This window comes from Diospyros lotus, chromosome 5 (assembly GCF_014633365.1).
Source record: "Diospyros lotus cultivar Yz01 chromosome 5, ASM1463336v1, whole genome shotgun sequence".
Lineage (NCBI taxonomy): Eukaryota > Viridiplantae > Streptophyta > Magnoliopsida > Ericales > Ebenaceae > Diospyros > Diospyros lotus.
The window spans coordinates 20,296,322-20,440,500 of record NC_068342.1 but is presented as its reverse complement, the minus strand read 5'-3'; the positions used below and the strand labels follow the sequence as shown (position 1 = coordinate 20,440,500).

At 36.8% G+C, this 144,179-nt stretch overlaps 3 protein-coding genes across 7 annotated transcripts; 2 read left to right on the top strand and 1 right to left on the bottom strand.

Annotated features, from left to right (window-relative positions):
- Positions 1-8,908: 8,908 nt before the first annotated feature.
- LOC127802146 (probable alkaline/neutral invertase F) lies at positions 8,909-13,095 on the bottom strand. The gene is made up of 4 exons (XM_052337843.1): positions 12,526-13,095; positions 10,606-11,043; positions 9,431-9,989; positions 8,909-9,202 (listed from the first exon to the last, which is right to left on the bottom strand). Exons 1-4 carry the CDS (start codon positions 13,093-13,095, stop codon positions 8,910-8,912), a joined length of 1,860 nt encoding a protein of 619 aa, XP_052193803.1. The 3' UTR covers position 8,909.
- Positions 13,096-57,813: 44,718 nt separating this feature from the next.
- Positions 57,814-110,332, top strand: LOC127801585 (uncharacterized). Of its 3 annotated transcripts, none has more exons than XM_052336832.1 (16): positions 57,814-58,303; positions 68,521-71,214; positions 71,629-72,088; positions 74,214-74,442; positions 79,315-79,479; positions 79,856-80,128; positions 80,236-80,481; positions 83,158-83,550; positions 84,014-85,468; positions 85,595-85,651; positions 105,770-106,195; positions 106,946-107,169; positions 108,076-108,209; positions 108,736-108,993; positions 109,152-109,330; positions 109,435-110,332. In XM_052336832.1, the coding sequence occupies exons 1-16, from the start codon at positions 57,874-57,876 to the stop codon at positions 109,528-109,530; spliced, it is 7,719 nt and encodes a 2,572-aa protein (XP_052192792.1). In that variant the 5' UTR covers positions 57,814-57,873; the 3' UTR covers positions 109,531-110,332. The 3 variants fall into 3 exon arrangements, with proteins under 3 accessions (XP_052192792.1, XP_052192791.1, XP_052192793.1); XM_052336831.1 differs by having other exon boundaries at positions 85,592-85,651; XM_052336833.1 differs by having other exon boundaries at positions 58,170-58,303; positions 68,541-71,214; positions 85,592-85,651.
- Positions 110,333-112,495: 2,163 nt separating this feature from the next.
- LOC127802740 (uncharacterized) lies at positions 112,496-116,728 on the top strand. Of its 3 annotated transcripts, none has more exons than XM_052338744.1 (3): positions 112,496-112,666; positions 114,166-115,115; positions 116,025-116,728. In XM_052338744.1, exons 2-3 carry the CDS (start codon positions 114,190-114,192, stop codon positions 116,488-116,490), a joined length of 1,392 nt encoding a protein of 463 aa, XP_052194704.1. In that variant the 5' UTR covers positions 112,496-112,666; positions 114,166-114,189; the 3' UTR covers positions 116,491-116,728. The 3 variants fall into 3 exon arrangements, with proteins under 3 accessions (XP_052194704.1, XP_052194705.1, XP_052194706.1); XM_052338745.1 differs by having other exon boundaries at positions 112,500-112,666; positions 114,163-115,115; XM_052338746.1 differs by lacking the exon at positions 112,496-112,666 and adding an exon at positions 113,034-113,287.
- Positions 116,729-144,179: the final 27,451 nt, after the last annotated feature.

Sequence of the window (144,179 nt, the reverse complement as noted above, 5' to 3'; positions counted from 1 at the left end):
AGGCTGGCCGGAATTCCTTAGAGGCCCGCCAGACCCAAAGATCGAGGACTGCCAATGAAGAGTCTCACGGTAAAAAGTCAGGTCGCTTGAAGACAGCGAGCTCGCCCGCGAGCTCGCTCGAAACAACATCCCAGCATCACAACATCGCGACTTCAGCTTCGCCGAAAGACACGCCAAAGATTAGAACAGCCAGAAGACCACGAGATAATCGGAAGCGATATACACCTGCCTATCAGAAGTAATTTAAATCCCTGAAGACAAGGAACCTATCCCTGATATTCCGAACGATAAGAAAAGCGCCATCAACGGAATAGACTCCTTCCATACTTAGAACTTATTCGAATTGTAAACAACACGACTCTATTTATAGAGGACGATACGCCACTGTAAAAGGAGGATGACTAAATTACATACTGTGACTCTGCCAGAATAACCAGAGAACAGTCGTGGACTAGGCACGATTCGGGCCGAACCATGTAAAAACCTTATGTGCTTCTTGTTTGTTCTTTTGCTTCTGTTCCTTACTCTTCGGCACCCGTTATCGCATTGTGGGCTCTCGGACTCCGGTTGACGGATCTCGTACGTTAACAGTATCCAAGGGTTAGATTTTGGGCTTGGAAATGAAGAAGATAATTTAGCACAGAAATCAAATAGTACTTGAGATTTGATGTTCTTGCGAGGCTAGTACTATATACTGAATTCGAAGAGCTCGACTGACCATGCGATCATCCTTCCTGAGAGTTTCGACTTTTGAAGCACTTCCCGGATTAGTTGATCGGTTTGGACAGTGATCTGGTGACTTTGGAAATATGGCCTAAGTTTTCAAGCTATGGTTACCAATACTAGCACTAGCTTTTCAATCTTTTGGTAACACAGCTCAGGTCCCTACAAGGTTCTGCTGACAAAGTACACCAACCATTGTGACTTGTCTTCCTCTTTGACCAGCATTGAGCTAAGGGCACTATTAGTAACGGAGAGGTAGAGTAAGAGTTCTTCCCTGAGTTCTAGCCTTGAAGGGATGGGGGCGCCACCAAGAGGCCCTTAAGTTCTTGGAAAGCAGTTTCATACTGTTTCGTCCACTAGAATTCTGTTAGCTTCTTTAGGCACTGGAAGAATGGTGTGCCCCGATCTGTTGATCTTGAGAGAAAGCGAGATAGAGTTGTTATTCGACTTGTTAGTTACTAGACCTCTTTCACGTTGGCAGGGTTGCGTATCTCGAGGATGGTGTTGCATTTATAGGGGTTGGCCTCGATTCCCCAACTAGTCAACATGAAGCCAAGGAATTTTTTAGCTTGTACTCTAAACGTGAATTTTTCAGAATTAAGCCTCATGTTATGCTGTTAGAGCTAGCTAAAAATCTCGGACAAGTCCGAGCAGTGGTTCTGCCTTTTTTATGTCTTAGCCACTATGACATAGACTTCAATGTTTCGGCCAATTTATTTGGCAAACACCTTGTTCATCAGTCATTGATATGTTGCGCCCACGTTCTTTAGTCTGAATGGCATGACTTGGTAACAAAAGTTGGCATTCTCTATGATGAACTTCATTTTTTCCTCATCGTCAGGGTGTAGCCAGATCTGGTTATCCCTGGAATAAGAGTCCATGAACCTTAAGTATCTGTAGCCCGAGGTCATGTTTACGAGTCGGTTGATATTAGGCAGCGAATATAAATCCTTCAGACATTTTGTTCAGGTCGGTGAAGTCAATGCACATTCTTCACTTGCCCAAGGGTTTCTTTACCATGACCACATTGGCCAGCTATGTGGTGTAGGGCATTTCTCTGGTGAATTCAGCTTTAAAGAGTTTTGTTGTTTCCTCCACCACCGCACGTAACCTTTCCTCTCCCAGTTTCCTCTTCCTTTAGGTGACTGGTTTTGCATCTGGATATCGAACGTCAACTTGTGTCAGATGAAGAATGGGTCAATTCCGGGCATGTCAATAGGTGTCCAAGCGAAGAGGTCAGCGTTCTATTGGAGTAAGATAACCAGCCTTTCTCTCAGCTCTTCTGACAAGGTAAAGCCGATGTGGGTTACCTGCTCTGGGCGAGGGACCATGCTCAAGGGATGGAGCTCCTCCGTGGGCTGGGGGCTGCTATCTGAGAGCTCGCCTCGTGGGTCCAACTAGGTTGAGTGAACACTATGGTGCGGAACCTGGACAGTAGTGCCTGCAGCTTGACTACCACTGCCGGAAGCTTGGTTTCCCTCATCATTATTCCCAGGTTTGGGGCTTCGAGCCTTGAGATTATCGTGGTAACACCGTCAGTCTTCTTTTTAGTCGACGTGAACAACTCCAACCTCAGTGGCTGATACTGGGAACTTCATAGCTAGGTGGGGAGTTGATACAACTGCACCCAAGGCATTGATAGATGGGCAGCCGGGCAGTGCGTTGTATAGTGTATGGTAATCAACAACCAGGTATTGAATACTGATTGTCTTAACGAGAAGGGTTGTTCCAAATGAGGCTAGTAGATCGACGTACCCCTTGATACTGGGAACTTCATAGATAGGTGTGGAGTTGATACAACTGCACCCAAGGCATTGAGAGATGGGCGGCCGAGCAGTGCGTTGTATAGTGTCTGGCAATCAACAACCAAGTATTGAATACTGATCGTCTTGACGAGAGGGGTCATTCAAAATGAGGTCAGCAGATCGACCTACCCCTTGACACCTACTTGTTCCCAAAAAAACCGATTAGATTCTCATGGAATGGCTTCAACTCTTCTTCCATGATTCCCATTCTTCTTAGAGTCGATAGATATAGCAAGTCGGCCGAGCTTCCTTGGTCGACAAGAACTTTCTTTACCAGGAAATTGGCGGCGACGACCAAGACTTCCATAGGGTTGTCAAGGTTCTGATCGATCCCCTTAAAGTCCCTATCAATGAAGGAGATCACGGGGGGTCAGGTCATCCCTTTTGGCTTTCTCTTAACATTGTTTACTGACATTACGTCTTCGAGGTGTCGCTTTCTTGCCTAGCTCGAATCTCCTCCCCACGCGAACCCTCTAGAAATGGTGTCAATTACCCCGGCTATCTGATTGTTCTGGGGATGTCCAACATTTCACCCTTCCTTTGCCCGCAATCGCCTTTAAGGGTTATGGCTACTTCACCTATCTGGATAGCCCTATAGGGACCGTCTTCGGTAGGTTTTGTAAGTGTATTGACAGAGGTGGCCCTCTTTGACAAAGCGTTTGATCTAATCCTTTAAGAAAGCACATTCTTCGATTGTGTGCCCGAACATGCGGTGATAATCACATTACTTGCTAGTGTCAGCGTTGCCACAAGGAGGTTGTTGATCCAAGGTGTCTAGGAATGGGATTATCCTCGAGTTATAAACCTCCTGAAGAATCTGATCTTGCTTGATAGTGAGGGGAGTGTTGGTATCATAGCACAATCGAGGTGGTACTGGGAACCGAGTTGGCTCCCTTTATCCCCTGCCTTGGTCTTTGTTTTGCTGTCTTCGGCTGGAGCCTCACTCGGGATTGCGCTGTTGTTCAATAGGTGGTCTTAGCTGGTGGGTTGGTTGTGGCCGAGCTTGCGGCTGGGTGTTTCCATGCTTAGCAGCCGACACTTCCTCCATGTTTATGTAGCCTGTCGCCCTTACCCTAAGGTTGTCCAGGTCAGCGGGGGGCTTTTAGGCCAGCGAATCAGGAAAATAGGCCTACTTTCAACCCGGTCATGATAGTATGCAAGGAAACTACCGGGTTGAGGTCCCTAATCTAGATGACCTCTTGATTAAATCTATTCAAGAATGTCTACTTCAAGTTAATGAGGCTGGCCAACATCATGTGGTGAGCTCAGCTTATAGAAAAATGGGCAAGGAAGCGAGTGGCTAACTTAAAGAAGTCGTGGATGGAGTTTGGCTCCAAGGAAGAGAACCACAACATGGCCGACTTCTTCAACGTGTTGGAAATGATCGGGACATGATTGGATCCGTACCTCCATTTAGTAGCATCACGACGTTGAACATAGTGAGGTGCTCATGAGGATCGATAGTAACGTTATATAGCTCCAAGGTACTAGGAAGGTAAAAGCCATCCAGTAGAGGCACGATCATAATGAACTCGAAAAAGGGATGGCTTGAAGAGTACAAGGACATGGAAGGTAGGGGAGTAGGGTTATGGGTAGCTTGATGGTGTTGGTGGCGACTACACTCTGTGTCGCACTCAACCCGTTCACTGCGTTGGTCATGCTGCTGATTTCAGGTTATTTCAACCACTTGGTTTTGAGGTAGATGGACAGTTTGGAGGAGGACCTCCATGACAACTGGGTTTTTTGTGATGTGGTTGGTGGTGTCTAGCTGTTGGTTAGGGGCGCTTTTGGTTCGCACCATGGGAATGTGGTGGGATCTGCTTGAAAGGCTCTAGTGAGATTATGGGGTAGGTAAGTTTTACTGAGCCCCATGGTGGGAGCCAGATGTTCCTTCTGGCCCAAAAGAGAAAGCGATCGGACATGAGCTCGTGACGGTAATGAATGGATTCCAGGGGGTGACTGGCACCTACAAACACTCTGATGCTCAAGTGAGAAAGAGAGTAAAATGACAAAGTAGCAGTGGGTTAATGAAAAACATACCTTGGCTCTATAAGAGCTGGCATATATACAAGGAGAAGAGATCTTCCTCCATGTCTGTGTCGTGTGTTTGCAGGGTGATGAGACTGGATATCCGACGCCGATAGGGCTCCCAAACAGTGGTATGGTGCCGACAAGACTCTCATTAATATGGATGAGATCCACCATTAATAAGGATGTGATCTATCATTAATGAGAATGGGATCTTGAGCACGCATGGAAGTATCCAACATGCGACTGCAATGATGTTGTTGCAGGCTAGCGCAGGATGTGAATCTGCATCTTTTTTTTTTTTTGGTGTGTTTTGTCTATCTTTTTCTTGTTTATAAAAAAAAACTATTTATTTCATTTTACCCATTTTCCTTCACAAGATTAAATATTTATGTGTAAAGTTTATTTATAGATATTTTTTATTTAAATTTATGTTTTCAAATTTATGCACATATATATATATATATTAGAGGAGTAACTCACCTGTAAAAAATAAAAAATTATAAATAAAACTTTTTGGACGATTATAGTTTACTTTTTAATTTGTTTAGACAAAATTTTGAATAAAATTAGTTGAGTTTAAATAAAATTTTAAACTTTAAATATATTAGATGAGTTTAAAATAAGTTGCATAAAGTTTAAATCTTGCTAATATAATTATTTTTGTTTAATTTTTGTACAACATTTCTTTTCTCCAGTTAAAAAGAAGGGCATTTATGAAATTATTGGTAAGTTATTTTGGAGGCCAATTGCCTTGTCAACAATTTACTAATGAATTTCAACCGTTTATTTTGGAGCCCATTTGTGTTTCCAAAATACAAGGACATGATCATAAATTTCACCTAATTTTAGAGAGAAAAAATAGTAATTTACTCTTATTTATTTATGATTTGAGATTTAAAATCTCAAATTCAATTTTTAATATAAATTTTTAGAAACGGTTTTGATTTAAACTCAAAATGTTCAATTATATATTAATCGACCCTTATTGTATGATTTGGTGAATTGTCAGTTTTAGTAATTGTTTAACTCCCGTCACCCGATACCTCTCTTGACTTCATGTCTTAACATTTTCCCCTGTCCTTATCACTGTTATTGAAGACATGGACATGTTTGTTATATATTCTTATTTTTTTCCCACAATAATGCTCTTTAGCCATGATATTTACTATTTTCCCATAGGGTACACAATTAGATTGTGTCAATCACAGTCCCATGTTTGGACCATCAACTATAGCCATGAAGAATTTGAAGAAAATCCCAAAAAATAGAAATATTCAAGGCCTTGAGTTCAAGGCGGTAAACGAACTAGCAAAGTTGGATATTGGCAAGCCCATGAGGTCTTGTATTCAACCCAAATGGGACCTCTTTAGCAAACAAAACCAAGTAAAATCTAATCTCATCAACTTACTAAAATCTAGCTTACTAGTGTTTGTGTTTATAAGCTCATCAACTTATAAGCTCTTTCGACAATTCTTTTAAAAATCTAATCTCTTTCTATTTACAAGACTCATTTTGACCAAGTAAAAGACTAAAATATCATTAAATAAATATTAAATTTTCATACTTTGTCCCCATCTTCCTCATGTCAATAGCACTATCACCATTTATCATTCATCAATTGTCGATCGTCACTTTTTTCAAGTTGTTTCGTCAATTTTTGTCCACTATTAGATTATTTACAAAAAAAAAGTTAAAAAGATGAGGGAGTCATTGTAGACCCATCTCTCTCTCTCTCTCTCTCCCTCTTTCTCAAATTTAGGAATCTATCATCATGATGATAAGATACAATAATTTGAAACCTATCACCGAAATTAAAACATGAAAGGTCTCATATTTGCATCATGTATGCAAATATTTTTAACCCTCGCTAAGAGAGTCATATCTTGTATCAATATATTCAAACGTGCTAGATAAGCCAAACTCTAGCAAAGGGAAGGAAAAGGCGATAGATGTTTCATTTATATTGTTTACTTCAATTTTTTGGATTATTTGAAGGAAATTATGTATTATTGAGACACTAAAGTTTTTATGGATTATTATACTATTTAATTTATGGGATTTTATGGTATATTGTATAAGTTCCAAATCATTTATATGTCTCCATGAATTTTGATCTATACCATATATATTTTGGAAGTTTATGTTATTACTTGTGCTATTTGTACACTTCAATTCAACTTTGATCTAAACTATGTTTTGTATTAAATTCTAATTACCACTCTAAGTATAATTCTTACATCATATATAATTTCTATTTTGCTTCAAGAAAATGTAAGAGATTTTAATATTCTGTATGACACTCAGCATTAGTTATCAAAAAATCATTGGCAGTTATTCGCTGCAAAGTGATGACATGAACTATCAAAACTACATTTTCAAATAGCATTTAGGATTTTGCTTTGTGTTCCACACTTTCTTACGTTTGAGAATTCCTCCTCCTCACACAGTTTTGTTTGGAGAAAGCCTATTAAAAACACTTGGGTGTTAGGCCCAAACCAAACCCAAAAGTGGTGGTAGCCTTGGGAGTCACCTTCGTGCCAGAGCTTGATGTCAAAAGTTTCAAAAGCATAAACATGCCCCCTTAAATGCTGCATATATATATATGATCTACGTATAACTTTTAAGATTACCGGATGGATGATACTTAATTTGGAAAATATATATATATATTTTTTATCAATCGATAGCCAAAGAAAGTAATAAGAAAAAGAAAACGGAAAATATCTTCATTATCTTTATTGTTATGTGTATACATTTATGTGTAGGCTCATCGTACAAATTGGGTGTATATTAATTTGAGGAGATGGAAGAACATATATATATATATATGTATGAGAGAGAGAGAGAGAGAGAAAAGTGAGGAGGTGGTCAGGTTAATTATCGATCGGGGTTGGGGAGGTGGGAGGAGGTGAACATGAGGGGGCGGCGCTTGTCGTCTTCGTCGGTATCGTCGTCGTCGTGGGCGGTGCTGAGGTTGATGCAAGCGCAGCGCTCCAGTGACGCGAAGAAGGCGGAGGCCACGCTCGATCCAACCCAGTTCGCCATCCGGTCCAGCTTCTCGCACGACATCGACGCGCAGCTACTCTCCACCACCGTTGTCCGGTTTGCAGCCATCTTCCCGTTCTCGATCTGTTATTCCTCTTCTTTTTTTTTTTTTTTCTGGTTTAATTGGTTGGTTTTCCTTTTGACTTGTGATGATTTAATTTGGAGGAGGAAACTGGATAGCTAGAAGTGGCAAGTGATTGGGGAGAGAGAGAGAGAGAGAGAGAGAGAGAGGGTGAATTGATGATGGGTTCGGTTGAGAAAGGGTCAATTGAATGCCCGGCACCCTGCCTTTGGATCTTCGTTTAATTTCCATCACTCATCCACCGTTTACATCTCAAGGCTTCGCGGGTAGTTTGCATCTTTTTTAGCGTGGGTACGTACGTTTCATTTGTTTTTATTTTTATGTTTTTTCCCCATATATTTTTTTATAAAAATGTAAAGAGCAAATTACTTGCAGACCCTTCTACTTTGGGTTATTTACATAAATACTCATTATAATTTAAAAATATCTTTAAAAGTGTCTATAGTTTATTATTATTATTTTTTTAATTCAAACATATAATTTATAAATATTTAAGGAATGTGAAAGTAAATCACAAGACTCTAGAGAAGTTTTTAAATCATAAAAAATTTCTAGACGAGAAATTGCAAAAAAACATGAATAAAATTTACTCAAATATAAATGAAAAGTAATGACTTTTCTAAAATCAATTCTCAAAATTTCTTAAAAATTATACAAATATTTTCCTCTTACCATTCAAGGCACCAACCAATGCAATTATAAGTCTATGCTTATAACTTTTGGCCTTGACTAATTTTGAATTTTCATTTATGGCCAAACCAAGAGTACCCTGCAACTGCATGTATAAATTAGATCTTCCCTACGAGAGCACTAAATTATTAAAATGTCTGTAGCATATCCAAGTGAATAGGATCATATTCAAGTAATTTGGATCCATATATAATAGACTCCATCAATCCGCAAGAAAGGTTAAAGTATTAGAATATCAGAAGAGAACGCCATAATTTTTCCTATGACACGTACAGGTACGTCCCCAGAAATTACAAAAATGGTTTTCTGACAACTGGTAGCCAAAAGCAAGGATATGAATGTCAATAGAAAACCTTATCCACAGTTCAACTATTTCCAAAGGCTGTGGCAGCAAAAAGGTCTCTATATCGCTCTCTCTGCAGTGTTGAATTAAACTCTCTCACACTTTCAGTTACTTTGTACCTCCTAGTCTTAACTTGAGCTGGCTGCTCCAAGGGAAGAGATGCATGCGCTTATTATTGTTGTAACAAAATCTAAAAAGAAGCTGACCTGGTGAGCCTGGGCTTGGTTATCTTTTTATCTTCTTCGAGAGAGATCATGAGGAGATTGGACGGATTCTCGATCATGATTTTGGCAACCAGATATCCAGCAATGCTCCATGTCTGGTACTTCCTTGCTTGCTTTCCCACGTACCGACCCGTCTTGCCATCATAGTACTCGGGCCACCCATCTTTGGAAATCCGCTGCTCCACCAGCTCTATTGCTTTCTTTGCCATTTGAGGCCTGCCCGTCTTTATACATGCTGCTGTCAGCAGCCATATGAGAACTGCTTACACACAATACAACCAAACACATGAACATTCATTATCAACAGATCAATATACTATATGCATTTTTATGATTCCCTTCATAATTCAATTTAGTATCTTGATTCTCTCCTCTGCATTACAAGGTTAGTTAAATTTAATCGTCTGTGTATTAATGGCAGAAATAAGGTTCATCGGCTTAAATCGGTACCATATCTAGCAGTATGCATGAAGTTTAGGTCTCTCACCTGGCCAAGACCCGCCATTGTGGTAACTCCAGCGAGTGTTCTTTGGATCACAACCAGTGACAATCCTCCACTGGTGTCCTTCAAGTGCAGGATAAGTGATCTTGAGGGGCATTTCCCCAATTAAGTCCTCCCAGCGCTCCTCAATTAGATCCATAATGGCTGTGGCTTGGGCAGGTGTGGCCAGAGAGCTCAAGATAGCAATGCAGTTCCCAACTAAGAACCATCGGAAGTCCATTCGAGCTGGGCTGACATTGCCGATCAAATACCCTCCTCTCAAGGGCATGAACTCAAACAACCAATCTGGTATAGAATCAGGGATGACATTGAATTTATTGACAGCCGTGTGAGAGTACTCCTCAGTGCGGTAACGGTATATGTTATTCAGTTGAGTGAAATCCAGCCAGTAGTAATTTTGTATGTGGAAGCTCAGAGCTTTTATCCGCTTGTCAATCCGCTCAATTAATTCCTTGCCGCCACCCTCCGGTTTTAGCATTTGTTGTGCACACCTCAGCGCAAAAAAGAAGAGGGCCTGGATCTCAATTGGGTAACCATATATCCCCTGTTCCAAATGTAAGACTAATTTAGTGGAATTTGTACAATTCTGTCGAACCTAAATATGCCATATGTAATTGGTGTTAAAACCCAGCTAAGATTAACTAACTTCGTGTCTTATTCAATATTTAAAACTGATTCAGAACACAGCAAGGCGAAAGTCTGCAGTCAGATGTGAAAAATATAACCTAATAGATTAACTGATCTTGCATTGCCTCAAGTAAATTCCAGTCTGGACCATGAGGTCCATCCTGAGTTTGATCATTGACTGTGGTTGACGACGGACAAACTTGATTTGCTCCAAAAGGTAAATGACCATGGGAAATAGAACTAAACCATAAATTAGAAAATAACAACAGAGAACTCTTGGCTTCCCGGCCAGAATCCAAACCTAAAAACTCAGACAAGAAAATAAAACGATCAAAATATAGATGAGATTAGGCCCACCAAACTTCTTCCAAGTGGAAAAGCAGACTAAACTTCAGATTATGCCCAGGAAATTTCATTTATGCCATGCATTGAGGTTAGAGACATTTTTGCTCAGAATATAAATATACATCATTTAAATGCAATACTGACTCCAAAAGGTACAGATGTAAGAAAACATAGCAAGAGATACGTACCATCCTCCTATCAATCATGCTACAACCATCTGCACATAGAAGGGTTGGGAAAGTGTCAAAGCCATCAGAAAGGCAGAGGTTGAGTATCAATTTCATCCCTCTTTGCACTTCAGGTAGTTCCGATAGCGTATGATCCCTCGTGCATTTTGTGTATGACCTTAGTAGTATAATCCACCAGAAACCTGAATCAACCGGTGCAACTCTTCCAATTGCACTGCCTCCAAAGTCAGCAATCAATGTATCCTTTCCACGATGGGAGTCATATAGAACCTTGAAACTGGCAGGCATCACGCCTTCTCCAAGAGTGAAATTATCAATCCTCTTCTCCCAGCCTTGAAGATGGAGAGTCTTCAGAAGAAAGTTCTTTACAATCTCTGGTTCAGGAGGAGATTTCATCAAGCAGGCTAATCCACAAGGGAAGAAGTCTCTTACGAAAACCTGCCAATAAGAAAATTGGAATTCCTTGAGAAATTGAAGAAATTAACGACAGAATAACATATGAGCTTCCCCAGCAGGCATAATTACAGATAGAAGGAGAATGGTTTCGTAATCAGTTTGACAAAATCCTTCTACAAAGAAGAGTACAGCGTAATAGCTAATTGTGGTGATGATGAAAAATTGAAAATGCAGATAATCTTTTAAAAATCAAACAACTTCAATGTAAAGGGATACCGGGAAACTCCCTCCAGAGGTTACTGAACTAAAACCGTCAACCTAGAAACTCTTAAGCATTATTCAAGGTACAGTTTATTTATAACTCAACTGTAACATAGAGGTCTTTCGGTCTTTCAGAAAAGAAAATGATCGTACTCTTTGCCGTTTCCAAAAATTATCCTCCCACTGAACAAAAGATGTAAGAGAAAGCTGAATGTTCTTCACTACGCAAGTTTATTAGACCCCCGGATAATATGCCCTCGTATGCCATCTAAATGGGTTATTTTTATTTGGGCATTCTTCTAGTAAAAACGCAATTAATGGACTCATTTGCTATCTGTTAGCACTACCAAGTGAAACTAACACACTTCAAAACTACTTTTATCAAAAACCCAAAACCGTCCAAGTGTCTGTCGCAGGCCTCCAGATAGGTCCTTCAAATTTATACCAGTAATAACTGCCAACAGTAAACCCCTGCCCAGGGAGAGGAAGTGCATATTCCCGGTATGAAAAAAACGACTCAGAACACAGGGTGAAAGAGAAGAACCACATTAACAATGTCATAATTCAATTGCCTCTTCAGAGGCTCAACAACCAACCTTATTATTCTCATAACAGAAGCCACTGAGTTTGTGTTGGCATTTTCGAAACGAAAATACCAAATTTTATGAGCAAAATTATAGAAGGGAGCTCTTTATCAGATTTATAAAATTTTTGAGAATATCAATCAAATTGATATCCGCCTTTGATCTATGCTAAATGGAATATAGATATTCGTATTATTTTATATAATTAATTAAAAAGAAAAAATGTTATATGACTCCCTTCAACCATCAGAATTAGAGAAGCAATCACCTCAATTCTTTACCTCCATCCTACACCAAATTTAACTCGTGAAATGTATGAATACACATGTATGGAAACAAGCATAAACACTTGGATAAATACAGATTTATACCCTCCAAATTAAAAGGGAAAAAAAGAAACAGAATCAGTGCCGTAAAGGTAAATATTTATATGGGTTAAGAAACTAAAATGTGAAAGCGTAAACATGCTAGATGCTTGTATATGACATAGAATGAAATGACCGCTTCACAATTAACGGACTAACAAATACAAATTCAGAGATCAATGAGTTCAACCCAAGGACGTTACTACAATATGCAAACAATAACAACAATCTGGATTCAATCTAGATCAAGAACAAGAATCAAGATTAACTTATTCCTCTCTCTCTCTCTCTCTCCAGCTGAAGCATGCATTTACCTGATTGTAATTCAATGCCTCGGCACTAGGATCGATAGCGGCCAAACTGCCGACCGGCCTTCCTTTGAAGAAGACATACGACTTCTTCAACCTCTCCCATGCTTCGTCCATCATCGTGGAACAGTTATCCAAACTCGAAAAATGTCCATTCGACCTGTTTCCAGGAGACACTATCGGATCAAAGTTCTGATCGAGATGTGCCACGCTCGGCGACGGCTTCAGCATCGACGGCTTGCCAGTGCCACTCTGCGCAACGTCAAAATTACTGTTCTCACCAGTACTCTGTCCAACACTTGAGGCGGTGCCTGCCTTGGCAGAAACCAGAGGCTTCTCTAATTCGGACGATGTCTCCCCTTCCTTGTTCGAAGAATTGGAACATTTTCCCGACGCTGAATCGATTGGCGAAGCGGATTTAACCTTGTTCTCGGCAGCTGAAGTGTCGGTTGAGATCACCGGCGGTGCATCAGCTTTTAAAGCCGGGAGCTCTTCCTGCAGTTCTCGTTGCCTTTCCGGAGATCTTCGCTGCCCGATTTCGTCCGCGGACACGACGGTAAGGCTTTCGGAAGCCATAGCAGAGAAAGAGAGAGTAATCAGAGTACGAAATTGTAGAGAATATATAGAGAGAAAACTCGCACAGAGAGAGAGAGAGAGAGAGAGAAGGAAGGCAGAAAAGCTTGTTTGTTTTGGCGGTTAATTGAAACTAGAGAATTAGGCAGGGTTATGGTTTTATTCACAAGAACTGCCACTGGTGGAGTGAAGCGTAGACGTAGTAGTAAAGCTTAGCTCAAAAGGGCGCCGCGCCGGATTGCATTAATTAAAGATGATGAAGGGATATTTTCGGTAACACAATATATCATGCATCTTATTCCAGTTTTTGAGGCGCTACGTTGGTGGTGGGCTGGACGCTACTGTGCAGATTGACAGTAGTTGGCGAGTGGAACGTAATCCCAAAGTTTAAGAATCAACCAATTCTGTGTTAACACGTTTCCATTGTACGAAGGAAGACGTTTAGTTGACCGATTTGGTTTTATTATTATTATATTATTATTTTTGTCTGCATCCATCCCAGTTCGTTTTTTTAGTTTTGTTTAAGAAAAATAATTAATAAATAAAATGGTAACATTAACTATTGTTTTAATGATTATATTTATTTTTTAATAAATACATTTTATTTTTAATTTTAAAATATGTTTATTATTTAATAATAAATATATCATATTCTCTAACATTTTATTAATTAATAAAATTGTTCTAAAACTAAAAGCAATAGATATGTTTAACAATAATATGCACTTATTGAAGTTTAGTCATTATTCTTAATATTATCTTAAATAAAAATATTATTATGTTTTCATAAAGATAAAAAGTGAAAAAAAAAAGTATGATATAGTTCGTCTGCATAAAGACTCCTCCTAATTTAGAAATGACTCTATTAGCACGTGTGGTCTATATTTTTGGCTCATAGACTTCTTCTATCAGTAATAATGTTAATTAAAATATAATTAAATTAAATTAACATAGATTTTAAAAAAATAAAAAAGAAAAAGAAATTAAGAAACTCATCGTTGATGAGCAAGAACCCATCAAAAGATGATTTTAGTTGCCAATGGTTCGCCATGGCTTCGCTAACTAGTCCAATCGACAAAGCCCTTTGTCAACTAGAATAAAGAGAAAAAGAGAGAAGAAATAGGCAACCCACAAATTTAGATTGGTTCTAGATTTTGACAACCCATAACAAAATCAACTATGAACTCCATCATATAAGTGCATCATTGGTATGGAAAGATGGCGAATCTATAGAAAAGAGGTAGATAGGGTATAGATATTAAGATCGAGGCATCAACCATGGTAATAAGTAGGAGATGTAATAGTGGTTAGGGTTTTGCCAAAGAGGATAGATGATAGTGGCAATCAAAGGGAGAGAGAAGAGAGATTGGAGATGGAGAATAAAAGAACAAAAGGCGGCATGGATCGGAGATGCAGAAAATGGTAGAGGCAGGATGGGTGGGATGAGGAATCAACGATTAGTTTAGCTAGGAAAGAAATAAAGGTGGGTGAGACTAAGATAGATAGACGATGAAAGAGAGAATATGAAGAAATCATAAAGAACAAAAGTGATAGGCAATGGTCAATTGTAGAGGAAGTGCCCAACTTGAGGCAATGAAAGCAACTCGCGATGGTGTTTGTAGTAGTGTGAAATGTTGTTTTGATCTTATGTTTTGGATTTTGATGACGAAAAATATTATTTTCATGTTTCTTCTTCTTGTTATGCCCTAAATCATTTTATAAGATGTTTTGGATTCAAAATAAAGATCAATTTCAACTCATCTTAAAATGCAAATTATTTCATTCTCAAAAAGATTTTAATAGAGATTGGAAAAACAAAGTCTTATATTTAAGAGAATCTCCTAAAAATTTGATGTGAAATCACTTTTAAAGTGTTGGAGATATGACGCAAAATTCTAAGAGTAAATGAAAAATTGTTGATCGATTCTAAAGGATCTATTGACCGTTTTCGTCCTTGATGTCGATTGGCCTTCATAGGCTATTGACTGGTCAAATGATAGCTCTCAGTCAAGTGTGGTCAACAACTATTGCATAAAAATTGATAGACCATTTTTATGCCTGTCAACCATTTTTGCTTCTCATGTGGACTGTTTTTCAAATTTATGAACTAACCTATCGATCAATTGTTAGAATTTGTCGACAGTTTTTCTCACGAACTTCTTTAACGGCTAGTTTCGGAAGCTCGTTAAATGCTCCTAACTACCACCAACGACCAAAATTTTCAAATGGCTTATCATGCTTTATAAATTGAAGGTTGGTGGATCATTTATGACTCTTAGAGAATTTATTGGAAAGCTTCAAGTGGACAAATCATTCATAAGTGCTCAATTGTTTTAAAATTTCTCTCTCTTAAGTCTTTGTTCTTCATTTGTATTTATTGCTTCAAGCTTGTATTATTTTTGAGAGATCTTGTAACTGAGAAGATTTATCTCTCAAATTCCCTCTTATTATAATATTCTTGTATTTGCCTTGCAAGATTACTAGAGGGCTTACTTAGATAGTATGGGGTTATATTTCTTAGTTTTGGGAATTAAATGGCCTACTTGTGATCAAGTAGAAGGATTTAGTAAATATTTTAAAATTCTTAGTAAGCAGCTAATGGATGGATTAGGCTGGGTTTAACTAAACCACTATAAATCACTTGTGTCTCTCTTGTATTTTATTTTGGTTGTGCTTTTTTACTTTCATATTTCTCTTTCAAAATCTCTACAAAATTTTTAATTTTTAAAATAACTAATTCACCCCTCCTCTTGGATTGTGGTGCCATTACTAGTTAATTCTATCAATTATTATTAGAGCCCAGTTCCAGCTTTTTCAAAGGTTTAACAACCTAGGGTAAAATTCCACACAATGGCACATATTTTTTGTTTATCTCAATTTGAGAGTCAAAGCACTTCTTGTCCTCCTTTCTTTGATGGTTCTAACTATAATTATTAAAAGAAACGCATGTCTTATTTTCTTATGCAGGACATAAATATTTTGCAGTCCATCAAGAAGGAAGTTAAACTTCTGAATATGGAGAAAAAATAGGAGTGGATGGAAGATGACAAACGGATTGTGGAAGTAAATGCAAGAGCCATGAACACATTGTTTTGTGCTCTATGCCCCGAGGAGTTCAACTGGGTGTCCATGTGCAAGATCGCTAAATAAATGAGACAAACTAGAAGTAACTCATGAAGGTACAAAACAAGTAAAAGAAACTAAAATAAATTTACTTATTCATGATTATGAATTGTTTAGTATGAAGGAAAATGAATCTATGAAGGAAATGTTCACTAGATTTAATGACATTGTCACTGGTTTAGAGTCTCTAGGAAAAACATATACAAATGGTGAAAAGTAAGAAAAGTTTTAAGAAGTCTCTCTAGGGTTTGGGATCCAAAAGTCATAGCTATAACTTAAACCAAAGATTTAGATAATATATCGTTTGATAATCTACTAATCTCATTAATGACTCATGAAGTCATGATGAAAAGAAACGAAGGGGATGATTCAAAGAAAATGAGAGGTGTAGCCTTCAAAGTTGTGGTACCCCAAGTAGTGGAAAGGAAGAGAAAGGAAGAATACAAAGGTGCTTTGGAAAGACCTTCTAGAAGGCTTTTTCGGAAGGACTCTACAGAAGGCTCTTCTTGAGTATTCACAAGCCAGCCACTTCTCTTCAGAAGGATTCTTTGGAAAGGACAATTCAGCCCTTCTGAAGCAAAGTACAACAAGGCCACGTGTCCCTTCAAATTAGCGACATGTGTCCCCCCGCGTCCATCCTCGATGCTCGAGCCCTATAAAAGCCTAGCTATAGTTCTCAAAAAATGATCCAAACATCGGTACACCACTTCCACTTTCCTTCAGAAATTTAGCCTACTTTCTTTTTCGCATGATTATTTTCCTTCCGTTATTTACTTAAGCATCGGAGGGTCTTCGCAGGAGGAAAATCCTACGAGCCTTCTAACCTTTGTTTATCATTCAGAGTTCCTTGGGAAGCACCGAGCCTGTTCCTTCGTAAAGACTGCTGGCAGGAGAAGATCGAGTCCCTCGAAGGCAGATCCTTCGGAAGAGCAGACCAAGTTTCTTTGGGAGTTATCATTCGTTTCTCGGGAAAGATTGTACCCCGCACACCCATATTCTGTTCAGGAGAACCAACACCCTTTGGAAGAATCCTTCGGAAGCAACCTCGAAAGCATCTTGTCGGAAGCACCCCCCATTGCAAGCCATTCTGAAGAGATACTCTCACATGCAAAAGCGCCATTCGGGAAGCCCTTTCTAAAGACCCCTTCGGAAGCATTTCTTTGGAAGCCTATTGTAATTCATTGACCAGGCTTTGATCGTATCTTGAGACCGTCAACATCCACAGGCATCCTACTCCTAAAAATTCTAATTGTTGTATTTTGGAAACAACAATTTGGCGACGTCTATGGGAAATGCAACTAAAAGCCAAATCTTAGCTTAAGATGCCAAGAGAGATGAGATCAACCGGTTTGGCAAACCTGCCTAACCCTACCCGAATGAGTGCTCATACTAGGATGGGAAACCCCAACCAGGTGCACCCTAAGGTACCTGGACTTTTGGAAGATCACCTAGATAATGAGGTGCACTCGGGAAACATTCCAATGCTCGAAGGCAATTAGACTATCTGACTGGGGTGTATGGAACACTCAGAACAAGGAGAGGTACACGCCGTCGGATTGGGAAGGTAAGCTATAAGGCAAGGGAGGCATGTCTCGCCCCCAATACCAGCAAATCAGGAACAACACTCCTTGGGACAGTTCTCAATTCCTAGAATAAACCCTGTGAAAACTTTAGTACCTCCAAGACCCTCTAGGCTAGCTCCACTCACGTCCCATTATCAGATTATGAACAGTTACAGAGGAATTTTAAGGAGCTAAAGCACTAGAATAATGAGCTCAGGATGAATAATGAAGAGAGCATGAGAAGACTACAGGGGATTACTGCTCTTTTGTATGAATTGATGCCGGACATCCACATTCCCCACATATGACCAACAGGTGCGGGGGGAGAACACTGGAGATCTCAAGACAACCCTCCGAGGGCCTCACGACAAGGGATAAGGATCGGGACTCCCAAGCTTAATGACCAAGTTCTAGAAACGGCAAACCTGGGAAAGGGGGATTATGATAGGAGGCTAAGGAAAGCCCCTATGTATGAAGAGACAGCAAAAAACACCCACTTAAGAGCTCTTTTGCGTCCCATCTCCTTGTAAAAATGAAGTAGAGAAAGAAACGATCAAGGCGTTTTACATCAAACCCCTCACAGAGGAAGTGCTGGAGCAGAAGTAAGTTATGATGACACCAAGGGAAGCGCCCACGAAGGGGTTTCCTCTATCTGAAGAACTCCAAAGGCAACCAGTGCAACCAGGGTTTAAGTTGCCACAGCTCTCGATGTACTTAGGGAAGGAGGACCCCGAGAAGCACCTACAACACTTCATGGCAATGGTTGTGTTACACGGATGGAATAAGGTCACCCGGTACAAGGATTTCCCACTCTCCCTGGAGGGACAAACTCAACAGTGGTTCACTGAATTACCAGCAGGACATATCCGGTCATTTGAGCAGTCAAAGAAAGAATTCCTAGAGGCGTTCTCAACCTATGTCCCGAAGAAGAAGAGTACTATGTACTTAATGAGCCTACAACAGATGCCTAATGAATCCATGAAGTAATATATCGAGCGATTTAGAGCCGCAAAGCAGGAAGTAAGGGACCTCCTGGTAGGGTTGGCGGCATCATCCTTGGTTAACAGAACTACATAACCCGGTTCAGAAGATCTTTAGCCTTTTTCGAGCCGGACTCAATGACGAATTGTTTACTCGAGCAAAACAGTTTATTGTCCAAATGCCGAGCATGGGAAGGTAAAAGAAAAGGAAGGTCAAATGACGTTGGGTTGGACAGAGCAATGAAGATACAGAAGAGAGAAGAGCCCCAAATATGCAATTCTGGAGCTTCACCCCCTTATTGAACCAATAGTCGCTATCCTTTCCTCTATCGCACACATAGGGCTCATTAGCTTTCCTCCTAGGTTACACGAAAACGGAAACAGGAGATGTTTCCAATAGGAAACGGAAACGCGGAAACTACATTTTTCTAAAAAGGTAGGAAACGGAAACGCGAGGTAAACTATAAATTTAAAAAATATAAGGATTTTTTTATAAATATAATTTTTAATATAGAAAAAAATAAAAAAAAATCAAATATAAACAATAAACATATGTATTGTAAAATAGATAAAAATAATAAACATAAGTACTAAAATAGTAAGGATTTGAAAAATTAAAAACACAACGCTTCATAAATCAACCAAGATTAGAAAACAAAAATCCTAAGCACGCAATTTTATAATGTTCAAGACATAAAAAATAAGAGGACCATATCATATACACACATAAACAATTTTACTAGTACCCATTACATAACCTTCAAAATCTTCCATTTTTTGTTTATTGCCCTAAAAACCTTTCATGATAGGAAGATAGATCTTATAGTACAACAAAGCATCAATTTACCCAAACAAAACCCATCAACAAATTGTTTTATACTAACAAATAATCAAAAAATAACTGCAAAAAGGGCGCAGTACTGTCACTTTTGTGGCCATCAACTAAAACCCTTTATACCATGCTGGTAAGATACATAAATCAACAAGAAAGCCTATTAACAAAATCAAGTACGTTACTTACAGTCTATTAACAAAAGGGCTCTGGAAATACAACCTATTAACAAAGGGGCCAGGGAACACCAGAGCAGATAGCGGCGAGGGCGATCAAAACCAAAGGGAGCATCGAAGCGAGGGCCTCTGGAAGTAGATGACGATGAAGCAATTAGACTGGAAGCAGATGGCGGCGGCGAGGGAGATCGAATTGGAAAAAGAAGAAAAATAAGAAGAAGAAAAAGAAGAAAGGGAAGGAGCCAGATCTGATCCAAGTAGCTATGTTGTAATCGTGCATTGGAAATGTGTTTCTGGCTGGAAACGCATTTCCAGCCAAGCTTTTAAAATTATGAAATTGCCTAAATTTTTTTGAAAATTACACAAACAGCCCGAAAAATGTTTCGGGCCGTTTTTAATGTTTTCGAAATCGAAAACGGTTCAAAAACACCGAAACGGCGTCTCCGTGCTATTTCCGTGCTTCACAGCTTTCCTCAACATTCCAACCAGCCTATAGGCAAGAACATGGAAGCTTTCTACAAATTTCACGAGTCTTCGGGACACACTATAGAGCAATGCCGAGAGTTATGTAACCAAAGCGAGCAGCTGATCAAGGATCGGAAGCTTGATTGATTTATACTATGTAACACCCCACCTCGCCAGGCATGTCACTATAAGGGAATTCTCGGGAATCTTTTTTCTTTTCCAAGTTCATCACGCGCGATGCATTAAGAACAATCTTCACATGCTTTAACATGCCCAACACATACAACACATGCCCACACAGGCCGACACCCATAGTGAATCCCTAAACAATCTTAACATACTCACAAGATCCCGAAAACCCTAGTCTTACCGGTTTAACCAACAAGATCAATAGTCTTAACTAAACGAGTCATAATATTACCTAGCGGAAAGCAATAACATAACAATACCGTGGACTACCACGATCATTCATACATATGTCAAAATAAGTATTACAACTTCAAAACAAAACAACAGTTATCACGCTAAACACCGTCAACCCTCAACTGACCACATCCTCGTCTTCGCAGCAATCCCTGGCTGGAATGTTGAATGTTCTAGGGGCATAACCTGGATTAGATGATGAAACATATAAGTGATGGCATGATACAATTTACTGAATGCATGAATGATTACGAGCATGGCATATACAGACAACGACAACACACAACACGTCTAACTTGAGAAATTTCCCTGACATCCACAATCTCTAGGGGAAACTCCATTTCCCATCGTACGAATACACTCCACATCATACAACTCGGATTGCCCTTGTCGTGACATACTTAATCCCTAGGTGCCTATCCACGTCACCCGATCACTGGAATTAATCTTGCCCTATTCTCAAGAAGACCACATCCCATCCCCACGGACATAACAACGACATGAATTCAACACCACAATTATATGAAAATTACACCCTATGCACCGACTCTTTTATAAGTAAAAACCAGTTGATGCAATATACCGCATGTTTAATATGCATACGATGCCACAAATACTTAAGTAAAATGCATATATACACGAAACATCCCAAGTTTTGAAGGCTGTAACCGCTCGTTGGAACTAGACTAAACATGTGCAACCTAAGCCTAGGAGGGTAGAACCGTTCACTTAAACCCACTACACACAACACCAAACCACTTACGAGATAAAGGGTAAGATTAGAATCAAACTACTCACCATATTTGAAAAGTCAACTTGCACCTCGTAATGCGTGTTAAGCCTTGATAGTCATGCAATCCTTTCTTCTAACAGTCAGAGTGTCTCTTGTTTACCGCCGTGTCTATAGAAATCAATATTTCTATTTTTCCCATAATTTTCTCAATTTTTTCTATTTTTCTTTATTTTCCATAACCTTTCTTTCCTTCAAAAATTCATAATAAATACCTAACACCTAATTTCTCCAAATATTTTTGCACAAATATTCCTAAAATATTTTTTCAAAAATATCAAAATTAATTTCATATAAAACCTGTACCTCACATGCCCTCATGAGCTGGGCGAGTGGCTGAAGGTGGAGTTCATGCGTGCACACGCGTGGGTTGTCTTTTCCAATCGTCTTCTCCGACGACCGTCGGCTGCGAAGATCTTTGTTAACCGATCTAACTACATGGCCTTGAAGCTCTTCTTGAGGCGATCCCAGAGGTGCCCTCAACCATCAGAAAACACCACCGAAAAGGCCTCGAACGGCTGGTTGTAGTTTTTACTCGATTAGAATATGACCTTATTGAAATGCTCAAAGTTTACTCGATTGATGACTAATTTTTACTCATTTAAGAATAATATATACTCAATTCATATCTTTTTTTAATCGATTAAATATTAGGACATACTCGATTGTCACTCAATTTTCAGTCGATTATTTAGATTCAAATCTCAATAATTCCTAATTCAATTCTGATTTCTATGAACTAATTTTTCTCTAAAGGTTTAGTAAGAATATCAACCAATTGATTTTTTGTTAGCACATAATCCAAAACTATATCTCATTTTTTAACATGATTTCTAATAAAATGATGCTTAATTTCTATATGCTTAGTTCTAGAGTGATGCATAAGATTTTTGGACAGATTTATAGCACTGGAATTATCACATTTGATAGGTATATGATTTTCCTTAATTTTATATCCTCTAATTCTTATTTGATCCAGAAGATTTGTGCATAGCTACTACCAGTTGAAATATATTCAGTTTCAATAGTAGAGGTAACTACACTATTTTACTGTTCAGATGACCAAAAGATGAACATACTTCCAAACAATTGACATATGTTACTTGTGCTTTTTCTATCCATTTTGCATCCAGCAAAAGTCTGCATCATCATAGGCATGAAGTTCTAAAGGAGAATTCCTAAGATACCATAAACCTAGTGAAGGAGATCCTTTAAGATATCTAAGAATCTTTTTTACTGTTGTTAAATGAGACTCCTTGGGATCAGTTTGATACCGAGCACATATTGCTACACTAAACAATATATCTGGCCTAGAGGTAGAGAGATATAAAAGAGATCCTATTATGCCTCTATACATCTTTTGGTCAACTGATTTCCCGCTTTCATCCTTGTCCATCTTGATGGAAGTACTCATTGGAGTATCTATGGACTTGGCCTCATTCATATTATATTTCTTTAAGAGATCTTTGATATATTTAGATTGGAAAAAAAAGATTTCATCTTTTAATTGTTTTATTTGTAATCCAAGAAAGTAATTCAATTCTCCTACCATGCTCATCTCAAATTCAAGCTATCTGTGTAGATACAAAAGAGGTAATGTAGACACAACCTTATACATCAAGAAGAATAATAAAGATATTCTTATAGTACAATTATATGTGGATGATATGATATTTGGCTTAACAAATGAAAACCTATGTAAAGAATTTTTTATCATAATGCAAACTAAATTTGAAATGAGCATGGTAGGAGAATTGAACTATTTTATACAATTACAAATAAAATAACTAAAAGATGGAATATTTATTTTTCAATCTAAATATATCAAGGACATTCTAAATAAATACAATATGAATAAGACAAAGTCCATTGATACTCCAATGAGTACTTCTATTAAGATGGATAAGGATGAAAGTGGGAAATCAGTTGATCAAAAAATGTATAGAAGCATGATAGTGTTTCTTTTATATCTCATTGCTTCAAGGCCAAATATATTGTTTAGTGTAGCAATATGTGCTAGGTATCAAAGTGATCCCGAGTCTCATTTAACAGTAGTAAAAAGGATTCTTAGATGTCTTAAAAGATCTTCTTCACTAGGTTTATGGTATCTTAGGAATTCTCCTTTAGAACTTCAAGCCTATGGTGATGCATCTAAAAAGAAAAACAGTGTGGCTACCTCTACTACTAAAACTGAATATTATTTTACCTGGTAGTTGTTGTGCACAAATATTATGGATCAAATAGGAATTAGAGGATATGAAATTAAAGAAAATCATATTCCTATCAAATGTGATAATTCTGGTGTTATAAATCTGTCCAAAAATCTTGTGCATCACTCTAGAACTAAGCATATAGAAATTAAGCATCATTTTATTAGAAATCATGTTCAAAAATGAGATATAGTTTGGGATTATGTGCCAACAAAAAATCAATTGGCTGATATTCTTACTAAACCTTTAGAGAAAAACCAATTCATAGAAATCGGGACTGAGTTAGGAGTTATTGAAATTTGAATCAAAATAATTGAGTAAAAACCTTGTGTTAATCGAGTAAGCTCAGTTCTTAATTGAGTAAAAAATAGTTATTAATCGAGTAGATTTTGAATATCTCAATTAGGTTATGATCTAGTCAAGTAAAAAAATTGTTATTAATTGACTATTGTAAATCCTTAATTGAGAAAAATAAGAGTTTAATCGAGTGATTTTCAAAATATAGAGTATATAGTTTCAGGGGTCAACTTTAATCGATTAGAAACATACCTTACTCGAGTATAAGTCAAGCAGTTCAAAAATTGAATCCTTACTCGAGTAAAAACAAATATTAATCGACTAATCATCAAACCTTACTCGATTAAAATCTGAATATAGTCAAGTAAAAATATTTACTCAATTTAAAATTAGGGTTTTCAATCGACCATTTCACATGAGTATAAATACCTAGCTACTCGATTACAACTCATCCTATATAGAACTTCATCAAACCCTAGCTTTTGGCCGTTGATTCCATGTAATCTATGTGTTCCTTCTCTTTCAATTTCTATTAATTCGTGCATGAAATCGAGTCATTCTCATTCATTTTCTAACTCAAATCATTTTATTATTAAAAATCTCACATTCAATGCTCTTAAAATTGAGTCTGAAACTGTTCAAATTACCGACATAGGACATTGTATACTGATGTTCTATCTAGGGGATTCCTTCTAGGTAAAAACATAAACTAGACCGAGTTTTAATTTGTCAAATTTAGGGAAAACCTAAAAAAATGGATAACCAACATAGGTTAGTTCAAGTTATCTATCCTTGACCTATTAGTTTACCCTGAAGCCTTACCTGAATTTTATTCCAATTTGCCTAAGTCACCTATAGCTAAAAAAAAAAGAAGAGTTTGGAATAGATAACATAAAGTTTAGGTTCAATGGGATTGAGTACATGTGCATAGCTGAAAAGCTGGTGGAACATCTTGAACTCTCCCCATGTGAAAAAGATATAGATAACTTTGATATAAACTATGATGAGATTTGGACTACACTCACTAGAAAAATGAGACCTTCGTAGCATCCAATCATCCAGGGTCCCATGAGTTTTTATACCTAGAACATAGAGTTTTACACCACTTCATAGTCACTTCACTAAACATGCAAGTAGGATCTTTTCACTTTGTCACCTACACTAACCTCCTCTTCATGTGTTATTCCATCCACAACATCCATTTTAGCCTTCCTTGTTTTCTATTTATTGGAATGTATGAATCAATCATCTCAAAATGTAACACCCCCTCCCCAAGCTACCCCATTCCAGGACAACCTAGAAGAGTGGGTGTCAGGGAGCATAGAAGAATCAACACCTACTCGCAAGCATGCATACATCTGACTTCCATCAAACTCAATCCCAAAACAAATGACTTCAAGGGTTACAGGTACAACTTTTCTTTAAGTTACATTACACACAAAATAAAGTCTATACATCTACCAACACATCTTTCCCAAGACCATTTAAACCAAGAGGGGACCCACACGCTCACATGTCTACCCATCATTCTTGCTCAACTCCCCACCTGCCACTTCTTTACCTTTACCTGGAATGGAAGAAAGTACAACATGAGCTATAAAGCTCAGCAAGTATAAGAAATAAGGAGGAAGAGCATGACAAATAATAATAGGATACAGGTGTAGTGAATAAGCGTATAGACATGAATGTTAGATTATAACTCATGAATCACACCCATAATGATAATGTCATGCATAACACACATCAAAGCCGATCAGCACATAATTGGCCAGTGGCCCACATAACAATATAAAATGCATCATAATGCATATCGGCCTGTAGCTGACACCTGTTCCCAGGGAAACTGTAATAGCATGTGGATCATAAGTCATATCTTATATACTTGACTATAGTTGTAGATATATATATAAATATATAATCTCACCCATGGTTGTCACCATTGGGCGCGCCTCTCAATCGTCACCACATGAGCGTAACCCCAGTTAAGCTAATGCCTACTAGTTTTGGGGGATATATCCCGGCGATACATAACTGCAGCGCGCATAATCATCTCTGTCCATGCCTCTTTCATTACACATGCAACACATAAAGTGGCCACACACAAATTGCGCGTGTGATAGAAATAAGAGTTGATGCTCATGCTTACTCATGAGATGCAATGCTAGAGATCAAGCCAAGACATGCTCATGATGCACAACTACCACTCGTTTAAGACATGCCATGATAATGTGTATATGAGCAATTTAAAACTATTTTTTAGTTTATAAGCATGTTCGACACAGTTAACCAATACACTGAAGTATGGATTTCTTAATTAAGCTTCAAGATCACAACGAGTTATGTTAACCAGGGCATGGAGAAGAAACAAGCCTCCCATGCAAGATTTCACTTAAAACTCTATTCCTTAGGAATAATGGGGAGGAACAAACCCCACCTGGCTGGTAAAAACATCCCAAGAGACATAACCAACAAACCTCAACCAAACCCTCACCTTGTATTCAAATCCAAGAACAAAGAAATATTCTAGGAAGAGAAAAGCATATAAGAGAACTTGCCTTTTATTTCACCTATCAACCACTAGGAACTCCTTGGTTGACAGAATCTAGCTTGCTGTGAGAAAAAGAATGAGGGTTTGAAGAAGAACAAATAGCTTATGAGAGAGAGCTTGAGTTTATCTCCTTTTCTTTTGGGGATATTTTTCTTATAATTTCTCTCTTTTATATTTTCTCTATACCTTATATTTATCCATCCAATTATCTCCCAAATTCTCTATAGATATTTTTTATATTCTAATTCTAGAATTTTCTACGCGTTTCCAAAGCTAATGAGATTTCGAGCGATTTATATATATATTTTAAATCACTGAGGGAGACATTCAAATATAGCTTAAGGTATTCGGATGATATAAACATATATAGGCTACTGCGTGAAAGTCATTTGGATGATCTGGGCGCATTCGAATAGGTTTTAAGGCTTTTGATAGAAGAATTAAGGAAATGCAAGAGGCATTCGAATGCTAAAATAAGGCATTTGAATGAATTTGGAATAGTTGGGAGAAAAGCTGAAGGAAAATGAAGCATATTCGAATGTTGCAGTGCCCTCATTCAGATGAATTTTGCAATTTTTGCATGGCTTATTCGAATGTGAAGGTAGCTCATTCGAATTTGAAGGCTCAGCCTACTAAAAATGGATTTTGAATAGCTTTGACACCCTTTCGAATTTTGGGAATAACTCTCTCATACGAACTCCGATTGAGGTTATTCAAGATGCTATGGAATGAAAAGAGAAAGATCTACAACTTTTATGTTTTACATTTTGAGAGATTCGGGCTAGAACATGATCGAAATTAAGTTACAATGAAGAAGTCTCACCCAGAAAAATAGGCCATTCGAATGGAGCACCCTCCATTCGAATGACTCACATCCCATTCGAATGGGGTTGCTCTCATTCGAAAGGTGCTTCCTCCATTCGAATATCTAGCCTCCCAAAGCCCCACACATTCGGATGCCTCCTCATAAACCCTCATAACTCTTTACCACTCATCCTAAATCTTCCAAAACACTTACATACGCACTAACACTGCACTAAAACCCAATTTAACAAATAATTCTACCCACAAGACATAAAAATAATATGGAGTTATTCATTAATATTAGCCCCCATTTCTGGGTCATTACACAAAATCATCTGGTAAACTTCCATTTGGGATGTTTGTCACATTTGTTATAAATAAAACCCATGGTCCTTTCTCTCAAAGATCCATTCCTCACTTATCTTTTGATACTTACTCTAGCCAAACCCTCAAAAGAATGAGGATGAAATATAAGAATGGAGTCTAAAAAATGACTTCTAAAGAAGAGCAACCAGAACACCCAGGATAGGGAATCCTCCATCTGACCCTCTTTCTCAAGGTGTTGGGACCTCTTAGTCCTCCCAAACTCTAGCACCCTCATCTACCAACCCTCCTACTCAACTAACTCCATAGCCAACCACTCAAGCTCCTACCTCATCATCTCAACAGGCTACCTAACCTGTGAGGGTTCACATCAATAACTTCGTAACAAGATCCATTACAAGGCTACTAAATATGTAAAAAGCACTCATTATAAGAATTGTCAAGCTTGAGGAAAGACAAAAAAAAGATGGAAGATAACATCTTTGAAATCAAGGCATCTATGCAATCATTGGGTAGAATTAAGACACTAGCTCAAAAACTATCAAGAACAACATTAGAAGAAGAAAGAGGCAAAGAAGATCATCCTCCAGCTATAGACTAGGATTTCTATGAAATATATTTTTTTTTTAGTCAATGTAATCCAACATTTTCAATGTACTTTTTTTATATTCAATGAAGTTTCAAGTTTAATGAAATTTTCTTCTTTTCAAAATTGTTTTATGTTCATTCTTAACATCCCTTACATAAGTATATTCAAATCTATAAGGTAGTGATGTGTGATTTATGCACAATTAATTCATGCAAGTATACTCTAATCAAATGTGCATATAGTGATAAAATGAATATTGATCCCACAAGAACTAGATCACAATACCAAAATAATTTTAATTTAGCTTAAGTTGAACTAATTAATAGTCGAATGAATAAAAAGAAAAATAAATAAAAAATTAAATTATTTATGAGAAAAATTAATTAATGAATGCACTAGGGTTTAGATTTATTTAATCTAGGTTATGGAATTATCTATTCAACCCAATTCAAAACTAAAAATACTCTTAAAATATTCTATAATTATTTAGACGTGATGGTAGATTTTTCTTAATTAATTAATAAGTTTTCTTAAGTTATATTAATCATTTATTAATTCAATTTCACCATCAAATTTTTGAACATATGTCAAAAGAATAAATAAACATTAAGTTCATTAAAAACCTCTACTCTCAAAAGGGAATTTGACTCACTAAGTTTCCTCAATTCCTACATGTGAGCTAATTATCTCTCGATATCATAATCAAGCATGTGATTTATATTTCCTATGGTTCTAATTTATAATACTCATTTAGTTAGTTATGCTTAAATCATTAAAAGGTGACCAATTTTTTAAAGTATTAAACACAACATTATAAATTCCTCATGTAAATAATAATCAAGTTTTGAATCAAACTAAACGAATAATCACATAATCCTAAAATTAAAATCAATCCAAACCCTAACTAAAATAATTTAGTTAGATATAATTAAAATAAAAATAAATATTAAAATTAAATAGGAGAAAAGGGACTTCTTGCCCAGATCTAGAACGGATTTAGGTTGAACAAATCTGCGCGGCCTGCCCATGTCTGTCTTCAGTCATGGCTTTCTTCAATTCTTTCTGTCACCTCCAATTACCTTATGTGCGCCTCTAATTGCCTCATGTGTGCCTTTTCTCTTCCTATTATTATATATATAAATATGTATGAAGCATGTGGCCCATATGCCTTCCAATCTCGTGCACCGCTTTCCAAAGCTCACAATCTTCCTTCCTCACTTATAACATAATATATATATATACCATGCGCCCTAGCCTCCAATTCTTCTCGTTGACGCCACTTAGTATAATATATAATATAATATTTTATATACTATTAATTATATTATATTATTAATTTTGAAATTAATTTTATAATATATTTTTTTCTTTTTACTCTCAAATCTTAAAAATAATATCATTTGATGGGTTCCTACAAAAAAAAAAGATTAAAATAATATAAAATTCATATAATCACACATTTTAACTAGGAAAAATTTTACAAGATTAAAATAAAAATAGTGTGTTAAGCTTAGTAAATGAGTGTAAAAATAATTGAGTAAACTATATATATCAATTGAGTAAATCAAATTCTTAATCGAGTACTAATTTGTGTTACTCAAGTAATAAAATAATATCTCATATTAGGTTAGAATGTTAGTTCTCTTAATCGAGTAAAATACCTCATGTAATCAAATAATTATGTGACCTAATTATTATGTTCGAGTAAAAATCTTTTATACTCAAGTAATTCTCTTATTAAAAAAAGTCTTAAGACTAATTCAAAGTAGATATGTTCTCTTATTAAAAAAAGTCTTAAGACTAATTCAAAGTAGATATGTTATTTTAATCGAGTATATCCTATTTGTAATCGAGTAAGCATAACCTATAAAATAGATAATCGATTACAAATCTTAGTATATGCAAGTAAATATCAAATATACTTGACTAAATAGGCATTTGTATTCAAGTAGATAATACAAGTTTATGGCAATGCCAAATTAATCGAGTATTTAGTTTTTGTAATCGAGTAATGATTCATTTGTACTCAAGTAAATATATATATTTTTTGTAATTTAGTAAATATCCTCTAGAAATTTATCAAGTCTCCAGGTCATTTTTGTAATCGAGTACTTGACATGTTAATCAACTACTGCATCAAGAGTACTCTAGTAAATCTTTCTTTTAATTGAGTAAATATCTATCAGTAATATGCTAAGTCTCTGGACCATTAATTTATTAGAATACTAAAATTGTTAATCGAGTAAAAAACTTAGTATACTCGAGTAAATATAGCTCTCCAATAGGTATGCATTAAAAATTTTTGTGTCAAAATTTAATCAAGTGAAAGGCAGTTTATAATCGAGTAAAGATTAAACTTTGCCGATTAAACACCACTTTTTACTCAAGTAATACTTGACATAATTTGAAAAATATAGCTAAAATAGAGCATTAAATGCGATTTGTCTTTAATTTTCAGAACATTAAATGCTTCTCAAAAAAATTGGACATGGATTTTGATGTTTCTAACTGAATTTTGATATGTTATAGAGATAAAAAGTGGCAATTAAGATACAAAAAAGAACATTCTGTCACCTTGATGGACAACTCAACAAAAGCATTAAGTGACGGAACACTATATAAAAGAGCTGAAGCCTAAAGAACAAAAAAGAAGGTTGTGAACCAAAATCTCAAGGAAAAAGAGAGATTGAGCTTATTCTTTCACATTATTTCATCTCTATGTAAACAGAAGAGAAGAGTTTGTAAATCCTATTCATTTTATACCTTCTCATATATCCCTTATTCACATTTCTATTGTGATATTGTAAAGGTTAAGCCTAACCCCGGTAAAAGGCATTGGTTGTGGCTAATCCTATTTAAAAAGCCATTGGTTGTAAAGGTTTTTAGCTTAACCTATTTTAAAATCTACCTAAGTAAGTTGGTTGGACAAAATCCTTGGTGAGGTGCCAATATAGTTAAGTAGGCATAGCTGAATCACTATATATCTTGTGTGATGCATTGTTTCAGTTTGTTTTTACTTTTAAGTTTCAAGTTATTTATTTTTCAAAAAAGGATGAAAAAGCTTAATTCACCCCCTCTTAAGCTAACAAAGTTTTACAAAAGTAAATAAGCAAGTAGTTATGGTGATTAAATACAAGTCATGAAATACAAGCATATGAACATCAACTGGTTTGGGTAACAACGTGTGAATCAATCTAGCGATTAATCTAATCTTGATAATATCTAAGTATGGGCAATTAGGTTATCTTAGCACACATAAGGTCCCCTCCAATGTTGTCCTAGTGGCTCCACAGCATAGTCATATGGGTTTGTAGGCAATCTAAATGGTCGATCAACATATAGTCTCCCCCATACCCACAATTGCAGCAATTGCAATAGATTCCCAATCTCATGAATACTTCACTAGCATGCACCAAACAATGCTCTGTAAAGGCATGCTAGGGCAACCCTTCCCTAACAAAGAGATCCACACAAGTCAAAGAAAGATTAAAATTGTAGGTACAATAGCTAGAGAAGTGACCCTAACCTATCTGGAAACACCTGCCCCCCCCCCCAAGCAAGTACAATATGTAAGTCTGCACATATTTCTGAACCATTGCATCGGGTGTATCACCTAGTTGGTCCACAAAATGTGATTGCAGCCATGTCATCTTCAATTCAACCCCAAAAGTGTCATTGGCTATGGGTTATACCCCTAATAATTGCTCATATAAGAGCAACTAGTGTAACAACTCACTCCCACTTATGGGCGCAACCGATGAATAATCGACCGGATTACTCACACGACAAACCAACAACTAAAGGGTTGGGCTATGTTTCATCATGAAACGCCCTAGGTGAGGACTAGGCTTCGGCCTTCTCTTCGCTCCACTCGAGGGATCAATTCCAAAGCAAGCCAAATGTGACCCAGGCACAAAGCTAGCATATCAAAAATCTGCTGAGTACTAGGGATTTATGGGAACATGTTGTTGTACTTTTTGTACATCAATTTTAATGATGAAAAACATCTATTGGTTTAATCCCGAAGTCATGAGTCAAGTGTGTGGTTTTCAACATATATCAATTTCAATATCAAGTATTACTTTGTGAAAATGAAAACCCTATTTTTGACTAAGTCTGAAAGGTTAACACCTTATAAGGAGACATATATGAAAATGTTTTCTTTCTAGAAAATTATCTTCCAGTAATTTGATATCTAACATTCATTAGTGCTAAAGCAATTTTTAATGAATTTTTCATTAAATAGAAAGTATATATTTTGGAGATGGTATTATTGTTAAATCTTGAGTTTGTACTAAAACCTAAAATCTACTTTCTTATTGTTTTGGATTCTGATTTTTTAGATATTTTTATTGAATCCAAATAGGGGGTACTTCGTTATTTACATTTATGTATTAAAGTAAATGTCCACATTTTCTTTTATTTATATTTTACGAGGTAAAATATAAATAAAAGAAAATGTGGACATTTACTTAAACTAAAGAAATGTAAATAAGTTGTGATATATACATACTGTGGATTATGCTTTCATGCAAATGTTTCTGAATATCTGTCATGTTCCTATGCATGTTTCGAAACCCCTTTGAAAAGGTTTTCAATGTTTTCAAGTGTATATGCAATTTTGAAGCATTTATGTATTAGCATTTGTTTCAAGTTTTGAACTATGTTTCGAAACCTATATATCGTGTTTCGAAACCTCATTTCCAGAGAGGTATGTTTCGAAACCTATGATAGTATGTTTCGAAACCCATGTCTCTGTCAGTAGAGACCCGAGATGCTTTTTGCTTTACATTTTTAATATTTATCTAAAAGCTTCTCAAAACATTTTTTAATGCATTCTCCATGATTTGCAAAATTCAAATTCAAATTTGAAGTGGAGATCATTATTATATGTTAGTGGGGAATAGATTATGTCTCCCACTCATTGCTGTCTCTTGGTGCATATCCAGTTGTAAAGACTGTATGTTTCGAAACATGATGAGTATGTTTCGAAACCTTAGTGTATTTCTGTGATGTTTTGAAACCTATTAAGTGTGTTTCGAAACCTACTTTTCTGTCTTGTCTCTAACGGCTATAAAATGGTCAGATTTCTATCTTTTGGTATAGATAACAGGTATTTGAAGACAAGAAGAGATTGATAGAGAGACAACAAGCAAGAACAAGTGAGCACACACTAGAGACACACACACAAGCACAAATGATCTAAATCCATTCTTTTGACAAAGCTTTCTCAAGAAGATCCATTCATACGATCCTAGATGTGCATTGTGATGTGAAAAAATGAGAAATAAGTGCAAACAACGAGTCTCATCTCTTTAGCTCTCCTTACCTCAAGTTAAGAGGTTTGTACAACCACATTGGTAAGATATTCATTGCTATACATTCCATTGGGTTGTAAAGATAAACTTTATTTATCTTGATTATTGTAAGGTTTGAGTTTAGCCTAAAACTCATTGTGGTGTAAAGGTTTGAGTTAAGCCTAAAACTCATTGTGTCAAAGGTTCAAGTTTAGCCTTAAAACTCACTTGTTGCTAAGTTTGAGTTGAGCCCGTAAAAACTCACTTTGTAAGATTTTGGGGTGAACCATGGTAAAACCCTTTTTGTGGTGATCACTGGTAAAAGTGATTGGGATTGCAAAATCCTTCAAGTGGGTAAGCTTGAAGGTAGTGGAGTAGGCGGGTGCCGAACCACTATATATCTTGTGTGCAAAATGTTCTTTAGCTTTCATGTATCATTATTGCCTATTGCACATGCTTTCATATGCTTTGTTATCAAAGTCTAAAACAAGGTTTTCATAAGAATAAGTTTATACATATACATAGAAAACATATCTTTGATATACAAACATCTTTGGTATACTCTTAAATATATAAATCACCTTCTCTAAAGATCATTATTTTGAAATACAAGGTAAAGGATTTCGAATCAAGAAAAACAGTGAAGTAGATTTCGAAACATACATTTCATATTTCGAAACTTGTAAAACCGTGAGCTATATTTCGAAACATATATAGTAGGTTTTGAAACCTACTTAACAGAAAGGTTTATTTCGAAACATATAGCCTATATTTCAAAACCTAGCATTCTACCAACAATCAAAGTTTTAAATTATCGAAATTTACATAATCCCAATTCACCCCCCTCTTGGGATATATTTGCCATCATTAGGAACCAACAAAACATACCTTTTCGGTCCTTACCTGATCTGAACTCGGCTCCACTAACTAAAGCCATAAACAACAAGCAATCTCACAAACACATATCACTCTATGATAATTACAACAACTAGATACATCTAGCGCTCAACAATATATTCGTTCACACACAAGGGTATATATATACATACCACCACATGAATACATACAAGAGATAATAAAATACACAAACTCGAGCGACACCGCTAGTTGCCACAACAGTCTCCGAGCACCATCCCTGCTTGCATCTGGACTTGCATCATCTACAACATGAGGTAAAACCTCATGAGTCATAAAGACTCAGTAAGGGTGCAATGCATAAGTAAATGAAGCATGAGAGAGCATGTAATGCAAAAATGCAATAAAACATGGGTGAGGCTTCCATACCCTCATAACCTCAATAGGTTAAGGCACCGACCAACTCTTTCCACCACACTAGACCTCCATATGGCCATAGGTACACTAGAACTGATATCATGCAAACGTTAACCACTACATGCAACTCATAAAGAAACACTTACAAAGGCAAGCAAGACCACCACCCTCGAGGTCATCCCTTACCTAGCTCGAAGCCTCTCCTACCTCGGCACGACCTCTAGCCTGAAACTCAAGCTCCTCTAGGATCACTGCCTTCCTGATGGAACCTAGATGCAAATACACCAAAAACCCAACTCTATTAACATCAAATATTAAACCAATGCCCTCAACTTTGTCATACGCCACAAAACCACCCATCAACAAATTTTCAAACAACCCCAAGCAAGGATTTTACACACTCGACACTCATTCAACATTATCTCGCATAATGGATTAATTCAAAAGAAAATAACTCATTTACCTGAATCTAACCGGAGGAGAAAATCGGTCAAACGCCCACGCCAACGTTACCTCATTGGCTGCAAATCTTACACCCAAATCTCTTATTTCAAGCCTCTAACATGCTTCTCAAGTCCCGAAATAATTTTCAGACTTTTCCCAAATTTTCTAGCATTTTTTTCTATTTTTCTCCATTTTCCATATTTTCTTTATTTTATTTTCTATTTTATCTTTTATTTATTTATTTATTTATTTTTTTTCTCTTTTACTTCCTCTCCCTCCTTCCTTCCCGCGCATCTTCTTCATCTGCTCTTCACTGCGCATGGCCACTGGCCGTGCACACTGCCGCCAGTCCGCTCGTCTCCGCCGACCGCTTCTCGCTGCCACTCGATCGCCGACCACCGTCGCCTCAGGCGCGAGCCACCGCACGGCCGCCCACACCGCGAGCCCCCACGGTTACCTACCCTGTGCGCTACAACTCCACCTTGCCCGCCATGGCCGCTGCCACAAGCAACTCCAGCGCCTCCAGCCGTTGACGTGACTGCCTTAGCTCGCTGGGACCCCGTCGGTCGCCTCCGTGTGCTCCACCTAGCATCGACGCTGGTCCGCTGCTGCTCTCTCTGCCTCGCGTCGGCCATGGCCGCCATCACCGCGGCTTCTTCTTCCAACCACCGACTAACCTCGTGCCCTCTCCTTCTCGATCTCTTTCTCTTTCTCTTTCTCGCACTCTTGCTCTTTCTCCCTCTCATGCTCTCTATATTCAAAATTCAGAGGTAACACGTGAGGAAGCTTCCTCTCCCATTTACTCTCACACACAGCCATATATACATATATATATATCTATGTGAATTAAATTACACATTAACCATATTTAATCTTATTAATTTCACTTGAGGAATTTATCATTTACACTGGAGACCTCCGAAGTCTTAATTAATTATCATCAAGCCACTCCCAACTCAATTTCTTCAAAAATTAATATCCGGCTTTTACTTGGAAATACCGATTTCATCCCTACGCCTGCACGGGACCTTTATTCCATCCGAAAACCTTTTAGGGTTGCCGTACTCTTAAAACCGAACCAGCCTTAGGGTCCTCTCAGCTTCCCCGGGGTCCCCTACAACCTTTCAATACTGGTACCCATCTCAATTGGACTATTTCCAGCGTCATTAGCGCCATCTCGAGACGTTCACCAATCTCATGCCCTATTTCCTACACATCCAAGTCCCAAGACATTCTCTATTGTCGATTCGACAATTTTATTAATTAATTTCTCAAAACCAACCCTTGGGCTTCCCAGATCACCCGAGGTCCTTTCAAAATAATCAAAAATTATTTATTTTTCAATACCATATAATACGGGTATTACAGCTAGTCTCACAACCCTATCCCAATCACCAATATCCCATCAATACGCAAACCAAGTAGTGCCAGATCAAATAAAGTAATTGTAACGCCCCGTTTTTGAGCACGTTATAATTTAGGACAATTCTAGGATAATAAATTTTTTTTTCAATACTACTAAAACTAAACCATATCATTGCTTTTATCCATCCCAAAATTTTCATACATTTATCTCGAAAGAGAATCAACACAAATATTAAATGTAGAAGCTAGATACAAACCTAACATTTTAACATTAATCACAAATCAATTCTTACATTCTCATTAACCAAAAATAAGGTTATACATCATCATTCCTCAAAACGTTCAGAATTCAAAGTAACAGAACTTAAATACATGGGTTACATAACATACATTCAACTCATCATGCACTTTGCTAAGTGTCATTTCATGCCTCATTCATCTTCGTTTATGTTATAATCTCCATCTGGAATGTTTGAATATTCTAGGGGAAAAACCCAAGTTAGATGATGAATCATCTAAGTAAGGGAACAAAACATTTAATGCTCATGTATGTATGCAATACACATAACATCATAACTCTCATGTTTGAGTCGACTACACCTTAAGATTACCTGTCATTTTTACAGTCTCCCTACCAGACCAGGGTGTATGGGTGCACCCTTAACAAAGCAACGGCGCCAGTACCTAATCCCAAACCCATGTAACGTATGACCGTGAATCTCATCATGCTCATATGCATATTTCATAAATCAAAACATGTAAATGCAATCTATATGACATACTCAAATCAAAGCATAACAACATGATAAAACTGTTAAAAATCATGATCTGATCATACGCAGTAGAAACAAAAACCTGATTTTTAAGGTATCACATTTTTCAAATCTTACGGTTTAAATCGAAGACAAAAATAAAAAGTTACCTTGAAACGAAATCTGATTTCGTAGCCGATAACCCACCTGATATCTCCCATGAGTGAGATGTCGAGTCGGTCCACCCAAAATCATTAAGACTCCAAAAGACTTGAGAGAAAAGGGAGACGAAAATTTTCTCCAAAATTTTTGTTTTAATTCAACTGTTTGATCTTGTGGATTCTAGGTTTAATGGCCTATTTATAAGCAGAAACCCTAAAACCCTAAGTGTTGTTGGACCGAGCTTTGGGTGATAGCAAAAAACCTAATCTGACTTGATAATTAAATAAATAATTATATTAATTATTTAATTATCCTTATTTATCTAATAAATAATTACACTTATAATTTAGTAATTCAATACTTACTAAATTTTCCCTTTTCCTTTTAAAACGATTTCTATTCGGGTAGGACTTTCTGGGTTCACAATTAACTTGGTAACAAAAATTAATCAATTATTAATTCTCGTAAATTATGAGTAACATCTAGCAATATGTCATGATTACCCAATTTAATGTGAAGCGGGTAATGTGAACCTTATACTACGATGCTCTGCAATGCAGTCCCTTTATCATACTTTATTCCGACAAGATATGAGATCATGGTCAGCAGATCAAATCTCTCAATCTCGTCATATAACCAAATCCAATAATCATGCTTGACTAATATGACACAACCTCTACGAAATCTAAATTTCGTCGTCATATTACCTTGGCCAAAGATTTATCATCAAGTGACCACTAAATCACATAGGATATCCTCCTCATATATCTCGAGGTGATAGATTTCATGTCTGATACACACATACTCCGTGTGTCAGTAAACAAGGCACATAGATACGTACGGTTATCCCTAATTAGAACAACCATATAATATCGTTGATATCCTAATCCACTAACACACAGATATCTATGTCATCTCAGGTCTAAGGACTAATGCAAATTCGCAGTTAATATTGAATCATTGACCCATGAGATAAAACCCATGTGATTCAATATTAACAGTCTCGTTCAATGAACTCGTTCCTATAACGAGCACCCACTCGTCTTCCCTCTGTGTCTTGTACAGAGTGGTACGAGACCCACCAATCTTGTCTTTCGGTATCTTATACCGAACAAAGAGGAAGACGATGTGCCGGCCTTTACGAATTACTAATTATCCAGGTTAGGAACTCTATAGCCAAGAACATATTTATAGTATAACGTATTGTGGATTATCCGTCTCGATTATCCTTAACAATTAAGAATGGTATCCACTCCTTATTATACTAAAGGATATTTGTATGTTCAATTCAAACCATATTGAAATTTAAATTAAACATAAAACTTTCCGTTAAATAGAGTTTAAAGAATTACAAGATCAAACCCTATTGTGTCACTAGAACTGGTCTTAAGGGCTTATATCCAACAAAAACCATTTACATAAAATCAAATTTTGGGTCGAACCACTTACAAATCAAGCATTTTCATAAAACTAAATCCAATTAGGAAGTACCAATTACTTTTAACTTGAAGTTCGGGATACCTCGAAAAACGTGCATCGCCCTGATTTGAGTGCCCGACCTCAATTTTAGTGTCAAACCTTAAAAGTTTCACAAATCACTAATCCTTAAGCACAACAATCCTATAAAACATATTTATCACGAAAAAATCAATACTCTAATTTCTCCACATTTTCCTTCATTTTTCTTTTATTTTTCCTTTTAAAAATCCAAATAAATACTTCTTAAACTATTTTCTTAAATTTGTTTCCACAACAATTCATAATAACCTATGAGCTTTAAAAGAAAATTATTGAACTTACCGACCCGAATGCTGCATTTTCATGCTAAACGAGGCTGTTTAGTGTCAAAATCGAGACATCGGGAAGGCAAATCTCAAAACTTTTTGCACAAACCTCCATAAAATATTTTTCTAGAATTTTTGAGATTTTTTTCCAATTTTTTGGACCTCTCACGCGCCTGCACGCGCTCGGGTGACTAGTGGCGCGTGAAGACCACCGCATGCCGACCACGCGCCAGTTGTCTTCTTCAGCAACGGCTTGCTAGAAAAATTGGGTCTCTCCACCAACTTATTGCTTTCCTTGAATCGATCCGAATGGTGTACCTTGGGGGGGCTGAAAGAAGCACTGAAAGGCGTCACAATAAGGCCTCAAATGATTGACCAGGCAGTGCGCCTCTCAACTCCGGCGAAGCTCAAACAGCCTTCAAAATGCCATGAAAATGGCTCTAACTTTCCAGAATGCTTCTACATCTCATGGGTTTCAAAAGCCCCTTATTTTGGAAGCACAATTCGCTCAATAACAGCCTCAATTTGAAGCTCTCACTCCCCTCCATTTTTGGCCACTATGAACACCTATTTATAGGCAAAATCGAGCGTTCAAACGCCCTTGCTCGAGCAACCCAAACCCCTTAGAGCATCTACCTACCTTAGATCAACCTTGAGGCACCCTTATCTGACCATAATTTGAAGTTGCAGGTGCGACAAAATTGGCTAATAATCTAGTTGGATTTTTCTTAAAATTCGACCACCCCAGTGGCCGTTGTCGGCTATGATTTGACTCAAAGGTGTTCCTGACCATTGCTTGTGGGTTCCCCGTAACCAATTTGATGAATGGAATGTTTGGTTGGCCATTGTTGCTTTGGAAGTTTCTTGAAATTGCACTTTAGCCCCTCCAACTTTAGTTTTCTCACTTTGGCCCATTTCACATAGCGCCTTAACTTTCCATAATCATTTTCAAGACCCTCAAGTCCTAAAACATCCAATTGACCCCCGAAGATTCCAAAAAAACATCTTTTCGACCTCCCTCCGATAATTTTAGAAAACTGCACTTAGGCATGAATCTTCGTTTTGGCCTTAAATCCTTTCGTTTCTTCCTGAAACCACTGAAAGGTTGTTCCTTATGAAAAATCGAATCCCCCTTAAGCTTCCGTTAACTTCCCGGAAGTCCCCTATAATAATTCGATTTTACAACCTAAATGACAATTGGATTTTAGCTGTATCGAAAATCGTTCTGAATCCAATTTCTTCCGATACCATAAATCATGCCTCGAAATGCTCGACAAAACCATATCATTTTCCTTAGATATCTTGGCTCCAGGGCACTCCCTGTAGTCGATTTGGTACTTATAATTGCTATCAAGTCAATTTTTCGGTATTCTAAACTTACTTAAATTACGTGGTAAACTCATGAAAATATAGGTTCACCAACTAGACAAAAGGTATGGGTCTCTCCTTCACTACTTAACCAAGGCTATGATTAGTGATCTATCAATCTAGAAAGCCTACCCCAAGTTTGTGCACACATATGAAACGACTCGTGTCAAATATGGGATAACGTGATGGTACGACACCCATTTTCTCATGTGTCATGGACCATTTCTCAATTAGTATCTCACAAGTCCATTGGTGGGCATCCAGATGTGTGAACTACATCCATCTCATTCTAGCATTGAACTTTATTACTTAATTCTCCATGGCTAGCTTGTACAAGTAGCTTATCAGTGTTGTGTTCTTAAAATAAGCATTGAAATTGCTTAATAAATGTTGGAGGCAGTATTGGTGGTACCCAAATGGCTCATTCTATTCATTTTATGGGTCATTTACGGCACTACTAATGCCAATATGTTTACCCAATATCAAGTATATACTTGTCCGTTCTTTCACCACTCTTAACTTGACACCATAAAGGTACCAACCCTAACTACTACTATTCTTGCTCTCCACAACCACAAATGTAAGAGGGAATAATTTTCAATTGTCATCCACTATCATTGCCACTGGTAGAGTCCTCTTATACTTACAAATGCATCCCATTAAGATTGATGACTAGTTGACAATATTGAAATCCATGCATCCAAGACCCAAATGTCCAATAATGAGAGAACTCATGAATGTTGGGGTTTAAAGTGGGAAATGTGTGTACTTCCCATATTAACTCAAGATTGGCCCTTTTCATAGCCAAAAGGAAAGGTCATAACAAATTGTATGATTCCTCCCGGCTACCATATATCATGCCTATAGCATTTTGCTTTCCTCCCCCAAACCTTTATGTAGGAGATTCAATATTGGTATAACTACACAATGTGTTACTACAAGGTTTGGGTGTGTACATTGATAAAACTTAATTTTATACATATTTTATCTAATTTTTATCTTAACTTTGTGTTATTTTTCCTACTTGAAATGTGATTTTATATGGATATCACATAATTTGAATATTTTTTTGTAGGGAGCAAGCAAAGGAATTAAAGTCAAAGAATTGGATTTAAAAGAAGAAATTATAAATTAATTTATAGTGTTAATGTTAATTGCAAAGTTAATATTATAAATTAATATTATAATACAATTAAAGAATTAATAATTAATTATGAAGAAAGTTGGAAGTTAAGCAGCAAGACATCAAATCAAAGGAAGAGATTTAAAGACTTTAAATTGGAATTGGAGAAGGGCTACAACGGAGGCATATATATAATATTATAAAGCAATTGGAGAGGGGGAGATTGAATTGGAGAAACAATTGGAGGTGGTGGATTGAATAACGAAGGAAGGACGACAAGGCCAGGTGAAAGCCAAGTTGTAAGCAGCCACAAAGACACATCACGCAAGCGAGCAACAGCAAGGCGTAGATGCGATCCAGATCTAGAAAACTCTTCTTCTTCATTCAAATTTTAGTTTTTATTTTTATTTTAATTATGTCTAGCTAAATTGTTTTAGCTAGGGTTTGAATGGATTTTAATTTTGGGATTATGTTATTATTTGTTTAGTTCGATTCAAAACCCAATTATTATTTACATGAGAAATCTTATTATTGTGTTTAATGCTTTAAAAGATTGACCACATTTTAATGATTTAATTATTCATGCATTACTAACTAAAGGATTCTTATAAATTAGATCCATAGGCAATATAAATCACATGTTAGACTATGATATCAAAAGTTGATTAGCTCATGTGTGGGAATCAAGGAAACTTATTGAGTCAAATCCCCTTATGAGATTAAAGGTTTTCAAAGAACTTAATACTTATTTGTTCTTTTGACATCTGCTTTGAAATTTGATGGCATAATTGAATTAATAAAGGATTAATATGACTTGAGAAAACTTATTACTTAATTGAAGGAAATCCACCATTACATGCAAATAATTTTAAAATACTATAAGGGTATTTTTAGTTATGAATTGGGTTGAATAGATAATTACATAACTTAGATTGAATAGATTTTATGCTTAACCAACCATAATTTAACACTTGAATGTATGACAATATATGCATGATAATAATGAATTAACCAGTATTTCATGTAATACATAAGTTTATGTTTGCTATTTAATTCCAAACCCCTCTCTAATGATCCACTCGGACAAGTTCACATATATAGAATACTCGGCACCGTATTAGCCCATATTGTAATGACCTAATAGTAGGTGTTGAGTGTAGATTTTGATGATTGATGATTGGCATGCGTGAATGTGAATGTACATTTATATTTTATGTACTAACAAAGCATGAAGCCTTCATAAGGCTTACAAAGTTGTTCTCTAGTGCTTTCATGACATAGGTTATATATGGAAACTTCTTGTATTTATATGGATATTTCGTTATATATGGAAACAAGCTTTTAGATAACTTTCTAGAAATTTGAGTATTTGAGCTATGTATAAAAAGTTCAGAGAGTGTTCTTGGAATGGAAAGTCTAGAAGATATATATATATATATATATATGGAATTCTTGTTCATATATGGAAAGTTCAAAAGAGGTATATGGAAGTATTTGAAAAGATTGGAGTAGTTCACTATATGAAGTTGCCATATATGTAACTTGGCAACATGGCATGTGTAACAACCCGCCTTCTTTGGGCGTGTTATGCCTTAAGAAATTTGGGTCTTTTTTTTTTTTTTTATTTACATTACTCCTGAAATTCCCTAAGACCTATCTAGTGCTTAATTTATACACTAGAGGTAAATACAATCTTATAAAGCGGAAACTGAATCGAACCTGCTCATGGCATTACATAAATAACTGAACATGACATTTATTACAAAATTGATACATAAGCTACTGAAAATAAATTAGAACGTACATAATTCTTGAACTATTAATATTACAACATAACATGGTACATTTACTCGTTTCTTGACGTCTCGCGTCATTACACATCTTCAACCTTTGTATCATCACTGCAAATCCCGACTGGAACGTTGAATGTTCCAGGGGAGAACCCAAGTTAGATGATGAATCATCTAAATAAGGGTACATAATGCTATGTCATGTGTGTATGCAATGTCTTACCTCATAGGTGTCAACTGCACCCCTCATGCTACCTATCATTTTAGCGGCCACCTCTTCCGAAGCCGGGGTGTATGGGTGCACCCTTAGTAAAGCAGCGGTGCCAGTTCATACTCCCTACGACCTCAAATGCGTGTGATCAATGACATCAACGTGTATTTATGCATTTCATAATCATGTCATGGATGCAGTCTACATGATAGGTACATTTCATAGTATGTCAATATGATGTAAGTATTCTCGAAGATAAACATTTATAATCGTACTAAGCTTGAAACGGTACACTTACTTCTAAGTTGTCTCGAAAGGCGTTTCGGCCTCGAAAATCGTGTTGAGCGGCTATTTCTCAATCCTTTTGCCCTCAAGGACTCCTATAACATTAAATTTATTTTTCAGAATTGTACTTTACTATTTTTCATATTTTCTACAATTTCTCTCTATTTCTAAGCCTTATTTATTCAAAGTTACATAATAATTATCTAGACTTTCATATAATTCTATTTCTCTTTACTAATATTCCTTAAATAATATTTCTATCATTCTGGAATTTTCTTGGAATTTTCTAAATTAAATTCCTATTTTTCCTTATTTCCATAATAGCAAAACTATTTAAATGAATGACTAATTTAGCATTTTCCAGAATATTTTTCACAAAACAAGACATAAACAATATTCCAGATTTAATAAAAATTTTGCAAAATTTTTATTTCTTTTATTTTATTTTTCTTTCTTTTCTTTTCTTTTCTTATTTTCTTTTTATTTCCTGTCGGGTGCGTGCCAGCCACGCGCCTTCTTCCTACTCGCAGGCGCGTGGCTACACGCGCTAGACTAGGGGCGGCTACTTCGCCGTCGGTGACACCTCGACTGCTCCGAGCTTCAAAAAAACTTCCTCCCCCTCATATTCTACTCTCTAATTCCAAAAACAACCTTAAAAACGAGAAAAAGGCACAAAAAGTATCTCAATTTTTTGATCAAAGGCGTGGCTCCGGCGGCTTGCGCGTTTTCTGGCGAGCTTGATTTCTTCTTCTCTGCTGTTCCGTTGGCCACCAAACTCTCCAGAAACGTTGCCCATGAAGTAAGGACTATGACCCCACTCACCAAGCTCTCAAACACTACCCAAATCGAGCGATCTATGAAGCAAAAGAAATCTGATGAAGGCCTTACGCGAACTCGGCTATTTATAGCCAAAATTTGACATGACTTGCCCTATCATGGACGACCACGTGTCCTGGAGGCCATTCCGATGTCCTTGGGAGCATTTAAAGCCTCACTTACCTCTGATTGCTTGATTACAGGCGGGGCCAGAGCATGGCCGCGCGCCTGCTCCAGATTTTCAGCAATATTTTGCTTTTTTATATATATATATTCATATATATACATACATACATACATATACATATACGAATTTATATAATATACCTATCGTAATACAAAATCCCATTACAATACAAAATTATAATATTTTTACTATATACCTTATATACACACATATATATATAATAGTATGAAAATACTCATTATATAATTTTTAGTACATAAGCACTATAATTTCACACCATGATTTAGGCTAAATAAATCACATACAACTTTAAAAATAATTTATACTTACCCTATTGATAATCACTTAAAATTTCCAATAACTTCTTTAGGGTCTCAAAACACTAAATTCTGATTTATTATTTACGATAACTAAGGGTATTACAGCATTGTTAACATGGCATTTTGATAACTTGACAGCCACGTGGAGCACACTCATTAGTCCATATCAAGGCAACATCATCTCATTGGTCTAAATATGGTAAGAGAATCATGGAGTCAATTTAAAGATTCCTATAAGCTCTTCTACTCAGCTAAATATGGAAGAATTTTTTTTGAACTGCATTCAAATGGAGCAATCAAAGATTCAGCCTTATTGTACAATATTAATGGAGGGAATTAAGGTTAGAAAGTTAAACCTTGATAGAAATTACTTTCCTTTATTGTTGATTCTCTCTCGTTAAAAGGATATGGAGACTCAAATCATGGAATCAAGTATCCTACTCATTATGGATGAATTTCTCATCATAATGGGAGAATATTTGAAGGATATCTTACATCTATTCAGACTACAAAAATTGATTCTCTACTTGTCAACATTTTTAGTATGAAAACTTGATCAATTAAGGACTTTTGAAGTCATAATTGATATATTCATTGTTAGACAAATTTGCTTCATTATTTGAGAATATTTGGCTGCATTTTACATCATTTGGAGGTTTAAATTCAAATGTCAAGTCAGCTATACTTGTTATGGAAGCTGAGGAGCTAATTGCACAATCGAAGGTGTTTGGAGATCAACTAAAAGTCAAAATTAATCATTTCTAATTTATGGACAATTTTACAAGAATTATGAAGGATTTTGATGATATTTTAATCCTTAAAATCAGCCATGCATTGCTAGAGCTGATTTGCTCATTCAAGGCTGATTGGATATCAACAAAATTCAAAGTTGATTCGTTCTTAAGGACTGATCATTGTTAAACGAATTTGAGGTATTAACAAAGATATTTTGATGATTTTTTTTACCACAATTTAAACTCATTTATAGGTCTTGAAGATCAATCAAGTTAGCTAGTTATGGAAGGTAAATCAAGACTTCGATTTGAAGGGCTGAGATTGGTTTGTAGACTTGACACATAGAGGGCTAAGATTGAACAGTGAAAGCCTACTCTAACACTATATAAAAGGGTCTTTTGAAGGTTTTGGAACAACTTTTGGAAGCCCTATTACTTCTACATTCTTGGCCGAGATTTTCATTCTCTCTAAAGCTTTTTCTCCCTCTATCTTCTTGAGAGAAAACTAAGAGAGTTCTCTACAATTCATTGTATTATTTTGAGAGAACCCTATTTCTAAATCACTACTATTCTTGTATCTTGTAAAGGGCGTACAAAATTCAAACTAGTGAGTGTGAAACTCCAAAAGTAGTTTGGTGGTGGTAAAGCCAAGTGAAGGCTTCGATGGTTGTAACAAAGGTTGCATATAATGGATTTAGTTGAAAATCCTAGGAAAGAAATCCTTAGGGAGTGGATGTAATCCATAAGGGTCGAACCTCTATACATCGTTATGTTTTTCTTCTCTTCATTCTTACTTATTCTTACTTGATTATACTTGTTTATTTTTTGTCTTGTGCTATCTGAAGTGGTTGAATCCTAAAGCCTACATTCTTGGTAGTTATTTTGATTATATTCTAATTTGCTTTAATTGATCATTCTTTGTACTCATTCAATATTCTACTTGGGTTATTTAAAGACTTGTTATTGTGTGCATTCAAATCACTTATTTTCACCAAGTTGTACTTTGAAGAGTATATTGGATCAAAGCACATACTAGCATAGCCGGTGAATATCATTTTATCCATCTAGTATTTAAGTGCTCTCGTACTCTCAACTATAATTTTGGTTTGTATTAAATTTATTCTCATATATATATACGTGCATAAATTTTGCATTAAAGTTTTGAAAATGTGTCAATTCACCCCCCCTCTTGACTAGGTTAGAACTCAACAATAGGGTCTAGAATATTTTGGCTTTATTTGGGTGTGTATTTCAATGTCAAATGAAGGAAGGAGACTTTGAAAAGTCAAAACAAATGGAATTGGGAAAAATTCAAATACAAGAGATGTGGAAAAGTCAAAATTTGTGGGCTTGGAATTGGAGAAGGAATGGAGTTGTTGATTGCATTGTGTGTGTGTGTATATATATATATGTGGGGGGGGGGGGAATTTTCCATTTAATTTAATGGAAGAAAAATGGAGTGTCAATTTGGTAAATAATTGCAAGTGCAAGGGTAAATTGGGAAAGAGGGAGAAGTATATAAAGATGGTCTTGTGCAATTCTTCTTCATATTCTTCCTTTTTCTCTCGTTCTTCTTCTCTTCTTGCTCCATCCAATCTTTTACTTCATCTTCTTCTTATTGATCCCAAAGAAAAGATTGATTACTGAATTTATAAGGTTATTTGTCGATTTTGGTGGCTTGGTTTGTAGCTTGCTTTCTTCTTTGGATTCATCCATCAACTAAGGCAAGTTCCTATACTATCTCTTATTCATAGAAAGCTTCCTTTTTGGGTCCTTGTTGGTGTAAGCTTTGATTCTCCTATTTCTTTGTGAATCTTAAATCATCCATTTTCGAGTAAAAATTTCATAAAAACCTTCGCTTGGAAGAGGGTGTTGTATAAACCTGGTGGTTTGCAACTCGTGTCATTTTTCTTGAATTTTTGGTGAATTGTGTCTATCATCTAAATAGGGACTTGGTTCACCTAATATTTTCAAAAGGAATGGCGTGTTTGTTGCTAGGGTGTAGTTGCATGCAAAAGTTTAATGTTGCTTGTATGTGTTTTTAGCCTTTCGTAAATTGATTTTTGAGTTGGAAATGTTGTCTGTCAACTAGGTTGGTCAAATCGGTCGACAGATGGTGCAATAGCATTTTGTCTGTAGACAGATACAAGGAATATGCCGACAGATTGGGGTTTATAAGAGGTAATCTATCGACAGACAAGGGTTCATCTATTGACAGATTGAAGCATGGCTTTTGGCGGTCGATAGTTTCCTTCCATCTGTCAACAGTTTGGTTTCCATGGTTGCTTGATTCTTCATTTTATGCCTCCAACAAGCTCCCAAATCATCATATGATCTTCTAACAAGCCCCTCAATCAATTTTAACCTTGTTTATCATCTTTGGAGGGTGCTAAAAATGATTGTTCAATTATATGTGCATTTATGCGAATATTCTATAAAATGGGGCATTGGGCGCTATCACCCTACACAAGTTACTCCTTAAGAAGGTAATGGGAGATAAATCCATAAGAACGCATGGTGTTGCATGTTGTACATGGGTATGTGTGTGTGCGCACCCATTATCTTAAATGGCGATGTGTCCGTGTATCTTGCATGACAGTGTGTCAGTGTATCTTGTATGGCGGTGTGTTCATGTGAAACTAAATGATATCCTACCAAGCTGGTGGGGCTCATGCCTGACCGTGGGAGGAGTTTCAGCTCATAATTCCACCTAGTATGAACTAGGTTGTGGGTGTATGTGGGTCCACAATTGTGTTGGTCCTAATGATGACAAATATATCTCAAGAGAGAGGGGGGGAATTGGGATTCGTATAAATTTTTTGATAATTAAAACAATGGTTGATGGCAGAATACCATGTTTCGAAATATAGGGTATGTGTTTCGAAATAAACCTTTCTGTTAAGTAGGTTTCGAAACCTACTATATATGTTTCGAAATATACCTCACTGTTTTGCTAGTTTCGAAATATAGATTGTATGTTTCAAAATATAGTTTTTTGTTTGGCTTGATTCGAAATCTTTTGGCTTGTATTTCAAAAAAATGATCTTTGACAAAGATGATTTACATAAGTAAGAGTATACCAGAGAAGTTTGGGATCAAAGATAGATACATATATATATGTATAAGCTTATGCTCAAGGAAACTTTGTTTTAGTCCTTGAAAACAATTCTTTTGAAAGCATGAGCAATAGGCAATAATAATAAGCGAAAATGAAAGATCAACTGCACGCAAGATATATAGTGGTTCAGCACCCCACCTAGTCCACTACCTTCAAGCTTACCCACTTAAATGATTTTTCAATCCCAATCACTTTTATAAATAATCAATCACAACAAGAGTTTTACCACGATTCACCCCAAAATCTTGTACAATAAGTTTTTATGGCTCAATTCAAACCTTTCACCAAGTGAGTTTTTATGAGCTTAACTCAAACCTTACAACAAGTGGGTTTTAGGCTCAACTCAAATCTTTTTCACAATGAGTTGTAGGCTCAACTCAAACCTTATACCACAATGAGTTTTAAGACTAAACTCAAACATTACAACATTAACAAGATAAATATAATTTTATCTTTACAGTCCAATAGAATGTATAGCAATAAATATCTTACCAATGGCTGGACAAACCTCTTAACTTGAGGTAAGGAGAGCTGGACAAGATGAGACTTCAGTTTTCGCTTGCTTCTCATTTTCACTCACAATGCACAAGAATATGATTTGTAGAGGATCTTCTTTGAGAGCTTGAATAAATGATTTGATCAACACTTGTACTTGTGTATGTGTCTCTAGTGTGTGCTCTCTTGTTGTTACTTGTTCTTATCTTCAAACACCTGTTACTTATATCAAGAGATAGAAATCTAGCCGTTTATAGCTGTTAGAGACAAGACAGAAAAGAAGGTTTCAAAACATAGCATACAGGTTTCGAAACACCACAAATTTACACTAAGGTTTCGAAACATACTCCTCATGTTTTGAAATATACAGCCTTTCCAGCTGGACTTGCACTTAGAGACAATAATGAGTGAGAGACATAATCTATTCCCACTTTAACTATTTTAAAAGAACTCACATTCAAATTCAAATTTGAATCTCATAGCATGGAGAATGAATTAAAAAATGATTGAGAAGCTTTTAAATAAATAATAAAATGCAAAGCAAAAGCATTTCGATTTTTGAATGAACGATTGACAGAAATATCAGATGTTTCGAAACATAGAATAGAGGTTTCGAAACATACTTCAAAAATTGATTTTAAAACATATGCATCTTGGATTTTTGAATGCTCTCCTGACAGAATGTTAGAGGTTTCGAAACATAGCATACAGGTTTCGAAACATAGTCCAAAACCTGATTTGAAAACATATGAATTACAAATATGTTTTGAAATAACATGCACAAAAACATTGAAAGCTTTTCAGAAGGGGTTTCGAAACATGACAGATTTTCAGAAGGATTTACTTGAAAGCACAATCCATAGCATATATACATCACAATTTATTTATATTTTCTTTAATACATAAATGTCCACATTTTTACAAGTAAATGTCCATATTTTCCTTTATTTATATTTTACCTTCCATTTATTTTAATACATAAATGTAAATAAGACAGTATCCCTTATTTTTTTTCAATAAAAATATCTAAAAAATCAAAATCCATAACAATAAAAAAGTAGAATTTTGGTTTTAGTACAAACTCAAGATTTAGCAATATTATTACCTCCAAAGTGTATACTTTCTATTTTATGAAAAATTAATTAAAAATTATTTTAATATCAATGGATATTAGATATTAAAATACCGAGAGATAGTTTTTCAAAAGAAAATATTTTCAAAAATATGTTCTAGTTGGTATATTGCCTTAGAACAATTTTAGCTTTTTGATGACCAATGATTTTAAGGCTAATTTTGAAGATCACTTTAGGAGATTCTTTTTAATCATAATATTTGCTTTTGCAAATCTCCATATGTATAAGAATGAACTTAACTTAGTTATTATTTGAACAAACACTACAAGAAAAATAATTTTTAGCGATGAAATTTAGTGATGAAATTATTCCTTCGCTAATTAGCGATAGATATTGACGGAATTTTCGTTGCTAATATTTTTAAATACTTTTTTAATTTAGTGACGAAAATCTCATAGCTAAAAAATTAAAAATTAGCGACGGGGTGCTAAAAAATAAATAAATAAATATTTAAAATTTAGCGACGAGATTACTCCATTGCTAAAACATTTAAATAAAAAAATTAAAATTTAGCGACGGGGTCAACCTCGTTGCCAAAAAAATAAAAAAATAATTTAAAATTTTAGCAACGGGGTGACCCTATCGCTAAAAAAAATTAAATAAATAAATTAAAATTTACTGATAAGGTCAACCCCGTCACTAAAAAATAAAAAATTAAAATTTAGTGACGGGATCACCTTTGTTGCTAAAAAATAAAAAAAATCAAATAAAAATTAAAATTTAGCTACGGGACCACCTTGTCGCTAAAAAAATAAATAAATAAAGAATTAAAATTTAGCGACGGGTCAACCCCGTCACTAAAATATAAAAAATAAACAAATGAAAAATTAAAAATTTTACATTTAAACATATCATAATAATTGTTACTAACATTAATATTAGTAAAAATTAAACTAATAATTTTTTAAACATATTACAAATTAAAATCAAAATAAGAACATAATTTTTCATTGCTAATATAATAATTAATAAACTTTTATTTGAATTAATAATGAAATAAAATTAAAATTAATATTCATTTCCCTTTACTAACATTAATATTAAAATTAATATCATTAAATAAGTTTGAGAAATTTTGGTGTATAAATATAATTCTGAAATATTTTGAAGAGAATACTATAAATATATTTTATACATATCAATAAATAAGGAGCCTTCCAGATCGGCTGGCTCGCGCGTGGAATTTGGTCATGAGAGGTTGGGGGTTTGAATCCAATAGAGAGCTTGAGATAATAGTTGGGAGTAATATCCCAACGCTGCCATGTGACGAGTAGAGGTGCAACCACGTGGCGCACATGAGGGGAGGGCGGGGCCTAGCACACGTTGAATTTTGAATTTTGGGTTGGATTTAGCGACGAAATAATTTCGTCGCTAATCAACGACGAAAATTTAGTCGCTGAATTCAGGGACGAGGTTGTGCTGTCACTGAATTCAACGACGGGGTTGTACCCATCGGTAATCAGTGATAGAAGATAAACCCGTCACTAGTGATGGGTATAACCCTAGTCGTTGATTCCATCGCTAAAAAAATTCCGTCACTAACCCCGTTAGTAAATTTCAGCGATGCCTTTTTTAGTGATAGAAAGGTACCTGTCATTAAATCTTTTAGCGACGGATTTTAATGTTTTAGCGATCGAAAATTTTGTCGCTAAAACATTGATTTTTTGTAGTGAAAATAATACTTAATATTGAAATTGATATATGTTGAAAACCACAATCTTGACTCATGACTTAGAGATTAAGCTAATAGATATTTTTCATCATCAAAACTAATATATAAAAATGTGTAACATCAAATTGCATATGATATGTGTTCATTTATGAGCGAGCATGCAGCATGGCATAAATGCACGATCATTGATATTTTTATTCATGGTAGGGGAATTCTTGATTTAATCTTGTTTATGTTATTACCCACTATTGTTCCTCCTCAATGAGATGGTCTTACATATTTGTGGTTGTTATATCATGCCTTATTTTGTTGTGATCCATATATGTTTTATAAACTTGTTGAACATTGTGGTTCATATTGTTTCTTAGCGCCATTCTAGATAAAGAGAAAGAGAAAGCTAAGGAATGTGACGAGTCTAGCAACAGTTGAGTCTTGTGTTAAATATGTGTACAAATGTCTTCCCAACCTGAAGATCCTTGGGGGTTGTTTTGATGGCAAGGAGATGAGTTTTATTTTGTAATTTTGCATAGTCCTTTATATGCTTTGTAATGTATGGGTAGTTAAGCCCAAAGAGAATATTGTAATGGCATGGTGATATATATATATATGTGTGTGTGTGTGTGTGTGTTTAGGGTTGTTAATTAAAGTATTGTCTATGTGGTTGGCTTTTGTTGGATTTTGTTTATGTACTTCGTCTTTGACGACTCTCTCACATATCTCCTATGCTAAAGGGAACTTCAGGAGACGGGCTATTATACGTATTATCTGATTAACCCAATTGACATTTAAGAACTCAAGGTTGGGGCTAGAACACATTAAACAATCACGCCACCAACATCTATATCAACACCCATTTGATCCTTAATCGGGCCCATTCCCATAATCTGATCGATTATAACATTAACATCAACATCAACATCCTCTTTTGTTGTGCATATTACCTCAATTACATCTATGTCCTCCTTATTTTCTTCATTGGCTTCATCCAATTCATCCTAATTAAAGGGAGTAGTTCCTCGACCCGTGCATTAGGTACTTCTTCCCATTATGCCATTCTCTCAATTGCATAGTAAGTTTTGTCAAAGTTACCACATGGTTTGCTAAACTTCTTGTGATATGTGGAAGGCGAAGTTAACCCAACACTATTTGTTGGAGATAACATATTAGATGGCTTGGGTATCCCTAGGCTGCCCATTTTATCCCAAACATTGCTTGGTCCAACATTATCAAATCCACCAGTTATGCGAGTAAGAGGCCAGGGATTAGGGTGATTAATAGTATATTGGGTGCCAGTAGAAGCCCATACATTGTCTGTCTGGCTCGACCCTCCCAACATTCATTTGAGTGCTAAAGATTGGTTGTTTAGGCTTCAGTGTTAGGCATGCATCCAACTACATTTCCCTTAGTTTTTGGGACAGTTGAATGGCGTTGCTAAGGGATGCATCATGAGTAATTTTGAAAACCTTGAGTGTGCTAACCATTTCATAACTTGGCCTCTAATAAGACATTATACTAGTTAATGTCAATTGTTGTTGTATTATAGACTACAGCTAGGAAATCATCATATATAACCCCTTGATTAACCTCAAATATTGCATTATCTCCATTGTAGTGGAAGTATCCCCAAAATCGACCCACTCCTCATTCTAGTAACATTGAACTCTAAGGGGTTGTTTGTCCATACTTATTCAAATTCGTGTGCAGAGTAAAAACTTGTAACCAATGGTATATGAGTACCCAACATAAATTGAAGAACAATTAGCTTAAGATAAAGGGTGAATTAAGATCACCCTAAATTAAAAAAAAATAAAAACTTTCTTAAATAAAATCAAAGTAAAAATGTAGCACATAAGATGTACAGTAGTTCGACTCCGATTGCCTACATCCACTATTTTAACTCCTCGTTAAGGATTTTCCAACCACTCACTATCTAGCTTTTACTTTGATTAGTTAGAACTTTTTACACAACTTTTTACAAGCACAGTTGGAACCTTTATAGTGTACTTTTTATGGCTTAAGCATCTAACTCTTATAGTTTAAATAAGCTAGAAGATGATATAGGTGAACAATTGGATAAGTTAATATAGTTTAGCACTTAACTAAAAAAGGCTTCTCACAAAGGATCAAATATTCGAATGATATCAAGTACAAGAGAACTCTCTCTTTGATAATAATGCATCAAGATATGGCTTTGAATGCTTTGGCTCAAAGACTTTTTATTTAAGATTTTTAGATCAACTTTATTCTTTGCTTAAGTCTCTTATGGTATTTATATCTTTTCCTTCTTCAATGCTATTGAGTTGTTGCCTAATCGATAAAAGCCTAAACATGTATTTTTGTAGCAAACATTCTTTCTTCTTACAAAAGTAATGGTTAGAATTAAATTCAAATTTGAATCACATACAGTTTGCATTAAAAAATGATCATAGTGCCTTAAATGAAGCTATGATCGTCTGAAATCTAAAAACTACGCACATTTAATGTTGTCTACAAGGGTTATAATTTTGAATTTCAATACAACATTACCCAAGTAAAAGTGTTATTACTCGAGTGAGATACATAGTTACTCAAGTAATCTTAAGAGTAAGTTGATTAAGTTTAGACGTTACTCGACTCTTGAATAATCTTATTTGATTAAGATTATCAACTGCATTAGTCATTACTCAGCTACAAATATTTGTTACTCAGCTAAAAAATGATATTACTCGATTAAAAATATATCTTAATCGATTAACATCTCAACCACGTGTAAATTTGAAATTGTTACTCAATTAACCACTTTTGATACTCGATTAAGATATTACACTATTCGATTACAAATTTCTCTTAGTTGATTAATTATTCAAGTACAGAGACTAACACTTTGTCCAATAATCTTTACTTGACTACAATATTTAGTTACTCAACTAAGTATGAAGTTACTCGATTAAAATTAACATTTTAGCCGACTAACAATTTAAGCATAAATACTTGACATGCTACTCACGAATTATTACTTGATTAAAATATATGATTACTCGACTAAGGTACATGTTACTCGATTAAAATATTTTCTTAGTTGATTAAGAATACAAGTATAGAGATTTATCATTTTGTTTCAAATTTATTACTCAATTAAAAAATATAGTTAATCAACTAAAAAAAATCAATTAGCCGATTAACTCTTTAGTTACTCTATTAAGATTACAGCATCACTTATTTGAGTAGTAATCGATTAAACTTTGAGGTTTTATACTCTTACCCGATTAAAGGGATAATTAGTTGAGTACAACACTTATTATTCAACTAAAATATTTTCTTACTCGATTAGAAGAATATTATTCTATTAAGCTCAAATGTCAGTTGACTAATCTTCAAATCCTAGCATATCCAACTCAATTACAAATATGTAATTACTTGAGTAATGTTTGAAAGTTAGTTACAACTAAATTTTCCAAACATATATATTTGATTGATAATGAACTTTACTTGAGTAAAAAGCATGCTAATCGATTAATAAATACTATTACTTAATTAACAACCTAATTTCAATTAAGAACCTATGTTTTGAACTAAGTGTCAAAATTAAGGATTCAACATAAACGTTTAAAAAATTATAAATATGTCATATTTATAGATTAATCAACCAAATGCTCCCATCAAACAACCATAAATTGAATCCCTAAATAAATAACCCCAAATCATGAAATCAAAAAATGCACAACCTAAATGAAATAACCTTAATTGCAATCCTTAAAATCAAATACCAAAATTGCAAGCCCTATTTCAAATAACCCTAATGGCAAGCCCTAAATTAAAATCCCCCAATTGCAAATCCTAGATCAATTTCACAAAATGCAAACCCTAAATTTGACTTTGGCAAAGCAATTAAGTGCGAAGATACCTGACTTTAGTAGCAGCAAAAGGGAATGACTTGTAGCTAGAAGGATGTTGGCACCGAGCCCATGGTGGTTACTGACCAACAACAATTGTGAAGTGACCATGCCATTGTAGTTTGTTTAGTCACCATCATCGTTGTTTCCTTTTAGTCACCATTGTGGGGTCATGCCTTTAGTCTAATTTTTCACAAAGGTGGGGGTTGTAGTTCCAATGAGATCAAACAAATCCTCTATAATTGTTGATAGTACTAAAGATGAAAAAACGTGAAATCAAGACTACATTTAACCTTCAGTCTTGCAAGTTTAAACATTAGGGTGACCATGTCATTTTGGTATGAGCGATCTCTATACCTTCTAATGAGATCAATATAAGCTCATCACTCATGGTAGCAAGACTTAATTCACTAGTCCGAGAAGCAAGTTACTAAGCCTTAATCTTGGTTTGTCTTGTTCTACGTGGGATAATTGGGTGAAGAAAACTTGCTATTGACGCTGCATGAAGTGACAAATTTGTAATAGTATTTTAAATAATTTGAAATAATATTATTTTTAAAAATTTATCTAAAATTTGCTGCATGAAGTGACAAATTTGTAATAGTATTTTAAATAATTTGAAATAATATTATTTTTAAAAATTTATCTAAAATTTACTCTCACAGGAGGCAACCGTATAGCAAGTGCTCTCTCTTTTAGGGCCTGTTTGGCTAAGTGGTTTAATTGCTTATAAGTTATTTTTTAGTTTATAAGCTATTAAACTTATTTTATTTTATATTTGGATTGTTCAAAAAGCTTAAAAGTTAAATAGCTTAAAAACTCTCCTACCATCTTTTTTCAAAAGCTCCCCCAGATGCCCAAGCTTATTTATGTTAACCAATTAAATGACGATTTTATCCTCATAGATTTAAGCTAGTTTCAACTATACCCCATTTTTATCTTCTGTATCAATTGATCTCCTACTGCTAGACCCATTTTTGGCTACCATCGTCATTGTCATCTATCGCGATTGTCGTTGTCCCAGTCGTTTGCATCTTGTTGTCGCCTATTGCGGCCATTATCATCATCGTTATCGAAGCTTTTTGTAAGTGTATATATATATTAATCTAATGATAATATATTAAAAGAAGACAAATTAAATGGGCATATATATTATATTAATATATTTTTAATAATTATATATAATTTATTAATATCTAATAATAAAATTTTATATTATTTAATAATATATCTATTTTTATCTTTTTATTAACTTTTAATAAGTTACCAACTCGTGTAAACTAAATACATAATTATTTATTAATAATTTAAAAACATATTTATCCTATATATTACGTCACTTAAAACTTGAGCAGCTTAAAAGCTGCAATTCAAAACAGTCACTCAAAACAACTGAAACCCCTTCCCCCCTCCCTCCGTTCTGTCCCTCTCTCCACGAGACCAGACAAGGCACACGCAATGCAAGAGAAAAATTCGATTACCACCACCTCTACAATCGCATCAACTAAATCAGAATGCTCAACCCGTTCGGAATCATCCGTCTATTTTGCAGATCGTTTACCTCTACAAATCATTAAATCGGAGACAATCCCTCCGGCGCCAACCCGTTCGGAATCCGCCGTCGATTGGTTGCCAGAATTCGCCGGCCACTCATGGATCGCCTACGGAGCCTCCTCACTCCTCGTGATTTCCCACTTTCCGTCTCCTCTCTCCGAAGAAGAGACCTTGATCGGTCCCATTTTCCGGCAAGTCTTCGAGCTCTCTGCCGACAGTTCCGCCTCCGTGTCGGCGGTTTCGTGGTCCCCGGCTACACCTTCGGCCGGTGACCTCGCTGCTGCGTTGGACAACTGTATCGGCTTATTTTCGCATAATTCGCGTGTTCCTGATGGTAAGTCCAAATCGAAGTTTTGTTTCATCAAATTGTTAGAGTAAATCTATCCAATGGATGCCGGAAGAGCTTTTCTGGTAAATCTATGTATGTATCCTTGCATAGCGATATTTAGACATTTCTCCATATTTCTGGTTTGTTATGATTTCAGCTTGGTGGTTTCATGGATAAGGTTTACTGGCTATATTCCGCGGCTGCTTAATTTTTATATAATCATTCTTGATGATGCATCCATCATGTATTGTTACTCAGATTAGGGGTAGACTTCTTCCACATAGTCAAGGTATATAAACTAAAGATTACATTGAAACAGATGAAAATAGGAGAGCACTAGTACCCAATGCCATCTCTATTGAGGATTGATGCTTGGTGGTGTTTTGGGAGAATGAAATCTGACCTAAATGTTTAATGAAATATAAAGGGCTGTTTAGTTGTGGAAAGTTGCCCCCAGTTTTCTAGGAAATTACTCCACAGAAAACAGAAAATTAGAAAACTTGTTCAAATGCAAAAATTTTATTTAGTCCAAATGAAGAATGGAGATTTGGAAAATGCAGTTTTCCAAAATTGAACTAATCTTGGAAAACTACTAAAATAAATTTTTTAAGTTTTCCTTGTTAATTTGGAGATTCGGGAAATGTGGTTTTCTAAATTTTTTTCACAAATCATCTCCATCTTATTCTCTAACACAAGTTACATAAAAAAATAAAAAAAAAACATCTCTCTTTTTTTAAACATATGTTCTAATTTTCTAAATTGTAATTCTGTATTTCTGACATTGGAATGCCTTCTCCAAGTTTTCTATAGAAAATGAAAACTAGACTATAGAAAATTGGAGATGGAAAGTGGAGGATGAGTGGTTGAAAGGCATGGTAATACTAATTTATGTCCATATGCATGTTGTGTAACACCCCACTCTCCTGGGTGTGTTATTTAATTGAAATTCAGGGGAAGTTTTTTTTTGAAAAGAAATAATTAATTCAACTTCCATTGTTAAATTAATTTTGTAGAATTAGGTACAAAAATATGAAGGAAGAAGAAGACACTCGTAAATTCTCTTATTAAGTATTGATGCTAGGATACATTCCCTATTAATAGGGAAGAAGATTACAAATTAAGAAAGTTACAGAAAAGGGAAAACTTGTTGTACACTATCCAAGAAAATAGGAAAGATGTAAATACAAGGATAGAAAATTTCTAAATCTGAAATACTTTCTAAACTTGGAAGATAATATCTATCTTGATTTAGGAAAGTTAGCCCCAGACGTTATCTTCCAATCTCCTTCGGGAATCAATCAAATCAATCAACACTCCCCCTTAAGCTGGTGAATGAATATCAAATCAAATCTCTTGATAGGTAGTCCCTTGTAGTTGACCTTCTATCCACCAGTGAGCCCCCATAGTTAGCAGCTGTATACCATGCAACTTCTAATTCTTTTGCCGATTTGAATAGCAAACCTTTCCCTAGAGTTGCCTTTAGATAACACAATATTCTTCTCACTGTTTGCATATGTTCCTCGGTTGGATTATGCATAAATTGAGTTATGGGAAGTGGGATGTGAGACATTAAAAAGGGTTGAGATGGCCTAGCACCCTAGAAGGGACCCTATTGATAAGATATGTGGCAGTTAACACTGCCTCACCCCAAAACAATTTAGGCACAAAATGTTGGTGTAAGAGAGCCCTAGTGACATTTAGGAGATGCCTCATCTTTCTTTTAGTAACTCCATTTTGCTGAGGGGTGTCAACACAAGAAGATTCATGAATAATCCCCTTTTGTTTGAAAAATTGATTTAAATGATAGTTAAAGTAGTCCCTTGCATTATTAGTTCTATACCTTTTAATTGACCCTCCAAATTGGGTGAAAATCATGTTATGAAATGATGGTAGGATGTTACTAAGGGCTGCTTTATCTTTCAATAAATAAACTCAAGTCATCCTAGTACAATCATTAACAAAGAGACAAACCACTTAGCCCCAGAAAAGTTAGGGACTTTAGAAGGCCCTCACACATTAGAATGCACCAAAGAGAATGGAAACAAGGATAGTTTATTACTGATAGCTTAGGGACCTCGATGATGTTTAGACAATTCACACACCTCACAATGTAATTCATTAACAGTCAAACCAGAAATAGACTTGGAAACATGATCTTCAGTAAAGGGAAAGGAGGATGTCCTAGTCTAAGATGCTGAAGCTATACATTAAAGGTTGATCGAGAAGAACAAGCTAGAGTGGGCTGATCTCTTGTAGGTAATTCAGACCAATCTTCCTCCTCATGGCTAGATCATGAAACACATAGTCATGAGGAGAAAAGGTTACACAACAATTAAGGTCTTGGGTAAGTTTGTGCACTGAGAGAAGATTTGTAGATAGGTTAGGCACATAAAGCACATGCTGTATTTGAAAATCAGGTTTTAAACACTTTTCCTTGCCCAATTATAGGAACAGATTGACCATTAGCAATTATAATTTTTCTGGAGCTATTTAGGGGCTCATAGGTCTCAAAAGTTATTAGGTTAGGTGTCATACGATTAGCTCTAGAATCCAATATCCATAGTTCATTCCTAGTAGTTTTGGAGGCAATTGAGATTTCAGAATTAAAGCACATACATGCTTGAGCTAGAGAACATGATTCCCCTTGGAAAGTTTTTAGGAAGATTTTCAACTTACTTATCTCCTTTGCATTAAACTCCCCTAGGTTTGGGATGACAATAGACTCACTTTTCTTAGCAGATTCTTCTGCTTCTTTAGTTGATAGATAAACTCTTGTGGAGTTCTTAGGTGGCAGGTTCTTGAATCCTCCCATTTTGCTCAATACAACCTCCTTACCATGTAGTTTGAAGCATGTCTCTCTCGTGTGTCTTGGCTCCTTGCAATAGGAAAATCGTACTCCTTTGTTTTGTTTAGGAATAGCCTAATCCTTTCCTTGAAATGTCTTTGACCATGCACCCTGCATCTTATTGGAAATCATAGCAGAACCTTCCAAATGATGGTCATTAAACGTGGCTGTCCTCCTATATTCCTCACTTCGAACTATGAAATAGACTTCATTCAAAGATATCATTTTTTCATGGCTAAGGACCTGTGCCCTGACTTGATCAAATTTAGGATTGAAACCAGTCAAAAATTCTACTATTCTATCTCTTTCTAATATAGAGGTTAGAATAATAGCATCTTCACTACATACCATCTTGATATCTTGATAATGATCTAACTCAAGTCAAAAACCATTCATCCTATCATAGTAATAAGTTACATACAAGGATCCTTGTTTTGTGCTACTGATTTTAGTCTTAATTTCATATACAACAAATGCATCTTATACCTTTGAGTAAGTCCTCTTGATTGTTTCTCAAATGTCCTTAGCTATATATAGGAACATGTAGTTTTTGCTCACCTTAGGTTGCATCGAACTCCATAGCCATGACATCAACATTGAGTCTTCTATATCCCAGGTAGCAAACATAGGATCCATGTCTTTAGAGGCTGGTCCAATGAGGTGAGAAATCTTCCCTCTACCCTTCACAAAAGTTCTCATTAGTTGAGACCATTAAAGGTAGTTACCTCCATCCAACTGATATGAATGGTGCATACCGGGTAGCTCATTAGAAGAAGAACCTTTGGTTGATGGCTCTATTGGTATTGCTTCTCTCATTGATATGGAAGAAGCAGTTTATGAGATCTCGGACATTGTATAGGATGATCACCAAAAAAAATAAAAAGAAGGTGAAGTGAGAAACAATCGGATTATCGTGGCAATGAAGGCCAAAAGAGAATGAGTCTTCTTTAGGCAACAATTGGCTCTGATACCATATAGAATAGGTACAAAAATATGAAGGAAGAAGAAGACACTCGTAAATTCTCTTATTAAGTATTGATGCTAGGATACATTCCTGTCATTATCCTATGAGTAATAAAAGGGTATTATTGTAATAGGGTAGAATAGTTTGTTAGGGATATTTTAGCAATTAGTTAGGTGCACATGGCTGCATGTGCAAGGCTGTTAGGGGACAAATATGCCTATATAAGGCTGATGTAAATGGAGGGGATGAGATGCTGAAAATTGATATTGAATCTCTATTTTCTCTCTACATTTCTCTCTACATTTCTCTCTCTTTCTCTCTCTCGTTCTTCACTGTTACATTCTTTCTCTCCCTAATTCTATTCAATCTCCCTCTTCATTTCTTCTTAGTTTCTTCCCCAATTCCTCTTCTAACCTATCACGAACTCTAGGTTCGTGACAAATGGTATCAGAGCAGTCGTCCTTGGCTGTGAGTTTGGAAATTCAATAGTGTCCGATCCGATTTGGAGGTAATCTAGCTAGAGTCGAAGCAGAGCAACAGTTCTTGGCTGTGGTTTCGATTCGTTTCGAAGGCTGCTGAAATCAATTTCAGCGCAGCGAAATAGGCGAGTTCAAGTATTCTAGCGCGCTTGGAGGGTATCTCGACGGAGGATTAATTCTCGGCCTTCGTGATTGTAGTAGATTTGAGTTGGAATATTGAAGACGAGTTCGCCATGACTCTCAATCACGAATTCAGGAAGTGTGAGTTGCGCTAGAGTCGATTAACGTTTTAGAGTGGCGCCGATTGAGTAACAGAATTGATTAAGGAAGGCGAGCAACCCAGCTGTTCGTGAATAGGCAGAAGTTTCGAGGTGATAGTGAGTTCGCTGGTGTTGATGCGAACAACCAGGAGGTCGCGATTTGGACTTGGGAGTGTGGCGACTGTCCAAGATGAGCGTGAGTCCGTCGAAGGTGAAGTAGATGGCCTAGGCGTGTGCGACTGAAGCGGAAGACAGGTTGCAGGAGCTCCGCTGGAGTTGACGAGAGGGGTGAGGAAGGCTGTCGCAACCAGTTCGAACGGATTAGGTGATTAGCCCTTGTCAAACGAGGAAGGATTGAGGAATTTAGAGACAGATTCAAGTGATTAGGATCCTAGCAATCACGATCGAATCGGCTTGGAACGGAAAACAAATTTGATAGTGAGTGCGGATTCTGCTGGGCGATTCTGAATTGGTCAGTGATTGGGTGAGGAGGAGTCGGCCGGAGAAGATTGTTGAATCCGCAACAATCGCGAGCAGAATCGATTCTGGCCAGCAACAACAGAGACGCTGTTGTTGGTCGGTGATTGGGTGGTAGCGGCATGGCTGGGAAGATCACTGAATCATTTCAATTCCAGCAAGCAGTGAAGGCGTGAAGTAGACCCAGATCCAAGTGATTTGGAAGCTATAGCTATCGCGAGAAGATAGCGAGCAAGTCCAGTGGGTGTTATCCCTCGTGTTAGTCGATTCTGATTGGGCGGTGAATTCCGACACTAGCTTGGAAGAGAAGTAGGCCAGGCGAGTCCTCCTACCAATTTTTGGTGGCGAGTGCAAGGATCCTCAGGCTATGATTGCTCCATTCCATCGCTACTAATTTCCAACGCTTCATGACTAATTTCTGATCGTTCATAGGCAACGTTCCAACGTTTCTTGGTTTGAATTTTGAAGGCAAGATCAGATTCAGCTACCATTCCGGTCGGCATTACCGACGCGATTCCAGCAAGTATAGAGATTGCTTGCAGCTGGCGAGTCAAGAGGCTGTTTATCCATTGTGTTAGTCAGCTCTAAGTGGCAACTCAGTTGCAGATCAGAGTGGCGCAACGGATTCGGCGGATTCCGTGTGAGAAGTGGATTCTTCCAACTCATCCAGCTCATTGGTTGTTGGTGCTTGAGGCTGTGAGCAAAGGGAAACAAAGGCAGCTAAGGGGAGCAGTGCATACATGGAGCAAATGATCCCTAAATTGCAGCAAAAGAATGCTTCATTTTCAGCTGGAATGGAGCTTCAATGGCAGCCAAAGAATGCTACATTTTTAGTTGACTAGAAGCATCAAATTTGGGAAAAGAAGTTTGAGAATGAGACTAGCCAAAGGAACAAAGGAACCAGCAGTGGGTTTGATGAATTCGATCGAATGTTTCGTGAGAAGTTGCAAGAGTTTGCAATGATACTATCTAAGGAGTATTATTACAATTTTCCAGCGGAATACTTCGATGATTATCACGGAAGTTTTAACAAGGAGGAATTTTTCAAAATGGACCAACCGAAGGAGAAGTCAAGATGGCAGGAAGGGAATTCAGTTGCAGTGATTGAGAAGTTAGAAGAAAAAATAATACCCCAAGATGCATCTACAGAAAGGCTGCAAGGAAATAATAGGGAAGCAATTGATGAAGTGATAGAGGAAGCCAAAGCCAGCTCATTACCTCGGGTGGTTAGTGCATGGGCGGAAGGATTTGGTAGTGTTCCAGATCAGAAGTTTGTGGGGAATGGAATAGCATTGGGTCAGGAAAATCTGATTGAAGGACCAGCAATTTATACAGATATTGGAGCTGGAATTCTCCCTCCAATTCTGGACCTACCGGAAGCTAAGAGTGGGAATACTTGCAACATTTATCCTAGGCCGGGTTAAGATTGTGATGGACCACATGCAATTAAAGAAGGCCCTAAGTATATTGCTCCTTTGTCTTTGGATCCAAAGAAGGTTGAATCATCCTTGGCTGGGGTTAAAATAGGTATCAGACAACCCCCAATGCTGGTTTTGGCAGGAAGGCTAAGGGAGATAGTTGAAGAAGTCGAAGATTTTGCCGAAGGAAACAAAACTTCCGTTGTTGTGTTGTTTTTTACTTCCACTAGCAAATCCAAGTTGTTGTCTACTGCATGGAGGGATGATTTGTTGGCTAAAATTGAAGTTGCAGCAGCTCCTAATGTTAATGCTCACAAACAGCCTTGGTATGAGTATTTAAGGAAAGAATACAAACCTCCATTGCTGCATTTTGAGGCTGCTGTTGATATTTCTGCAGCAAAACATGGCTGTGGGTTGAATGGGGATAGAGTAACAGCAACAATGGCTGAAGATCTGCCCTTCTTACTTGTTTTGGACGGTAATGAAGTTTTCCCTATTGAAATTCTGGGCCAATTCATACTTGGAATTGATCTTGAAAACCTAAGAATGAAGAAGAAGAGACCTAGAAGTAGAAAGAAAGAAAGGAGGATTATCCGCATAGAGAAGGTTGGAATTGGATGAAGAGCAATGGCTACTTGCAGCAAGTTCTTGGGGACAAGAACTCTCTTAAGGAGGGGGGAATTGTCATGACTCTATGAGTAATAAAAGGGTATTATTGTAATAAGGTAGAATAGTTTGTTAGGGATATTTTAGCAATTAGTTAAGGTGCACATGGCTGCATGTGCAAGGTTGTTAAGGGACAAATATGCCTATATAAGGCTGATGTAAGTGGAGGGGATGAGATGCTGAAAATTGATATTAAATCTCTATTTTCTCTCTACATTTCTCTCTCTCTCTCGTTCTTCACTATTACATTATTTCTCTCCCTAATTCTATTCAATCTCCCTCTTCATTTCTTCTCAGTTTCTTCCCCAATTCCTCTTCTAACATATCACGAACCCTAGGTTCGTGACAATTCCCTATTAATAGGGAAGAAGATTATAGAAAAGGGAAAATTTGCTGTACACTATACAAGAAAATAGGAAAGATGTAAATGCAAGGATAGGAAATTTCTAAATCTGAAATACTTTCTAAACTTGGAAGATAATATCTATCTTGACTTAGGAAAGTTAGCCCAAGATGTGTTATCTTCCAATCTCCTTCGGGAATCAATTAAATCAATCAACAAATTCCTTTCCCCTTGGCTCATCTAGTAAATTTCTTAACCCATTTTCTTTTGGTTAAGTTCATCCCATGATCACTAGAGAGGCTCGCCCTTAATCCATCAAGAATACAACCATTTATTGTAAAATCTTGATTAAGGGTGATAACCAGAGTTTCAATGCATCTAAATGTGTTTAGATTGAACAATAGTTACCAAGTTCCCTTTACCCCCCTGCGAACTACGTTCTAGTTCCTGCACACTAGAAAGTGGTGCTTTGATGTCTTGAACACCATAGAATGTAGATTGGAGATCCAAATTGAAGAGAATGGTAGAGAGAGATGTCACATTAATGGGGCTCGTAGTGTTGTCTTCGAGTTGTGGTGCTATCCCAACTGAACAAAAAATATCGAGAGGGAGAAGCAGAGGGAGGGAGGGAGAGAGATGTTGTGTAGAGAAGAGAGAAAGGAGTGTAGGGGAAGAGAAAAAGGGTGTGGGGTAAAAGAAAAAGGAAAAAAAGGAAGTGGGTGAAAGGATGTGCAACAATTGCATGCGCTAACACTTAGCGGTAGATGCAAGAAGACAAGCCGTTTTTAAAACCTTTTCAAAAACCATAAATAAGTAGCAAAATGGATCGTTTCTTGCATGGCACAATGATAGTAACTTGCATATAAAAATATAACCATACAATATGGAAATGCAATAAATAGTAACTTGTACCTCAAGCTCAAAAAGCATGTCAGTTGCTTCTGTTGCACGTCTGACCCGAACTCTTCGGTCTCCCTGTTGAGCTCCTGCGATCCCATCGTGTTGACTTGCTTCCCAAACCAGCTCCTCGTTTGCTTTGGTACTTGTCCTCAGTTGACCAAGCTATCCCCACAGGCACAAGGGACCAAGTTAGTCCACTCGTAGGCTACCCTGGAACCCTCCGCTGGACCCGTGCTAGAATCATCTCAAACGAAGGTGAAAGAGAGTTGGGACCGTTCCTCCAAAGGGGCTGTCCATCTCATGGACTCTGAAGCAGGATATAACAAAGGGGCGATGGCTGTAAATCCACTATCGACAACTATTGACGGATAGTCACTGGAAGCTCGTTGGAAACCCCAACCGCTGTACTAACGACAACTCTTGCTGTCACAGCTGCTAGAATTGCTGGAGAACGAATCACGACCGCCACGATCTGCCTGCTATAGTACACTACCATCAACTCTTGCCACACCGGAGACACTGTTCACTGGCTGCTCGTGTTGGTCTCTTGCAACGGCCATGACAAACTCCTTTGTTGGATCCGCACGCTGCTGTCCATTCATTGGACTATTAATTTTTCCAGCCACAAGCTTCTGTCCGTCCTTTAAGCGGCCGACGACTGTAACTCCTTGCAATCTGTCTTCTTCTCCAATATGCTATATGTTTGTTACTAATATATATACATCTCATATACATATATATTTTCACCGTGAATAGAAAATTGGATGAATAGAGAGGAAGACCAAAAGCCGCCGCTTCCTACCTGATGTTGCATTGCTTCTCCCTTTTGCAAATATATATCTCATATATATTATATTGTATTAGTTGAGAGATGGAGAACATAGTAGCTGAACAGATGGACGGAACATTGAGGAAGAAGATGGAAGGAAAAATCGGGAGAGAAATTGGGGCTTCACACATGCACGTGCGCAGTGCTTTGGCTGCCTTGCTTTCCAAAAATAATAATATATAATTAATATAAACAATATTATATATATATATATATACACATATATACAATTGCAAATTGGTAGCCTCACATGGGAGAACAATTCTCCAAGCCTATGCCCCTTTCAATTTCATTTCTCCAGGCACAATCATGCACCTCAGCTAGCCATACAGAGATTCATCATCTCCTTTCATTTCAATTGCCAATTTAAATTGGCTTTTGACTTTTCAACACCACGTAATATGCATGCCCACAAGATTTTTTTGGTGGCCTTAGGTGGCTCAATATAGTTTGCTTGCTAAGATGATCTAATTGTTGATGATTATGGCAAGGGATAAAGTCTAGTTTCAACATGGGATTAAGGATCTTTCTGTTGAGAGAAGTACAAAGTAGTTCTGGAATACCAATATAACTAGAAGTACACAAATGAATTTAAGGGATTGTTGAATGCTGCATGCACCTTACTCACTAGCTTCTTGATTCATATATCACTTTATCTTGCTTGTTCAAATGATGTTTATGTGTTCTATTTGTATGTGGTCATTTCTTTTCTATTGTCAAACTTGATTCTTATACAATATTGTTTGTCATTTAGGAAAAATGCAATGATGACTCATGCTTTGGATTTTGATGGGCCACTGTGTTTTTAATGATAGTTCTTAAATTGTCTTCCTCATTGAGAAATTCTTTTAAATCTTCAAAGGATGAGATTATTTATAGAAGCATGTATATGTTTATCAGATATTATCTATTGAAAAATTTATACAATTTCACCATGAATCATTGGGTGTCATTCGGATTAGTACATACACATATATCACTTATGTACATATGCTAGATATATGTTGAACTTCTTAAGTTTTACTTCCTTACTCATATTCAGGTTCTTTTTCTTGGAGCCAGACTGCAGTGCTTGTACAATCTACAAAGATTGAAACCATCAGATGGACAGGCTCTGGCGATGGGATAATTTCAGGTGGTCTTGAGGTGGTCTTGTGGAGAAGGAAAAGCACTTCCTGGGAAATAGCCTGGAAGTTTAAAACAGAACTGCCACAGACTCTGCTTTCAACTACCTTCTCAATTGAAGGACCATCAGCAACCGCACCTTTGAGAGAACTGCATATTGAAGAATCATCATCCCTTTCCAGTGAGGCAAGCAAATGTGTGTTGCTGTCTTACAGTGATGGAAAATCCAGTTACATGAAAACTGAGCTCCACCATCCTATGCCTGTTTCTATGATTCAGTGGAGGCCTTTAATAGGAAAACTAATTTTAGATGCTAGACAATCACTGAGGCATGTGTTGCTGACATGCTGTCTTGATGGAACTGTAAGGTTATGGTGTGAGATCAATGATGGAAGGTATAGAAGAATAGGCAAGGAGATTCATGACCAAAAGACTACAAAAAGATCTTTTCATGTTGCGGCTGTAATTGAGATTAACCAAACTTTGGATGGAACTTTAGGCTCTGATATATTTGTTAGATGGGCATCAGAATGTGATGGTGTGCTTACTTCTGGTAAGGAATCCTGCCAAAGTTTCTCTTTGGGAGGCCATTATTTGCATGAAAGGACAGGAAGGTGTGAATGGGTAATTGCATTTGGTCCTCATATGTCGGTGACCTTCTGGGCTATTCACTGTCTTGATGACATTGCCCCAGTGAGGTTTCCCCGGGTGACTTTATGGAAGAGACAAGAAATGAAGGATGCCAAAATGAGAACAAGTGGTTTGCTGCTTAACAAAGTTGTTATTTTGAGAAGCAGTCTGTGTGGTCCACCAAGCTTATGCTCTTTTCTTCAATTATTACCTTGTAATTCCTTAGGCTGGTCAGTGTTTAATACTAAGATACCAAATAATATAGAGGAGAAACCTTTACATAAATCAGGGAAGGAGAAATTTTTGACATGTTATGCGAGTGGAGTTTTAAATATAGATGGTCATCGTGGAAAAGTTCTAGAAGTTGCTGTGCACCCCTGTTGGTACAATACTGAATTTGCTGTTTCTCTGGATACTGATGGGTTGCTTTTGTTATGGTCACTTTCTACCATTACTAATTGTGTCATGGAACTACCAACTTTGAATCCATCATGGAGGCTTTCTGGAAAACTTGTATGGCAGGACTCTCATACTAAATATGTGAGCTTGACATGGGCACCTTCAGTTCTTGATGACGACTTGCTTCTTCTTTTAGGACATGATCAGGGCATTGATTGTGTTATGACTAAGATTTTCAGAAATGAAGAAGAGATGATATTATATCAGAACTTATGCACTATCCCTTTTACTAGTCATTCTCATAGAAATGGGCCTAAAAAAGTCTATTCGGTTCCTTTGCGTTCGACCTGTAAAAAAACCTTTAGCTTTAACAGTTTTCTTTTGATAGCAGTGTGGCAGAACAGTTTCCGAGCTGTCTCATGGAAAATTACCGTCCATTCTTATGATACTGATAGAAGCTCCTGCGGGTGTGATTTTAACACTGGAAAGTCTGTTGGAAACAGTTCGTGGGGATTTGAAAGTACTTTTGCTGGCAAAAGATATTATATTGCTGTTGATCTTTGCTCTTCATTATTGCCAGATCCGCACAAGGAGGATGAGGTCACAAGTTTTGCTGTAGTTAGTCCTAGTGTCTCAGTTTTTCCTGAAGAACAAATTTGGACTTCTGCTGATGAATTGTGCTGTAATTATCCTGCATATCATATGGCAACAGGCTGCATCAATGGTACTTTGAAGCTATGGAAAAGTATTTTGTCTAAACAATTGAACTCAAATTTACAATGGGAACTTGTGGGTACTCTTGCTGCACATCAAGGCCCCATCTCATCAATATCACTAACTGATTGTGGTCGAAAGATTGCTACCATCTGCTCAGGCCCTTCAAATACTTCTGACACTGTTCATATATGGGAATGTGTAAATCTTGTGGGTGTGGGAATCTTTCTACTAGAAGATAAATTGTTTCTTGACAGTGAAGTTGTTGCTTTGAAATGGTTAGCCATGGGGGGTGGCCAGCAATTGCTTGGGATTTGCTTACAGAATGAGTTGCGGGTATATGTTGAAAGACACAGTGGTGCTAGGACCCTGATGAAACCAGAAAAGTTTTTGGGTGGAAACATTTGGTGTTGCATGGCATTTTCTTATACTTACCCTCCCATTCGTGACTTCCTCTGGGGCCCTCGAGCCACAGCTGTGGTTGTTTATGATGGGTATTTCTCTCTCTTCAGTAAGTGGTTATTCTTGGCAGGTAATATAGAGGACAAGTGCAATTCAGAACTTAACCAGCACGATATTCTTAACTGCAAGAGTGCATCAGGTAGAAGTACAATTAATGCAATTTTTATTGCTCATGATACTTGTAATTGCAAGGAATCAACAGAAAAGGAAGAGTGGGGATCTACACTCCCAATGAAGATGAATATACAAAATGATGTTCTCTCAAGCATTTTTGCAGCGAGTGCTCAGCTGAAATGTGATTCAGATATAAAAGATGCTTTCCATAGCTTGCAAGATGTAGCAGAGAAGTTACAACAATTTCTACCTCTCTATCATCATGAGGCACTTCTAATGAATATTTCTTCAGGTTTGTAATTTAAAAGTGTAGATGTTTCTTTTTGAAAGTATTCCTCTTGCATTCAGGCTTTCTAAGCCTAATCGACAAAGTTTAGAGAAACCATTTGATGTTCAATGATAAACAAAAATCTACATGTGTGTTGCCAAGGCTCTGCCTATGGGGAAAGTGTTGGACATATTATGTGGTTCCAAGAATTCTTTTGGGTGAGAGCCCATTGTTTTTTCAAGTGGTATAAGAGCTGAACATGGCCATTGCGGCATGTGTTTAGGCAATTAGAGAATGTTTAACTATTGCCGTTGGGTGAGAATTATATTGAGATGAGATTTTTGGTCTGGTGAGGACATCAGACCCAACTAGACTACAGCTAATCTTTATTTTAATTAATAAATTACTGCTTATGTTATTTTTTCCCCTAAATTTCAGGTCACTGGAAACGTGCTTATGTAGCTCTAAGGCATCTTCTTGAACAACTCTCCTCTAGTATTCCTCCTCTGAAGGGATATTTCCCAGCAGATTCTAGTCATGCCATTTCATTAATCCACTTGTCAAATTATCTTGAAGGAGTCCTGTCAACAAATTCAAGTGATAAGGCATTTCAATGGAGTGAGGATGCCTCTTTTGTCACGACACATATGCAGCATCCTGAACATGTGAACCCATTTGCACATGGTTTAGGGTCTGAATATTCCAGTAACACATTCAGTTCATCTTCAGTAGAATCTGAACTTTGTAGCTGTACTGCTGCAGTTGAGAAATTGTATGATATTGCAGCTATAAGCAACACAGAAAAGATGCAAATTCTTGCTGTTGTTGATCTTCTCCAAGAAGTTAGTAACCCACAATCTTCTTCAGCTTACAAAAGTCTTGATGAACCTGGTCAAAGGTACTCCAGACTGCTTTATTGATTATATTTAATGTTCGCTGAAACTTTGTGCAAAATATTTTTCACCTAAAGATTTTGGTTCTGGGATATGATTTTTCTGGGTTTATTTTCATTTTAAGGTCGGCCTTAAAGTTTACAATGTATTTTTTTAAACAAATATATGGATTTTTTTTTCTGTTATCCTTTACTTCTATGCTCATATACAAACTTTGAAATGAATTCTATTGGTTTCTATTGCACAAAATATGTACCTTAAAATGATATTCTTCAGACTGTAACTTAACAAGTTTAGATTCACCTTGGAAATAAATAAAACTTTCTCATTCATAATTACATTTATAGGAATTATTCAATGTAAACATTACCTTAAAAATTTAAATCAATGTTCATACCCTGCTAAAAGGCCTTTTACCAATTCACTTGAATTGTGAATCCATATTACCCCAACCATACATTCTGATATCCACAATTTAAGTACCTTAGATATCCATTAACTTTTTCTTTCATTTAAGTAAATTCTGATATCTGTAAACTTTGTTTTATTTTATTTTATATTGTTATGATTATTATTATTATTTTTTTGGGGGTGGGGGGTGGGGATGTACTAGGGCCTGATGAGCTTGGTAAAGGTTGATGGGTTTTAGTATATTTACTAGTATAATAGCACAATCATAATACCAAGGTTTGTTTCTCTTTATTGTTAAGAGAGTGATAAAATAAGATCTACAAGGAAAAAAATTATGATATTTTGTTAAGCTGCCAAATATCCATACAGCATGTTTATGCCCTTGCAGATACTAATGTCATGCAGAAAGGAGGGCAGAAGGTGAAAAAAGGGAAATGAGAAGAAGAACAGTAAAAGGAGATGGGAAGGAGAAGGATAAGAAAGAAGCCAGGAAATCTGATATGGATTGGAGGGAAGAAGAGAACCAATAGTAAAAGGAGATGAGAAGGATGTTGCAGTTGTAGAACAAATGATATATGGAGAAGAATGGAGAAGCAGCAGAGAAGAAAAGGGCGCGCGCGGGGGGTGGGGGGGGGGGGGGAACTGAAAGCTCTTCTAGAAATTCAACTTTTATTCATCAGAAAGTCATATTGGCTAAAACTCCTAACACAACTAGAACTCTTTCAAAATAATCCTATCTAATACACTGGCCCAATACTACTTAAAGTCTCCCATGAAATATGTTAAAATTTAAAATATAAAAAAAAATATGAGCAATATAAAAGTAAAAATCTCAATCTCACAAGTCTAAATCATGTGCCTTGCTAATCTTGATTTGATCGAAATGTTTCTGAATTTCTATTTGAAATGTATGTAGCAGGTCTAGGAAAAACTGTGTTATGCTGCCTTTATTTCTCTGAAATTATTTTATGGCAAGTTAAGTTCTTTGCTTGTCTTACCTTTGCAGTTGTACATTATTTGGGTTTATTGCTATACCAGTGATGTGGTCCCTTAGAATAAGATCTCTTAATAGGGCTTCAATCCAAAATCCTTACTGTCAGCGCTAGGAAGATGAGATTTCTTCCTGCCATTCCCACCTATTTTGACAAATTGAATGGGCTCGTTTAAGGATGGAAGAGAACCAAAGATCTCCACAATACAACCCAGGTTTTGAATAACTTCTCTGATGATCCTTTTCCATTCCTGAATGAATGAAGTTTAAATACAGAAGTTATAACCATATGACAATAACTTTCTCCAGAAAACTAGGAACAAGAGAATAACTGTCTCCCCTGTACATAACTACCACAAGAAATATAAATACACAGCAAATAAAACATAGATAGTCATAATATTAACTAACTTAGTCATGCTTTATTTCTACGGAAATATTCTTTTCCAAAGAAAGAATCTGCTGCTGGTCGCTTATTCTGCTTCATGCTGTTCGTGTCTTCTGGACCTGTAACAACCAGCATTCATTCCGATTGTTTTAGTTCTTGAAGTCAGTTACATTACTTTTTCTCTGTTAATTTCATCTTATTTATTCCATACATATACGCATTAATTCATATCTATTGTAACTTTTATTTGGAGAGCTAAAATTCTTGTAGCAGATCCCACCTGGTAGAAATAAGGCTTGCGATAATAAAGATTGTTTCTCACTATTGTATTATTCTTAAGGTTTTGGGTGGCAGTAAGGTTTCGGCAGTTGTGTTTTTCTCGACAATTTGGTGCATCTGCATCTGTTGGAGAGTTGGTTTTTGACTCAAGGCTTTTTTCTTGGGCTTTCCACTCTGATTGTCAAGAAAATTTATTTGGTTCCCTTCTACCTAATGAGCCATCTTGGCAAGAGATGCGGAATATAGGTGTTGGATATTGGTATACCAATGCAGCACAATTGCGTTTAAAGGTAACATCTGGAGCTAGTTTTATTTACACTCTTTTTTTCCGTTAGGGATTTTTTTGGAAATATTTTTAATTGTGTTTCTAATGGACTATTTGAAATATTCTTTTGAAGAAACCCTGTCTATTAATGTGATTTAAGAAATTCTGCAGTGCCTTTTCCTATATCTACTGCTCTGCTGATATTAATAGGTAACCAAAGATGGGAATGCTCTCTTTAGAATTGAATCATTGAATAGATGATATGGGGAGTAACAATGCATGTTTCTCATGATTGTATTTGTGTAAAGTGAATGCTTTCCTTTTTCTTGTCTTTTCTTGTGGAAGGAAAAAGAGATCTATTGAGGCATTCGATTTCAATTTATTCAAGTTATATTAAAGTTTATGCTTGAATACTTAAAAGTCTCTTTTTCAACTCAGCCAAAAAAAGAAGTCTCTTTTTCTTTTGCTGCTGTTAGTGTTATGTTAACTAAGCAAGCATTAATTTGGTAGATGAAATGAGGATATGCTTTATAAGAGTTTGTTGGTTTCGTATATGGTTTCTCTTTGAATAAATTACCTTTATGAATTGGGCAAATTACCAAAAAAATTTGAACTTCGACCAGTGCCTCAATTATACAATGAACTTTTTGACTTTTATCAATTATATACTTGAACCTCTAAAATTGTAACAATTTCATACCATTAAATTAAAATTAACAGAGCAACTAGTTGTCGATTTGCCAACATGGACTTTAATCTGTAAATACAAAAGGGGCAAGGTGTACTTGCCAACCCATTCGAAGGGAAAATTTGCAAATGAAAAAATTAAAATCCTAATCTCTCACAAGCAAAGAAATGAAATCCATGTTGGGACTACAAACATTAAAGCTGGATTTAGGTTCGGTTAACAACAAGATCAACAAAGATTTGGGCAAATTAAAATTGCCTCTCTCTATGAAGAACTGTCACGACCTCAAGGGTATATGAGTCATAGTATATTACATGTATTAGTTAGTTGTTGTACTTTGCTGCTTTCCCTGTTTGTACCTTTTAGTTGTTATAATAACTGAAAGCTTAGAGAGTCTATAAATAGGCTAGAGTAGTTAGAGAATGTAATTGTGGAATGATAATCTGAATTTCTGTCATCTCTCTCTACATTTCTCTCCCTCGATCTCCTCTGTTCTTCCTCAATTATCTTTGTTCTCTCTCTCTTCCCGTTCTGTTTCTCTCTCCATTCTGTTCTCTTTCCCTTAGTTTTTTCCAAATTCCTTTCTAAACCCTAGCTCAACCCTAGGTGCATGACAGGACTTCATAGAAGGATCCAATTTCCAAGCAACCCAAGGCTCTTGGCAAGTTGCCAACCTCTATTCTTCTTTTGATTATGATTAGGAGAATGATTGATAAATTGAGAGAGAGACAGAGAGGGAGGGAGGACTTTGCTTTACCTTTCCTCCCTATCAATTTTTTGTACAACTAATTCTTCTCAAATTTCGGAGTCCATTTTGTGTCAGTGTTTAACCTGGAAAAGGGGCTCAAGATGACTATTAGCCCTTTCAATTGGAGCCCTTTTCTTTGCCTTCGCCCCTTTTTGAATGGCCTCCAAGTTTATATTTATTTTCCTTTCTCTTTGTTTTAAAGATTTCTTATCTTTCAGAGACTATTAGTTGGTTTTAGATCATTCGTGTTACTTTCAATTTCTTCTTCTCCATTTCTAGGTATTTTGTTTGTGACCTTTGATGATTTTTGGGAAGAATTTCTCTCTAGGCTCTCCATTTTTGACTCATGAAAATTTCTTGTGTTATGGCTACTTAGACTGCAAATATTCCCTCCAAATGGGCTGACTTGCATACCTTGTCCCTCTATGTTTATTGATTAGAGTCCATGTTGGCTGATTGTGGACGGTAAGTTGCTCCGTTAATTTTAATTTTACGGTGTTTTGAAATTGTTACAGTTTTAGAAGTTCAAGTATATGATAAAATTTAAAGTTCGTTATATAATGGATACACGGCCTGAAGTTCAAGAATTTTTTGGTAATTTGCCATTTATAAATATTGTATTATCTTAACTCTTACTTAATCTTTCAGTTAGTGTTCACTGAATATATTGATGTTTTACCAAAGTTTCTTGTATCATGAGCAATGAGATTACTCACCTTTGGTCATGGCAGTATTGTCATTGTATTTCTTTTTTAATCTTGGTTGTGGAAGTCTTCAATCTCCTATATTACAAAATTGAGAGGATTGGGTAGGTTAATGGGTTCATTGGTTACCGTTATGAGGGGTTAAAGTGTTCAGTTTCGACACGTGGCTTTGTTACCTAACTAGTCCAAACATGTGAACTATTTAAATATTGGGTTAGAGGTAAGATTTGAACTCAAGACCTTTGTTTACTTTGATATCGTGTTTTAATAGTTAACCACATCTAGTAGCTTGAGATGCATGTCTTTTTTTTTTTTTTTCTTTTTCCTTTTTAATGCCATTTCAAGGTTGTTTTTCAGTCTTTCTCATAGTGCAACCATTCATGTTAAGGGAGTTTGAGACTTTTTTGAACCTTTTTGGAAATCTTGGGTTGTAGAGTGGGTGCTTTCCGGATCTACCTATTTGGATCTGCCATTGTGGGCACCTTGTAAGTCTAGAGTTGTGTGGAATGAGGCAGTGGAAAGATTTTACAAGAAATTTAAGGTGGTGTGCTTACACTTGCTAAGAGTAGTTTGTGGAGTCTTCCCATCTATCCTCTCTCTTTTTTCTAGGTGTGCAAATTTGAGTCTTCTAGACTTGCAAAGCTGTAAAGAAATTTTTTTGATGAGGTTTGGGGGGTGACGGTTGTGTTTCCAATGTTAAACAGGTTGGTTTCACAATTTTAACTATATAATGAAACACAACCATATCAATTAGCTTCATTCTCTGTCATCTCATGAAAATTTTCCATATAAAGATGGTGTTGGGACTTTCTTATCATTCCCTCGCTAAAGGGTCATGTCAGGAAGGCATCCAGTGAGTTGATGATGGTGATGATGATGAGGGTTGGGGGTGAGTTGAAATATCACCCAGGGGGTCTGAAAAAAATCTGTTTTCCTGTTAGAGGTGGTAGGTTAAGAATAAGGAATATAATTATTTTTTTATCAAAGCTCTCTTTGGATAATGTTTTTGGAGGTTTGTGGTTTGAGGGGTGGGTTGTCTTTGGAAGAGAGTTGTGGAAGGGAAATTTGGGGTTGATCTGGAACTTGGTGAGTAATGGAAGCATGAGGTTATATGCAGTGAGGTTGTGGAAACGTATTATTGTGGGAGGAGTTTTGCTCAGATTCATTTCTTTTAAGGTGGACCAGGGTTCTAGAGTTTGGATGGATGCCTGGTGCAGCCATGAACCAGTTTGTAAGGTATTCCTTAATCTGTACGGTATTGCAATGGTAAGGAAATGATTGCGGGTGAGCGCTTTTACCTATATTTTGAATGCATTATTTGGAGATCTCATTTTTTGTGCTACTTCTAGTACTGGGATATTGACTCTTTAACAACTTTTTTGTTGCATTCTGTATGACCATTCCATTATTGGTTTAAAGCAGTGTTGCATTTGACACCCTTACAGAGTAAAAATGTTTTCATTTAGCTCATTTTATTGGCCTTTTGCAATAAAGGCAGATCTAGCGTCCCTTGAAAATCTATTGCACCTACTTAGGTGACTGCTTCGGTGGATTGCTTTTTGCCACCATTAACTAAAGAAAAACAATGGTTGACTGGTGTTTCATGAGTTTCGTGATTATTTCTTTATCCATTGTTGGATAAGGGATTTGGGGTTGGTTTTATCCCTTGGAGTATCTTGGGTGATGCCAGCAACTATTTTCAATCTATGTAGGCTTGGATTAGAGTGCTCAAATTGCTCAAAGTGCAGGGCTTTGTGTGTGGCATTTTTATATGTTTATGGGCTCTGTGGAGTGAGCATAGTAGGACAATTGAAGGGGTGGGACACTCTTTTAGCTTTTCCGAAGGGAACCATTCTTGATGCCCTTTTTCTTTGGATGAAGAACAAATTCCTGCTAGGGCTTTTCTTTCCTTTTTCTCTGACTTGTTTCTTGGATGTAAATAGATAGGTTTTCTTTTTGGGACCTTTTCCCTTTTATACAGGATTCACCTCCTCATGGTGGTTTCTTCTTCTTATACACTTTTTTTACATAAAAAAGAAGAGCAATGAACTTCCGGGTGTACAGGATGAATTTTTGTATTATATATACTTAATGTTGATATGTTTATGGAGGCAAACAGTGCTTAATTGGTGCCTCATGTGCAAAAAAGTGGAGTCTCCATGATCATCTCTTTACGTCTTGTTGCATGAGAGATTTGAGGTTGGTTTTATCCCTCATGGAGTATCTTGGCTGATGCTGTGCAACTATTCGTGACCTCCTTTAAGCTGAGTAGAGGCTGCTTAAATTGCTTAAAGGTTGGGTTTGGTGTGGGGGAGCAGTCTTTTAGCTTTTTCAAAGGGAACCAGTCCGATTCCCTTTCTCTGTGGATAAGGGAGGTAATCTTACCTGTCCTGGGACTTCTATTTCCTTTTAGATGACTTGTCTTTTTTATTATATATCGATAGGTTTATTTATGGGACCTCTACAGAATTTGCATCCTCATGGCAGTGTTTTCCTTTTTGTATGCTGTTTTTTATAAAGGAGCAATGAGCTTTCCAGATGTATGGGATGCATATTTGTATTATATATACTTAACATTAATATATTTATGATGGACATCTCATTTATATTTTGGTGTTCATGTGATGTATTGTTTTTTCACTTGCCACTTCTTTTCTCTCTAGCACCACCTGTATTTAACATACTGTCAACTCTTTCTGAAATTACTTAATAAATTCTATTACATAAAGTTCTCCTGACTGGGTTTTTATGTTGTAGATGGAGAAGCTGGCTAGACAGCAATATTTGAAAAGTAAGGATCCTAAAGCCTGCTCACTTTTATATATAGCATTAAACAGGCTCCAGGTGTTGGCTGGTCTCTTTAAAATTAGCAAAGATGACAAGGACAAACTGTTGGTGGGATTTCTTTCACGCAATTTTCAGGTATCATGTGATTTATGGATGTTGTCTGGCTGTTGCAGTCTTGAATAACTTCTCAGAAATAAACCTTTTTTGTCTAGTGTCTATGCATTGCCCATTTTTTATGATTTCAAGTGATTGATCCTTCTCTTGGTGCCTTTGATTTGGGAACATAATTAATTTCCCATTTGTTGGCCTTCATTTACTTTCCTAATGTAGTAAACTGCAAAAATTAAGATACTTTTATCCCAGATAACAGTTACATATAATATGTGTGAGAAAGATTGTGGTTGCATTTTGCTTATTGTGCATAGCATTTTGTTGACTTCTAGCAGTTCACAAAGTGGATGGACTTTGGTCATTAATATCAAAGAAAACTCACTATAAGTCAGTTATGCAGGAGGACAAAAATAAAGCAGCTGCTTTGAAAAATGCTTATGTTTTAATGGGAAGACATCAGCTGGAGCTGGCTGTTGCTTTCTTTTTGCTTGGAGGTGAAATCACTTCGGCTGTTACTGTCTGTGCAAAAAACCTTGGGGATGACCAGCTTGCTCTTGTAATTTGTCGCCTTATTGAGGGGTATGGTGGGCCATTAGAGCGTCAACTTATATCAAAGTCCCTCCTTCCATCTGCAATAGAAAAAGGGGACTTTTGGCTGACAAGCTTTTTGGAGGTGAATAATATTAATTTAATATTTTCCACTAGAAGTGGTGTTCAGAACTTCGGCTTCGTTTGTCACATTTCTTTAGTTTTGGTGTGTAATTGTTAATATCCTTGCAGTGGCTATTGGGGAATTATGTGCAATCCCTTGTGAGCATGCTTGGCTTTCAAAAGGATCCTCCTATTGAAAACTCATTCCTTTTATCCAATCATTCTTCTTTTCTGGATCCAAGCATTGGTCAATACTGTCTAATGTTGGCAACCAAAAACAGCATGAAGAATGCTGTTGGAGAACGTAATGCTGCAGTTCTGGGTAGGTGGGCAATTTTGATAACTGCCATTGCCCTCAAACGATGTGGTTTTCCTGTAAGTTTATCTAAATTTATTTCTGCAGAATGACCTAAGCTGTTTCTTTTTTGTTTTTTTTTGTATTAATCACATGAGGGCAAGCCTTTGTGGTAATGATAAGTTTGCATCTTTGTAACCAAGGGATCACTAGTTTGAGTTGTAGAAACAACCTCCTTGAAAAAAACATGGGGAAGGCTGCATACCAATGCTACCATCCCCCGACCCTTGCAAATCAAGTAGCCTCATGTACTGGGGAGGCTTTTTTTTTTTTTTAAATGTTAATCATATCTTTTAGAAGTATTGATAATTTGATACCTTATTCTGAAGCCATTTTTTTTTTTGGGATCACTTGTATGACCTGTAAACTAATCGTGCTGTTGAAATTATGAAATACTAGTGCACATATGAACAATTGACATTGATATCTGCTGATACCTTATTTTGACTCCATCATGCTTGGCGCCTGTGGACTAAACAAATCCTGTTTTTCATTATTTTGAACACCAGTTTCCTTGGATTTTTTATTAGAGTGAATTGGGGTGTCAATCATGTTTGGTAGTGGTTTAGCAATTTTCAAAAAATTATCATCTTCTGCATTATTCTCCCCCTAAAGATTATTTTTGGTAAAATAGGGTTGATTCTCCATGAAAGACACATCCATGCTTATGTGAGTTTTCTTTTTCAAAGGATTAAAACACTTGTACCCTTTTTTATTTGGAGCGTATCCAACAAAAACACATTTTTCTGCCTTTGGATCCAATTTGGATTGAAAAATTTGTAGAATGTAAATAAAACAAGTGCATCCAAAAATTTTTAAAGGTAACTCAAAGTACAACTGGCACATGGGGAAATTTTTTTTTAGAGAATTCAAAGGTGTTTCGAAGTTTAAGACACAAGTTGGCATTCTATTGATTAGATAGGAAGCAATTAATACAACATCTCCCTAGAGGTGTTTTGGGACATTCATAGAAAACATAATAGCCCTAGCGACCTCAACTAAATGTTTTTTTTTTTTCTTTCGGCTATGCCATTCTCTTGGAGAGTTTCATGACATGTTAATTGATGTAAAATATCTTTTTTTTTTTCAAAAATTCTCCCAAACATTCATTGAAATACTTTGTTCCATTATCAAATTTAGACCAAAGAATACAAATTTTTGTTTTAAATTGGGCTTCAATCATGCAAAGAAAAATCTTTGAAAAGTCTTCCTACTTCGGATTTCTTGTTAAGCAAGTAAACCCAACATAGTCTAGTATAATCATCAATAAAAGTTACAAACCATATTTTGCCAGAAAAAGTGGTAACTGTTGAGTTAAATTTAGCTTTGATAGAGGCCATCTGACCAAGAAAATCAGGAAGAGTCAGACCTTGCTATCGCAAACTGAGCAGATTAGGCACCACTGAATATAGGCGTTGAATGTCATTAGTGTATAGCACCTTGGCCTGAGTCCACAATTCACAGCACGTGGTATAGTTAGTATAGATCGGATGAAGAGAAGGATCAATTGACTGCCACAGGAGATTGCACAACAGAGCATCAGCTCTCTGCCACTCAGTTTTATCTATGGTCACATTCTCGGCCTTGGTAGTTAGATGATCCTGTAAACCTTGACCCATACACCATAGTTCAATTGCCTTGGACCAAGAGATATAATTGGAACTGCCCATCAATTTCTTAGTAGCAATGGCTAGAGAGGGAGACAGAATACCAGAGAATGAGCCAGATTTACTGGAAGATATTGTTTTTTAAATTTCAGTATTTGCTAATTGCCACGTCATCCAATGGGATGACATGACAAACGATGCAGCACATAATGTTGTTTCCATGATATCATTTAATGATTTAATTAAATAAAAGGTGACAGTAATCTATAATTGAAATTAATAACAAAGCTTACTGTGAGTATTGAAAAAATTAAAGTCAGTTTATATTTGAATAAACTCAAAAAAGGTGAGTTTTTTTTTTTTCCCCCCCTTAGATTATTAGTTCTAATTTCTAGGAGTTACCTATATGCAGGAAATACATTGATCTTTCATCTAAAACATGCATGGCAAAAATTGATTAATGTAATTGTTTGTATTTACTTGTATATTCCTGAAAACACGTAATCATACTCATGTACTAGTCCACTATTATCTGATTGTTTAGTCTTATATTCCATTATAGTTGCATTGAATTAGGAAATGGAAAACACTTGTTTATTTTTGAGATTCAGAAAATTTCTATTTTAAGTATGATTACTCAATTATAGGAAATTTGGATTATGAATTGGAAGATTCAAATAGTTTTGGTTAATAAAATATCTTTTGCACTTTGTAGTCCCAGTTACCTTAGCTAACTAATAACATGACAAGGTTGTATGGCAGACTTTCTTGTATAAGTAAATATTCTCTCAAATTGCTCTTCGTATAATTTCTAGAATCAATCTTATTAGTTATCATTCTATAATATGTTCCACAGAATGATTCCTGTTTGAGTGTGATTCATAATATTTTTTTGTTTGCTTTATGTTTGTTTAACCATACAATTGATGTAATGTAGCAAGATAATCATTGAAGAAATATTGACAAATGGATTATTGGATAAATACCATTTTTTTTATCGTGCAAGGTCTGTGTTATCACATGTATTTCTTGCACAATTTTATATCTCATTTAGGAATAGTGAACTGACCTATTTTGTACCATTTAAAGATTGAAGCACTGGAATGCATTTCTTCTCCTTTGAGCATGTGGGGGGTCTTTGATCAAGGAAGCATTTCTGATTTTGGAGAGGCTGAAGTCCTAAAGACAATGCTAGTGCCATCCCTGTGTACTTCACCAATGAACTGGATATCGCGTGATGTGGCTTTTCATACGGAGGTGCATGCTAAATTAGATTTAGCAATGCATTACATCTCAAAATTGTTGAGAGAGCATCCAAGCTGGCTAGATACCAACGTCTCACTTGCAGATGCATCTAAACCCTCCGAGTATGAGAACCAACAGTACAAAATACAACTCGAAAGTTTTCAACAAAAGCTTATGGCAGGGCTCGAATATCTTGAGAACAAGTTCTCTCTGATTCCTTGTCATGTAATTAACAGGGTAAGTAGTTTTGTTTTCCCATTTAGACACCTCTAGTTACCTTATCTGTTTTGATCTATGTTTACATGGACTCAATAGTGTCGGGTTCAAGCATGTGTTGAAGCATTAGATTAAGACGAATTCTCATGTCGAAGGATAAGAGGATGGCTAAATGTAAAATTTTAAAATATTTATTTTTTTCCCAACTGTGTTCATAAACTACTATATGACTTTTTTGAGGGGGGGGGGGGTGGATAAGCAACTACTATATGACTTTATATGCATAGAATGAAGCTTTTGTACATGTTTTCTTATATATATATATTTTTACATACTGATTGAACTCATCCAACTAATCATGTCGTACACATAACCCAGTACTTCCCCAATGTAAAAAAGTCCATGTAATGTAGGTCCTGGTACATCTTGACTTTTTCTCCCATATGAGGCTGATTTTTTTTTTTTTTTTTATGTTATGCAACAGATTGTAATTTTCCTGTCAAATCATGGCCTATTGCTTATGGGATATAACATTTTACACGGCTATGCTTCTTATTATTCCTCACAAGCTAGGAGGGTATCATTTGATGGTTTTCTTTTATATCCTATCGAGTCCAAGCTACTTCTGAAGGCTATTGAAGAATTGTCTTGTTTATTTTCGAGGTATATGGTTTCCTGTTGTATAACTTGCTCACAACCGATGGTATGCTCCACCTATTCTAGTGCTGCTGGTGTAAATAGACTTGGCTTGTTGACCACTTGGCAATTTTACATGCAAGGTCTCTTATGGTCATTGCGGAGGTTGAGATCCTCATTGAAATTGTTGTCTGGTTCATGTGCTGACGAGTTCATTAGCATGCCCACAATTGTTCTTGATTTATCTGAATATTGCATATATTTTGCATCAGCATGGCTTCAGGGGAAATATAAAGTTCTTTTTGAGGTTATGAAACCCCTTTTGCTCGCATGTACTAATGGGCATGCTCCTTATGAAATCACCACAGCAGATCTGAAGAAGCTCCTACTCCATATTGAAGAGTTGCTGGTAAAGACTGCATTGAATGATAATACAGGAAGTTCTGTTGATAATGTGGGTGCCCCAAGCACTGGGTCCACTATTTTTACACAAAATCATCAAAATGATATTATAATGTCTTCAATACCAGAAGATGTGAGATGGCAAATCACTAGGGCTGCTTTGTGGGGACACATCTCTGCTTTTCTGAAACATCAGCTGAATTCATTATCTGGGAGACTTGAAGACAGCTATTCTTTTGGACCCTTTTATACACTTTCATCCTCCATGTCTAATTTTAACTTGTTTGAACATTATAGCAATGATAAGCATGAGCATATGAGGCTGGTTTCCATGGTTTTGGCTAAGTTACTGAAGACTACATATTCTCAAATTTCTTCTGCTTGTATAAAGCAACTTGCATCATTTCTACTGCTGGAAATGGAGGATGGATCCAAGGAACTTACTTTGAGGTGGTTAGAAGGTTTTGGTGATTCACATCCTGGAACCCTTCACAAACATCATAGTCAGAGTGTTGACAGGCAGGATACAATGAACATGGAAAATGATGTATCAGCATCCAAGATGTTATGGGATTCTTTTGCTGACCCTAAAGTTATTTATGAAGGGCTTGCACAAGAAAACTTTAAGTGGCAGTGGTATATTATGCCAAAACCTTCTAAAGAATGGAGTGATATATTTGTGGGCATCACGGAGGAGTGTCAAGCTGAGGAAAGTTGTTACCAAGAAGGTAGGCTCAGTAGTAGTTTTACTGGCAGTGGAATTGGATCACCTGTACTGGGCTCAACACCAAGCAGTCATTCTTTTCTAAGTTTTGGGCTACCAAATAAAATAATTGCTGAGAATATCATGCCTTTCCAGAGCCCTAAAGAAGTCTATCGGAGAAATGGAGAACTTTTAGAGGTACTTCTTCTCTTCCATTATTTAATTTATTTGGTAATCAGCCTAATGGCATAGATGTCCTGGTAACCAAAGTGTCCAGAGTTTCATAATGTAGTTGATGATTACTGAATCTCCATGATGTAGCAGGCATTATGCATCAATTCTGTTGATCAAAAGCAAGCTGCTGTTGCTAGTAACAGAAAGGTGAGGCCCATAACTTTTAGCTATCATCTGAGCTATCTGATGGTGTGACTACTTGGTGGAGATGCTTGTCTTATTCATTGAATATTTTTATTGTATGCCACTTCTTCACATAAGCTTTATCTGTCTAATACCCATTCAACTTGCAGTTTACACTCTCACACTCTTTTCCTTTTAAACTATAAGCACTAATAGACCTACAAATGAAAGTTACTAGCCCCTCACGGCCACAGAAGAAGAGAAAAGAAATGCCACAGAAGAAGAGAAAAGAAATGAAGTGTCTTTCTTAGGAAATGTGTGACCTAGGACAAGTTCAGGAAACCTGACATATTTGTTCCTTGCAATTGTTTTGTTGTAGGTTATGCATAACTTATGGGCTCAAGTGGAAGAGTTTTGAGGCTGTTATTGGGTTCCATATTGAAATCCAATAAACTCTACCTTTGGTAACTTAGTATAGAAGAACTGTGAGGGTTAAGTGAGAAGGGGTTATCCTTTCAGGTTGAAAATGTAAAATAAAATAGTGTTATCTCAATGTATTTCACAAATGAGTAGGTACAAGGTATTATATACATGCATTCTATACTAATATATGGAAACAATATATGCTAGAGATATACACAAAATATACAGTTACTTAATATGTAGATTATAATCAAATCATAATTCTCTTAACACTCTCCCTTAAGTTGGAGTATAGAAGTTGAATATGCCAAGCTTGGTGCATATGTAACTCATGCGATGACCTCCAAGTGACTTAGTGAATAAATCGGCCAAATGATTATTAAAACCCACAAACACTGTGACAATATCTCTAAAAAACTTCTCCCTAACAAAATGGTAGTCAATTTCAACATGTTTAGTCTCTCATGAAATACGGGATTAGAAGCTATATGCATTGCAACCTGATTGTCACAAATCAACTTTAGACTCGATCTAAATTACTCATAACTCCTCAATCAATTATTTCAACCATATCAACTCATAAGTTGTGGGCTATTGCCCTATATTCAACCTCTGCACTAGATCGAGCAACAACACTTTGTTTCTTACTTCTACAAGAGACTAATTTGCCACTAACAAATACATAATATCTAGATGTGGACTAACTATCACTAGGAGATCTTACCCAATCAACATCTGTATTTCCCACAATCTCACTATGAACATGACCTGAATATGGCACACCTCGGCTAGGGGTACCCTTAATGTATTGAAGGATGCGAATCATTGCATCTAATGGTGTCACAAGGTGAATCTAGAAATTGACTTATCACACTCATATGAGATTTCTAGATGAGTGACTGTGAGGTAGTTTAAGTTTGCTAACTAACCGTGATAGCATCGAGGGTTAATAATAAGCTATCCTTGTTCTTGTAACAATTTTATATTTGGAACCATAGGGGTGTCTACCAACTTTCATCCAAGCATCCAAATCTCTTTTAGCATATCTAAGGCATACTTCCTCTGAGTAATATGGATGCCCTGTTTTGAATAGGCCACCTCAATACCTAGAAAATATTTCAATTGACCCAATTTTTAGTTTGAAATTGTTGCTGGAGATGTGTTTCCAACTCAGTGATATCACCAAGAGAATGTGACAACCTGATTTAGACCAATAAAAAATTGAATGGTCAACTTCGCCCTAAGTTAACTCAATCTCCAAGGTAGTTGAATTGAATCTATAGAACCAAGCTCAAGGAGACTGTTTTAGGCCATATAAGGATTTTTAAAGACAACCACCCATCCCTAACTCCCCCTAAGCAACAAAACCAAGAGGTTGCTCCATATAGGCCTCCTCTTGTAAGTCATCATGGAGAAAGGCATTCTTGATGCCTAACTGATAGAGAGGCCAATCAAACATAATAGCAAGAGACAAGAATAAACAAATAGGGGATATCTTAGCACGGGAGAGAAAGTGTCCCCATAATCAAGGAAAAAAATCTAAGTATACCTTTTAGCAACAAGGCAGGTTTTGAGGTGTCAACTTGGCCATCTGGACCAACTTCCGACAATTTAAACCCAAAGGCAATGAGAAAGAGCTTCTATAATAGTATAGGGATAGAGACAAAGGCATTGAATATACAAAAGAAGTGTATTCAGGGGACAATGAGTGATAACGAACAAAATTTGAAACGAGATGTTGAGTAGTAGAATGACGAGTACCTTTACAAAGAGGTATAGGAAAATCAAGATCATGAGGTGAGGAAGACAAACCAAAGGGAGAAAGCTCAACTGACACAAAGGATGAATCATTGGGTTGCTCCATTGGTCTATCTTCTATTAACTCAGCTAGTGTGTCTACATGCTGAGGACCACTAATAGGACTAAAGATTAGGGTGATCAAGGTGAGAAGATGGAGGTGGAATAGAAGATGGAAGATTAAGAAAAGGGATAGGCAAAGGTAAAATAGTTGACATTGACTTGGATAACTCAAACAATGGGGAAAAATAATATGATGACTCAAAAAAGGTGCCATCAACAAAGAGGAAATGTTGAGTTAATGAACGAAAAGTGATCAACTAATAGGCTTCCTCAAGTAAGGGTGAAAAGCTTACTCGAGTATGAATTAGTGCAACTGAACAATTGAAAGATAGTGTCACGAGACTAGGAATCGTCTGTTTGTTGCTATTAAATTTTGTGCTAGAATCGAATATTACCTATATGTACTGCCTTGGTATTTTTATTCTCTTGCATGCATTTACTTTCCAGCTAGGTAGTTTGTTATGGTTGACTTTCCAACTAGGTAGATTGTTATGGAAGAATCTGTCAGGGTGGACGCATGGTTTCAAGGTTGGACTCGACTCGAGAACGGGAGAACTATACCTAGAGGGAGTTCTCTAAAAGGTTGTGTGAGAGGTTCGGGGAGAGGAGCATGTCAGACACCATTGAGGAGTTTAATAAACTGAAACAAGTAGGTGACGTGGGGACCTACTTAAGGAGGTTTGAGGAGCTAAGATCCTTGATGAGTAGCCATGATCCTCACCTAACGGAGGCATATTTTGTCTCTAGCTTCCTCAGTGGCCTGGGCGAAGACTTAAGGTCTATGGTGAAGATGATCAGGCTAAGAACGGTGGAGCAAGCAGCTGAAAGCGCCAAGTTACAAGAGATGGTGGTGGAGGCTCTGTTAAAGAAGCAGAGGGTGCAACAACAAAGGATTGTCACTTGGGGAATTGGCAACAAGGAGGGGACAACAAGGGGGTTAACAAGGAGATGGTGAGAGGTAATGTAGGGGGAAGGAATTTTGTTAATTCCAACTTTGGTGGGAGACCCAATGATCTTAAGAGGCGACCAGGAGCATGTTATAGATGTGGAGATAGGTACTTTCTGGGACACCAATGTAAGCGCCAACTACTGTTATTAGAAGGCAGAGGAGAAGGAGAAGTAGAACATGAAGAAGGAGAGGAGGTGGACAGAACTGATGAAGAGGGAGTAGAGGACAATGGAGAGATATCCCTCCATGCACTCAAGGGAGTCACTAATAACAAGATAATTAAGGTTGAAGGGAAAGTGAAGGAAGGTAGTTTGTTCATCCTAATTGACAGTGGAAGCACACACAACTTCCTCGATGATAACACTGCTAAGAAGCTCAAGTGTCAACTCACAGGTACACTACCTTTGAGTGTGACGGTTGCGAATGGGAATCGAGTAGTGAGTAACTCGGCCTGCTTGGGGTTCATATGGGAAATGCAAGAAGAGAAATTTGAGGCAGACCTCAAGTTGCTGCAACTAGGAGGGTGTGATGTAGTTTTGGGGGATGGATTGGATGAAAGGGGTGAGTCCCATATGCTTTGATTTCAACAAGATGGAAGTGTTATTTCAAAAAGAGGGAAGAAGGATGACTCTCACTAGTGGGAAGGAGGCTGCTGCCTGCAAAATGATCACAGGAAAGAGGCTTGGGAGGGTCCTGCAGAGCAAATGGAGTCATCTTTCCAGCTGTTCTTGATTATAGAAGTGGAAGAGCGACAAGAAGGGGAAGATTATGGAGAGTTGCAACTCTCGATCAGTCACCAATTAGGGAATCCTGATCAAGTAAGCACTCTGCCCCTTATTGATGGAATTTAGGGACTTATTCGAAGAAGCAAACACCCTACCTCCTAACTGCACCCTAGACCATGCAATTAACCTCAAATCCAATGCCGGACCAATCAACATGAGATCCTACCATTATGCACCTGCCCAAAAGACTGAAATTGAAAAAATGGTGAGGGAAATATTGAACCAGTTCTTCATAAGACCTAGCCAAAGTCCATTTGCCTCACCAGTCCACTTGGTAAAGAAAAAAGATGGTTCTTGGCACTTTTGTGTGGACTACCGTCAACTAAATGCCCTGACCATCAAGGATAAATTTCCCATACCCCTTGTAGAAGACCTAATGGACAAATTACACCAAGCTGAATTCTTTTCAAAGCTTGATCCAAGGTTGGGCTACCATCATATCAGGATGATCTTGAAGCCAGAGGATATACATAAAACTGCCTTCGGAACCCATCATGTCCATTTTGAGTTCTCGGTGATTCCATTTGGGCTCACCAATGCCCCGACAACCTTCCAATCCTTAATGAACCAAATATTTGAGCCTTACCTAAGAAAATTCATACTAGTCTTCTTCGATGGCATCCTAGTTTATAGCCCTACCTTAGACTAACACATTGCCCACCTAAAAGCCACCTTCAAAGTCCTGAGATGCCATCAATTATTCATCAAAAGGTTTATGTGTGCATTCGCCTAGCCTCAAGTGGAGTACTTGGGACACCTGATTTCGGGAAAGGGGTCAGTACCGACCCAAAGAAAGTGGATGCCATGCTAAATTGGCCCAAACCCAAGAAGGGCAAGGAGAATTTGGGTGCAGATGCCCCATCAAGGTGTCACGAAGAAGGGGAAGCAGCTGCCATCACTATGGTGATACCCGAGTGGTGCAGTGAAGTGGTGAACAGCTATGATAGGGATGAACACATCAAGGAAATTCTAGAGAAAGTAGCAGTGGTGGGTAGTGAAGTGGAAGGATATGTTCTGAAGGATAGATTGTTGAGATATAAGGACCGGGTAGTCATTGGCAACAATGCTGATCTTAAGAGAAGCATCTTGCAATCGTTGCACGAATCTCCTTTGTGGGGGCATTCGGGTATCCAAAATACCTATTTGAGGGTTAAGCAACTATTTTATTGGCCTCAACTTAAGGGGACTGGAAGGAACATGTGCTGGGGTGTGACATATGTAGGAAGTGCAAGCATGAAAATGTAGGCTACCCGGGGTTATTGTAGCCCTTGCAGATTCCTGAGCAACCGTGGTTGAGTTTGTCCATGGATTTCATAGAGGGCATGCCAAGATCAGAAGGGAAGGATTGTGTGGTGGTGGTGGTGGATCGGCTAACTAAATTCACACACTTTGCAGGGTTGTCTCATCCTTACACGGCCCAAGAAGTGGCTAGGGTGTTTATGGATCAGGTGGTGGCTTTACACGGGGTCCCCACGACCATTATTTTAGATAGGGATAAGGTGTTTACAAGCCATTTTTGGAGGGAATTGATGAAAAATGTGGGCACTGAACTTAGCTTATCAACAGCCTACCATCCACAAACTGACGGCCAGACTTAAAGGGTGAACCAAAGTTTAGAAACCTATCTAAGATGCATGTGTATGAGACAGCCCAAGAGTTGGCATAAGTGGCTGGCCATGGCACAGTGGTGGTACAACTACTGCCACCATGCCTCTACCAAAATGACTCCATTTGAGGCTGTCTATGGGTATAAACCCCCTTCCCTACCAGCCACAAGAGGGAAACAACAGCCACTGCTGTAGAAGAATACCTACAACAGAGAAGAGAGGTGCTGGAACAATTGAAACAAGAGTTGGCAGCAGCCCAAAACAGAATGAAGCAAAACGCGGATAAAAGGAGAAGTGACCGGGAATTTCAAGTAGGGGAAAGAGTTTACTTGAGACTAAGATACCCACATTTGAAGGCCATCACTCAAGGGCAGGTTTCTAAACTTAGCCCTAAGTACTTTGGGCCATTTCCTATCACAGCCCGGATAGGCAAGGTAGCCTACCGGTTGCAGCTGCCAGAGGGGACCAAGATCCACCTAGTCTTTCACGTCTCCTTGCTGAAAAAGGCCACGGGAAACGAGAGAGTTAGCCAAGAGCTACCAACTCTACCTAATGAGAAAGAAGGCCCGAGGGAACCTGAGGCCATAATGGAAAGGAGGGTAATCTACCATCAAGGGGCCCCCCTCATTCAAGTCAGGGTCAAGTGGCAGGGAAAATCATTCGAGGAGGACACTTGGGAGTACCTACCTACGTTGATGCAGCAGTTTCCAAGAACAACCAGCCTTTTGAGTTTTTCTTAAGGACAAGAAATAGTTGATGGGAGGGGTACTGTCATGAGACTAGGAACCGTCCGTTTGTTGTTGTTAAATTTTGTGCTAGAATAGAATATTACCTATATGTACTGCCTTGGTATTTTTATTCTCTTGCATGCATTTACTTTCCAGCTACATAGTTTGTTATGGTTTACTTTCCAACTAGGTAGATTGTTATGGCAGAATTTGCCAGGTGTCCAAATGCTAGAGTAGGACAAAATAGTTGGTTAGAGGTGGGTGTGATTTGCTGTGGCAGCACCCACGGGCCAAGCTATATAAGCTTATTCTCTCTTCTGTAAAAGGCATTCAAGAATTCAATCAAAGATTTTGTTATTTTCTCTCTTATTTCTCTTTCTCCCTTCATTTCTCTTCTATACTTCCCTCTCCATTCTTCTTCCCTGTTCTAGCTCGCTATGTAGATTCATGCTGAATCAGGGAAACTGCTGAGTGTCACAGCACCGCCGTGACAGATAACACTCAGGTAGAAAGATGACTATATAAGAGAATGAGTCTGTATATACATTACTAGTGTGTACATTAGTTTATATACATATATTCTATTCCTAGATTAGGAATCAACATTAATGACAAGTCTATACAATAATAGGAAATAATAGGAATAGGAAACTACTAATTACAATTATGCATATTCTATTTCCTATTAGGCTAAACTATATTTAGTAACATAGAAAGAGATAGCTAGTGATTTGGATAACTAGTGATCCGGTCATGTGGACAACCATGCGAATCTTCCTGATTTTCCACACTCCCCCTCAAGCTAATCTAAAGATATCTTTCATGGCTAGCATGCTTATCAATTTGTGTAATTGTCTTCTATGTAGCCCTTTTGTAAGTATATGCGCTATTTGATCACCGGTTGGATTGTAAAGCATACAAATCAGCTTGTTGTCAAGCTTTTCTTTGATAAAAGGTTTGTCAACTTTCACATGTTTGGTTCTGTCATGGAGAACTGGGTTGTGGGCAATAGAGATTGCAGTTTTGTTGTCACAATATATTTTCATAGGAGTGAATTCAAATGCTTTCAATTCTTCCAGCAGTCTTTTGATCCACATATCCCATGAGGAATTTCCCTAAACTTAGCTTATGCACTACTTTGTGCCACCACGTTATGTTTTTTACTTCGCTATGTAATAAGATTTCCTCCCACAAAGGCACAATAACCTGAGATTGATCTTTTGTCAATAACATTGGCAGCCCAATCAACATCCATATGGACCTCAATCTGTAGATGTCCATATTTATTAAACAATAACCCTCTTCCAGGGGTCCCCTTTAGGTACCTCAAGATCCTGTGCACAACTTCAAAGTTTGGGACTTGGTGAATGCATAAATTGACTCACCTTGCTTACAACAAAGGCAATATCAAGTCGCGTGTGAGATAAACAGATCAACCTTCCAACTAGACGCTAACATTGTTCCCAGTTGACCATTGTAACTTTAGGTTGGCTTCAAGTGGAGTTTCCACCGCTTTGCAACCTAATAAACCTGTCTCACCAAGTAGATCGAGAATATATTTGCGTTGGAAAATAAAAATACCTTCTTTCGATCTAGCAAACTCCATTATGAGAAAGTACTTTAGCTTGCCTAAGTCCTTAATTTCAAAGTCACCGTTAGGGTCTTTTTTTAACTTTTCCATTTTAGCTACATAACTAGTTAGGATTATGCTGTCCACATAAACAATCAAGATAGCAATTTTACCTTCTCTTGAATGCTTATAGAACAAGGTATGGTTTGCTTGACTTTGGCAATAACCGTGGCCTTTTACAGCCTTTCCAAAGCATTCAATCTATGCTTAGGTTGATTGTTTGAGGCCATATAGGGATTTCCTTAACTTGCATAATTTCCCATTGCCAAATTTCTCTTCAAATCCAGGAGGCAAACTCATAAATACTTCCTCCTCTAAGTCTCCGTTCAAAAGTTTTTGGAGATTGATCGGTCATGCCCATTCTGCAATAGGGCTGAGGAGTCTTCAGGCCATTTATTCTTTCTGTGCCCCTTTAGTTCAGCTATTTGGGGGCAAATCAGATCATGTATTGGCTTATCCAGAGCCATGTCTACTATTCTGAGCGCCATCAGATGGCTATTTAAAGTGGCCAGGGGCACCTCTTGGATTTGCAAGGTGAAGAAAATTGCCCTAGCATGTTCAGTCTACCAGATTTGGGCTGCTAGGAATTGTTTAATTTTTGAAAATGCACAGCCTACTGTTGAGGGCTTTGTTTGTAGGATTAAAACTTTTGTATACAAAGTAATGTTTACTATGTATCCTCAGGTTTTAGTTCATTTTGAGGCTCTTGCTAGTGATCGTTAGTTGTTTGGCTTGTGCCTTTGATCCCGGGTATGCTCGGTGTACAGTGTACATGTTTTGATCTATAAGAAGACATTTTTCACATCCAATTGGTGTAGAGACTAGCTGAAATTTACAACCAGTGACAGCAAGACTCTGATTGAATTTAACTTCACAGCAAGGGCGAAAGTCTCCTGGTAATCAATTCCATAAGCTCGTGTAAATCCGATGGCCACTAGTCTCGCCTTGTATCTCTCTATACTTCCATTTGCATTGCATTTTATATTAAACACCCATATGCATCCCACTGTTTTCTTACCTCTTTGCAGATCAACTATCTCCCAAGTACCATTTTTCTTTAGAGCATTCATCTCTTCCAAAATTGCAGATTTTCAATTCTAATCATCTAGAGCTTCTTGTATGTTTCTTGGGACAAATAGGTGAGAGATCTTAGCAGTAAAAGCTCTATGGTTGTTAGAGAGGTTTTCATATGATAAGTATTTTGAAATGGGATGATTAGTACAGGAATGAATACCTTTTCTAAGACCTATTGGGACATCAAGATCTGAGGGCTCATTAGGAATGGAATTAGCATTTGAAGAAGTAGGAGTTGGAATCAAAGAATTACCTGGAAGATTCTCGGGCCCATCACTTTGAGATTCGAATTGGCCTTATGCTAGTGTAATAGGCAGGCCCCTTTTTTTTGTATGATTTTTCCTTCTAATATAAACCTGAAGTTTAGAGTCTAGGTTTTGTTGTAGTATTCCTTCCCCTGAATTTGAATCAATGATACTTGGCAAAAATAGACTCGGATCGGGATTATTTTGTGTGGAGGAAAAATTCCAGTTGAATCAAGCAGATTGGAATTCTGGATTGAATAATGATAAGAGCAGTTTGGAATATGTGATAAGGTGATAAGAATAAGAGTGATGCAGCCCAAACGAAAATTAGTAAAAGGTTGGATGTGTGGGAGGAGTCCACCTCCTTGGATAGAAACCTGAAGAATTCAGATTATTGATGTAAGAGAACAGAAGTTAATATCAAAAGATATTAGACTGAAATATTCTTCAAAGTTGTTCCAAAATACATAGGGAAACCCCTATTTATAGACCTCTTCAAGTTCTAGGACATATTGGACTCTTAACAGACTAAATAAATGACATTTGACTGACTTTTGGACTGCTCTTAATTACTCAGACCCTTAATTACAAAAATCAACTTTCCAAGACTCAACTGACTTATTTTCCCTAGAACCCTCCATGGACTCAATTAAAGGCTAGGCTGGAAGAATAACTTGCTACAAACATCTAAACTCCTTAATTAAAAAATAACTAATCATTATTCTCCATCAATTCTCTCCTGCCCAACAGAACTCGTCTCTGATGAGTCAAAAGCTTGATATGTTCTGTAGAGTTGGATTGTGGCATTGAAGGTGTGCAACAGTGATCCTAGTGGTTTTTGAAATTGGTTTTCCCTTTTACTTGACAAAAAATTTCTTATGACTCCCATGCCTTGTTCATCAAGAATGTCTTCAATATCTTCTCTTGCGTGTTGTGCCTTAGAAAGTTTAGGAGTGGGTTGCCTTCAATTTTTGTCTTCATCGGTTCCATGGTATTTGCTAAGATCCTCCACATTAAATATAGGATTGATGTTTAACTCTTTTGGCAGCTCCAACAAGTAAGCATTTGTCATGTACCTAGGGTTTAGCCTAGGGTTTGGATTGGAAATCGGAAGAATCCGAGGGGACTAGGATCAAGAATAGAATGATTGTTGGGGGAATTGGATAGAAATTGGGGGGGGGGGGGGGGGGAGTTGCAGATCGGAACAAAGAAATGGAGAGATTAGAGAGAGTGTAGACAGTTTCCTCTAGATTGAGAAAGAATTCAAGAGAGGGAAATAAGAGAATTCATTCATCAATTCAAAACATCCTTCCCATCCTCTAGCTGTGGCTTATATATAGCCTAATGGCCTTTCACATACACTCATGTGCAGTACAACTATAAGCATAACTGCCTATAGCCAAGGACAAACTTCTATAACAGAAAAGAGAAAGAAAATTACAATTATTGTACTGTGTAATGCATGTAAGCTAACTACTACTATATTTACTAATCTGTCCTTGGAGTAGTGACAATTCCCACCTCCTTGAGAGAGTTCTTGTCCCCAAGAATTTTAGCAATTGGCCCTGCTCTTATCTCGTATCAGCTTTCTCTACCTATTTTGTTCCTCTTTCTTTCTTTCTCCTTCTTGTCTCTTCTTCTTCATTCTTAGGTTCTCAAGATCAAATCTAGGCATAAGTTAACCCAGAACTTTAATAGAAGAAATCTTATTGATTTCAAGCCCAATACAACGGTTACCTGCTGCAATAGCTGTCTAATCAAGATTGGTCTCCACTTTAAGAACATAATCATCCACTCCTAGACTGACATAGTTAGCAGCTAAAACTTGGAGTCCAAAGGGAAGACTAACTATGTTCGTGACTTCTTTTAATAGTTCATCACCATCCAATACAAGTAAGGATGGCAGGCACGCATCAATAGCTTCAGTTATTGTATTCCCATCTAACCCACTGCCATGCTCTACTGCAAAAATATCAGCAACATCCTGGAAATGCAACAATGGAGAATTGTAGACTCGCCTTGGATACTCAGACAAAGGATGTTTGTGAGCATCAAAACTAGGAGCTGCTCCGACTCCAATCCCAGCCATTGGCTCATCCTTCAATACAGTAGATAGAAACTTGGATTTGCCAGCTGGAGTAAGAACCAACAACATAGTGGGTGTTTTGTTCCCCACAACAAAACTTTTGACTTCTTCAACTATCTCCTTTAGCTTTCCTCCAGATACCCACCGTCCCCAAAATTCCTTATCAAATCCACACACCTTCACAGCATTAGAAGATATTTTAGTTGAGGATATATCTCCAATCCTTCCATTTCTAGTGATAATAAGGGACTCAATTTTCTTTGCCAACCAAGAGCTGCTCTGACATTGCAGCTCACCAAATGGAATTTGAACAAATATAATAGTAGGAAACTCTTCCTCTTGAGCTGTTTCTTGCTCACTATCGTACACCCAAGATTTATGTTCCATAATTTTCTCCTCCAATGGTGTCCCCATGTACTGTCACATTGTTTTGGATCAACAAGATTTTATCCTACTGGTGTTGTCTTCACTTTATCATTTCCCTTTTTAACTAAAGCTAAGGAATCCGCAGCATTATCCGGAATCAAAGGCAATGGAACAACGTCCTTAAGAACTCCAATATCAATTCCATTTCTCACAAAATTATGATCCGGGACACCATCCAATCCTTTAGCTCGTGCATTATTCACCAGGGGTAACGTATTGGCCTTGGCTTTCTCTGTTACTTCATCAAATACTTCTCCATTTTCCTCTTGTAACCTTTCATTAGGTGCATCTTGAGGTATTATTTCTTCTTCTAACTTCTCAATCACTGCAACATAATTCATCTCAAGATTGTGTGTTTTCGAAGTTAATTGAGCCTATGTCTCCTTGAGATAAACTAGACTAATTTTAGATCCTAAAGATACAGAGGTGTTTATCTCCAATTCTAGAAATTTCTTGTTGCCTCATGTTATTCATGTCATTTGATTGATTGCATCAATTAGCTCTTGTTTTAGACTTCCGTGAATATCATTTGGAACATCCTCATGAAGAACTTCCTTTCCAAAGGAATCAGGGTGTTCCTTTAATTCTCCTTTTGCCCAAACATCCTGGATCAAACTTTCGAAATTACTACTGTTATTGCTAGTACTGTCGTTATAGTCACCTTCCTTGTCAATTCTGCCTAAACCAGAATACTTCTTCTACTCAACATTAGAGGTAAGCAGTGAATCAGTTTTCCACAATCTTGACCTCTCCTTAGGCTGCTCCAATTTAAAGAACTCCTGAGGCTGGCTTAACTACATCCTTCTTCCAAAACTCTCTGTTACGGTCGTTTAATCTTGATGATTAATTGTCCGAATCAATCCTCTTTTAATTAGAACTTCTGAAACGGTCATCTAAAACATCTCTTCTCGGTTTATCGAAGAATTCAGCGACAAAACTGACTTGATACCTCTTGGACAACATCTTTGCAAACTCCTGCAGCTGCTCACATATAACACTGCCTATCTCCTTGCGCATTCTGCTGACTCGATGATCTAATTTCTTTTCCCATGTCTCATGATTCGGGTTACACTTCTCGTGATTTTTGTTGAATCCCACTGAAAATACAACATTCTTCTGTTGCAATTGAGATTCCAATTGTTTTATGCGTGCACGGCTCCTCATGGCCAACATCTCATGAACAGGACAAGTCAAAGACCTAGGAGTAGGAGTTCTATATTGTACAAAGTATCTCATATCTAATCATTTGGCATATTCTCGATTGTCTTCACAATTCAGGGCATTTACTACAAAGGTTGATGAAATGCAAATTCCTAAAGATATCTATGATGCATTACAAACACCACACTGGAGGACTGCTGTAATGGAGGAAATTAATGCACTGGAGAAAAATGGTACTTGGGAAATGGTGACATTACCTAAAGACAAGAAGGTTGTAGGTAGCAAATGGGTGTTTACTGTTAGGTATAAATCTGATGGAAGTATTGATAGGTACAAGGCAAAGATTGGTGGCCCAAGGCTTCACCCAAACACATGGATTGAATTATGAAGAGACTTTTGCTCCAATTGCAAAACTCAATTCTATACATGTCCTGCTATCTCTTGCAACTAATTTGGATTGGGAATTACACCAACTAGATATTAAAAATGTATTCCTCAATGGTGATCTAGAAAAAGAAATCTACATGAGAATTCCTCCTGGATTTGAAACAGAAAGCAGGAAAGGAAAAGTTTGCAGGTTAAAGAAGTCCTTGTATGGATTTAAACAATCCCCTAGAGCATGGTTTAAACAGTTTACTACAATTTTAAACTAGCTAGGGTATAAGCAGGGGCAGACTAATCATACGTTGTTCACTAAACATACAGCTGATGGCCAAAAAACTATCCCAATAGTGTATGTGGATGATATTATTATTACTGGTGACAATATTCAAGAAATAAAGGCACTTAAAGGACAGTTACGACAAGAATTTGAAGTTAAAGACCTAGGACAGCTAAGGTATTTCCTAGGAATGGAAGTAGCTAAGAGTAAGGAGGGAATTTTTATCTCCCCATTGAAATACACATTGGATCTACTAAAGAAAACAGGCAAGCTTGGCTGTAAACCAGCCAGCATACTGTTGGAACCAAACTAGAAAACTAAAGATGATGGCATAGAAAATCTAATAGAAAATGAAGATACCAAAGGTCAGTGGGAAAATTAATCTATTTATCCCTCACACGACCTGACATAGCATATGTAGTAAGAGTAATGAGCCAATTTATGCATTCACCCACTAGTAAACACTTTAATGTTGCTTGTCATATCCTGATATACCTTAAGGGAACTCTTGGAAAAAGGCTAATGTTTAGAAAGAATGAAGATCGAGGAATAAAAGGTTTTGTAGATGTTGATTGGGATGGATCTATACAGGATAGTAGATCTACATCCGGATATTGTACTAAGGTATGGGGCAATCTTGTTACATGGAGAAACAAGAAACAAAGTGTAGAAGTAGTGCTGAGACAGAATACTGAGCTATAACTCAAGGTATGTGTGAGATAATATGGTTCAGGAAGCTAATGGAAGATCTGCAGATACCTATAACTATTCCTACAAGGCTATGTAGTGATAGCAAATCATCCATAAGTATCGTGAATAATCCAGTCCAACATGACCAGATGAAGCATGTAAGAATTGATCGACATTTCATTAAATAGGAAATTGAAGATGGCGGAGTCAACCTTACATATATTTCTACTGGTTTACAAGAAGCTGATATTCTTACTAAGGCTATGACTAAACAAGAGTTTGAACTAATTAGAGGCAAGCTGGGAATTAGAGATATCTATTCACCAGTTTGAGGGGGAGTGTTGAGAAATAATTCCGGTTGAATCAAGCATATTGGAATTCTAGATTGAATCATGATAAGAGCAGTTTGGAATATGTGATAAGGTGATAAGAAAAAGATGTTGAAATTAAAGGAAGCTAGGAGATAAGGAAAGGGTAAGAAGTTACAGTTGTTCCATAAAGATAGGAGAAAACTACCTTTCAAGTTTAAAATCCTATCATATATGTTGTTGTACTATATTTTTAAATTTGTTTTTGAATTCCTAGATTCTAGGAGCAAGCTAAGGGTTGCTCATGTATATATGTCTAGTAGACGATCAAATATAGGTGTGTGATTGAATTCATTTCTATTCACCCCCGTCTCACTTAGTTCTGTCAAATAGAATGTGGAAAAATGGTTTCAATCTTATTATTTACCTTTGACAGGTAGATCAGATTTATATACAAAACTTCCTTACTTGATTTAGGAAGTTTCTAAGAACCTAAATGAGAGTTTCCAACTCTGGTTTTGGAAACTTATACAACTTTAGGATACAACAACTAATGGAAAGATACAACTACTAATAGGAAGATACAACAATCCAAACCAAAAATATACATTCTCTATTCTAGGAAACAAATAATAATCAATGACAATCAATACTAATCTGATCTTTCCCGAGAATAAGGACAAGATCAGTCTTCCAATTGTCAACAAGATCAGTCTTCCAATCGTCAACAAGATCAGTTCTATCTGAGTATCTCAATTGTTCATTTTGTTTTTCAAAAAATTGATTTGTTGCAGGCTGTTCCAAAATTGTATTGGATAGAGATATATCACTCCAAAAATTATCTTCCCCTCTCTCATTCTCCCCCTAAAGAGAATTTTTAAAAAATGGTTAATTTTCAATGAAGGTCACATCCATATTGACATGCATTTGTAGCATTTAAAAATAGTTCATTTTTTTGGTTTTTGGATTGTAGCATTTGTACCCCTTTTTGTTAGGTGCATACAAACACATTTTTCTTTCCTAGGGTCTAGTTTAGACCTGAATTTAACAGGTATGTGTACATAAACTGTGCAGCTAAACACCTTAAGAGGAAGACCACCTTGTATTTTATATTCTGGAAAAACAAGTTTCCAACAATCCAATTGAGTTGTATATTTTAAGATCCTAGTATGCATCCTATTAATCAAATAAGCTGCTATCAACACAGCCTCACCCCATAAATATTTTGGCATGTTTGCCTAAAACATAAATAGCATGAGCAACTTCAAGTAAATGTTTGTTTTTTCATTCAACAATTCCATTTTGTTCCAAGGTATCTCAGCAAGTGGATTGATGTTGAATTACTTTTTCCTTCAAAAAAATTTCCAATCCTTCATTGAAATATTCCGTTTCATTGTCAGAATGAAGTATTCTAATTTTGGTTTGGAATTGATTTTCAATCATGTTAAAAAAATCTTTAAATAACCTTGCTACTTCAGATTTTTCACTCATCAAATAAATCCAATATAACCTTGTATGATCATCAATAAAAATTACAAACCATTTTTTCCAGTTGAAGTTGTGACTTTAAAGGGTCCCTGAACATCACTATGAACCAAGTAAAAAGGTTTTGAGGCACAATATAGTTTTGCAACATATGTAGTACAATGACTTTTAGACAAGTAGCAGGTTTCACATTGAAATAAAGAAACATCCATATTTTTAAACAACCTAGGAAATAAATTTTTAAGATATTAAAAATTGTGATGTTCTAGTCTATGATGCCAAAGCATTATTTGATCATGAACAGGAATGGAGAAAACACTACTCAAACTCAAACCTTAAGCACTAGGTTTTTTACTAAAGGAGCTGTCATCAAAATAGTAGAGGCCATTTATCATCCTAGCACTGCCAATCGTGCTCCTTGAGTTCTTGTCTTGGAATTTACAATGAGATCTGTAAAAGATAACACATTAGTTAGAATTTTCTGATATTGTACTCACAGATAAAAGGTTACTGACAAGTTTAGGTACATGAATGACAAATTTAAGATGGATATTCTTTGAAATTTTAATTAAGCATTTTCCAACAATAGATGAGAAACTATCAGGGTTAATTACACTAATAATCACCCAACTTTGCCTTCTGTTACTATTTGGTCACTGAATTTTGAAATGTTATTTATTAGTCACTAATATTTCAAAACTGTTACTACTTAGTCACTAAACTTTAAAATGTTACTTGCTAGTCTTCAAAATCGTTTCTTACCCGTCACTCGTTAGTCACTGAACTTTAAGTTCACGAGTGACGAATGAGAAACAGTTTTGAAATATTAATGACTAGTAGGTAACATTTTAAAGTTCAGTGACTAAGCAGTAATAATTTTGAAATATTAGTGACTAACAGGTAACATTTCAAAATTTAGTGACCAAACAGTAACAGAATGGAAAGTTGAGTGATTATTGGTGTAATTAACTCGAAACTACCATAAACAATTCTGACTTTTTCGTTTCCATGACAAGTAGAATAAGATCAAATAAGTGGGATGAACTAGTCATATGATTAGATGCACTTGAATCTATAATCCAAGGTGTAGAATTTGAAAAACAAGATAGAGCGATGGGATCACTGCCTGTTTGAGCAATTGACATACAAGGAATTCCAAATGAGAAATTGGACTTCAACAACCTTAGAAGATGATCCATCTGCTCCTTTAGTGAATGGGCTGGTTTCAACTTCATGCGCAGTAGGGTAAGTACGATCAGGTTTCTTGCTATTCTTGGGTTTCCAATTTTTTAGTTTCCCACGGATAACCCAATAAGTCTCCCGTGTATGACGAGGTTTATTACAATGATCACACTAAACTTTAGGTTTCTCCAATTGGCTCACCTTATACACCTTAGCATCAACCACCATTGTCGAAGTTTCAATGTGTGTATTCTCAGTTTTTTGTCCTAAACATAACCTGCCTCCAACTTTCTTCCCTTCTAACTTCGGAAAACACTTCACTAAGCAATGGGAAGGGTTGCCTACTGAGTATTCGACCTCTAACTTCATCAAAGTCAATGTTGAGTCTAGGCTGGAACTTGAAAATCCGATGGTTTTTTGCCATCTTCTTGTAGTAGTTGCAGTCTTTAGGAGATTTCCATTCATAGTTCATTGAATAGATCTAGATCTTGCCACAACCTTTTTAGTGAATTGAAATGTTTTGTAACATTGTCTCCTCCTTGCCAAATCTCACCTAGTTTGAGGGTCAGCTCGTATACTTGGGACTAATTTCCCAAATCTGAGTACATTTGGGTGGCATTGTCCCAAAGTTCCTTTGCCATTGCATAGCACATATAATTTGCACTAATTTCTTCTTCCATTGAATTCACCAACCATGTCGTGACCATAGAATTTTTTGCATCCCATGTGGAGTAGGTTGTATCCTTCTCATTAGGTGCCTTTGTGTCGCTAGTTAAATGCTCAATCTTGTTGCACCGTTGTATGTACATCCAAATAGATTAAAACTAGGGTAGGAAGTTATCACCATTCAACCTAATGGTGGTGATTTGGACAGCACTAGACTAAGTTTCGGAATTTCTTAGTGGGTTTGAGGTTGGAGTAGAGATACAAGACTCACATCAAATTTCAGACATGGTGAAACAAGGGATTGGATTGAACAGCTAGGGTTCTTTTAACCTGGCTCTAATACCAAGAAAAAAAAGTGATCAGCTAGAAGGCTTCCTCGAGTAATGGTGAGAAGCTTACTCGAGTAAAGGATTAGGTTAGCTGACCGACAAGAAGATTCACTAGAGTATGAAATATGAATTAGGGCAGCTAAATAATTGAAAGACAACACTTAGGTAGAACGATGATTGTATAAGAGAAGGAGTTTGTGTATACATTACTGGTGTGTATATCAGTTTATATACATATATTCTATTCCTAGATTAGGAATCTACATTAATAACAAATCTATACAATAATAGGAAACAATAGGAATAGGAAACTGCTAATTACAAAATAGGAATAGGAAACTGCTAATTACAATTATGCATATTCTATTTCCTATTAGGCTTAGCTATATTAGTAACATAGAATAAAAGAGACAGCTAGTGATTTGGACAGCTAGTGATTCGATCATGTGGATAGCCAGACGAATCATTCTTGATTTTCCACAATTAAGTCGGGAGAATAGCATTAATGCCCCTTCTGAAGACAGGAATAACAACGAAAAACACCTTTGAGAGCCCAAGCAAACTTATCATCACTAGGACCAAGCTAATGGACAAAGCATGTACATTCAAATATACGAGGAAGAAGGGAGTTAGCCCAAGGAAAAAGAATAGAATGAGGGACCTAGTCATTAAGGATAGATGAAGGCATCCAATAACACCCTATTATAACAACATCATCCCAATATTGGAGAGGGGCATGCATCTGAAGAAATAGAGTGTGTGTAGTTTCAATTAAATGATGATTCTTCCTTTTAATGACCCTATTTTGTTGTGGGGTGCTAAGACAAGAAAAATCCCTTTGGATGTCATGTAAGATTTAAAGGGTGCAGACAAGTACTCAACTGCATTATCACTATGAACATGAATTGGCACATCAAATTGAGTGTGAATTTTAGCACAAAAAGTGGTAAAGATGGAAAATAATTTTGAATGACTTTTTGTTAGATATAGCCAAGTAGTTTGTGAAAAATCATTAATAAAGGTGACAAAATGACTAAGTCCTTGTTTTGAAGGAACATAACTAGGGCCCCACACATTGGAATGAACAATTCAAAAGGGAGGATTGGCACACTTGTTTACTCGACTTGGCAATGAACTATGGCTATGTTTCTCAAGTTGGCATGACTCACACTAAGGCAAGAAGATTAGACAAACTAGGAACCATCTTCTTCTGACTACACAGAGATGGGTGTTGTAATCAACAATGTACTTGTAGGGGTGAAGAAGTAGTAGTGCAACCCACAGATGGAGTAGAGGAAGAGAGATACTAGGGTTAGGGTTTTTCTCTCTCCCCCCTTTTTTGTTTTTTCTTTTTATTATTTATTTATTTTACAATGGCTTTGTTACCATGCAAAATAACATAGTGTATCTCAATGTATTTCACAAATGAGTAGTTACAAGGTATTATACACATGCATCCTATACTAATAAAAAGGAAACAATATATACTAGAGATATACACAAATATACAGTTCATTAATATGTAGATTATAGTCAAATCATAATCCTCATAATAGATCAAATGAATATAGTCATAACTCCCAACACTCTACAAATGTTGCAATGTTATTTAGACTGATGGATTGTCCTAATTTACTGAAAATATGAATCCAACATAGGCTTCTACTTAATGTCACTAGTTTCCTTAAATGAATGCTGCCTGCAGTACTTCTGTCTGCTAAATAAATTATGAAATTAGGCATACTTGAGGTTAGATTTTCTTTTCTTTGTTACTCGTTTTCTCCTTTTGTATCTCAATTCTAAAAATGTTATATTTATATCCTGATGTAATGTTCTATTTGATTCAGGGAATAATATTCTTCAACTGGGAGGATGAGCTACCTTACGACTATTCTAACTATATTTGGGCTGAAGCTGATTGGCCACAAAATGGGTGGGCAGGATGTGAATCTACCCCAATACCCACTTGCGTATCTCCTGGAATTGGTCTTGGGAGCAAGAAGGGGGCACAACTAGGGTTGGGAGGGGCAACAATTGGTGTGGTTTCTTTGGCAAAACCAGGAAAGCACATAACAGGTGGTGGAGCATTTGGAACCCCTAGTTATGTCGGTATGAGTGCATCTGGCCTAGGTTGGGAGGTTCAAGAGGAACTTGAGGAGTTTATTGATCCACCTGCCACTGTGGAAAACATTAATACTAGGGCGTTCTCAAGTCACCCCTCCAGGCCTTTCTTCTTGGTTGGATCTAGTAATACACATATATACTTATGGGAGGTATGAATTGATAGGCCTGAAATTTGTTTATTATCTGCCAAGGCTGATCTTTTGGAATATATCAACTATTTCCCTTTGCCTGTGGGAGTTGTTCTCTTTGGATATTCTTGTAAACCTAGTCAGAGGAATAAACTTTTCCAAATTACTCTCTCAAGGTGGAGTCCTAGAAATTCCACTTCTTTTTTTTTTTTTTTTATTCTTCAGTGCAGGTAATTCTTATTGTAAGAATAATCTCACAATCTTAGTTTGGATGTAATGATGTGGTCAATGCTAGTCACACATCCAAGAGAGAGAATAAACTAATGAATTGAAACCATGGTCATGCATCCAACAAGAAAGTCAGAAAGGAAAAATTTATTAATTGGTTAGCACAGCCATTTTTAAGATCTTAATACTTTTTATGGATAATTAAGTCTTAACCCTTGGCTGCCTGAAAAAGTACAGGAACACTAACTAAAAATTTGACCTCATATTTTAGGTTGCCATTCATCATAATCTAATAGAACTTGTCCAAACCTTCTATGGGAAGGCCATCAAATTGTACATAATCTATTTATGATATATTCTAGATAATTTTGGAAGTTGCAGTCTGTTATTGATTTTTGTTTCTTATATTGATTTGATGGTTAACAAGTGCAGTTATTTACTGCAACATGTATAAATAGTCTTATGTATGGTGCATGCTATTTAAGTTTGGAACTTGCCGTCTGTGATTGTGTTCTTTTTATTTCAAATTGCTTATATCTGCAGTTTGGCAAGGACAAAGCTAGAGCAACATATGGAGTGCTTCCTGCTGCAAATGTACCTCCACCATATGCCCTTGCATCAGTATCAGCCTTGCAGTTTGATCACTGTGGACACAGATTTGCAACTGCTGCATTAGATGGAACTGTATGCACCTGGCAGCTTGAGGTGGGGGGGAGGAGTAACATCTGTCCAACAGAATCATCTCTCTGCTTTAACAACCATGCACTGTATGTACTATATCTTAGTTAATTTGAATAAATTTTATTTCATGGAAGTAATTTTTTAAATATAGTTCATTAGATGTAGGAGGTACTTGTGTGCCATACGGCAAGTTTGGCTAACATATTTCAGGCTCAATATTAAGACTGAACTTCATGAGTTAATACTGGTTATTTCACTTGCTTTTTTTAGCCATTTGCATCATTTAAACTAGAAGAGACGTACCTGAGTTTCTTTCCTCATTCCGTTCATGCTTTTAGGGTTCAAGGTTTGGTTAAGATTCATCTTTTTTTTTTTTTGGGGGGGGGGCACTAAAGATATTTAATGGACCATTAAAATGAATAAATTTGATAGCTTTTTTTCTTTTCTCATTGCAATTTGATAGTTTTGCAATTTCAGGAGGAGAAATAAAAATTTGCATAACCATTTAACTAATGAGCACCTCATCCCTGACATGAGAATGGAATATAATTAGGGATGACCAATTTAATATTAGACAATCAAGGGGGAAAATGGGGATAGCAGTCCACTTCTACTAAGTATGATGAGAAGAATAAATTCATATTTCTGTTTGTTTCTGTACCTCAATTCCTAGATAATGCACTTGTAGATAAGAGTTATATTCTCTTTTTATATCTGGATTATTATCCACTGAAATTAATCCCAAAAATGAGTGATACATAAATAGTCTCATGCTGTAATCAATAATCTTCTGGAACATGTTACGTGGAAAGCAGTATCAAGCAAGTTGTACCATTAATGTTTTGTATATAAAACCAACAGTCACTGAATTTATGTTCTATATTGTTTTGGGCTAAATTTCCTTGTTTGTGTTGTTTTAACGTGTCATACATGTAATCCACTGCTACTAAATTTCTAATTAGTTGCAAATCCATTTGTAACATTTGTTGCAGGGATGTCACTTATGTTACTGCCAGTGGATCAATCATTGCTGCTGCAGGGTATAGCTCCAATGGTGTTAATGTGGTTATTTGGGATACACTTGCTCCACCCACTACCTCTAGAGCTTCCATCATGTGTCATGAAGGTCTGTATCTGTGTAAACTGTCAGCTGCAGTTGTGATAACAGTTGTATTTTGTTCTATAAGTTGCATGGTTTGAAGTCATTTTTTCAATTGTCAAATGGAAAAAAGGCGTCAACCCTTTTGGTTTTGAAACAAAGAACTGGTTTTGGTGGTATAATGCCTTTTGTTCATTTTTTCTTTTTTCTTTTGGTTCACATTCACATTTCATTGTGGTTCTGGGAATCTGATGTCATGTAGTTGTCCTATCAAATCTATGACAATCTGATCTAGGTTCTGTCATGTAAGAGAAAGGGAATTGGTTGGTCAAAGGAACTATAAGCTAAAATAGAGGTGGAATTTCTTTTTTTTTCTTTTCTGCCTTTTTTCCTTTTGGGGAATTGATTTGAATATTGAAAGCATCAATTGCATTGTTCTTTTTGCTTTCGCAACCATTTGGCCATCATTATTGGTATGGTTAAGGTAATCCTTATTGCCTTTGCTTTTAGCCCTCGGCCATGTTGAGTTTGTCATTTATATATGTAAATGCAGGAGGTGCCCGCTCTCTTTCTGTTTTTGATAATGACATTGGAAGTGGTTCTGTTTCTCCATTCATTGTGACTGGTGGAAAAGGTGGCGATGTTGGACTTCATGATTTCCGTTACATAGCTACTGGAAGGACAAAGCGGCACAAGCATTTTGCTAGTGGTAAAGTGGATAGCAATTCATCTTTGACTGCTGACATGCAGAACCGAACTGGGGACCAAAATCGAGATGGGATGCTCTGGTACATACCAAAGGCTCACTTAGGTAATGAAACACTGAGAAATGGCACAATCCTCGAATCTGTTTCCTTAATGGATCTGGTCAGGGGAGAACCAACAAAGGACAATTATGGTTATTTTCTGTGGAATTGTTGTTAGATACAATTAAATTTATTAATAATGTTTAAATTGATCTTGTTGAAGGGAGTGTCACCAAAATATCTACCATCCCAAATTCCAGCTTATTCTTGACGGGAAGCAAAGATGGAGATGTTAAACTCTGGGATGCAAAAACAGCCAAGTTGGTACATCATTGGCCGAAATTGCACGAAAGACATACCTTTCTGCAACCCAGCTCACGAGTTTTTGGTGGAGTAGTTCGGGTAATCTATCTTACTGGTCACCAAGTTCCACTCTGCATCCTATTATTTTTGAATAATTAACTACAATCAGAACTAAACAAGCAAATTATATCGAATTTCTGCAGGCTGCCGTAACTGATATTCAAGTGATTTCTGGTGGTTTTCTGACATGTGGCGGGGATGGGTCTGTAAAGCTGGTCCAGCTTAAAGGTCTTCAATAGAAAATCCTAGCAAGAAAAAGTGAAGTTTCACCCGAGCTAACTGAGAATTCAACTGAAGCAATAGAACTACTTTTCTCAGGAACCATTCAACAAAAAATAGGTTGATTTCACGGTCCATATTTTCCCAAAGCCAACGCATTGTCATTGACATTGTTGTCTGCTTAACGAGGGAGGGGAGACTGGTATTCCTCTTCAGCTTAAAGGCTTTTCTTATGGGCATTAGAAAACTCTACTTCTGCCATCTTTTGTATAGTCAAGAAGCAGGAGCCAGTATTCAGTGTTCTTCAAGTCACACCACGCGTTATTCTCTGCTTGAAGTGTGGATGGATTTTTAAGAAGCTAGCGTTACCAGCCCCATCAGTAGTCTTCTGCACCAAACTCAGCCATGGAAATACATTCCATTAGAAGTCAAATGATTTATTTCTATAGAGAAGGGAAGCTCTGACTAGGTTTCTCGTTCTTCAAGCTTTTTGCGTCGATTCCTAGTTTGAGTCAGAGCTCTCGGGGGCTACATGTTTAATTGCTTCTTGTGTCATTACTGTGACTCATCTTCTACCCAATCTTGTGAATGTCTTATTCTTGCAGGCATAGGGTACCACTTTCCAGGTTCTTTTTACCCTTTGGCTTAATTCGTTTTTAAACAGCAGCAGTCCGCAGTGTATTTTTAGACAGCGAAATAATTCGCTAAAGAGCCGAGCGAAAATGTAGTTTGTATTTGCTCAACGTCTTAGTGTACAGATTGAAAACAGTTCGAAGTTTTAAAAGTAAGTGTGATTACTTGCTGCGTGTGTTTTTTGACCTCTACGTGTGCCTTCTGCTTTGCATCTCGTGGGTTCGCTTGTGCTTCTTGTTTTCCAGGTTCTAGAGGGTTGAACTTTGAAGAATGCCAGCTCTTGGTTGGTGGATCGACACGTACATGTGTATATTTGAAGTCATGAATTTTTATGGTGTTGTAATGACGAATATATTACAGTAATTCATTCAAGATTTCAAGGTACCAAAACTCGTTTCCTTTAAAAGTTTGTTTATCCCAAAATACAACGTAAAAGGATCCAAATAAGTTTCTAAGATGCTATAGAATAAAAAATAATGTTTCTTAGGGAATGTATAATTTTTGACAACAAATCTAAACACAGAATTAGTAGTAAACATAAGAAGTTTTATATTTTAATTTTATAATAAAAAAATATAAAAAAACTTAATTTTTATATGCATACAAATTATGAAGTTTTATGTAAAAAGGTAAAAGAAAAAAAAAAGAAAGAGAAATCATATGAATTTTTGAGTGTTTTGATTTAATAATAAATTAATTTATTTATAGGTAAAGTTGTAACTCTTTATTAAAGGTATAACCATTTATATGTGTTATAATTTTTCACAAAATGTTACAATTAATTCTTATGTGTTATAACTTTTTATCAAAAGATATATCCTTTTATCAAAGATTAGAATCACTTAAATAAAATTTAAAATAAATAAGACATAATTACGACTTCTAATTTCTTAACTTGAATATTTTCTCAAACCATTAAATGGTTACAACCACTCATTTGAAAATCTCTCCAACATGAACAAGGGTCACCTTGTGCTCAACACTCTGGGGGCTTTGGTCCACTGATTCAGCCAGCAATCTGTGGGGCGTGGGGCGGTGGTGGAGCTTTACGTGGCACATCTCCGCTGGTCAAACATTATTTGGGCTAATAATATTTTTTCAACTCAAAAAAATGGAAATTGCTCTATTAGTGTCTGTGGACACGTGGCTTTGGCCATAACATTTATCTCTTCCAGGATTCTGAAATAGATGTCACCGCGGAAACACGTTGATTGGTTAGCTTTTATTTAATTTGTTACTTGTTAACATAAGTTTCTTACGCCCTCTTACTAGGAATTTTTTATACTCATTTGATGATAAGGTTGACCTCGTCACCCATTTGAATCCAATCTTGGATGGCTTGTTTAAAACGCTTGATAGAGTACTATTATTATTATTATTAGATATATTACTTATTTGGAAAAAAAAAAAAAAGGGTAGCTGCTGTTTGGTAACAGGTTCCACCAATGGAATGATATTTGAGATCTTGCTAGCCCATGAAAACCAATTTGGGCTGGATATCTAAAGCTATATATATATAAATATATATAGCGTGTTACTAATTATTGCTTGGAATTGGAACACCCCCTAGTTGGCAGCGCCCTTTTCAGATGAGATGTCATATATGCCTTAATTCATTTGATTGGGATGTCTCTTTCATGGAGTTTATTTTCTATTATTACAATAAATGCAAAAATGAAAAATTTTCGATCTACTAGTGCCTTCAAAGTCAAGACGAGACGAGAGGACACAAAACTGCAGAGGGCAGGCACTCTGTTTTATCTCTGTGATTGATTCTCTTCTTTGATTTGAGCAATGTGGTGCCCATTCCTACAATTTAATCAAATTGTGACATGAACCTTTGCTAATTTTCATGGAACAGAGGCCCTTTACTATATTCAAAATTCCTGTCAAATTGGGTCGATACCCGCAAAAAGTTTAGGACAAAAATATTTATTAACAGCATAAAATATCTAAATTACTCTTGCGTTACTTTTCACAATCCCTATAATTTGAAACCAAATACAAGACGTAATGTTAAACATTTTTGTCAAATCCACAATTGTTTTTGACCCAAAAATAACTATGCTTTTATCAAAATGCTACAGCAAAAATACTTTTCGAGATTTTTTTTTTTTTTTCTTCTTTTTGGACGAAGGCATGGAATGGAATGGAATGGACCCCCTCACTTTGGCACCCCAGCCGGGCCAACCTTCCAAGGACTGAGTGGTCGATGTGCTAGACGACACCGTTTGCAAGAAAAAGTAAACCGGCTGCCAGGGTTGGGTTGGATTACCAAACGCCGTCGTTTTCGCAGCCTAAAGACATAGCACAAACCGACGAGAATGGAAATGATAACTGAAAGAGAGAGAGAGAGAGAGAGAGGATTGAGGGCTTTGGAACTCAAAACAACTGTAACTCTTCTTCACTCAGACTCGAATTGGATGAAAATTGGACTCCCATCAGATCCAAACCTCTCTTTCTCTCATTCAATTCGGTTCTTCAGTTGCCTTCTCTCTCTCTCTCTCTCACACACACACACAGGTGTCGCCTCTCTTTCTCTTGTTATGTATTTATGATATGTTTGTTACTGACTATGCTAGTATCCGAACTATTTTGTGTTTAATTTCCCCCCATTCTGTCCCCTTCTTGTTCTACTTTTGTTTGGGTTGTCGTCTGACTATCTTCAGATGTTATGGTGAGTTCAATGGATGATGCTGTGCTTTGTTGGTATTGAAGGTGCTTGGTATTTCTTTGGTCAATTCTAAAGCTTTGGCTGGTTTCAATCATCTCAATGATTCAGAGAATCTTGCTCTCTGTTCCCACAAATTTTGAGCATGAAATATTGAATAAGGGGCCCCGGGGGGGGGGGGGGGGGGGGGGGGGGGGTTGACCTGATTTCTTTTTTGGATCAGGTGTTCTTAGGCTGCTTATCTTACAGGAAATTTGATCTAACTATGAACTGCATTTCTTTTTTCGTTTTCCTTTTCTGGTGCGTGAAAGACTAACAGAAACAGCATTAAAGGTGATCTGGTTTGATCTGATTTGCCGGTTGGCTCAGTGTCTCTTCATGCATGCATCTACATGTCAATGTAAAATCTACCATCTTTAGCCAGCGGCCTGTTTGGAAAGCTTTGGGTTGGCTTTGCTGAATGATTTGCCTAGGTACCTCTGAATCAGTTTCAATCTCGATCCTATATATGAATAACTTTTCCAGAATGATTGATGGTCCTTGGTAGATCCCCCAACACACAGCTTCAGATTAGTAGTTCCTCAAGCTTCCCAAATATACTTCGTGTTCAACTTCATTTTGCGGAGTAGTCTACCAAACCCTGCAGATCTATTGTGCCCTTTAAAGATCCCATTAGAGCTCAGCATAATCTTACCTGCATTGAGAAAAATTACATTTGATTAGTTTTGGAGCTTTACCACCAGTGCAGTCAGTTTAGTGGTTTGGAATCTCTGCTCTCTCAGAAGCATAGTGGATTGCTTGAGAGCTACTAGTTTGACTGGTGCTGTCACCATTTTCTTAAACCTTTTGGTTTTTGTCAGTCTATAGTTGGCTGATAATTGTAAAAAAATGGTGCTCCAAGTTATATCCTTTTGAGATGCAGCTTGATCACTGAATTGGTATTGAACCAATCAGTAAATTTCCCTTTTGGGAGGTCATGAGTTTGAATTATGGAAACAGCCTTTTTGCAAAGCAAAGGTAGGGATGCATATACACAAATATGACCTTCCCTGACCTGCACAAAGCGAGCAGTCTTGTGCACTGGCGATTCCCTTTTTCTTTCTTTTTAAACAATGTACTGTAGTAGCACCTCTGGGTTCTTAATAGGAGCCTATATTGGTATGTTCAGAATAGTTTATTGAATCAAGTGAAATATTGAACTTCACGCTTTGCCACATTCTAATTTATATTCATGGGAAGGCAGAAGATCTCTCTATCTGCTACTTTTCAGATTCCTCATATTTTATGTTAAATTCTTCTTCAACTTGCATTGTCATGAACCTTTCTAAGGAATTCTTTTTTCATCCAGTAGAGTGCATCAAAGAATGAGTGAATAATGGCTGCAGCTGAGGCGAGGGTTGCTTGGCAGAGAACAGCTAATCGTTGCTTTGTTCAAGAAGATGCTAAAAGAGCTCCAAAATTAGCTAGCTGTCCCTCAACATCTTCAACATCCAAACAGGTTGATGCAGGATCTGCAGATACAACTGATGGCCATGGCAATCCAAATTTAGGATTCATGCCTCATAAGTGGAACCATTGTTATTCCAATCAACCCCCTGAATCAAGATGGTGGCTGCAACTGCAACATAATTATGGATATCAAAAGACTTCCACACATGAACAGTCAAATATCTTGGAGGCAGAGATGGAAGGTTCTAGAGCTGATGTTTCAAAACCAATCTATGAAGCTGAAGAAATTATTGCAAAAGATGGACCTGACAGAAACATGAATGATGAGCCCTCCTTTGGTACTTACTATGGGACCTCTGCAGTTTGTATGAAGAAAGATTCTGCAGTTGAAAAACAGGATCTCAAGAATTTATGTAGTAGGAGTGCCCAAGAACTTCTTAAATCTATTAACATGGAAGAATCTTACGAGTTATTGGAGCTGGATCCTCTTGGTTGCTCAGTTTCCAAGCAAGCAAATGAGTTTAGTTTCGATTCTGATTCCCCTTGGATTGGGAGTGGAAAAACAGTGCCATGGTGGCGTGTGGCAGATAGAGATGAATTAGCTTCCTTAGTTGCACAGAGATCAGTTAACCTTATTGAGAACTGTGATCTTCCGCAGCCTCAAAAGACACATGTCAAGACAGACCCATATTCAAATCTTGGACACTTTGATAGGAATGGGATTTTCCCCCCATCTAAAGATTTGAAGGCACAAGCAAGTGTTCTATCCAGTCCAACTGTTAATAGGCAAGGTTGTTCCACCTTGGGAAGTGCATACAGAAAGCAGTGGGCCTCTTCTGAGGAGCAAATAAAGTATGGTTTCTCTAAGTTGAATAAGATAATTGTTTGTGTTATGCTTGTTTCCTTGGTTAATTTGTCTTTGACCATAATTGTCAATGGTGAAAGAGCATAGAATTTTCATCAACAACTTGGCATTTGCTTGACAACAAACTTCCGTATTTAGGGAAACCTACCTTTTGTTAGACCTTGAGAATTGAGAATACAGGTTCTATCTCAATTTTCTGTCTGAATCTAAACTTATGGAGTTACAGTTGTCGGATGAGTTCTCCCTATAGTTGAGGACACGGGAAATCCCCACCCCCTCCTTTTTCTTTTTCTTTTTTTTTTTTTTCTTCGTTTGGGTACTTAACTGAAAGTGGCTTCTGGTTTCACCATTTGGTAAGGGCCATTTCTATAATTTACCAAATGAGTGTAGGAATTGAGAAACTACTGAGTTGTGAATTCTCTGAGGTTGTTTTTGGTCTTGTTAATCAGGAGTTGGACCTCTGAAGTTAGAGGCATCAGCCATATAATAATCCATTGCAAACAAGCTTCTTTAGCGTTCTTCTAAAGCTGCCGCATCCTTTCCTTTGGTAATTTCTCTATATAATGTTGGGTTGGCAATTTGAGTCAGAAGTGTGTTATATGTTTATGTTGTCTTACAGAAACTCCTACTGTTAACCCCTACTGGGTTACTTGAGGTCCCAAAGCTGGGTATATGTGAAAAGTGCCACAACTTTCTTTCTGATTTTCTCTGATCCCCTACCCCCCAACCAAGTGGAGAGAGGGAAGAAGAGGCTTCTTCGATATCAAATGTGAACATAGTTGTATTTGAATTTTCTATGTTTCAAGACTTCTAACCTATTCTAAATTTGAATTTTTCTATTATATCCAAAACTTTCAATCTTATCCCGGTTGGTAATTTCTGAATGTCCGAAACAGGGACGATCCAACTTGCAAAGGTGTGGCTGAAACACATTTAGATGCCACTCCCAGCAAGGCTGAGCTACTAGAAGCACTCCGCCATTCTCAAACGCGTGCAAGGGAAGCCGAGATGGCAGCAAAGCAAGCCCATGCAGAAAAGGAGCACATTCTCAAGCTCTTTTTTAGGCAAGCCTCTCACCTATTTGCCTACAAGCAATGGTTCCAACTCTTGCAGCTTGAAAATCTCTACATTCAGCTGAAAAACAATAACCAGCCAATATCGACACTTTTTCCTGCGGTGCTACCATGGACAATTCACAAAACTAAGAAACTGCAGAAGAGCTGGCACAAGACAGCTAAAAGTAAACGAGGCAAGCGACGCAACATTAGTAAGTTTACTGTTGCTTTTGCATTAGGCTTCGGTCTTGTTGGGGCTGGGTTGCTCCTGGGATGGACTGTTGGATGGATGTTGCCCATCTTTTAAGGTGTGTAGTACTAGTGCTGTCGTGACCCAGATCTATATTTCCTGTTGTTTGAGAAGATTGGTTGTCACTAAAATTTGTGTATATATGCTCTATTATTTCATTAGCCTTGTACGTGACACTTAGATTCGTTAAGCTTTGTACAAGAATTTGGATAGGTCTGTATTTCCTGTAAACATGCTGTGTAATTGATGCGATTAAACCAAATGCTTCATCTCTGTAACCGCAAATTTTACTCAACTAGCCGGTTGAGACTTTTTTTTTTTTTTCAAAATGCTGGACATATTTGATTTTCATCATATCACAATAGAAGAGCATCCTGCCACATTGGAGTGACAAATGGTAAAGCTAAGGATAAAAATAAATTCTAAAATCTAACAATTCGTCCTTAAGCTACCAAAATAAAGTACTAAAGTTTGGTACTAAAAATAAGTAACAGATTAACAAAAAGCAAATTAAAATACGAATGAAATGACAGGGATATGGATGGATTAATCTGCCATGTGAACTCAAAACACATTGTTGCCAAAATAATTGTGTAGTGTAGTCGTCATCCTCCTTGCCGAGAAAGAGATTGTAGCTGTCGGCAGAGTAGTATTTGTAAAACAAGATATTCAGCTATAATAATTTTCTCATTAAAGAATGACAAATTTATACAGAGAGAGTGCTAGAATTGAATTCCTAAAATTATGTAACTACTCCTATAATTAAAGGAAATACAAAAGAAAAATATATACAAGAAATCAATTAACAATTATCATTCTGCAATTGTGTTATACGGATCCAAAATTTTAGGAATATTATTGATTTCTCAACTCTCCCCCTCAAGTTGGAGAGTGAATGTCCAGAACTCCCAACTTGACCAAGATTGCTGAAAACTTATTCTTTCCCAAAGGCTTAGTGAATATGCCTTCTAGTTGATTTGATGAAGCAACATACTTTGTAATGATCGAGCCTTCTTGTATCTTATCTCCAATAAAGTGGCATTTAGTATGTCACCTCAACAAGTCATTATACGGTCTCAAACAAGCTTCGTGACAGTGGTTTGCAAAGTTTATTGAAGTTATACAAACTGTTGGTTTTGTTCAGTCTAAAGCAGATTACTCACTTTTTACCAATAAAAAAGAAAGTCCTTTACAGCCCTTTTAATCTATGTGGACGATATTCTAATCACCGGTAATGATGATAAGGCCATTCAATCTCTCAAGCGCTTCTTACATACCAAGTTTCAAATTAAAGACCTTGGCAATCTCAAATGCTTTTTGGGAATTGAAGTATCACAATCAAAAAAAGGTTTATATATCTCTCAAAGGAAGTATTGCTTAGACATACTTCAAGATGACAGTGTACTGGGAGTAAAGCCTGTCACTTTCCCTATGGAACAAAATCTAAAGCTCTCTAATTTCAGTGATCCCCTTAATGACCCATCTCAATATAGAAGGTTGGTGGGTTGCTTAATTTATCTCACTATTACAAGACCCGACATCATTTATGTTGTGCATGTATTAAGCCGATTTTTGCATGAACCACGCAAACCTCACATAGATGCTGCACATAGGGTGTTGGGTTATCTCAAAAGTGCTCCAGGACATGGGTTGTTTTTCCTTACAGAGAATAAGTTAACTGCAAGCCTACTGTGACTCAGATTGGGGAGGATGCCCAACCACTAGAAGATCAACTACTGGATATTGTATTTTCTTGGGCAGTGCACTAATTTCCTGGAGAACCAAGAGGCAGAAGATAGTTTCATTATCTTTAGCAGAAGCTGAATACCGATCTATGGCAAGAACTTGCTATGAGATCTCTTGGTTAAAACCAACAACTAGTATAACTTTAGTAAACTTTGCAAACCACTATCGCGAAGCTTGTTTGAGACTGTATAATGACTTGTTGAGGCGACATACTAAATTCTCCCTCTGTCGCGGAAAACCAGGAGGAAGAGACATGTAAATTTCTTCATTAAGATCCCCATGAAGAAATGCATTATGCACATCTAGTTGATGAAGAGTCCAATTATTTGCAATGGAAATTGCAAGAAGACAACGAACTGTAAGCATTTTGGCCGTGGGAGAGAAAGTATCATGATAGTCAAGACCTTCGATTTGAGTGTACCATTTAGCCACCAAACGAGCTTTATAAGGCTCTATGGTGCCGTCGGAACGACGCTTGATTTTGTAAACCCACCTGCATCCAATGGGGTCCTTGCTGGGAGAAAGAGAAGTAAGAGTCCAAGTGCTGTTGGATTCTAAAGCATCTAGTTCAGCCTTCATAGCTTGCTACCAATTTGCATCACTAGTAGCAATTGAAAAAGTAGAGGGTTCCACATCTCTACTAATATTAGAAATAAAAGAAAAATGTGATGGTGAGCAACGTTTATAGGAAACAAAATTACAAAGGGGATACCATGCACCTTTAGTGTGATCGGACAACAAAGACGATGTACAATTGGTAAAGGGTAAGGTAATATGAGAACAAATGAAGTCTTTGAGGAGAACCGATGGAGTCTTATAGTGTTGAGATACCTGAAGAGGTGGGGCGTTAGACTCAATGGGAGACACATGCTCAGAAGAAGAGTTTTCCAAAGTGGATGGAACAAGAGCCAGTGAAGGGGAATCAATTGAGGCAGTATTGGCTTCGTCTGGTGGAGAAAGACCAATGTTCAAGTTTGAGGGAATTGGCAAGACAAGGCCAGAGGGAGTTGTGTTATTAGTTGGTATGGAGGAAGTGTCTTGGAAGGGAAAAATGTCCTCACGAAAGATAACATCTCTAGAAGTGAAAATTTTGTGGGTGTTAAGGTTATATAGCTTATAAGTCTTTTGGCCATTTGGGTAGCCTAAAAAAATGCACTTACGAGCCCGGGGATCAAATTTGGTAAAAGGTTGGACAAAAGTAGCAAAAGAAAGACAACCAAACACTCGTATATGTGAGTAAGAAGGTAACTTGGAATAGAGTTTTTCAAATGGTGATTTGTTAGAAAGGACTTTGGTGGGAAAACTATTAATCAAGTAAACAGTTATGAGAACGCATTCTCCCCAGAATGGAAGGGGAAGAAGAGCTTGAAATCTCAAAGCTCGAGCAGTGTTAAGAATATGACGATGCTTACGTTCCACAACATCATTTTGTTGTGGTGTGGAGACGCATGAATGCTGATAAACTATTCCATTTTCTCAAAAAAAAAAAAAAAAAATTGCATGGATGTGAATTCTCCCCCATTGTCTACTCGTATTTGTTGTTCTCTCCTATTGTACTGTGTTTGAATGTAGGCAAAAAAGGATTTAAGGTGACTTTGTGTTTCATGTTTGTGATGCATAAGAAAAACCCAAGTATATCGAGTAAAATCATCTACCACAGTAAGGAAATAACGTGCTTCAGTGAGAGATGTTGTTTTATATGGTCCCCAAATATCAATATGGAAAAGACAAAAAGGCTTAGTAGTATAAATGGAGGTTGTCCCAAAAGGTAAACGAGTCTTCTTGGCTAATGGACAAACATTGCATGCATTATTGAAATTACAAGGAGAGTTTAAGAAGGTTTTAGACAATACTTGTAATCTAAATGAAGACAAATGACCAAGACATTGATGCCAAGAATTGGTGGAGACAACACAACAAGATGGCTTGACAGAGGAAGATGACTGCTCCAAAGCTACAAGGTAATAAAGGCCACTTCGTTGTTCACCCAAACCAATTGTCGTCTTCGTAGCCAAATCCTGCAAAACACACCAAGAAGGATAAAAAGTGACAGAATAGTTTAAATCCCATGTAATTTTTCTCACAGATAGAAGATCAACTTTAAAGGTTGGCACACATAAAACATTTTTAAATGTATATTTGAACTTAATTGCAATTTTCCAACATAAGTGATTGGAGCCCTGTCATTACTAGGTAATAAAACTGGAGGCAACGATGTATTAGTGGCATTAGCGATCATTGATTGTGAAGAGGAAGTAATGTGATCTGTCGCGCCTCTGTCAACAATCCATTGTCTCTTGGATCCAAGAGATTTCAACAAACCTGTTGAAAGAGCAGTTGTGTTGGCTTGTGAAGTTTCTGGCTCAACCGCCTTTTCATTCATAACAAAAAAAATTTGTTGATATTGATCTTGCGAAAGGTTGGGCATAGCTGTTTGCAATTCTTGTATGGAGAGTCCAGTTTTCACATTATTAGTAGAGGAAGAGGTCAATTTTCTAGTGTTTTCACCCTTGGATCTATTGGATTTGTGAAGACGATGTCTGTCTAGATATTCGTGGATCTTATAACATGTCTCCTTAGTGTGATAATCTCGGCCACAGTGACTACAATGTAGTGGTTTGCGCCCTGGCTTTGTTGTATGTTGGTTTGCACCTTGGCTTTGGATAGCCATGGCTGCAACGTTCATGGTTCCTCGTGAAGTACTCAATTCACGTTGCTTCTCTTCTTGGGAGATCATCGAGTAAGCCTTTCGAAGATTTGGCAAATGTTGCATCAGTAGGATTTATCCACGTATGGCACCATATGATTCGTGCAAACCCATGAGAAATTGCATCAATGCATTTCTCTTTTCACGCTCCAAATGTATTTTCATAGCACCACAACTACAAGGAGATAAATCATTTTAAGAAGCTAACTCATCCTAGAGACCCTTCAATCTTGTGTAATAGACTGCAACAGACATTGTTTCTAGGCAGAGAGATGAGATGTCATGTTGTAGTTGAAAAATCCTTGGTGCATTGCTTTGGGCGAATCGCTCTTAAAGGTCTTGCCATACGTCTAATGCCATGGTTAAATATATGACGCTATTAGTGATCGTCGGCTCAAGGGAATTAAGAATCCATGATATGATCTTGTCATTACATCATTGCCACAGAGAATATTCATCTGGCTTGTTTTTGCAGAAGGGACTTTGACAGAACTATCAACAAAGCCTAGCTTGTTCTTCGCACTGAGAAAGATTCACATTGACCGAGACCACGTTGCATAGTTGTCTCCATTAAGAGGCTTGGAAACAAGAACCATCTCGAGATGATCCAAATGATGTATAAAAAAAGGATTTGATGCGTCACTGGAATTGAAGCTTGACCCACCAGCATTTCTTGGTAAAGTTTCTGTAACGTTATTCATGGTGGAGAAAAAATGGACTTAGAACTAAAACTTGCAAAAAGAAAGATTAAGGGCTAAGACAAAAAGGCTAGGAATTCCCAATGTTCTAATACCATGTAAAATAAGATATTCAGCCATAATAATTTTCTCATTGAAGAATGACATATTTATACAGAGAGAGTACTAGAATTAAGTTCCTAAAATTATGTAACTACTCCTATAATTAAAGGAAATACAAAAGGAAAATATACACGAGAAATCAATTAACAATTATCATTCTGCAATTGTGTTATACCAATCCAAAATTTTAGGAATATTATTGACTTCTCAATAGTATTTGCCATCTCCTTATAGATAATATGTGGAGAAATTGAACTTTTTGTGCTCTATACTTTTCTACAGCTGACGACATGTTAGATCCCTCTAGATGACTTGACAAACCAAACCACATCTTGCCCAGAAGAATCTTATCCCCACCTATGATAATTATGATTGAAAATTTTTGTTTATTTGGAATTGAATTTTTTTAATTTGACCGTGATTATAATTTTAAATTTGATTGTGATTATAATGTTATCAAATTCAATTTTATGTGAGATTTATCTCATTTGGAGGAATATCCTGATGTATTATCTCTGATCAGAACATAATTTTTTGTTTCATCCATAGATAATTTTAAGTTTATAAATAGATGTCCATGTCACATGAAATCAAACACAAAGTGTGTGTGTGTGTTAATATTACTTTTGTACTACCAATATTTAGTTAATGATATATTATTCTTTTTGCCCGTGATTTTTTCTGATTTGAGTTTTCCACGTTAAATTCTATATTCGTATGTGGTTGATTGATTTAATTGTTGGTTTATTTTCAATCTAATTTCGTAACAAAGTGGTATCAAAGCCGTTGAATCAAACCATCAACATCTGGAAAATCTCAATTGTTAATCTTCATCATCATCTTCCTAAACTAGGTTCCTAGTTTACCCAGCCACAACTGTCATTGTCATCGTCGCCATCAACATCGCCGTTGACCAAGCTCGCCACCGTCATCACCTGTGCCCACCACCATTATCGACTGCCTTTGCAACAACCACCTCTACCGTTCATCCTCACCATTGTGACCACTGATCAATAGCTAACACTGCTTATTGTTTTGCAACTTTTCGACACTGAAGCACCTTGTCATCGCATGCCAGCGCCGACCTCCTCCAACCACCACCGTCATTCTAATCGGGGCCTTCCTTATCATTGTTGTCTACCGCTTTCGTTAGCCATCACTCTAAGTCTGATCATCTTCTTCGTCGGCCGCATCTGCTGCTTGGTTGAATCGAGATCGTAGGTCTCCCTCTCACATTTGCCATCAATCGACTGTCGTACGTCGTCGTCGATTGCCTTCATCTTCATCTCTGCTGCCAACTGTTGGCCTTGCCACCGTCATTTGCTCCCATCATTGCCTACAAGCCTCAGCCATTAACAAACAGGTTCTTTTATTTTCCTCCATTGCTGAAGCTTCTCACCCATATCTCAATTTGGATTTGGTCTAACTCGATTGACCCACTGACCCAGATCTAGTAGATCTATCAGCCTAATTTTAGATCTATTTTTACCCAGATTTGGTATTTTTGATCCCGTTTTTACTTGGGTTTATTATTTAAATTATTTGATATTATTTAAGGATATCTAATGGCTTTGTTGAAGTACGATATTCCTTTATTGGATCAAAATATCAAATTTTCGCTGTGGCAAGTTAAGATGCGTGCAATTTTAGCACAGATGGATTTAGACGATGCACTTTTGGGTTTTGAAAAAATGTCACAATCATGGAGCATTGAAGAAAAACAGCATAAGGATCATAAGGCCTTGTTTCAAATACATCTGCATTTATCAAATCAAATTTTGTAGGATGTTTTAAAGAAAAAATCGTTGGCATTCTATGGTTGAAAGTAAAACAGTTGTGCATGACAAAGAGTTTAACCAGTAAGTTGCATCTAAAATAATGATTATATTCTCATCAAATAACTAAAGGCACGTCTATTGAGAGTCATTTAATAGTTTTTAAAGAAATTGTTTCTGATTTAGAATCCATGGAGGTTAAGTATGATGATGAGGATTTGCCTCTAATTTTGTTATATTTTCTACTGGCCTCGTATTCAACTTTTAGAGACACAATACTCTATAGTTGGGATACTCTAACCTTATATGAAGTTTATTATGCTTTATTCTCAAAAGAAAAAAATTGATAAACAATTATTGGGGACTTTTGAAAATTAGGAAGAGGGTCTATTGATTAGAGAGATAACATAAAAATTCTGGTGGTAGAGGGAAAAATAGATCTGAGTCTAGGAATAAAGAAAAAGTTTATAATTACTGTAAGAAGAAATGACACATAAAGAAAGAGTGTTATAAGCTATAGCATAAACATAAGAAACAAGAAACTGACTAGAAAAGAAAATAACCATAAACTTTAGGAGAAACCAATGTTGTTGAAAATAACAATACTGATGGAAAACTTATGGTGGTTACGAAATCTAGTGAAGATTGGATTCTCAACACAACATGCACATTTCATATGTCTCCTAATAGGGATTGGTTTTCGACATATAAAACTACGAATTCTGGTGATGTGTTGATGGGCAATAATTTTTCTTGTAAAATTGTTGGCATTGGAACTGTTGCCCAGAAAAAATACCCAAGAGGGGGTGAATTGGGTTTTCAAAAAAATTAATAATTTTAACTCTTTTGAAAACTCTTAAATTTGTTATCTTAATATGTGATAATTACAGTAAGATTAATAACAATGAAATCAGACAACCATAAGAAACAAGAGAAATTTATAGAGATTCGGCTCTAAATAGCCTAATCATTTCTCTCAAGACTTAGGTTGAGGTTCTACTAGGGAGAATCAACACTAGCAGAGACAATTACAAAACAAGTCACCAACGGTTGAGAATTCCACCAGCCAGCACACTTCCAGCACTTCGAACCTTCTTACTCATGTTTGAATGCTCTATCAAGTTTGTTCTCTTTTGAGCCTCCATACTTACCCTATATATATATACATATTCCAAACACACTAGCCATTAAAGAAAGGGAAAATATAAAATTTAAAATTTAAAAAAAGTTTAGGTTTTCTCAAACAATAAAAAAATATGTCTCACATTTAATTCAAAATAAATTTACTTTTTGCATGAGAAATCAAGATTTGAAAATTCAAATATAAACTTTTGAGACATAAATGATTAAAATAAGAAAACATATCTAAAAGCAATCTCCTTTAATTCAAAATAAATATACTTTTTGTATGAGTAAGAGAAAATATGTGTAAAAATAATTCTTCTTTAATTCAAGATTTAAAAATTCAAATATAAGCTTTTGAAACATAAATGATTAAAACAAGAAAACATGTCTAAAAGCAATTCTCCTTTAATTTAAAATAAATTTACTTTTTGTATGAGTAAGAGAAAACATGTCTCAAAATAATTCTTCTTTAATTCAAAATAAATTTACTTTATGAGTGAGTAAGAAATATATTTATCAAGATATGAAAATTTAAACATAAACTTTTGAGACATAAATGGTCAATACAAGGAAACATGTCTAAAGACAATCCACCTTTAATTCAAAATAAATTTATTCTTTATACCCATTTTTAATTCAAAATAATTTTGCATTTTACATGAATAAAAAATACATTTATATCATAAACATATTTTTATTATCATCAAAATCATATTTGTTTACCTTTGAGGTTAACAAGAACTATTAAAATTAAGATGTTCGATAATATTGTTCAAACTTTAACTGATGCCAGACATGTTCCCGATCTTAAAAGAAATCTTATTTCACTGAGTACTCTTGATTTGAATGAGTACAAATTCATTGGTAAATGTGAAATTATTAGTGTAACACCTAGAAAGATCGGGTTGTTTTGAGAATGATAAATTTGAGAAAAATGAGTTTCATGGAAGATTAGTATCTAAAACGCTCAAAAAATTGACCGAATCGATTGCAGGGTATATCCTAGAGTTTAAATACCTACGAAAAAGGGTACAAGGTCGACGAACATCTCAAGAAATGATTTTTAGCATCGAAAGAAATAAGATCTGAAACAATTTTCGGTACAGTTTTGGTTCAGGCTGAAAAATTTAATTGATGTAAAGGACTTCCGAAAAGTCAATGAAACACTCAAAGGTTTCAATTTTTGCGTAATGAACAACATTTAAGTGATTTCAGGATGAAACAATGGGGTTTCACAATCAAAGCATACTTCTGAACCAAAATATAATTTCTTAAAATTGCCCGAGGAAGGTTGAAATGACTTTATTTTTGAATCTTCGGAGGTCAAATGACAAGTTTAGAATGTGAGGGTCTCAATGGAAATTTTGAAAAGCCCAGGGGCTTTGTGGAAAAGGCTGAAATGGAAATTTTAAAACTTGAGAGGAGCAAAAGTGAAATTTCTCAAAAACTTGGACAGCCATGGCCGACCAAGCTGCCGACTACACCACCCATCTTCGATTTCGATCGCAGAGACTCGAGGGAGTGGGCTGAGGGCCTTAGGGGTAGGCCTAGGCCGTTCCTTGACCAACAATCGATCGTGTCGACTATAGATATGGCCAAAATTTCAGCCAAAAAGACAATCAATCGTGTTGACTACAGATATGGCCGAAATTTCGGCCGAAAAATGGCCAAAATTTTGGGCCTCTATAATCAGGTTTTAGGGGCTTTCATTGAGGTTTTTGGATTGATCTAGGGTGTTGAGCCAACTTGCTCATATTAATTAAGTTTTGATGATTAACAAAAATATTCTTATGATATAAATGTATTTCTTTTTCATATAAAAAAAATAAATTTATTTTGAATTAAAAATGGGTACAAAAAGTAAATTTATTTTGAATTAAAGATGGATTATCTTTAAACATATTTCCTTTTTTGATCATTTATGTCTCAAAAGTTTATGTTTGAATTTTCATTTATTGATAAATGCTTTTATTACTTATGCAAAAAATATATTTATTTTGAATTAAAAGAGAATTACTTTTAGACATGTTTTCTCTTTCTCATACAAAAAGAAATTTATTTTGAATTAAAGAGAATTGGTTTTAGACATGTTTTCTCTTACTCATACAAAAAGTAAATTTATTTTGAATTAAAGGAGATTGCTTTTAGACATATTTTCTTGTTTTAATGATTTATGTATCAAAAGCTTATATTTGAATTTTCAAATTTTGATTTCTCACGCAAAAAAGTAAATTTATTTTGAATTAAAGGTGAAACATGTTTTCTTATTGTTTGAGAAATTCTAAATATTTTTTGAATTTCAAACTTCATATTAACATTTTCTTTAGTGGCTAAAACGCTTATAAATACTCCCCCTAAACCCATTTTCTGCGTATCCATTGCACATATTACACATTCAAAGCTCCTAAAAGCTCTCAAACTAATTTTCAAGCATTCCAAAGCTCTCAAAGATACATTGTTCATCTAGCGAAGAGTTACAAGGCAAGAGGAGAAAAGTTCTTCAATTCTTCTACGACAAATCTGAACTTCTCCATTTGAGGTTACAAATTTATTTATTTATTTAAATATTATTGCCTTGTATAATTTATTTTTAATTATCTATTTGTGTCCAAGTGTGGATAAATTATTTGTAAACATTTAAATTATTATTGAGGATTGTATAAGTTTCCTAGATCCGTTAAAATCTAGGTGAATCTAGTTTTCAAGGTAAGTTAGGGAGAAAACCTTAGTGCAGTGATTGCCTAGAACCCATTGTAATATAGGTGTGTATCTAGTTTCCAAGGTGAGATAGTATGGAAACCTTGGTGATTTTGATTTAGTGGAACCCCAAAGGTGGTTAGACCTTAGGAGAGTGGACTAAGTGTATGTGAAGATACTAAACCACTATAAATTGTCTTGTGCCTCGTTGTATTTATTTTTGTTATATATTGTGGCTTACATTTATTATTAATCTCAAATATAATTTATTATATTTTATCAGATATATATTTTTCAATAAAATCATTAATAAAAAATATTTATTAAAATTGAAAAAAAAAATTAATCACTCTATTCACCTCCCCTCTTGAGTGGCCATACCCTAAGAGACCAACATAGGGCAAGTAGAAGCGTTTATGGCCTTGGATTAAACGAGATTAGACGTTTGGAAGCTCAGTTTCGAGTATAAATAAGGGTCGAAGGGGTCAAGGGTTTTCAAAAATTAAAACTCAAATTTCTCTCATTTGGGTTGAATCGAGAGTAAAGGATAAGGGGATTTTGTTCCTTGAAGGTTGGGGAGTGTTTCTGGAGGTTTTGGAGAGCTTTTGCATAGGTTTGGTTAGGTTTCGAGGGTCGTCAGAAAAACAAGGTGGATGCATTAGCCGAGAGTTTATACCTCCGGTTGGACCACTTTTGGCTATCTTTTCAAGCATCCAAGCCCACCATCTTAATCGACTAAAGGAGTAGAACAAGCTAGGAAAAGAAGCCAGCATCGCCGGTGTGCTGGAACCGGAGAAGACGACTGGCACGTGGGTTGCATGCGCCAGTCCTCACTCGCATCTCACTTGCGTAGCGCATGAGGGCACGTGCCAAGCAGGTATTTTATGATTTTTTTTAATTTTTAGAAATTTATTTTAGGATTTTTGGTGCAAAAATATTTGAAAAATGTTTGACTCGATATTTATTTTGGAATATTAGATAAGAAAATTGGAGAAAAATAGAGAAAAAATAAGGAAAAAATTGTGAAAAATTAGGGTTTGATATTTATTTGAATAAATAAGATGAATAGGGTGCTTTGTGGCTCAAGATTTAGTGTTGTGCAACTTTTGAGGCTTTGCATGCAAACCGATGCTGTGCATGCTTTTTGAGGTGTTTCGAATCTAGTTTGAAAGGTGAGTGATTTTTCCCGAAAACTCTGAAAATAATCTACCTTAGGAGATAATTACTTTTGTGGGGACGTGTGACCTAATGGTCACTCCTCCTTCCCCTCCTCCTCCTCCTCCTCCACTTATGGTGAGGGTGGTTGTCTCCTTGTTTTGAGAGACTTGCTAGTTGGAGGGGTAGGCACTTCTTTTTCTACTTGAGAAGGAACTAGGGTTATTGTTTGTGGTTTGAGATTCCTCGCTCCAAATGGTCCTTCCTCATAAAGTCCCTACCTGACATTCCTAATCCACTTGGGTGTTAGCAACCTAGCTAGTGGCATAGGGCACAAAGCCACCAGGTGTGCCATTGTTGCTTCGTAAAAAGTTCAGAAGGTCTTTGCTTTGGGCAAGTTACTAAGACAAGCATCTCGATTTTCATCCCAACCCTATTCTTTGGGGGTGTTCCACAAAGGAGGAAGCTTTACCATGAACCATTTTATCTTGAAGTCCTCTACCTTCTTGAGGACATTCATGAACAATTGTTTACTACTATGTACTTTTTGAAGTGCAAAAAGTATGTCAAGTTTTCCATTACCTTGGGTAGAAAAAGCAACTGAATAACTCAAAGGTCACCACCATTCCTCATTCGTGGCAAAGTATTGAGAAACTCACATGTTGCCACCAACCAATGGGATGAAGTTAAGCTGGCACCATCTTGGTGTGGCAAATGATGGCAATCCCAAAATTTGAAAGGGCAAAACGCAATCCCATCTTAAGGCTATCTTTGTGCATTATTATCCACCACTCTTTTACTTGAGCGGTGCACGCCTCCATCCTATGTGCAAGTCTTACCACTTAACCAAGAGGAATTTTGTATTTGGTCTTTACTATCCCCACATTCTTGACCCTGAGATAAAGTCATGTCCTCAAGCAAAGGAAGGTTGTTGGATCGCTACAAGTTTGAATGCTCTTGTGATTTAGAAAAATTTGTAAAAAACTTTTAAAATGGCATTTTTATAACTTGTTTGGGGCAAAGCTCTATTGTCATACAGGACGTGGGTTTGCGTTGTTATGGACAACATATTTTCTTGTGTGGGACGAAAACTTTGGTTTCTCCAGTACAACAGTTGCAAGTTTGCACAGAGTCATCTCAGACAATACTTCGAGAGTATGTGAGACTAGGTCAACCCTTTCTTTTTCTTTTATACACTAGTCCTCGGGAGGCAAATTGGAACCAAGAAAGTCAAACGACACTTTACCTAGGCCATTGGATCTGATACACTTCATAACATTGTTTCGAATAATTTTGTCACATTACGCTGAATAACCCACCTTATGAAAATATAGGCTATTAGGCATTCACCTATTTCATACCATTGTCCCAGATAATATCACATCATTGTCCCAAACTACACGTCCTCTCACCCAGAAAAACATTTAAAATAACATGCTCTTATCCTTAACTTGCATTCAAGGCAAAGAGTAAGGAGTTATTGTTGTGTCCCGGATAACGTTCTTCCAAACTAGAATATTTACTGTGCCAAATTTTTTAACCATGCCATATAATGGGCAAATAAACTAGCCTTGTGAGGCTTGAAAACCTTGTCTAGTTTAAAGACTTGGCACAAGCATGACCCTATCTTTAGGCCAAACGATCCAGCACCAAGTACAAGACCATTGTAATACCCGAGAAATTCTAAGGGACTCAAGGGTAATTTATCTTGGGGTAAAAATGGAATTTAAGGATAAATTGAGGATATAATAGTAATTTATTACCGTATCCGTATGGATGATCGAATCGACTATCGGGAGTGCCCTAGAGCCGAGATGCCAAAAGAAAATGATCTGGCATTAGCGAGCACCCCGAGATAGGATTTATGGTGCAGAAAGAAATCAGATTGGGAATAATTTCGGTACAGCAAAATAACAGTTACCAATTAGGCTGCAATACCGAATTGTTATAGACGACTTCTTGGAAGTCAACGGAAGCTTGAGAAGGCTTCGGTTTTTCATAAGGAACAACCCTTCAGTGGTTTCAGGAAGAAACGAAAGGGTTTGAGGTCAAAACGAAAATTCGGGCCTAACTACAGTTTTTAAAAATTGCTAGAGGGAGGCCGAAACAATATTTTTTCGGAATCCTCAAGGTCAAATGAATGTTTTATGACTTGAGGGACTCAATGACAATATTGAAAAGTTCAGGGGTTAAGTGAAATGGGCTAAAGTGATAATGGCCAAAACTTTGAAGGGCTAAGTGCAAAATTCGAAAGTTAGGCATAGGCAATCTGACCAGCACATGGCCAGTCGGCCATGGTCGATTCTAGCCATAGGGATGGCACGAGGGAAGGCCAGGGACCAACTTTTGTAAAGGCAAGGGGTGATAAAAGCCATCGTAGTGGCCTGAAAAAGCAAAACAATCGATCAAGAATTCGGCCGAATGGTCGATACCTGCAAATCGCTTTTAGTGGTCGAGTAAGGTCGATTTTGGGGCTATCTAAGGTAGGTATATGCTGTAAAGGCCATGGACTATCCGATCTCAGGCATTTGAAGCATTAAAGATGCTTATAAATAGCGCACGAAGTGGCCAAAAATTTAGAAGTTTAAACCTTCAAATCGAGGGTGAAAACGAACAAATTGGGAGTTCAAATCATAGGGATTTTGTTGCCCATGAGTAGTAGTGTTATTCTGGAGAATTTCAAGGGTTTTGGGTGAGGTTTGAAGGCCGATCGAGGCTTCGCCAGAATCTGGAACGGATCGCCTGACCGAGGCTTCGAGCCTCCGGTTGAGGTTCTTTCGACCATCCTTTCGAGCAGCAAGTAGGCCCATCAAGATCGACTCATCAAGAGGAAGAAGGAGGTGGAGAAAACCAGCATCGTCGGCTAACCAGCGCCGGAGAAGACGACCGACGCGTGAGGTACACGCGTCAGAGTTCACTCGCTCTCCCACTCTCGGCGAGTGTGGGAGCGTGGCTGGCTGAAAAATTTTGGAAAAATTTTGTAAAATCTTGATAAATTGAGATCTTGAAGTATATGCAATTAGTTTTCAAGTTGGGCTTTCGGTTGTCTCGGTTTTAGCACCAAAGAGCCTCGTTTTGGGTGAAAACGCAACATCCGGGTAAGTCCAGTATTTTTTCCTTAAATTTTATAACCTATAATGAATTGTTGTGAAATTTGATTTGAGAAAATAGTCTCGAGGTATTTATTGGAATTTTTGGAAAGGAAAAATAAAAGAAAATGAAGGAAAAATGAAATAAATGGAATGTTGAGGATATTTAGTGATTAAATATTTTTTTATGATTGAGGTGATCTAGATGATGTGATTGGTGCAACTTTTGAGAGTTGGCACGAGAATCGAGGTCGGGCACGCATATCGAGGTGATGCGCGCTTTTTGAGGTATCTTGGTCTTTAGGGCAAAGGTGAGTAATTTTATCCTAAACATGGTTTTGTGAGTGTTCTACCGAAAAACTTGGTTTTAAAATATGAGTTTTTTCTATCCTACATGATATGATTGTTTATTATATGAAAGATATGATTGCTTATATATGCATAATATTTACAAAGGATATGATTCATTTTGTCATATTGCATGGAAAGTCGTGATAATTGCATGGCACGATATTATTGTCACGTTGATATTTGTGCATGGGAATGGGATGTCGCCCCCAGAGTGTAGCCGTAATTCTCCAAGGGTGTTGAGAAAATAACGTTAGGTTTATCCTGCAGAGGTTCGGGATTTGCCTAGGATTCCTAGTCGGGCTTGCGGACCAGGAAAGTTACACTAAGGGAAAATGTTGTTCATGTTATTGCATCATGCATTCGTATATATGTTTTGGACCCTCACTAGAAGTTTCATCTTCTAATGGGTTATGCCCCTAAAACATTCAACGTTCCAATTTAGACTTGCAGTTCAGCAAGGAGCAGGTTAGGATATGATGACATGTGATAGCGTGGCCAATGGATTCAGCGAGCTGACTCGGATATGTTCTAGCTGATGCTTTATTGATGTTTAGCCTTGTTAGAATATTATGGAATTTCCATGTATTTATGTATTTCAATATTGAGGATATGATGTTAATTATGGTACGAATTCTTATGTTATAAATAAAGTGATTTGATTATGTACCATATCAGGTTTTGATTATCGCTTCCGCATTTTTAATGATTTGCTGAGGGTTTTGTTTGGGACTCGGTACTTAAGGTTTAAGTTATGTACCGAGAAAGAAAGAAAAAAATAATTTATGTATATTTTGGGCCCCAGCATAGTGACACGCTCAGTAAGAGAAAAGTGGGGTGTTACAACCATAGCCTCATTGTTTGGCACAAGGTGCCAAAACATTGCCATCCTTGTGCCATGTTCCATTCAACATAAGGACACTCTCCCAGGAAAGGGTGTCAAAAGGCTATTTCCTAGGGTAATTTCTCTTATATTAGAATAATGCCTTAATGGGAAACTTCGGTCTAATCCATGCTTAACCCATTAGGCTAAATTATTCTCCATGCATGGCTAGGGAGATTGTGCCATGTGCCCAACCATTTGTCCTTATCCCCCTTAGCTTGGGGTATAACTAGGGATTAACCTCCCATTCTCCCTCCAAAACTTTTGGGGGGATTTGGTCCTTGATCTAAATTTTTGTTGAGCTAAATTGCTCTAATCAACCTATTGTGTATTTTGATGTTTAACAAAACATAATTTTAGTAAAACTATTTTTTAGTATATTTAAATCCCTAATGAATTTTTGATATGTCTTATGGTGGATAACATATTTTTTAAGTATTATAGTATTTTGTGCATCACAATAAACCAAGAAATGGTATTTGTTTTAAATGGAAAATTAACGCATTATAAGAGAACATATAAGAAAATATTTTTATTTTGGAAAACTATCTCTCAGTATTTTAATAGTTAATATTCATTGTTATTAAAATAATTTTTAATGAGTTTTTTAAGAAATAGAAAGTATGTATTTTGGAGGTGATAAAATAACTAAATCTCGAGTTTGTACTAAAATCAAAATTTTATTTTTTTATTATTATAGATTTTGATTTTTTAGATATTTTTATTGAATCTAAATGGGGGTATTTTCTTATTTACATTTACTTATTAAAGTAAATATAAATATGTTGTAATGTATTTATGCTATAGTTTGTATCATCAAGCAAATCTAATTTTTCTAAAAATCTGGACTGAGAGTCGACTCCCGATGAGAGATAGTTGACTGTGTGTTATGCATAGTCAAGGTACCCGATAGCAAATTTTGGTCATTCGAATGGGAGTCGACTGTAGGCCAATGAGAGTCGATTGTCGTCTTCAAAAGTCGACTGTCGGGTTCGAGAGTCGACTATAGGTGTTGCGGAGTCAACTGTCAGTTAGAACAATCAACTACCAGACTCCAACGGTCAAATTTTTATAGCCGTTACAGATCCGTTGGAAGCTCAAGTATATATATCTTCAAGAGATTTCTAAAGAAGGCTAATGCACTATCAAAATCTATCATTCTAAAGCACACCCAATCTCTCAAACACTCACGAAAAGCAATCCAAGGCCTAAGCATTAAAGATATATCTTTGGAGCCCAAGGCAAAGAAGATATTCTTTCCAGTGTGATAAAAATTGTATCATTATATTTGTTTATTTGCCTTGTATATTTTCATTGTACTTATGTCCATATTTGTCCAAGATTGTTGGACTTAGGATTGCATTATAATCACTTTAATTGTGGATTGTGAGTGGCCTCCTAGAGCCCAAGTAATCTAGGTGTTTTGTTGTAATAGTTTTCGGGGCAAGTTAAGGGAAAAACCTCGGTGTTGTGTAAAAGTTTCCTGTGTAAACTTGTTGGAAAACCTAGGTGTAGTTATAGTGAAACGTTAAGTGTCAGGTTGACTTTGAGAGAGTAGACGTAGGTGTTGGAGACACCGAACCACTATATATCTTGTGTTAATATTGTGTTTGTTTGTATATTTATATTGCTATCACTCTCAAACAACATATATATTTATAACAAGTATTTACTTTGTATAAGAAAAGCTCAAGAGTTTTTAAGAGGGAAGAATTCGGTTTAATAAGTTCTTATCACTCAATTCACTCCCCCCTCTTGAGTGATCATTGTGTGTCAAGGGACCAACAATCTTGATACAACATCAGTCTCTTACACTTATTTCCTTAAATCTATTTATCCTTTTAACATGTTTCTTTAACATGCTAGTTGACTTAAGTATCGAAAGACCCACGCAAGACAACTCCCTAGCTGCCTTCTAACTGAGCTTCAATCTTGCAAGGTACTCGTTTGTTCAAAGACCATCTCTTGGATAAAGAAATAGTATGTCGTAGACAAAGACTAACAACCCACAGAAAGAAGAAACCTTTCCTGGAAAAGGATTGAAAGTGCATTGTATAAAGACATCTACTTCTTCTAGTTCTTAAGCTATTTGTTCGAAGGCTCAAGTCCAATTACACTTTCCAGCAGCCTTTTGGGAGAGTGCGATTTTGTTCACCCCCTTTAACGGGAGTGAACGTAACCCCCGTCAGTGGGGGTTAAAAAAATAACCCATATGGAGGCAAACCCACTGCCTATTCTTTCTCCCTCGTTCTCTCTCTCTCTCTCTCTCTCTCTCTCTCTCTCTCTCTTCACACTCTCAAACCCATCGCCCAAAGAGCACTGTCCGCCGGCCATCGCTCCCCTCACCCCACCACTGCCGCGAGCATTGTCGACCGTTGCCCCCCAGCCGCCGTCGCCCCTCCCTCTGTCGCTCGCACTGACTAGCCCCCACCACCACAAAGAGCACCGCCGCCAGCCCTCGCCTCGCCACCGCCGTCGCGCCCCCACAGCCGTGAGCATCGTCGCTGGCCTCCCTCCGTTCGCACCACTGGCATAGACCATCGTCGTCCCCCTCTTCGCACCGCCTGCTGCCGTCGCTGCCTATAAGTCCCCCGTGAAAAGTTTGTTAGAGTTATGCCCCACAAGCTAATTATATTTACATGTAATTGATCATATTTTTCCATTGTGACTCTTTATCTTCAATCAATTATTATTGTAAGGCATTATGTTTTATTTGTCATTGATGGTTGACTTTATTATTTCCACTCTTGACAAAGTCCATAGATCAAATAGGCTCATGGAATATGGTCGTGCATAGAGATGACGATCATGAAACATATTCCTTATAAGCCTTGATCTTAAATGTTCCTAGTCATAGAGTTATTAGGATTGGACACTAATAACTCGGATAGACTAGCATATATGATGCATGCTCAATTAGGAGAATGTCTTGTTTCATAAACATTGGTGTGTGGACACTAGTGCATATATGTGGGTGCTTATTATAAGAATAAGTACACTGAACTGACCCGCTACAGAATTCCTAATGCTAATTGTTGATTGTCGAATTGGAATTTCTGTGTTGCAGTAGTGCAGATTGGTCCTTAGACTTGAAACATCATGGTAGTCTTATATTTGACTGGTTATGCTTTGATTCTTATTTGGATTCCAATGGAGTCATTAACAAATTATCACTGGGCGTAACCTTATCACATATGAAGGCTTGTGAATGTCGAAATAGGATTCATCACTTATCGACAAGATGAGAAGATGTCCTATGTATTCCGATGATTTCATGACTAAGGAAATCTTTGGCCAAGGTGAGATGGAAATCAAAAGGTGTTTTGATTTCATCGAACAAGTCATAAATCTGGAATGGATACATAGTTATTGAATGACTAGGGTTTCGTCATAAAACCATACCCTAAATCCAATCGGGACATAGTTGATGAAAGGATTTTACTGTACGGTAATTGCAATCGAAAAGGTCCGTGTTTTTTCATTATTGGCTAGGCGTTCATGGCATGTTGCTAGACGTTAACCATGATATGTAGGGTTTTAGAATTAATATGATTAATTCTAAAACTATTAATTAAAGAGTTTAATTAAGAAGCCCATGAGATGAGTTAATTATGAAGCCCATAAGTTTAATTAAAAGAGTTTAATTATTCTAAGGAGTTGGGCCTTCATATAGCCCAATAGAATTAGCCCTACATCTAGCCCAATGGTGGACCTAAGGGGTCACACACTTGGGTCGAGTCCGTTCCACAAATTAAAAGAGAGATACGGCCCAATATGATTATGGGCCAGACCTAAATCGTTTAGGGTTTTTCCAAAGGCATAATTAGGGTTTTTACTCTATAAATAAGCCACTTAAGAAGCTGGAAAAATAAGGAGAAATTCGGATCTCTCATTGGAGGCGCCTAGGGTTACTAGCATTACTCAAGGCGTTCATGGAAACGGCCGATCGTGTGAACCAACTTGGAGGAGTTCGTGTTTGCGGCTCTACGGATCAATCAAGGCAGAATCATATCTTCACGGTTGCTCGGTTCCTAACAAAGTTAACGCTCATTTTCTCTCCCCTCTCTTCTCTCTCGTCTCTACTTCCCCTCTTCTTCTCTCTCGTCTTTGTTTTCCTCTTCTTCTCCAAGTCTCCCCTTCTCCTCTCCTTTCTCCCCCATTTCCTTTTCTTCTCCAGCCAACCTCGTGCCGCTGCCGCCGCCACCTCTTCTCTCGCGTCGACTGCCTCATCGCGCCGACCGCAAGGCAGTGGCATGATGCAGCAGGGAGGCGGTGGTGCAGAGGCGAGGCAGGGCGAGGTGGTGGTGCAGAGGCGTTGCAGAGGCGGAAGGCGGCGAGACGTTGCAGAGGCGAGGCAGAAGGCGGCGAGGAGGGGCGATGCAGCGAAAGGCGGAGAGAGGTTTAGCGGCGGCAAGAGCAAGGGAAGGAGAGAAGGAGAGAGAGAGGAACGGGTGGGTGAAGCCCCCCCTCGAAATGACTTTTTTACCCCCCAAACTAACGGGGGGTAAAGTTACCCCCGTTAAAGGGGGGTGAACAAAATCGCACTCCTTTTGGGAGATCATTCCTCTTTCCTCCAACACAAAGTTGATCTTTCTCATGCATGCTCTACCTCTACTAAATCTTGATCCTTCAAGACTAAATTTTAATTGTTATATTTCAGTAATAATAATTTTTAATATTATTATTTTTATAACATAATTACAATATTGTAATGCAATTAAAATATTATGAATTATAAAAATAATGTTATAATATATTATATAATATTTTACTATTAACATATTATTATTATGTTATAACGTAAAATGATGTTTTAAAAGTTTTGGGGTTATTGCGTGTTATATGTAGAATTAAAATGCAATTATTCTAAAAAAATTAAGTTCTAGTGCATTTTATTAAAACTAGAAGAAACACCACAAAAATTAAAAAAAATTAAAAAGAGTTGATTTTGCAACTAACTTCTAAGGTGAGACAAATGGCAACTTCTCATTACATGGTGCCAAAAGGAATGGTACCAATAAGATACCATAAAATTTTCCCAAATTCACCACTCTAGTAAAACTAGCCATTATTTTGCGTGACGTTGTAAATAGATAATAGTGATATTAAGGTTATTATTTTTTGTAAATATTATTAGTATTAATTTTTTATTTTTTTTGGAACCGGAAAATCTAGAACTTTTTCGATTTGGAGTCTTTGTGTACTTATTTAGGAACCCACATTTGTTTCCCTAGCATTTAATACATATTCTGGGCATGAGATTAATGCACTGAATTTCTCCCTCTTGGCAACTAATACCAATTTCCACACCTAAATTTCTTCCTTTGGTAGAAAATTATATAATCTTTTCTACCAAGGTACGGATATTTAGGACCAATAGCAGAAATACTTTTATAATATCTTTTTAGTTTCATAACCATCATCCTATTCTTCCTTACATTTGCAATGGCTTCAGCTCGTTTACTCAAACAATTCTTCATTTTCTTCCTGTATGCAAATCGTAATCGCATAACACAAATTGGTTAGGCTAAATTCTAATTAAATAATTGGCTATGTATTTTTTAAAAGAATAACGAAACACAACCATTAAATGGCCCAAAAAGATTGTAGAATAAAAATGAAGGAAAACAATAGAACAAATGAGTTAGGCTAAATTCCAAATGTTGTGGATTTTATGCAGATGATAACGTTGTTACTTATATTTGCAGCGAATGGTTGTTCTTATGCATTACTTGAATGACCCCAGATTTGTTATTGACATGGTGGCCTGAATCAAAACAAATTTGTTATATGTAGATAGATATTCTACGCTAAGAAATTAAGGAAATTAGAGGAAAAACTGTCCAAGAGAAATGAAATTGTTGTGGCAAAAGTTTAGGTTTGAGAATATGTAAGAGGTGCAACTAATTAAGCTGATAGTATACTTTGTATCAATATTTTAAATAGTTATACAGGTGCAACTTACTCTGGTAGTAATAAATATTATAAATACAAAGTGTTACTTGGATGTATAAAATTCAAGTGGAAAAAAAAATTATTAGGCTTAATAATATTATTAGATTAAATAGATTCAATGTATGCACCTAGCTATGTTCAAAGAATGTATATATAGTTAATTAATAAAATAATAATGATTAAATTACAAATAATTTAAAATTTTAAAAATCTAGAAATCACCACAAAATTAGAAAAATCTAATACTAATTTAGGGAAAATTTAAAATATTCACGTATTATTATAAAATTAAAAAAAAAATAGTCATCAAAGAAGATGTTTGGTTCAAGCTTAATATATATAGATAGATAGATAGATAGATAGATAGATAAACATATAGATCATGTTAAACAACCCACCACACAATTGTATAATCTTTTTTTTTAAAAAAAATAGCCTTCAAACATAAAATTAATTAAGGCAAATTATACTTAATATTCTTAAAGTTTGATAAAAGAAAATATAGAATACTTCTCGATCATGATTTTCCTACCCCCAAAGGGAAAAGTCCTTCCCTTTTGGGCCAGTTGTGGGCGAGGAGGGATTCGAACACCCGACATCGTGGTTCGTAGCCACGTGAATGATCTTCATGCTTTCTCTGCTTTCAGAGAGTTAAGGAAGATTTCATGGCGTATTCTTATACATGCTGCAGTGCATACAGAAAGGAAAACAAAGAGTTTCAGGGGGAAGTATCCCCCCGAACCCCATTTGTTCCACCTGTCCGCTCCCCAATATCAATATTTGATATTAATCTTTCAATCGATTATCATAGATGACTAGTGAACCTTCAGCCCTTGCAGAACAAGTCCTGCATTTCTCAGTTAATGAGTTCCCGTAGAGGAATGTTAAACTAAGGAAATAAAGGTTGAAAATAAGACGACATTGGTTAATGTGTGGAATTCGTGAGGGCCTCTAAGAAGGCAAGGGTAAGGCTACTATGATAGACCTATTGTTTTCCATCTTCACTATGTTATTAAGGTGTCAGTGTAGGTGCTCTAGACCCAATCAGATTGGACATATTGTACACTGACAATTGCAATCATATTTATTATTGAATAAGAAGTTATTCAGTCTCACAAAGAAGTATATGACATATACTGTCATTGATCTATAAAAATGTAAGATGATACATTACAGTTTCAAGACATCATTAAATGTCCCAAGTCATAGCAATGTCAAGAATGGACACTGACAATTGTGGTAAGATTTGTATGTGCTATGTTTTTGCTATGTGATAGCAATGGAGGTCTCACACCCATAGGTATGGGGATGCCTAGATAAGTACATAGGTGACCAATGTTGGAGAACGTGTTACTGGACATGACTCACCATGAGAATCTATTTTGGTTATATGTTGATGGTATTCTCATACGACATAGATGTAACTAATCCTTGAATCTGAGGTTGTCACGGTCATCTCATAAGAACACCAGTATGCTTTGACATCGTTTCGATGGGCCTAGATAAAGGCTGCACGTGGGCGATCGTTGGGTATATCGTGAGGCTTATAGAGGTGGGTGTATAACCAAGATGAGACTCGTCTATCCCTTGATAGAGGATGATATATCTAAGGCGCATTCGATGGATATTCACTTTAAATCCATGGCCATGGTGAAAAAGATCAATAAGGAGTTATTGATTCACTTTCTATTAAATGAAGATATCCAGATGACCGAAGAAAAACTCATGTGATCGTAATCAAACAACATATTGCCATTCTTGAGATCACGTATGATACATTTACGAGAGGATCATTATATGGTAACCATGCTCGTAAAAGATTATTTGCAGATTATGAATCCTTCTAAATAATTGGGTAGGCATGACGCCTTGCTAGAGGCCAATCATGTCTTATGTGTTTGTACCGACATATTACCAACATATTCGGAAGCCTAATGAGTCATGCGCAATAGGCACGATTCCTGGCTTAAACTAAGAGAGTGGATGTATGGTTAAGTGGGACACTTTAGTAAAAAGTTATGCCGTCGTAGGTTCTTACGGAAAAAGAACAAATAGATGTAATGACGTCGATATGACGAGGGGTCGTCATGAAAGAAAGAGTTTCCTAAAATGAAAATTGATTAAATTAGGAAGAAGTTTCTAATTTAATAATTTTCTATTTGTTAGAGTGGCAAATAGGGAATAAAATATATTTGGGCTTAAGTTAATATTTGGACTAAATTAGATTTGGACCAAATATTAAATAATAAATATTTGAGTTAAAAATAGATTTGGGCTAAATATTTTATAAATGGATTTGGGCCACTTAATTATATTGCTAGTTGGACTACGATAAGCCCACTTAAGATTCTAGTTTAACTAGGATTAATAGATTACCCCAATCCATTAGGTTTTAAGAAACATTAGGATATTTACTCTATAAATATCCTTTTATGGGTTGGCCAAAATTAATGGTTGGTTGTGTGATTTTTTAAGAGTTAAAAAACGAATGCCATTCACTTCTCCCCGTTTCTTTTTGGTATCGATTTGAAACGTGGGCATTCTTTTCCCTCCATCCACAAGCCACAAAAAAGGAGAAGGAGCTAGCACTCTTATTCCACTCTCCTTGCCAACGGATGAGTGCCACGCATCATGAGTTAGAGGCCGAACGCTTGGACGGGTTGAATTTGCGAACGACTTGAAAATCTAAAGGTTAGATTTATTTTATTTGTATGTAAATGATTTAATTTTGACGTTGATCCAATTGTCGGGATCGGGGTAAGCTTCAAAATTTTTGAAATACGTTACTTGCCCCGTAGCAATATTGCTTTACTTTCAGTGGTATCAGAGCCATCGTCGAAATATTTCAATTCCTTATGGGCGGATTCAATTATGTTGTTATTTTTGAAATAATTAAATAATTGTTGCGTTTGTATTTCTTTGGATTGTAAAATGTTTTTGGTGAAAGGGAAAAATATTGTGAATGACGCAAAAAAGTGAAAAACTGGGTTCGAAATTCATATGGATGCACCAGGGGGTCAAAAGACATGGCTAAATGGGGCCCGCACGAGTTGGGCACGGCTAGGGGCGGCCTGTACGCGAACAGGGCACAGTCAGGTGCAACCGCAAGGGCGTAGGCACAACCAACCGGGTGCGGGTGTGACCCGCGCGAAGACTACGGGTAAAACCCGCCACCCGCGCGCGGCCTCATTGCCACCCAGTGGCCCGCGCAGTCCCGGCTTGCGGGCCTTAGTGGCCGCCGCCCCAACACTCCTGGTTGGGCCCATGCAGGCCCAGCTCGCCCCCAGTCGCATCCCTTAGCCTTTGTGGGCTGGCAGCATGTGTGACATGCTACCCAGCCGCCTCCTGGCCCCTCGCGCTTCCTCGAGCTTCAGTTTAACCCTTCCCCGAGGTCCACGTGAAGCACCCAGGCCGACCCTTCGGTGGCCCAGTGCATTCTGTTCCCTCAAGTAGGGCCCAGCCAAATTGTTTGGCATTTTTTTATTGTTTTTGTCCGATCCATGAGTGTATGACCCCTATGGGTCGTGATTAAAAATGGGTCGGGGCTATTAATTGGATTATTTATTAATTATTGGGCTGCTAGTGTAATACTCGAGAAATTCTAAAGGACTCAAAGGTAATTTATCTTGGGGCAAAAATGGAATTTAAGGATAAATTGAGAATATAATGATAATTTATTACCATATGGATGACTAAATTGACTGCCGAGAGTACCCTGGAGCCGAGATGCCAAAAAAAATGATGTGGCATTAACGAGCACCCCGAGATAGGATTTATGGTGCCGAAAGAAATTGAATCGGGAACAGTTTTCGGTACAACAAAAATGCAGCTGCCAATTAGGCTACAAAATTGAATTATTATAGACAACTTCTTGGAAGTCAATGGAAGCTTGAGGAGGCTTCGGTTTTTCATGAGAAACAACCCTTCAGTGGTTTCAGGAAGAATCGAAAAGGTTTAGGGCCAAAACGAAGATATGAGCCTAAGTGCAATTTTTCAAAATTCCTAGAGGGAGGCCGAAACGATATTTTTTCGGAATCCTCAAGGGTCAAATTGATGTTTTAGGACTTGAGGGTTTTGAAAGCAATTATGAAAATTTTAGGGGCTAAGTAAAAAAGGGGCAAAAAGGTAAAGGCCAAAAGTTAAGGGACCAAATTGCAAAAAGCCAAAAGTTGGCCAATGACCAGCACATGGCCGGTCGGCCATGGCCAAAATAGACCACAGGGTTGCACGAAGTACTGTCGGGGGAGCATCTTTTGTAAAGGAGGATCCGACAATGGCCATTGGGTCGGCCGGAAAAAGCAAGAAAATCGACCGAAAATTCGATCAGGTTATCGCGAACCTGCAAATCACTTTTTTGGTCGGCTTGGGTCAGTTCCAAGTCGATCCAAGAGCGGGTGAAGCTTTAAGAGGCATGGGTAGGTCGGCCAAGGGCATTTGCATGCTCGAAAATGCCTATAAATAGGCATTCATAAGTGGCCGAAAGTTAGCGTTTTTGAGCTTCAAATCCACCCACTTATTGAATGAATTGGCTATCCATTTTAAGGGGCTTTTGAAGCCTATGAGGTGTAGAGCATTTCTGGTAAGTTTGAAGCATTTTGGAGCAAGTTTGATGGCAATTCGAGCTTCGCAGGAAAGAGGGAGGCGGGCGACTGGCCGAGATTTCAAACGCCCGATGGGAGGTCTTCTGGTGCTCCTTTGAGGCTCAAACTTGCCCATGAGGATCGACTAGAAGAGGCCTTCAATATGGCATGGATATCTCAAATCGTCGGCATGGCCAGCGCTGGAGAAGATGACCGGCACGTGAGGTACACACGCCGGACTTCATGCGCTCCCCCACTCTCGGAGCGTGTGGGCGTGTGGCAGCTTGGGAAAAAATGGCAAAAATCTTGAAAAAATCTAGAAAAATATTTTATGGAGATTCGTGCAAAAAGATTGGGATTTAGGATTCTCGATGTCTCGATTTTTGAACCAAAGAGCCTTATTTCACGTGAAAACGCAGCATCCGGATAAGTCCAGTATTTTTTCTTAGAAGTTTATTGTCTATTATGAATTATTGTGAAGATAGATTTGAGGAAATGGTCTCGAGGTATTTATTGGGATTTTTAGAAGGAAAATGAAGGAAAAAAAAGAAATAAATGGAATATTGAGATATTTAGTAATAGAATATCATTTTTATGTTTGAGGTAATCGAGATGATGTGATTAGTGCAACTTTTGAGAGTTGGCACAAAAATTGAGGTGGGGCACACATATCGAGGTGATGCACGCTTTTCAAGAAAATGCAAGTTTATCTCAAAAGGTGAGTAATTTTATCCTAAACATGGTTTTGTGAGTTATCTTATCCTATATGATATTTATGGGATGATTGTTTATATGCATGCTATTTATGAATGCAATATTAATTTTGTCATATTGCATGGAAAGTCGTGATAATTGCATGACACGATATTATTGTCATATTGAAAAT

What these genes read in the sequence shown, in the direction of transcription:
- LOC127802740 (XM_052338744.1), top strand. Translation starts at nt 114,190, where the DNA reads ATGGCTGCAGCTGAGGCGAGGGTTGCTTGGCAGAGAACAGCTAATCGT. An exon ending in TCTTCTGAGGAGCAAATAAA is followed by an intron (nt 115,116 to 116,024) that starts GTATGGTTTCTC and finishes TGTCCGAAACAG; the next exon opens with GGACGATCCAACTTGCAAAG.
- LOC127802146 (XM_052337843.1), bottom strand. Translation starts at nt 13,095, where the DNA reads ATGGCTTCCGAAAGCCTTACCGTCGTGTCCGCGGACGAAATCGGGCAG. An exon ending in AGGCATTGAATTACAATCAG is followed by an intron (nt 11,044 to 12,525) that starts GTAAATGCATGC and finishes TCTTATTGGCAG; the next exon opens with GTTTTCGTAAGAGACTTCTT. An exon ending in GCATGATTGATAGGAGGATG is followed by an intron (nt 9,990 to 10,605) that starts GTACGTATCTCT and finishes CATTTGGAACAG; the next exon opens with GGGATATATGGTTACCCAAT.
- LOC127801585 (XM_052336831.1), top strand. Translation starts at nt 57,874, where the DNA reads ATGCAAGAGAAAAATTCGATTACCACCACCTCTACAATCGCATCAACT. An exon ending in TAATTCGCGTGTTCCTGATG is followed by an intron (nt 58,304 to 68,520) that starts GTAAGTCCAAAT and finishes ACTCATATTCAG; the next exon opens with GTTCTTTTTCTTGGAGCCAG. An exon ending in CTGTTGCTAGTAACAGAAAG is followed by an intron (nt 85,652 to 105,769) that starts GTGAGGCCCATA and finishes TATTTGATTCAG; the next exon opens with GGAATAATATTCTTCAACTG.